This window comes from Lepus europaeus, chromosome 15 (genome assembly GCF_033115175.1).
Source record: "Lepus europaeus isolate LE1 chromosome 15, mLepTim1.pri, whole genome shotgun sequence".
Classification (NCBI taxonomy): domain Eukaryota; kingdom Metazoa; phylum Chordata; class Mammalia; order Lagomorpha; family Leporidae; genus Lepus; species Lepus europaeus.
The window spans coordinates 406,931-519,239 of record NC_084841.1 but is presented as its reverse complement, the minus strand read 5'-3'; the positions used below and the strand labels follow the sequence as shown (position 1 = coordinate 519,239).

General features: G+C 60.7%; 3 protein-coding genes and 1 non-coding gene across 7 annotated transcripts; 3 read left to right on the top strand and 1 right to left on the bottom strand.

The window, feature by feature from the left end:
- Positions 1–6,284: 6,284 nt before the first annotated feature.
- Positions 6,285–51,268, top strand: LOC133774701 (palmitoyltransferase ZDHHC11-like). The gene is made up of 13 exons (XM_062212604.1): positions 6,285–6,372; positions 7,842–8,063; positions 15,066–15,241; positions 16,386–16,487; positions 18,082–18,206; positions 19,560–19,712; positions 24,865–24,977; positions 29,138–29,219; positions 33,153–33,280; positions 41,093–41,121; positions 42,148–42,229; positions 49,447–49,522; positions 51,144–51,268. The coding sequence occupies exons 1-13, from the start codon at positions 6,361–6,363 to the stop codon at positions 51,266–51,268; spliced, it is 1,425 nt and encodes a 474-aa protein (XP_062068588.1). The 5' UTR covers positions 6,285–6,360.
- On the top strand, positions 40,485–40,591 carry LOC133774783 (U6 spliceosomal RNA). The gene has a single exon (XR_009868160.1). It is a non-coding gene; the product is annotated as a U6 spliceosomal RNA (small nuclear RNA).
- An 8,722-nt stretch (positions 51,269–59,990) lies between the features above and the next one.
- Positions 59,991–78,561, top strand: TPPP (tubulin polymerization promoting protein). Its single transcript, XM_062212598.1, has 4 exons — positions 59,991–60,048; positions 68,869–69,189; positions 75,288–75,441; positions 75,542–78,561. Exons 2-4 carry the CDS (start codon positions 68,873–68,875, stop codon positions 75,734–75,736), a joined length of 666 nt encoding a protein of 221 aa, XP_062068582.1. The 5' UTR covers positions 59,991–60,048; positions 68,869–68,872; the 3' UTR covers positions 75,737–78,561.
- On the bottom strand, positions 78,548–107,503 carry CEP72 (centrosomal protein 72). 4 transcript variants are annotated; one of them, XM_062212596.1, is made up of 13 exons: positions 107,405–107,503; positions 101,656–101,783; positions 99,616–99,808; positions 96,834–96,942; positions 96,259–96,437; positions 93,975–94,169; positions 92,635–92,912; positions 91,645–91,783; positions 90,460–90,656; positions 87,693–87,819; positions 84,828–84,939; positions 83,419–83,627; positions 78,548–78,734 (listed from the first exon to the last, which is right to left on the bottom strand). In XM_062212596.1, the coding sequence occupies exons 1-12, from the start codon at positions 107,481–107,483 to the stop codon at positions 83,468–83,470; spliced, it is 1,896 nt and encodes a 631-aa protein (XP_062068580.1). In that variant the 5' UTR covers positions 107,484–107,503; the 3' UTR covers positions 78,548–78,734; positions 83,419–83,467. The 4 variants fall into 4 exon arrangements, 3 of the variants coding, with proteins under 3 accessions (XP_062068580.1, XP_062068579.1, XP_062068581.1); XM_062212595.1 differs by lacking the exon at positions 78,548–78,734 and having other exon boundaries at positions 83,297–83,627; XM_062212597.1 differs by lacking the exons at positions 78,548–78,734; positions 107,405–107,503 and having other exon boundaries at positions 83,297–83,627; positions 99,616–99,741; positions 101,656–101,745.
- Between the last annotated feature and the right edge of the window lie 4,806 nt (positions 107,504–112,309).

Genomic DNA, 112,309 nt, shown 5'->3' with positions numbered 1-112,309 from the left:
GGGGCTCTTCGTGCCTTGGTAGTGAAGCTGGGCCACTGCAGGCCGCTCCCCAGGGGCTGGGCAGCCAGCGCTGGATGATCCGAAGATGTCTCAGAGCTCTTCTCCTTGGAGACTACACCTGAAACAAGACGCGTGAGGTACATGCAGCTGTGTGCATGCGTGTTGACACATGTAAGCTCACTTGCTCTCACAGCTGGACTCCTGTGTGGCCACCTGGCGAGCTGCCATTGTGCTGCACCCTTGACCTTCCTCAGCCTGGTGGAGACTTCAGGGAGTGCAGCGTTGTTGTCTCGGGATCTCGGGTGTGCGTGGAGCAGAACTGAGCAGGTGCCCAGAAGCCTCATCCCATGTTGGAGAAACTTGGCCTCCAAGGATGGCCAGTGCAGTGTGGGTCAGCCCAACGCCACGACAGCACCACTCATCGTGAAGTTGCTGCGTTGGCTTCTCTGCTTCATGCAGGGCGGGGTCCCAGCTGCTCGCAACCTTCTGGTGTCTGCGTCCTGCATGTACGTGGAGCACAGGCCCTGAGCCCATGCGTGTCTGCATTGTCTCCTGAAGCCGTGAGCAGCCAAGGTCGACTCCACCGCCACCTGCGGACCTGGGGTGCTCTGGGGAGGCCCCTCCAGCGCTGCAGGGTCTCAGGGTCACACCTGAGCAGCCCTGCCACCGACCACGGTGTCCCCGGACACCTAGCGTTGGGGTCCCAGCAGAATCCCTTCAGCAGTACTGGGTGGCAGTGGCCGCCCTGCGCCTCTTTCATTTGAAGTCAGTCACGGCACCCTCCTCTTAGAGGATTAGAAAACCTCGCTGGCCGGCAGTGGGGGCCACACAGCCACTGGGACAGCAGCCACGCAGTGTCTGAGGAGAGTTTCTCCAAGTCAAATCTTTGGGAAGATGGGCGTCTTGGGTGTCGGGCTCCTGTTTCTGGTCACTTGTGGTCACTGCTGTCATACCTCCCTTAAGCACCGTGGCCTCTGCTGTGCTGTTTTTGGGTTCTTGGGGGTCTGAGATGCCCAGGCGTCCTGCTTATCTGCACTGGGTCTGTTTGGGGCATCTTGGCCCTGCACAGAGTGGGCTCCATCCCGGTGAGCTTCCTTGGGATGATGGTGCTTGGCCTCAGGAGTGGCCTGGGACACTTGGCCAATCTGCTGGTGGGCAGGGGAGCCCCAGCGCTGTTGTCCCATGACTCACAGGTGAGGAGGGTCTGGCCTGAGCAGCATGAGGGTGGTGGTGGGCAGTGGCGTAGGTGGCCACCCCTGCAGGCTCCTGTCTGGTTGACATTTCAGGAGAGGCTGGACCGGAAAGTCTCGGTTGGTGCCCCCTTCGGGCCTTCTTGGACCTGCTACAGGGGGTACTGGCGCCCAGGGCCTTGTGAGGCAGCCATCTCACTCCACTGCCTGGTCACCTGGCCCTTCTGCCCGTATTCCTGACTCCATGGGGCCCCTCGGAGGCTGGACATCTCTTAGGGTGGCCCTGCCGCAGGTGGGGAAATGCAAGTGCGTATCCTGTGGAGAGCGCCGGACAGCCTGACTTGGCCCTGCGCTGTGCCGGAGCCCCAGCTCCACCTGGGCAGTCACTGTTGTCCAGTGACCTCAACAGTGAATGCACGTGAACAGATGGGCCCTGCCAGGGCCTGTGAATGTCCTGTGGGATTCCGAGAGGCCCCTCTGTGTCCAGGGATGGGGTTGGTCTGTGGGGACCATGCTTTCTCCCACTGCCATAGAAACATTAAACCCCCAAAACCCAGCTGAGCTCCCATAATTCAAGGGCTGTTTAGGGAAGGGGCCGGCCTGGCTGCCTGTGATCTCAGTGCCCTGAGTGCGGCAGTGCTGTGCAGATTGGGGTTCGTACGCCTTCCTGATTCTGTGAGTGTGCCACCAGGCCCCCTTTGAGCCTGCTGTGGAGGGGTTCCCAGAGCTCAGCCATCAATCCATTGAGGCCAGAAGTGGCTGCCACACCGTCTCTGGCAGGAAATGAGGGCTTTTCGAGAAGCCTCCAGTGCACACGACTGTGTCTACCTGTGCGTAGCAGCTGCCAGCCCTGTTCTCTGCTCCCGTCTCGTGTGATGACCGCGGGTGTTTAGCCTGGCCTGGCTGATGTCCCCAGAGCTGGGTCCTGCTGCAGGCCTGGGTCCCCGGGCCGTGAGGGTGGGGCAGGACCCCAACAGAGGGCAGCAGTCATGGGGCCTGAGAAGTGGCAGGACGTGAGGCTGGCGCTGTGTACCCCTAGAGCCGGGATTCCCACACAGATAAGGAAACAGGCAAAGGGTGGTGGGGCCTTCTGGTGGGTAAGGTCCATACCTCTTAGTCTCAGCCCAAAAAAACTCATCTACCTCACAGTCTGTGGGGGCCTCATGACACCCCAGGAGATTTGTTAGTCCTTCACTGCCCGCTGCTGTCCCGAGCCCCTGGGTGTGGCGAGTCCTCTGCTAACTGGCTGTGAGCTCAGGTGGTCAAGAATCTCAGTGTCGCAGGTCCCTTGCTTGAGCCGTGAAGGAGAGTCTGCCACCCTGTGCTGGGCACCAGGCCTTGTTGAGTGCACACTGGTGGGAGTGTTGCCACGTAGACCTCACCTTGGTGCAGGTGTGCACTTAGGTGAGCAGCTTCAGCAGGGTGTGTGCAGGAGGTGTTTGCCTCAGAATCTTCACAGCAGAAAGAAACCTGTGTTTCTTTAAGGATGCAGGTGTTAGGTCAGGACTGTGTGTGCTCAGAGCACGAGAGAGAGGCTTGGCCAGGAGTGGCCATGTGTCCTGGGATACCTGCTGGCAGCATAGTGTAGGAGCTGGCAGCTCTCCACGCCCTCTTCTCCCAGGACGCTGTCCTGAACAGAACACTGAGTCCCAGGGGGCAGTCATGTGCCTTCCCTTCCTCTCCCTGGATCATGCCCTGCACAGCCTGTCCAGCCCAGTGGCCTCAGAGGCACGTCCTGATGCAGCCAAGCTGCCCGGTGGGCAGCAGAGCCAGGTAGAGCAGACTTAAACCTCCCCACGGCCCTGGCTGCGGACAGTGAGCACTGCTGGGGGACACGTTCCATCCACGGTGTCAGCAGTTGGCCTGCCCTGGGAAGCAGGAGTCCTTGGACCCACATGGGAACCAGATTGTTTAAAATGTTCACTCACTTGAGAGGCAGAGACAGATCTCCCATCCGCTCGCTCACTTCACACATGTCTGCAACAGCCAGGGCAGGGCCAGGCTGATGCCAGGAGCTGGGAGCTCAGTCCCGGTCTCCCACACCATGCGTGTGGCAGGGAGCCATGCACTTCAGCCATCACTTGTTGCCTTCCAGCGTCTGCACTAACAGGAAGCTGGAATCAGCAGTGGAGCCGGGACGTGAACCAGACACTCCATCTAACATGCCATCTAAAATACCCAACGGCTATTTTAACCTCTAGATCGAATGCCCACCTTGGAAATTTCTTGAACTTAAGATCAGAGACTCTGAGGAGGCTGTGGAGGAGAGCTTGCTGTTGGCCCGTGTGTGGGCTGTTTCCTGGGACTGTCGACCTGTCAGGAAACACCACTGCAGATACGTCTGCCACGGCCCTTTCGTGACCGCTGGGCGGGCAGGTGCAGTGGCCTGCCTCCAACACCAGCCCATGCTTTGGAGTGAACAGCCCCAGGGCCTAACTGCAGGGAAGCTGCCATCAGTGCCTCAGCCCACAGGAGCTGCTGAAGCTGGAGTCGTGGGAGCGGACGGCCTTTCCCTTCAGGGTGGCGGTGACAAGTTGTCCATCAAAACCCAGGACAGTAAACAGACTCAGGCAGCTGTGCCTCCCAGCCCAGCTGTGCAGTCCACCCTGGAGCCTCCGAGCCAGGTCAGTGCCGCTCCCCACCCCCTAGGTGGGGCATCTCCATGGTTGCTGGGCCAGGGTTTTGTGAGGTGGCCGGAATTCCGTGTGACACAGTCTCCTCACTTCCCAGTCAGCCTTCACTGAGCGAGAAGTGCTAGACTTTGCCGTCCAGAGTGGACTGCGACTGAGGTGAGTGCCAGGGCGTCTGGCTTCCTTTCTTCCCTGCTGAGCTGAAACCATGAGCCCTGGGATCTTCTTGGTAGTCAAGGGCCAAACCCGGCTCAAGCGCAGTTGGCAGCTCCGATAACCGGGGAGTCTGCAGCCTCTGAGGCGGAGCTGAAGATATTTCACAGTAAGGGAAGATGGCAGAGCAGGGTTTCCTGTGGGGGTGTCCCCAGAGGGCTCCTCGTGAGGGATGTAGGGGGAGAGAGTGGCTGGGGGGAGCGCAGTCGGCACCAGCACCCCTCCAAGTGGAGCGTCCACAGCAGGGGCCGTGGGGTAGTCGTCCTGATGCTGTGTTAGAAGCATGGTGGACAGCAAGGAAGGGGCTCTCGGTGTCAGCAGGTGGGGATGGATGAGATGCTTGAGACCCCTCCCCAGAGTGGGTAGAGGCCAGGATGCAAGGCAGGGTTGCGGGGCTACACAGAGCCCCCTGAGCAGCCAAGACTCCTGTGGGAGTGGCTGGCGGGGTGCTGGCAAGGTCACCAGCACTTGGAACCCCTCCCACTGAGACAGAACAGAGCCCTCTGGGAGAAAGAAACCCAGAGTCAAGAACAAATGGGCCCAGATGGGACCAGGAGGCACTCAGCCAACCGTGCAGAGCTTCCAGCCCCACAGCAGACCGTCTCTGTCGTGAGTCCAGGACTCCCCTGCTCGATTGGAGCCCAAGAGGTTAACCCTTGACAGGATGAAACAGGCAAGGCCTCACCCAGGTCCATGGGGTGTGAGGGAGGCATGCGGGGTGGAGGCCAGGCCGCAGAGAGCCTGTCGCAGGTGGCCTTGGCCGGGCATGGCAAGGGCTGGAGACTCCCAGCCCAGGATTCAATGTGATGTCAGCAAGAGGGGTTCTGGGGCCTGTGGAACCGTGCTGTACACATGTGTCGTGTGTATGTGTGTGGTGTTTGTAGGGGAGCTTTGTGTGTGTGCATAGTGTATAGTGTATATGCTGTGTGTATGTTTGCACGTGTGTGTGAGATGGGGTGTGGAGTACATGGTGTGGGTGGTGAATGTTGTGTATAATGTGTGTGTGGTGTGGGTGGGTATGTTGCTGTGGATTTGTCTGAGAGAGAGCGGTGGGGGCAAGAGGCACAGAGTCACCACACAGACCCCAGGAGCTGGGTGAAAGCAGGCTAGAGGCGAGCAGCTTGCAGGCTCGTTTATTTCAGTTGCTGCAGCAGCTTATATAGCCAAGGCAGCCAATCCAGTCAAGGGGCGGTTTATGCTGTAACCAATCACAGCCTGTTGCTAGGCAGACTCCTTTGCCATGTGGGTGCCACAGCCATTTCCTGAGTTACTGACGCTCACTTGCCAGTGCCATCTTGGCATAGCCTTCTCATTGCACCACAGGGATATGCGTGGTGTATGTGTGTATCTGGTGTGGATATGTCTGGTGTGTGTATACTGCATGTGCACGTGTTTGTGTGCTGAGGTGTGTACATGCTGTATAGTGTGTGTGTATGCTAAAGTATGTCATTTGTGTGTGTGTTGAGGTGTGTACATGGTTTATAGTGTGTGTGCGCAGTGTGTGTATATGCTAAGGAGGTATGTCATTGTGTGTGTATATGTGTGCTGAGGTGTGTACATGGTGTGTGTGTGTCTCTGTGTGTGCTGAGGTGGGTCTGGGTGGACAGACAGCTCCCTGAATGCCCTCATTAAACCTCCACGGGTACTTTCCCCAACCTTGCTGCACAGACAACATGTTCCAGACCAGCCCCTTGTACTCAGGGAGCTCACGGGGCTGGGGTCAGGAGCCAGGCAGCTCCCCAAGCCCCTCTCTTGGGTCCTCCTTTAACTGTGCCTCTCTTACCCGACGAGGAAGCAGGATCTCACTTGAAGGAGAAGCCAGGGCCACCTTTGCTGAGGTGCCCAGCGTTGGTTCCTGGCCTTTGCTTCTGAGCTGCCGCGAGGTAAGAACTAGACATGTGCACTTTTCCTTCCCTTCTTTGTTCCGTTCTCCCTGCTGGGGCTGGGTGGTGCACACGGAGGAAGGCTTCCTTCATCCCTGGCTCCATCCCGCCTTGGCTCCAGTGAGGCCTCAGGTGACCCGGGGCTGCAGGGCTGGCTCTGACTGCCTGCCCTCCCCACACCTGCTGGCAGCTGACCACACCAGGCACAATGTCCAAACCACAGCACGCATACTTCAAAGTAGGCGGAAACGACATTGGTTACTGCGAAGTGTCTGGGGATCAGACCCACCTGGAGTGAGGGTGGGTGAGCCGTGAAGGAAGTCAGCCCCTCCCAAGTTAATTCACCGCCCACTGTGCTCCTCCCAGGTCTCCGATTCACTTTTGGAGGATCCAAGCCGCCGATCGGATCAGACCTGACAGCTGTGCAGAGCCTGTGAGGACAGGATGTCAGGCCAGGTGCCTCCCCCACAACCTGCTGGGTCAGGGTGCCCTGCAGCTGACCCGTCTGCCCTGGCCATGCTGCCGATGGCTGCACACTCATGGGCTGTTAGCATGTGTTGCTTAGATTGTGCTTTAGCTTGTGTTTATTTTAAATATAACTCGCTGTGTTTAGGCAATGATGTCAGAGCTGGTGGAGTAGACGTGAGGATACTGTGGCGGGGCCACCTCGGAGTCACAGCCGTCTGGGACCCTGCAGGACCACTCTGTGATGGCGGCTCTGAGCTGCACCGCGCGCTGTCTCGTTTTCCTCCCAAGGCCTCTGGTTTCTGTCCGTGCGGGCGCACACTGGGTTGCAGCTGGCTGGCAGTGCCAGGCAGGGACAGAGCCCACAGGAGGGTTTCTTTGTCCCAGGTCCCCGCCTGGCCCTGTGGTCTCACCTCTTCTGCTTCGTGGGAGGTCCCGTCCCGTTTTCTTGGTGTGTCCTGTGATGTCCTCCCGCCTTCCTCAGCCGGAGATCCAGGCAGCTGTGTTCCCGCCCCTCAGCTCCTGCGCCCTGGTCACCTGCGTGCTGAGCGCTGATGTCCCACACTGCTGCTTGGACGTTGGCAGCAGCTTTCTTTTGGATTGAAAAGGCATAAAGCTGGCCTTGCTGTGTTCTGATTCCTCCCTTAGCACCTTTCTCTCAAGTCCAAGACTTCCTCGTGGGCCATGTTCAGAGACCCAGCGGGCCTGGCCCGATCGGGAGCTGTTCCTGGGAGTGCGCCGGGGGCCCTGGGGGCTCAGAGGAGCAGTGTCAGCTCGCTCTTCCCCCAGCGGCACCTCTGCATCCCAGGAACAGCAGAAGCTTTGCCTGAGGCACAGCGTGGCCAGAGCTAACGCGCCCTGTCCCCCTTGGCTCCCACCTCGCGGTGGCTGCCGCCTGCCTCCTGCCCCCTCCCCCCAGCACCACGTCTGGGACAGGCAGGTCATCGTGTGCCTGCAGAAGAGATGACGCAGTGGGCCCGGGCCCTGTCCTGTTCCCACAGGACACCTGCAGAATTCACGGGAGCTGCAGCTGCAGTGAGCATGGCTGCCTTCCTCCTGCTCCGCCTCGCCCCACCCACCAGGGGAGCTCCTGGGCCACGCCCCCTGTGATGTGTGTCTCCTGCTGAGCTTTCTGAGTCTGGCTGTGTTCTCAAAAGAGCCCAGGACTCACTGATTTGCAGTGGTCAGCAAGGACTTCTCTGGGCACTGGGGTTCTGGCCAGAAGGGCACAGAGGGCAGGTGTTCCCCTCCCCGCCCCCTTTCCCTGGTCCCATGGACGTTCCATGTTCTCACAGCTGTCAGTCCAGCCAGGCTGCCTCAGAATGACCGTGGCTGTGCTGGGACAGAGGTTCCAGGCTGTCCTGTGGCTTCCCTGGCAATGGCAGCAGGGTGCCTCAGCCCATCCCCTACCGCCTGCCCAGACCAGACGGTGGCCTCATGCCCCCTTCTCTGCCTTGCAGGTGGCCATGTGTGACAGGAGTTCTAGACGGGTCATCCCGGAACCTGAGGCCAGGGGCACAGAGAAACCCCCACCAGCGCGGCTGTCCCGGGTGAACGGCTGGTCTCTGCCCCTGCACGTGTTCCAGGGCGTCGCCTGGATCACCTTCACACTCATGGCCGTGGCCTGCTTTGGCATTTTTATCCCTTTGTTGTCACAGAGCTGGAAGTACACGGCCTACTGCGTATCCTTTCCCTCGGGAGGCTCTGCCTAAGGTGGAGGGGCTTCTGGTGCCGTAGCTGGAAGTACACGGCCCACTGCCTGTCATTTCCTGGGGGGCGGGGGTCTCAGCCTGCCAGTCTGCTAAGGTCGAGGGGCTTCTGGTGCCGTAGCTGGAAGTACACGGCCCACTGCCTGTCATTTCTTGGGGGGCAGGGGTCTCAGCCTGCCAGGGGCTTCTGCAGTCTCGTTGCAGAGTCCTGTTTCCTGAGGCTCTGTCCCCGCCTGGCACTGACAGCGCCACCATAGCTGTTCCTTCTCCCTCCGGGAAGGGCAGATGCTGGGTGCCTGTGCACATGGGTGAGTGACAGGTGCATGGCTAGGGGGCTGTGCCTGGGAGATGGTAGGTGAGATAGTAGGTGAGACTTGGACTCAGGCAGAGCGGTCAACGGGAGGCTTCTCCACAGGTCTTGCGAGGCCAGGTGTCTGAGGAGCGGCCCACCCGGAGCAGGCGCAGCAAGCGGTTTGTAGCCCAGCTCGCGGTCCCTTCCCCCTTCCTCACTGCGAGTTCTGTGGGCTGTACAGTCTGCTGGACGCTGAGTTACAAAGTCACCTTCCGCCTCCCTTCGCTGTCCCTGGATTTCCTCTCTCGTGTCGGCTACTCCGACATCCTGTTTGCCTAGGGAGTCTGGCTGGATCTGCAAGCCAGCTGCCATAACTTTCTACTCTGTGTTGAAAACGGACAAACATTGTCTTACCGTAGGGAGACCCCTGTGTGCCTATATGGGAGGTGTGCCTGCACCGCCCAGTGGTGTACATTGGCGTGGCACATGGGCTTTGGGAAATGCCAGCACACATGAGTGATTGACAGGGAGGTCTGTGCGCAGCAGGCCTGGTCCCTGCTCAGGTGTTGGATGAAGGAGGCTTGGATCTCCCTGTGTGGCCTCCGCCACGTGGCCTCCCATAGGTCTGTGCTGAGCAGAGAAACAGCACAGTCTGGTGTGTGTCACACGGCGTGGTGTGTCACTGTCACACAGTGTGGTGTGTCACATGGTGCCTGTCAGGTTTGATGTGTCTCGTGTGTGTGTCACGGTGTGGTGTCTCATGTGTGTCATGGTGTGTGTCAGTGTCACACAGTGTGTCACAGCGTTTTATGTCACACAGTGTGGTGTGTGTCACGGTGTGCTGTGTCACTGTCACACAGTGTGGTGTGTTGTCACACAGTGTGGTGTGTGTCACGATGTCATGTCATACAATATGTGTGTTGTCTCACAGTGTGGTGTGTGTCACGGTGTCATGTCATACAATGTGTGTGTGTCACACAGTGTGGTGTGTGTCACGGTGTGCTGTGTCTCGTGTGTGTCACAGTGTGGTGTGTCACTGTCACACAGTGTGGTGTGTTGTCACACAGTGTGGTGTATGTCACGGTCTGGTGTATCACGGTCTGGTGTGTAATGGTGTGTGTGTCACTGTCACACAGTGGTATGTGTGGTATGTCACATGGTGTATATGTTGTCACACAGTGTGGTGTGTGTCATGATGTCGTATGTCATACAGTGTGTGTGTGTCACACAGTGTGGTGTGTGTCCCGGTGTGCTGTGTCTCATGTGTGTGTCACAGTGTGGTGTGTCACTGTCACACAGTGTGGTGTGTTGTCACACAGTGTGGTGTGTGTCACACCGTGTGGTGTGTGTCACACAGTGTGGTGTGTGTCCCAGTGTGCTGTGTCTCGTGTGTGTCACAGTGTGGTGTGTCGCTGTCACACAGTGTGGTGTGTTGTCACACAGTGTGGTGTGTTGTCACACAGTGTGATGTGTGTCACACAGTGTGGTGTGTGTCCTGGTGTGCTGTGTCTCGTGTGTCACACAGTGTGATGTGTGTCCCGGTGTGCTGTGTCTCGTGTGTGTCACAGTGTGGTGTGTCACTGTCACACAGTGTGGTGTGTGTCACAATGTGTGTGTCACACAGTGTGGTGTGTGTCCCGGTGTGCTGTGTCTCATGTGTGTCACAGTGTGGTGTATCGCTGTCACACAGTGTGGTGTGTTGTCACACAGTGTGGTGTGTGTCACACCGTGTGGTGTGTGTCCCGGTGTGCTGTGTCACTGTCACACAGTGTGGTGTGTGTCACAATGTGTGTGTGTCACACAGTGTGGTGTGTGTCCCGGTGTGCTGTGTCTCGTGTGTGTCACAGTGTGGTGTGTCACTGTCACACAGTGTGGTGTGTGTCACAATGTGTGTGTCACACAGTGTGGTGTGTGTCCCGGTGTGCTGTGTCTCGTGTGTTGTCACACAGTGTGGTGTGTTGTCACAGTGTGGTGTGTTGTCACAATGTGTGTGTGTCACACAGTGTGGTGTGTGTCCCGGTGTGCTGTGTCTCGTGTGTGTCACAGTGTGGTGTGTCACTGTCACACAGTGTGGTGTGTGTCACAATGTGTGTGTCACACAGTGTGGTGTGTGTCCCGGTGTGCTGTGTCTCGTGTGTTGTCACACAGTGTGGTGTGTTGTCACAGTGTGGTGTGTTGTCACAATGTGTGTGTGTCACACAGTGTGGTGTGTGTCCCGGTGTGCTGTGTCTCGTGTGTGTCACAGTGTGGTGTGTCACTGTCACACAGTGTGGTGTGTGTCACAATGTGTGTGTCACACAGTGTGGTGTGTGTCCCGGTGTGCTGTGTCTCGTGTGTTGTCACACAGTGTGGTGTGTTGTCACAGTGTGGTGTGTTGTCACAATGTGTGTGTGTCACACAGTGTGGTGTGTGTCCCGGTGTGCTGTGTCTCGTGTGTGTCACAGTGTGGTGTGTCACTGTCACACAGTGTGGTGTGTTGTCACAGTGTGGTGTGTGTCACAATGTCATGTCACACAATGTGTGTGTGTCACACAGTGTGGTGTGTCGCTGTCACACAGTGTGGTGTGTGTCACAATGTCATGTCACACAGTGTGGTGTGTGTCCCGGTGTGCTGTGTCTCGTGTGTCACACAGTGTGGTGTGTCGCTGTCACACAGTGTGGTGTGTGTCACAATGTGTGTGTCACACCGTGTGGTGTGTGTCCCGGTGTGCTGTTCTCGTGTGTTGTCACACAGTGTGGTGTGTTGTCACAGTGTGGTGTGTGTCACAATGTCATGTCACACAATGTGTGTGTGTCACACCGTGTGGTGTGTGTCCCGGTGTGCTGTGTCTCGTGTGTCACACAGTGTGGTGTGTCGCTGTCACACAGTGTGGTGTGTGTCACAATGTGTGTGTCACACCGTGTGGTGTGTGTCCCGGTGTGCTGTGTCAGTAACGGTACCGGAGCTCCTAAGCCAGCAGGAGCCTCCGTAACCTGCAGGGCAGATGTTTTCCCTTAAGCTTTGAAAACTTCCGGGAGAGCAGAGTAGTAAACGAACGCCCCCGTGTCAACAGTTACAGCCTTTTTGCCCCTCTTAGTTCCTCTCTCACACGTGCACACAGCAGCCTTCAGTCTCCGCCATCACAAAGCCCTCCTGTGAATGCTCTACTCGCGCCTGATGGCCGCCATGCTGTGGTCCTCCCTAGGGACTTACAAGCAGTTGTTACAACAGGTGTTCAGTAATACCTGGCTCGCCACGTCCCTGGCTCTAAGAGGAGCCTTGTTGCGGGTGCTGGGGTCACTCAGGGTCACCTCGCTCAGTCCTTGGTTCACAGGGGAAGCTGGACACTGCCGTAGAGCTCCCTCAGCAGACCAGACTGGTGTTTCCTGCATGGCGGTCAGAGTTCTTTGAGGGAAGCCTCTCAGTGATGGACTTGGTTTCTTTGATGGATAAGCAAGCATGTCAGCCTCTCTGTTTCATCTCGTGTCAGCTGTGAGAAGTTGTATTTTTCAAGGAATTTGAGTCTTTGTCTAAATTGTCCGATGTCTTGGAGTGAAGTGTCCGAGGTTCCCACCGCCATCCTGAGCGTGCAGGATCTGTGCTGACAGGCCAGCCTTGCCCTTAGATGCTGACGGGCTTAGTCCATTTCTGTTGATTTTGCAAAAGGTCAACTTTCACATTTACTTTTTCCTTTGTTTTCCTCATTCCTGTTTTTTTAAAAAAATCTCTGCTTTTATTTTTAGTATTTCTTCCTTTCAACTCATTTTGGATTTGCCTTGCACTTTTCTGCCTTTTTAATGGGAGCACTTGCCTCAAGTTCAGATCTGTATCTCTCTTCCATGTAGTACTTGAAGCTCTAAGTTTTTGGTAGCAGACACACACAGGTGTACATAGTGGTGCACTATGAGCTTCAAGTACACACAGGTGGTGTGTACACAGGTGCACACAGGTGCCCCTGGGGCTCAGCACCTGATGGAGCTCTGTCACCTGTGCCTGAGCCACTGCCCCCTGGGGCTCAGCACCCTGAGTGGCTGGTCAGGAACGCTTTCCTGCTGTGTGGGCCCGGGCTGCCTTCAGAGCGCATTCTCCAGGCAGGCTGGGCTCCTGTTCCCTGACATCCCCAGGCCTTAGGGCCAGCAGCACTTGGATGCCGTGCTGTGGCCACTGGAGGGTGCCAACAGTCTGTGCAAGGACCTAGGCTGGGGTGGGAGGTGACCTGAGGGAGATCAGGCTCAAGGTCAGGAGCAGGCAGAGAGATTGAGGGACCCAGACCCCAGCTCCATGGAAACTGGAGGAGAAACCGGGAAGGCTGAGACCCTCTTGGGGTTGCTCATGGAAGTGGGGGGCTGGGCCACTAAGCTGCCAGGGTCCTCCTGAGTGGACGTGTTCTCAGCATGACTTGGCACCACCACCCCCTTTCCATGCAGTGTGGAATCTGGTGTCACTCAATCCTTGGTGGACCCTGTGCAGCGTGACCCTGGTGAGGGTGGACAGAGCCCAGGCTGGCACCTTGAGGCTGCCGTCAGCAGCTCTGATTTGATAGCAACTCTGGCTGTGGGCTGAGGCAGCAGTCGCAGAACCTGCCTCCCAGGGCCGTCTCCTCCCCTTTTCCTGCCTGCAGGCAGGGCAGGGAGAGGTTCCCAGTGCTGGCCAAGGGCGTGTGGCTGTTTGTTTACTGAATGCACAGTGTTGCTAGGGAACCTTGCACCATCAGCCTTGCTTCTCACAGCAGCTCCCAGACCGAAGCCAGCAGGGAAGGTGAGCTGCCTGCTGTGTCCTCTGTCCTGGCTTTTATTTGGGTGAACTGTGGAGATAACACTAAGTGTGAATGTAAAAGCAGGCTCAGGAGGCTGTGTGTGGCACAGGACATCTCGGGCTCAGAGTAGCAGACGTGGGGTCACCAGTGCCATTCCTGTGGATGACGTGTCAGAGAATCACCCGAGTCCACGTGCACGACGTGGCAGCAAGCTGTGTCAGACAGGCAGGGGAGAGGGCCTTGCCCTTGACCAGCTTGTCCCTGACCAGCTCCGTGTCCCAGAGGGAAGTCCAGGTGGCCAGTGTGCCTGGAGTCCTGGAGGCCCTCCCAGCCACAGCGCCTGCAGGGGTGGGGACTGGTTGGGGACATGGGAATGCAGGCAGCCCTGAGGGTTTGCCTGGGGGTTCCAGGCTCCAGGGAGTCTGGGCCTGGCAGGTGCCACAAGCACCTCCACTTTGGAGCCAGGGGTCCTGAGTTCAGGCCATCCTGTGCCCAGGCCACTCTGGCAGTGGCTTGTGTGTGAGCAGACTGGGAGGATGTGGCTGTCCTGGCGGAGGGCCTGGGCCTGCGGCAGCCTCGGTTTCACCTGCTGCCCTGCCTGCCTGTCCACAGGGAAGGAGCCACACCTGGGCCTCTCCCGCCCTTTTCAGCATCCTCAGCCCTCTTCTGTCACCTCAGCAACAATACAAACAGTGTACTGTGCCCCACCCCTGCCCCGCCTGCAGGGAGGGGTACGTGGAGACCCGCCCACGGGCTGGGACAAGTTCTTGGCCATGACAGTGTCACCAGCCTGCTGACCCATCCATATACACCCTTTATGGGAGCCACAGCCTGCTTCACAGCAGAATGGGGGTAGCCGAGGCCTTGGCCTCCAGCACTGTGGGGTCAGAGCAGCCCCAGGAGGGCACACACGGCACTGGGGCTTCTGACCAGTCCTGTCCCTCACGTGGCCCCCAACTGCCACTGGCCCTCAGCCATCTCCCTGTCCCCTCTTCCTAGTTGCTCGTGCTGGCCTGCCCCTGGCCTCTGACTCACCCTCCCGACCCTTCTCAGAGTCATCTGTGCCCAGTTTGTGGTCAGGAGTTGTTTGGGGAGCAGTTGAAGAGGAGAATGGTGGGGAGCTGAGCGCCTAAGTTTACCTCTTGATCCTGGGTGCACACAAATCAACATCATGGCTGCAAGGGACAAAGACCCTCTTCCCACTGCCGCTGGAGCCAGAACAGAGGGCCCCCGAGAGCCTGGGCTGACTGAGCTCCTGCCCCGGTGCTGCCGGAGTCCTCGCTGTGGAGCGGTCCCCACAGCCTCTGTTGGAAGCTGAGCCCTTCCCCAGGACCCTCACTGGCTGGGCATTGTTTCTATTGCAATAGGCCCTTTTTCTTTTTCCTTTTTAATGTTTCACTTTGTTTATTTGAGACAGAGAGATCTTCCATCCACTGGGTCACTCTCCAAATGGCTGCGACTGCCTGGTCTGGTCCAAGCTGAAGCCAGGAGCCTGGACTCTCTCTACGTCTCCCACGTGGGTGCAGGGGCCCACACACTCAGGCCACCTTCCACTGCTCTCCCAAGCCAGCAGCCGGGAGCTGGCTCAGGAGCAGCTGGGACTCTAATCCATGCCCATATGGATGCCGGTGTCACAGGCAGAGGCCTCGCCCACTGTGCCAAGTGCTGGCCCCACATGGACCCATTTTCAGCAGCCCTCACTCTGCCCCTAGTTACATGGAGAATGGCAGGAGTACCCGCCCGGCGTCGTGGAGGGCGGGTGTGCTGTGGGTGGGGTCTGCCCTGGGCTGCAGCATGCAGACAGTGGGGAGCCAGCAGGACTCCAGGGGCCATCTTTGGTCCCTGTGGGCACCCGAGCCATGCAGCAGGCTGGGGAGCAGCCCCACGGGGGACACCTCTGGCGGTGCACACCAGGCCCGTTAGTGTGTTCCTTGACTGCTGCTCCAGGTGGCCGGTGGGATCTTCCTGGTCCACCTCGTGGCCCACCTGATGGCAGTGTCCATCGACCCTGCGGAACTGAACGTGCGACTCCGGGGCTATTTGAAGCCACTGCCAGTTTTTGACCGCTCTAAGCACGATCATGTGATCGAGGACCTGTACTGTCATCTGTGCCAGATCAAAGTGTGAGTGCACCCCCGCTGTTCCCAGTGTCAGGCATCCCGGGGCCCTGGCAGCCCCCCAGCACTGCTGTGACAGCAGCCAACCCTGCTGGGCCTCGCCTAGGCTCTGGCCTGGGCCCACTTTGTGGACACTGCGTCTAAGCTGCACGGCTGCCCTGTGAAGTGGACGCTGGTGCCACAGTTGCCTGATAGGACCGTGTGCACAGGGCTGAGCCTGCCTCCCAGGAGCACTGCTCTGTCGGGGCCGTGTGCACAGGACGGGCGAGCCTGCCTCCCACGAGCACTGCTCTGTCGGGACCGTGTGCACAGGACGGGCGAGCCTGCTGGGACCGTGTGCACAGGACGGGTGAGCCTGCCTCCCACGAGCACTGCTCTGTCGGGGCCGTGTGCACAGGACGGGCGAGCCTGCCTCCCACGAGCACTGCTCTGTCGGGGCCATGTGCACAGGACGGGCGAGCCTGCCTCCCACGAGCACTGCTCTGTCGGGACCGTGTGCACAGGGCTGAGCCTGCCTGCTGCCTGCCTGCCTCGTGCGGAGCACTGCTCTGTGCAGCGAATGGCGCTCTCCCTTGGCTGGAAGGCAGCGGCCCTCGTGCAGGGTCAAGTGATTCCCTGGGGCTCGGGCATGTGGGTTCTTCCCCTTCAGTCCAGGGCCAAAGTAGTGCTGTCTTCTTGGGTTTCTTAAATGATCCCCCTGCCCAACGGAGGAGGGGGACCCTGATCCCAGGCCCTGCTCCAAGGATGTCCCAGGGCCACCTGGGGAGGACAGCAGGGCTGTGTGAGGCAGAGTGGGATCCTGGCATTACAGGGCAGCCATGGCCTCCACCAGGGTGCTTACCCAGTTCCCAGGATTGGGGGTTGCAGGAGGGCCCTGGGGGGGTCTATGTCAGTTGGGGCCCCGCCCATGGAGGCACAGGTGCCTCCCACTCTGATAGCTGTACCCTGGGCTGTTGTCCCCCACTGAGGCTTCAAGTGCTCACTCTGGCCCCAGGTAGAGGGCTTGACCTTTGTCCCCAGTGGACACCCACTTCCATGCCACATGGACCAGTTTGCCCGAGGCCACCTGGCTCCTGGAGATCAGGTTTCTGACCCCATCCCTGGCCTGCACACTGTGGGCTGATCGGTTCCTCTCCAATCCTCCTTCCAGGAACAAGCACACTAAGCACTGTAGGACCTGCAACAAGTGCGTCGCAGGGTTTGACCATCACTGCGATTGGCTTAACAACTGCGTGGGCAGTAGAAATTACTGGTGAGGGAGTGGCCTGCAGAGGCCATGGGGTCTGGGGAAGTGGGGCCTGCCTGCAGGCAGGGCGTCCTTGTGGTGTGAGGAGCACGGACCCCGAGGGCTGTGGGTACGAGAGGTCTTCCTGGAGCCATGTCCCTGTCCCCTGCACCGCAGAGAACAGGGCTCACATCCCTCTGGTCTTGTCTGGTTCTGAAACTGATTGGAGCCATCCCTGGACATGCAAGTCATGGAGGTTCTTGGGGACAGAAAGGAACTGGCCAAGACCCCCTGAACTCTGCCCTGAGCCCCCGAGCAGTAGCCAGAGCCTGGGACACAGGAGTGTGTCCAGCACCCAGGTGACCGGCGGAGCGTCCACCAGGCAGGCTCTCCGTCAGCCCCCCGGTCGTGAAGATCAGCAGGAAGAAAGCAGCAAGTGCTCCCTGCAGTCCTGCGGCCTGGGCAGAGCAGGACGTTGGCTGTGGTCAGAGTGGCCTCCAGCAGCTGTTCAGGAGACCATGCCTGAAAGCTGCACGTGGTAACGGGCTGGGGAGACGCAGCTCCTCCTGCCGGCTTCCTCGTGCAGACCAGGGTCCACGTGAGCATGCGCATCGCTGCCGTGTCTCAGCATCGGAATCACATGACTGAAGGGCTAGGGAGAGCCCGACGCCCCTCCCTCTGCCACAGGCAGAGAAAGCAGGCACCAGCCGCCCCGAGTTCTGCACGTAGAGCAGTTTGGCCTAGAAAAGTGGCTGAGAGCCTGAGGGAGGTTGTGTGTTTCCCAGTGGTGAGGAAAGGAGACAGCCCCCCACGTCCCGGGCAGGGCTCCTGGGCTTGCAGACAGCCCCCACGTCCCGGGCAGGGCTCCTGGGCTCGCAGACAGCCCCCCACGTCCCAGGCAGGGCTCCTGGGCTCGCAGACAGCCCCCCACGTCCCGGGCAGGGCTCCTGGGCTCGCAGACAGCCCCCCATGTCCCGGGCAGGGCTCCTGGGCTCGCAGACAGCCCCCCACGTCCCGGGCAGGGCTCCTGGGCTCGCAGACGCAGCCACTTAAAAGCCAAGGGTGCCCTGGAGCCCGCCGCCCTGTGCTCACAGAGCTGATGTCCGGTGCCGGTGGGTCACACACCCCTGACTCGGCCAGCAGCCCCAGCCACCTCTCCCACAGTGCAGGACCCGACTGGGACCCAGCCAACCTGGGGCTGCCATGAGGGCCTTCATCCAGACCCAGGGAGGCAGCAGCTGTGTGTGGTGGACTGGGGGATGTGCTGTGCGTCGTGCTGACCACGGGTAGCTGGCTGGGTTTTGCTGTGAGGAGGGAGTGGTCCCTGTTCCTCACGGCTCACTTCCTCCTTGTGAGGATTAAGTGAGCTCGTATCTGCAAGAGGTGCTTCCTCTGTTGTAAAGTAGGGAGGAGCTGCAGATGCGACCTGGCAGGAGTGATCAGAAACCGAGGGGCCCACGCCACCTGCTCTGGGGCAGGGTCTCAGGCTCCTTCCAGGGGACACCCACACCCTGCCCCTGGTCTGTGCAGCCTTCAGCACCTGGGCCCCTGAGGTGTGGGTGTCTGTCATCCTGTGCTCAGGACGGCCAGGCACAGCGCTGCGTGTGCTCCTCTCCCTCAGGTACTTTTTCTGCTCTGTGTTGTCCGCCTTGGCCGCCCTGCTCTTCCTCATGGTCATCATGCTGTACATCTTTACAAAGCAGATCATGGACCCCAGGAGTCTCCGCACTGACCGCCATTACAAAGGTGCCATTGCAGCTCTCAGCTCAGCCTCCCTCGGGGTGCGGGGTGTGGGGATCAGGGTCAGCTCTGCCTCCTTCAGGGTGTGGGGTACGGGGTCAGCTCTGCCTCTCAGTGTCTAGGGTACTGGGTCGGCTCTTGGCTCTGCCTCCCTTGGGGTCCGGGGTGCTGGGTTGGTTCTGCATCCTTTGGGGTCCAGGGTGCTGGGTTGGCTCTCGGCTCTGGCTCCCTCGGGGTCTAGGGTACTGGGTCAACTCTGCCTCCTTTGGGGTCCAAGGTGCTGGTCAGCTCTGCCTCCCTTGGGGTCCAGGGTGCTGGGTCAGCTGTTTTCCCACAGTCCTCTGGTAGGGCGTGGTCGTCCCAGCTTGCTCTAGGGAGTGGCTAGAGAGCAGCACACCCTGGTGCTCTATTCGAGGCACTGGTTGGGAGCAGACCCTGGCAGGCTCTAGACCTTGGCTCAAGCAGCTGCTCCATGTGTACACTGCTGCCATCAACTTTGCAGTGGGCAGCTGTGGGGTGTCCTGGCACCTCCAGGGTTGTTATGGGGCTGCAGTGCCCGGAGTCAGGGGTGAGAGAAGGGACTACTCCACACCTCAGTTCTTCCACAGTCAGGTCAGGGGTGCTCAGTTGTGCTGGTCCCTGAGGGAACTGCAGGAGTGGCCTGCCCCACAGGAGCCAGCTGTCGGGAGGCATCGGAGGCTGCAGGCTTGGGGGTACCCTTAGCTGAGCGTGGGCACCGCTACCTGCATGGAGCAAGGGGGAAAGGTGTGCCTGTGCCCTGAGGCGGCCCCTGCTGCCAGCCAGCCAGGGGTCTTTGCAGATGTGTTTGGGCTGAGGTCTTCCTGGATGACCTGGGGGGCCCAGGCCCAGTGGAGGGAGGCACAGACCCAGAGGAGAAGGCTGTGAGGCAGCAGGGGCTGGGGCAGAACCTGCAGCCCTCAGAAGCTGGAAGAGGCGGGAGGAGCCCTGTGTCAGAGCCCCAGAGGACACGCAGCACCCGTACACGGATTCAGACTGGGGCTGAATGGTGCTGAAGCTCCTCATCCCAGTGGGCACAGCGGCCACAGGATGCTGCCCCCCGAGCATCCACCCCTCTCCCCGTTCCCTTCCCATTCTGTCAGGATGACCAGTGTAGCATGGAGAGGCCCAGGTGTAGGGGCCAGTGGGGGTGACCTGGGGACGTGGCCTCAGCTTCCAGACCCAGAGTGGGGTTATCCCAGCCTCCAGTCAGGAGGGGCCCCAGGCTCAGGTAGGGTAGATACCCAGGCATTCCTCACTGGGGGTCCTCACTCTGCCCACCACCAGCAAACCCTGTCCCCTGGCCTCCCCTGGTCACGTGTGTCTCCCTTGTCCTGACAGAGGTAGAGGACGGCACGTGGCTGCTTTTCCTCCCTGTGTCTCCCGTGCGTGTGAAGACCCCAGTGATGCTGTGCATCGGGGTGGCTGTGCTGCTGCTGAGCCTCAGCATCATCTCGGCACTGGGGCGCCTGTTCGTCTTCCACGTCTACCTGAGTACGTACCCTGCCCCTGGAGCCCCACGCCCCTGCCGGAGCTCTGCCTCCCATGCTCGGTGGCACCCAGGCAGGAGGCTTCCTGGCCAGCCTGTGCCGGAAATGAGCTCACAGCAGACAGGAGAACTCCCAGGAAGAGGAGGCACCGTGGGAGGGTGCAGGCCCAGTGGGGCTGGACTCATGTCCCAGGAGCCGCAGAAAACGTGGGAGAGGCTCTAAAATTAGAGCGAGGAATGAGTTCTTGTGGGCAAGAGCAGAACATGATGGAAACGGTGACTCCCTTAGAAAAGCACCAGGTTGAGGTCTTGATGGCGAGATCCATCCTAAGCTCAGTGGACGGTGGCCAGTGCCCGGGCAGCTGGGGTGTGAGCCTGAGGGCGTCTGTGCAGTGGGGCTGTTGGCCTGGAAGGATGGGCTGTCCCCATCCACAGCCCTTCCTCCCAGGTAGCCTTGTTCAGTCTCTGGGCATCATGGGCCCTGGGCTGGGGGCTGTGGGGAGTGGGCAGCCAGGACCAGCCGTCTCCAGGCCACTCCTCCAAAGGTGCCGTCCCCTGCAACCTTCCTCCTCCCTCACCACCGAGTGCAGGGAGCCCGGCCAGTGGGCTCTGGTCTTCAGCTCCTTGCCTGTGGCTGTGCTAACGACGTCTGACGCAGAATGGGTGCCCTCCCTGAGAAGGGCCCCACTGTGACCCTGGGTCACCCCACAAACCACGTCACCACGGCACCCCTGAAAAGCCCATCCGGTCGTCTTGCCTGAGGCTTGCCTGATAACTCTGACGAAAGTGCAGTGCAGCCTCTGGCACGAATCTCACGGGCGCCACATGCACGCTCGTGGCCCAGCTGCCTGTACCGAACAGGGGCAGCAGCACCCTCGGCCGTCTCTTCCCAGAGGCCCATGTCCGTGTAGCTGGTCCAAAGTCATGTGCTGCATGGCCATGGGGCCTGGGGACCTGGCACACTCCCTGCAGCCAAACCCTAGAGAGTGCGGCCGCCTTTAAAACCTGCTTCCACTGTTGCGTGGTCAGGGTTGTTTCTAAACTGCCTTCTAAAGGTGTCCAGAAGTTTCTCATGTATTTAAGTGCTTCCTGACTGCCCAGGGGTGAGGTCCCTGCTGCTGTGCCCAGACAGAACTCCCCTGCCCTCCTCACCCAGGGCTCTCACACAGAGCCCTCGTCCAGTCTCACATCACAAACCATGTGCAAGGCGTGGCACACACCACACAATGAACCATGCATGTGGCATGATCCATAACATGCCACGAACCACACTCGAGATGTGACACACACCACAACCATGCATAAGGCATGCACACACCATGCCGCAAACCACATGTGAGATGTGACACATATCATGCCATGTACCACATATGAGGCATGACATACCATGCCACGGACCACATAGGAGAGGCATGACACGCACCATGCCACAAACCACATAGGAGAGGCATGACACACACCATGCCACAAACCACATGTGAGGTATGACACAGCATGCCACAAATCACATGAGCGGCATGACACAGAGCACACCGTGAACCACACATGAGCCATGACACACATGTGCAGCAGAGGGACGGGCCCAACTACCCAGTAGTGGCCATTTTCTTTCAGATTTTGTAGTTACAATGGCTGAGGGCTGGCACCAGTGGGGTGGGGGTGGAGGTGGAGGTGCTGAGATGCATACAGCATATGCAGGTGCCGCTTAGCTGGCCAGGGGGACATGCAGAGAACACCTGTTAGGCATGAGGAAGCAAGCGTGATGGCACCCAGCTCGGTGGGCACCACTGGACCCTGACTTTGGCTCTGAGAGGAACAGGAGAGGAGAGTGGCCCATGGGCCCCCGGTGTGCTGGTTGTGCTCTGTGTGGGAGACCGGAGCTGACAGCTGCCCACCCGTGCCCGTCTCCCGGGGGGACACGGAGGTTTAGAGGGCACACCCTGTCTGCACTATTGTGGGAGCACTGTGGTTTTCATGTACGTGAGGCGGCTGCACTGAAGCCTGAGTGAGTGCCCAGCACCAGAATCCTTCCCACTCCCATGTCCTGGTGACACCTGCAGGAGGTTCCATGGCCCCTGTGCTCTGAGACCACAGGGAGGACACGGCACCTGTGACTTGCAGGTGATTCTGGGGATACCACCTGTGCCACGGCTAAAGCCCCACACAGGATTCCCAGGCTGGCCTTGGACATGGGCTGTGGGCTGCTCGATGCTGGCGCAGCGTCCACACCATCAGACCCCAGCTGTGCTTTCCTTTAAGGATATGCTGGTCCCAGGAAGCTGGAGCCACACAGCCCGAGGGACGCCCAGCACTGCTTTCCCATCTCTGCCGTGCTTGCCCTAAAGTCGGAGGACTTGGGAATGGATCCACAGCCTCAGCCTTGGCCAGCACCAGAGAAAGGGAGGGCGTGTCTGTGGCCAGTGCCAAGTGGCTGCTGGGGTGACCCCGTGGGTCTGTCATCCTTAGCCAGGTGATGGTATGAGAGCACTTGAAGATGTTCATGGAGAATGGAATTAAAAGATGAGGGTATTCTGGTGCAAAAATAATTTGAAATCCTTTTGTATGTGGAATCTCCAAGAAGCTCATGGAAATGAAAATTAGGAGAAAACTGCCCAGTGGGCATCAGAAGTTTTTGGCACCCAAATCCACTCATCTTGTAGTTCTGGGCTGGCCCTGTCCCATTCACGGGCTGTCAGTCACCAGACCAGCCTGCAGGGTACCCCAGCAGGGCAGTGTGTGGTTGGACACCTGCCAGGGTGTCCTGACTTGAGCTGGGGCTCACGCAGTGCCCCTGCGCTCTAAGGTGGCTCACCCACTGGCCAGCAGGAGCTCTTTCTGTGGCACCAACAGCGGGCTGCTGGTGGTCATTGGAGTTGAGTTAAGGGTCGTCCCTGGCCCTAGAAAAGTGTTGAGCACAGAGCCAGGTGGTGAGAGCTGCAGAGGAGTGAGTGCCAGCCAGCCACAGGCACCATAGCCTGAGGGCATCCACCAGAGGTAGACCGTGGCCTGACGGCATCCACCAGGGGCAGACCATGGCCTGAGGGCATCCACCAGGGGCAGACAGTGGCCTGAGGGCATCCACCAGAGGTAGACCACGGCCTGAGGGCATCCACCAGAGGTAGACCGTGGCCTGAGGGCATCCACCAGGGGCAGACCGTGGCCTGAGGGCATCCACCGGGGCAGACCACGGCCTGAGAGCGTCCACCAGAGGTAGACCACGGCCTGAGAGCGTCCACCAGAGGTAGACCGTGGCCTGAGGGCGTCCACCAGGGGCAGACCGTGGCCTGAGGGCATCCACCAGAGGTAGACCACGGCCTGAGGGCATCCACCAGGGGCAGACCATGGCCTGAGGGCATCCACCAGGGGCAGACCGTGGCCTGAGGGCATCCACCAGAGGTAGACCACGGCCTGAGGGCATCCACCAGAGGTAGACCACGGCCTGAGGGCATCCACCAGAGGTAGACCGTGGCCTGAGGGCATCCACCGGGGCAGACCACGGTCTGAGAGCGTCCACCAGAGGTAGACCACGGTCTGAGAGCGTCCACCAGAGGTAGACCACGGCCTGAGGGCATCCACCAGGGGCAGACCGTGGCCTGAGGGCATCCACCAGGGGCAGACCGTGGCCTGAGGGTGTCCACCAGAGGTAGACTGTGGCCTGAGGGTGTCCACCAGGGGCAGACCGTGGCCTGAGAGCATCACCAGGGGCAGACCGTGGCCTGACAGCTGCTGGTATCAGCAAAGACGTGGTGTTTATAGGAGGCGATGGGAGAGAGATCAGGGGCCGGCTGGAGTGACAGGCAGGTGGAGGCCTCCGGGAGGGTGGAACTGGGGGACAGAACCCCCGAGGGGCAGGGGTGTGAGTGGGGCTGAGGTGGGGGGATTTGCACTCCAAGGACACTGGTGTGGCTAGTGGTTGTTAGCTAGGGTGCAGCTGCTCCTAAATGCAGGGGCACATCCAGGCGAGCTGGGCCTCCGCCCAGAACCCCTCCTGGGCTCCGCTGGAGGCCTAGGTGGGGACTGTGGTTGACATGAAGGCTGGGGAGCTCCTATGAGTGCCCTGGGAAGCCACTGGCGGTGCCGTCCCTGGCAGGTGGCAGGACAAGGCCTCTCTTCACGAGTAGCAGGCCAGTGGCCTCTCTCCATCCCTGGCCACATGGACTGTCCACAGAGGAGCTCACAGCACGCGACCGACTTGCAGGGTGAGCTATGAGAGGCAAGGGAGGCAGGCAGTCTTCAATACCCCCTGCCGCCCTGTGTCCCCCCTAAGCAGAGGCAGTGCACCCAGGCTCCGAGCTGGTGCAGGCCCGGGGCAGCCCCAGCAAGATGGAAGGGAAGGTGTCGAGAGAGGTGGAGAGCTGGTCGGCCCTCTCCAGTGGCCCAAGAAGGCGCGGGCAGGCTGCTGTTGGCTGTGGGCGCTGTGGCCGGGGCTGCTCACTGAGGTTAAAAGGTTGGGAGCACGCTGCGTCCTTCATCCTGCCAGTTTGAAATGTTTTACGTGAAACACACGCCACCCAAGCACGCCTGCCAGGCGTCTCCCCTCTGGTCTGCGTGGCTTTAGGACATCAACAAGTGCACGTTCCCACTGTCACTCAGGTTCGTGATGGGAGGCTGACACAAGGGCGGGGTGCAGTCAGGAACACAGAACCGAGGAAGGGGGGGCTGCTCCTGGGGCTGCAGATGGGCACCGCGTGTCCCAGCCACCGTCTGGTCCCAGGCACGGAGGCTGTTAGGAAAAGACGTGAAAGCGTGGCCCCCGTGGGAGGCACGGCAGACAGCAGCACACGCCGGGCAGCCAGGGTCTCCACGGAAGGATGGCCCTGGGTTGGCGTCGCCAGCAGGGCTCCCGCAAGATGCTCAGACCACACACCCAGGTCACCTGGCCCCTCGGACTCAGCGATCCCAGGGGATTCTGCACCAGCCCGTCGCGTGGCGGGGGGCGTGGGCTCACAGGAGGCCGCCTGCCGTGGTTTCCCCTGACCCTTGCTGGCAAGACCGGCTTAATGGGGCTTCACAGTGGGCCATGGAGCTCGATTGTGTCCTGTCCCAGGCAAGACATGCAGACCCTCTTGCCTGCTGTCTAGGTGGGCTGCAGGCTGGGAGCCACGCTGGGGGCCGCAGTGGACGAGGTGACCCCCGCTTCCACTTTTCTGCTTCTAGTTGCAAAGAAGATGAGCACGCGTGACTTCATAGCACAGGGCCAGCTGCCACAGTGTCCCAAGGCAGCATGCAGGAGCAATCCGGCTGTGGACCTGGAGGCGGGGCCTGAGCAGGTATGCCTGCGCTGTGCTCCGCCTGGCACAGACCTGGGGACCAGGCCCAGCTGGCCGAGCAGCTGGGACCTGTTGGCCCATCCCTGCTTCAGTGTGAGGCAGGCCCGGGGACCCTGGGGGTGTGTCCCGTGTGTCTACGCCTTCTCACGCCTCTCCCTCCCAGTCAGCCACCTGGCCCCAGGATTGCTGATGGGCTGCACTGTGCCAGTCTCTGAAGGTGGCAGGGACTCTGCTTTCGGAGGGGAGGGGTCTTCTGCCCTCACGCCTGCAGTCACTCAGAACCAGGGAGGGGCCGGCACCACCTCAGGGAGAAACTGTGGAAGCACATCCTGGCTTGGTTGCCTCTCACTGGACGTTGAACACACACTTGTCCACTCCATCCCAGACTCGGCCTGTCCCAGTGACCCCCAGGCCATGCAGTCACAGCACCGCCGCCTTTGTGCAAGTGTGCATGAAGAGGTGCCCACCCCGCCTGGCGTCAGGTGGCACCAGGCTCCCCTGGACGGTGCAGTGTGTGCTCAGACACAGGGCTGCTGTGGGGTGTCCCCTCAGGCCACGTCAGAGGCGTTTTCAAGGCCTCACACATGGAGACGGAGGCACGCGCGGGGTGCTGGGAGAAAGACCCGTGGCAGGGAGACGCTTACCCAGGGGCCAAGTACCCCAGGCCAAGACTCAGCATTACCAATGGACTCGAGTTGTCTGTGGGAAAAAGCTCAGGGTCAGCAGCTTTCTGTCATGAGTTTTCCTTCACCCCACAGGAAAGACGTGGACCGCCAGCCCGCTCTCTCCCTGGGTGAGTTCTGACTGCCCAGCTGCTGCTTTTTTTATTTGAAAGAGTTACAGAGAGAGGTAGAGCCAGAGAGACAGAGGTCTTCCATCCGCTGGTTCACTCCCCAGATGGCTGCGCCGATCCGAAGCCAGGAGCCGGGAGCTTCTTCTGGGTCTCCCGTGGGGTGCAGGGGCCTGAGGACCTGGGCCATTTGCTGCTGCCAGCAGGGAGCTGGATCAGAAGAGAGCAGCTGGGTCTTGAACCAGCACTGCAGTCTGGGAGTCACAGGTGGTGCTTAACCCACTGTGCTACAACGCTGGCCACAGGGACCAGTGCTTGGCGTAGCAGGTAAAGCTGCCGCCTGTGGTGCCAGCATCCCACATGGGCGTCGGTTCGAGTCTCAGCTGCTCCACTTCCAATCCAGCTCTCTGCTATGGCCTGAGAAAGCAGCAAAGATGGCCCAAGTCCTTGGGCCCCTGCACCCATGTGGCAGATCTGGAACTGGCTCCTGGCTCCTGGCTTTGGATCAGCCCATCTGTGGCAGCTGCAGCCATCGGGAACTGAACTAGCAGATGAAAGACCTCTCTCTCTCTCTTTCGCTCTCTCTCTCTCTCACTCTCTCACTCTTCTCTGTCTTCTCTCTCTCCTGTCTCTACCTCCCTGTTAACTCTGCCTTTCAAATAAATATGTAAATATTTTTTAAAACAAGAATAATAGATCAGTTTGTTAGGGTTTGATGGAATGGTTAAGATGCTGGTCACGTTGGCCTGGGACCGATGACCCCCTCCAGGCTCCAACCGCAGCTTCTTGCTGATACACACACGGGAGGAAGCAGCGTAGGTCCACAGCGGAGAGTTTCTCCCACCCATGTAGAGGCCTGCATCGAGCTTCCCTCTCCCTCCGGCCCAGCCCTGCAGCCACTGTGCACAGGTGGGGCGTGTACCAGAGGAGGGGACTCTGTGCACCTGTCTCTCAAAGGAGGAGGTTGAGAACACTTTTGCATATTCATCCTTCACTCGAGAGGGCCCAGGAATGTTTTCACTCAGACACGCAGGGAGCCACGGTGACACCTCTGGGAGCGAGTCTCCTGCTCGGTCCACACCCCTGTCATGTCCCCGGAAGCTGCGCCCTCACAGAAACGTGCAGTAGGAAAAGGTGGGCCTCAGCACCCGGGGGCATCGCTGCCCCAAGAGGCAGAGCGTCCAGGGTGAGCAGAAGGGCGGCCGGCAGAGGTGCCCCCCCGACAGCGACCCCGGGGATTTCGGGCTTTACCAGTGAAAGTCAGTTCTGCTCCTTCAGACAGCACCACCGTCGTGGTGCTCAGCTGTGGTCCTTTGTTCTTATAAGTACAGATTATTTTGTAATTTACTTTGAAGTGTGGTCTGACCGTAATCGCCCACACTTAAGTAAAACCAAAAAGCATTTTCCCTCTTACCTGTTTCTGGCAAGAATGATAGGAACCCCACTGGAACCTGGATCATGAACTTCCACCTTGAACATATATTGATGTCTTATCAGTGTGTATCACCACATAAAATATGGAAGTTATGACAAATTCCTGATGTAAAATGGGTATCACCCATATCCCCTCACCCACCAGTAGCCAATGCTAGAGTGTTAATTTTTTTAAGATTAATTTTTGCTTATTTTAAAGACGGAGTTACAGAGAAAGGTAGAGACAGAGAGAGAGAAGTCTTCCATCTGTGGGGTCACTCCTCAAATGACCATGACGGCTGGAGCTGGGCACCGAGCCAGGAGCCAGGAGCTTCTCCCAGGTCTCCCATGCGAGTGCAGGGGCCCAAGGACTTGGGCCATCTTCTACTGCTTTCCCAGGCCACAGCAGAGAGCTGGATGGGAAGAGTAGTAGCCGAGACTTGAACCGGCGCCCATATGGGATGCCAGCACTGCAGACTGGGGCTTTACCTGCTGTGTCACAGCACCAGCCCCTCTGCTAGAGTTTTCATTGGTGTCTTAGACATCCTCCTTTTTTAAGATTTATTTTTATTTATTTGAAAGCAGAATGACAGAGAAGGAGAGACGAAATCTTCCATCCACTTGTTCACTCCCCAAATGGCAGCAACAGTCAGGAACCAGGCTCCATCCAGGTCTCCCACATGGGTAGCAGGGACCCAGGTATTTGAGCCACCAGCTGCTGCCTCTGCAGGCCCATCAGGAGTGACCTGGATGGGAAGTGGAACAGCCGGGACTTGAACCAGCTTTCACACGGAGTGCCAGCATCACAGGAAGTGGCTTAACTCACTGTGCCACAACACTGGCCACCTTCCCTTTGAATTTTTTTGTGCATTATGTGTATCTTTTATACAATTACAATCACATACACATCTGTAGCACTTTGCTTTTCTTAAAAAAATGCTTATTTATTTACTTATTTGAAAAGCTACAGAGAGGGAGAGAGTGAGAGAGCAGTCTTCCATCTGCTGGTTCACTCCCCCGGTGGCTGCGATGGGCAGAGCTGACACAGGCCAGGCTGAAGCCAGGTGCCAGGAGCTTCATCCTGGTCTCCCACGTGGGTGCAGGGACCCAAGCACATGGGCCCTCTTCCACTGCTTTCCCAGGCCATAGCAGGGAGCTGGATCGGAGGTAGAGCAGCCAGCACTCGAACCAGAACCATATGGAAGCCAGCCTCACAGGCAGTGGTTTATCCACTACACCATATGCTGGCACCAGCAGTTTGCTTACAATCTCTACAATTTTTTAAAGAGTTATTTATTTGAAAGTCAGAGTTATACAGAGAGGCAGAGAGAGAGAGAGAGAGGAGAGGAGAGAGAGGTCTTCCATCCGCTGGTTCACTCCCCAGTTGGCCACAATGGCCAGAGCTGCACTGATCTGAAGCCAGGAGCTTCTTCCAGGTCTCCCATGCAAGTGCAGGGGCCCAAGGACTTGGGTCATCTTCTACTGCTTTCCCAGGCCACAGCAGAGAGCTGGATTGGAAGTGGAGCAGCTGGGACTTGAATTGGCCCCCATATGGGATGCCGGCACTGCAGGCAGCAGCTTTACCCACTACACCACAGCACCAGCCCCGAGTGTAGCTGACTGGGGGTGTTTCCTGTGGCCTGTTCACCTGTGGTGGGGGATCACTGGGAGGCAGGGAGGCAAGTTGGCCAGAGCAGATGGAACACACACCCGAGTTTAACAGCGCCCCTCCGTGGCATGTGTGGGTTCTGTGCCGTCGGGGGAGGCAGCCCTCCACACCTGCCCCGCACCCAGCATCCAGGGCTTCTCCAGGTGGGCCTCAGCCCAGATGCCTGTGCTGTGTCGTCCAGGACCTGCAGATGGGAGGGAAAGCACAGGAGCACCCCCCCCCCAGCTCTGCAGCCTTCAGCGGCCTCTGTGCCCACGCGCGTTCCCCCTCTCCCTCCCCACCACGCAGATCCAGGCCCAGGCCACTGCAGCCACCGATCTCCTGGAGCTCCACTTCCAGCAGCAGCACAGAGAGCTCCTTGTGCCTAAAGGTGAGCCACACCTGCTCGTCCCTTTATCCAGGGCAAGGCCGCTGGCCAGACCCAGGCTGTGGAGGAAACACCATACACTGGCCGATTGGCAGCAGAAATCTTTCTCACAGCCTGCAGCCTGGAGCCTCCAATAGACTCAGTGTCCGAGAAGCCATTTTTCCATTATTTCCTTCATGGGAGACACTGGCTGTGTCCTGTGTGGTGGAGGGGGTGGGGGAACTCTCGGGGTCGCCTAGAGGGGCTCTTCTGTCATGTCCCTGCCTTCTGATGCCCTCACACTGGGGTCCACGTGTGCCACAGAAGGTGGACCGTGGCAGCACCGTGTACTGCAGCAAGCCCCCTCACAGGGTCTCACACAGAGACCCGCAGGGCACACAGAACAGTGTGGGAGGGGTTGCCCTGCCCTGCGGGACCCTTACCTGGGGCCACGCCGCTGAGGTCCCTTTACTCAAAGCTGACCAACGGTGGACTTGTGTTTTGTGTGACCCAAGCTCCGTGGCAGCACCCTGGTTCTCGCTTTTACTCTCACAGGAAACACGTGGCCCTCCGAGGCTCCCACTGCCTGGGTGAGTAGTGACCTGGTGTTGCTGCTTCTGCCTCAGCGCGGCACTGCTAACACAGTGACTCTGGGGAAATAATTCATCTAGAATGAGTCGTTTTCTTTCTTTTTTAAGATTTATTTTGAAAGAGTGCCAGTGCGAGGGGGAGACACACAGAGTAGAGAGGGATCTTCTGTCTGTCCACTCCTCAGCTGGCTGCAATGGCCAGGGCTTAGGCTGTAGCCAGGAGCCCCAGCCTCCATCCTCGTCTCCTACATGGTGGCAGGGGCCCAAGTTCTTGTGCTGCTCCCCCAGCTCACAGGTAGGCAGCTGGGTGGGAGGCAGAGCAGCCAGGACTTGCACTCCTGTTCTGATACGTGATGCCGCCGACCCAAGTCTGCCGCAGGTCGAGTACATTCCAACCGCGGGTGACAACAGAAAGCCACCCTGTGAGCTTGCAGCCACTCGTGTGGCCCGCGGCGGAAACACGGTGATTCTGTGCCCTCTTCAGTCTTCTGACGCAGCAGAGCCACACCAGGCGTTCCTCCCCGCACCTGTGCCTGGGCTGGGCCGAGTCTGCTTCTGCCTGGTGGGCGCTGGCTCCCGAGCCAGAGCTGTCCTGTCACTCGTTCCCAACCCAAGTGGGTATCGGCCAAGTCACTTCACTGCTGACCACTCTGTCCATGACCCCTGCACTGCCCACCCGCTGTGACCACTGCCCATGACCGCTGTCACAGACTTTTTTCTGTTTTCCCTTTTGGAGGTATTGATAGAGACCCAGCAGAGCCAGGATTGGAAGTCTTCACTCCAAAGGCAAAGCAAAACAAAGATCGGAAGTTTCTTTAAAAGAAAAAAAAAAAAAAGGCTTATCTATTTGAAAGACAGAGTTTAGAGATAGAGGTCTTCCACCTGCTGGTTCACTCCACAAATGGCCACAATGGCACCGGTCCAAAGCCAGGAGCCAGGAGCTTCTTCCAGGTCTCTCACATGGTGCAGGGGCCCAAGCATTTGGGCCATCGTCCCCTGCTTTCCCAGTCCATAAGCAGGGAGCTGGATCAGAAGTGGAGTAGCTGGGACTTGAACCAGTGCCCAGGTGGGATGCTGGCATCACAGGCCGTGGCTCCATCCACTACATCACAACACTGGGGCCCGAGTTTCTTTCTTTTATTTTTCCTAGCTATCAAATCTTTGTGTGTTCGTCATAGAAAAACTAGGAAACTGAGAGTCCCCAGGTACCAGGGCCGCTGGGCAGTCCTCTCCAGTTCTTCCTCTCACAGTGCTCCGCGCCGTGCGGCCCCTGGCTGCTCTCCTTCAGCTCCACGTCTTGGGAGCGTCGTTCTGTGGAGAGGGAGCACGTGGTGCTCACGGGGCAAAGTCCAGCCTGTCCTTCCTTCCAGACGTGTGGTCTTTCAGTGTCCTTCTCCTGCACGCTTTGCTTCCCTGACCTCCAGCCAAGGATGGGAGTGCTGATGGAAAGTGTAACGGGAGGCCGCGTCAGCCTGCAGGTCCCCGTGCAGCGGGCAGGAGACCCAGGGGGCCTCGTGGTGGCAGGAAACGTTCCTCGGGCGGTGGGGGCAGCACCGCTGGGCCCGGCTGCCTGGGCAGTACTGCAGGAGCACCAGCATGGCCGCCTCACACCCCTGCTCCTGGAGGTTGTGTGCCGGCCCACACAGCACTGCCCCGTGACAGCAATGCCCATGGACTGTGAGGGTCCGGCGCTGGCAAGTGTGGGCCACACCCGAGTTCACAGAGGTTGGGGCGGGCTTGGCACAGTTCAGCTGCCTCTTGAGACGCCCGGGTCCCCTGTCTAAGTGCCTGGTTCCGGTTCTGGCTCCTCTGCTTCCAAAGCGCTTCCTGCTCACGGCACCGGGAGGCAGCAGTGATGGCTCAAGTGTGTGGGTCTCTGCCGGCCACGGGGGGGACCAGGGAGGGTTTCTGGCTGCTGGCCTCAGCCTGGCTTAGCTCTGGCTGCTGCTGCAGCCTTCTGGGGAGGGGACCAAGACGGGAGGTCCCCCCACCCCTGTCTCTCTCCTTGTTTCCCTGCCTCTCAAATACACTGAAAAGCAGGTGTCTCTTAGATTTCGTGGCAGTGGGATTAAACGGTGCTGCGTATTTCTGGGAAGGTGGGGGCACCCCCAGGAGCAGCTTCAGGGAGCTGCACAGAGTCTCTGGGGCTGTGGTCCAGCCTTGCCAGGAGCACTTCTGCCTGTCCCTGGGAGCACAGAGCAGGTGCCTGTGTGGACATGGGCCTGGTAGGGTGGTTGTGGGGACCAGGGAAGAGGAGTGCCCATGTCCACCTGCACCCCTGCGTCCACCTGCACCCCCATGTGTCGTGTCCACCTATACCCCCATGTCCACCTGCACCCCATGTGTCCACCTGCACCCCATGTCTACCTGCACCCCCGCGTCCACCTGCACCCCCATGTGTCGTGTCCACCTATACCCCCATGTCCACCTGCACCCCATGTGTCCACCTGCACCCCATGTCCACCTGCACCCCCGCGTCCACCTGCACCCCCATGTGTCGTGTCCACCTATACCCCCATGTCCACCTGCACCCCATGTGTCCACCTGCACCCCATGTCCACCTGCACCCCCGCGTCCACCTGCACCCCCATGTGTCGTGTCCACCTATACCCCCATGTCCACCTGCACCCCATGTGTCCACCTGCACCCCATGTCCACCTGCACCCCCGCGTCCACCTGCACCCCCATGTGTCGTGTCCACCTATACCCCCATGCCCACCTGCACCCCCATGTCCACCTGCACCCCCATGCATTGTGTCCACCTATACCCCATGTCCACCTGCACCCCATGTGTCCACCTGCACCCCATGTCCACCTGCACCCCCGCGTCCACCTGCACCCCCGTGACTCACATTGCTTTTCCTTTGCTGCTAGGGTGCACACTCACTGCCTCGGTGTCCGCCAGGCACAGCCGGGCATGCTGGGCTGGGCTCTCGGCAGCTCAGAGGGGCCCCCAGCTTCAGCAGCCCAGCGTTCCCCTCCCGGGGAGGAGCCCCAACTCTTACCTCCCCGCCAGCATTCCCTGTACTTGGGCACAGGGGCACACGATTGGTAGACATTGGATCATCCTCTCTCGGCTCCCTGGAGCAGCCACAGGAATTCCCGTCCCTTGGGAATGCTCTGTCTGGGCTCTGAGACGTGTCACTTTGTCGGTAGAGGGATCTGCTGTGTTCATGGTGGTCCCGTGTGGTCCTGTGTGGGGCTGTGTGGCGCCCCGCCCTTGAGAAGGTCTGGAGCTGCACCAGCCACACCGCACAGGGAGCCCGGGCTCCTGGCCGGCCTCGGGGGCTGCTGTTCTCTGAGCTTCTGCGAAGTGGGTGCCGCGGTCGTGCTGGCCTGCGGGGCCCTGGGAGCTCCCTCCCCGCAGCTCACGTGTGCTTTCCTTCCCCGTCCCATCTCAGCAGTGTGCGGCGCAAGGAGTTCCGGCTGCCTCCCAAGACCCCAGGCCAGCACTCCCCGGCCACCAGGGGCCCCAAGCTGTCCTCCCTGATCAGGGTAAGTGTGCTGTGGCTGGGCCCGGGGCGCCCAAGGGGCCCCGAACCCGAGCAGGAAAGTTCTGGGAATATTGATGGGGAGCGCAGGGACACCACCCAAACAGGAGTAGGACACAAAGGGGAGGGACAGCACAGTGTCTGTGTGGCTATGCGTGTGTGTTTCTGTGTGTGCATGCGTTTCTGTGTGTGTGTTTCTAGATGTGTGTTTCCATGTATATGTGTGTATTTCCATGTGTGTGCAAGTGTTTCTATGTGTGTGTGTTTCTATGTGTGTGTGTTTCTATATTTGTGCGTTGTGTATCTCTAGATGTGTGTGTTTCTATGTGTGTGGGTTTGTGTGTGTTTCTAGATGTGTGTGTGTTTCTCTATGTGTATATGTATGTTTCTAGATGTATGTGTTTCTATATAGGTGTTTCTAGATGTGTGTATGTGTGTTTCTAGATGTCTGTGTTTGTGTGTGTGTTTCTGTATGTGTGTTTCTGTGTATGTTTCTATAGGTATTTATGTGTGTATCTGTTTCTATATATGTATGGTTCTATATGTGTGCATCTATGTTTATATGTGTGTTTATGTGTATGTTTATGTGTGTTTGTATGTGTGTTTCTATATGTGTGTTTAGCTGTGTGTTTATGTGTGTATGTGTGCTTCTTTATGTCTCCATGTTTATGTGTGTGTTTATGTGTGCATCTGTTTCTATATATCTGTTTCTATGTGTAGTTCTATATATGTACGGTTCTGTATCTGTGTATCCAAGTTTGTATGTGTGTGTTTCTATATGTGTGTGTTTATATGTGTGTATGTGTGTTTCTTTTTTTGTTTTGACAGGCAGAGTGGACAGTAAGAGAGAGAGACAGAGAGAAAGGTCTTCCTTTTCCATTGGTTCACCCCCCAATGGCTGTTGCAGCTGGCGCACCATGATGATCCGAAGCCAGGAGCCAGATGCTTATCCTGGTCTCCCATGGGGTGCAGGGCCCAAGCACTTGGGCCATCCTCCACTGCACTCCTGGGCCACAGCAGAGAGCTGGACAGGAAGAAGGGCAACCAGGACAGAACTGGCACCCCAACCGGGACTAGAACCCGGTGTGCTGGCGCCGCAAGGCAGAGGATTAGCCTAGTGAGCCGTAGCACCAGCCGTGTATGTGTGTTTCTGTGTGTGTTTCTGTGTTTCTATCTGTGTTTATGTGTCTGTGTTTATATGTGTTTCTATATGTGTGTGCAGTACAGAAAGATTTATTTATTATTTGAAAGTCAGAGTTAGGAGAGGGAGTGAGAGGTCTTCTAACTGCCGGCTCATTCCCAAGCAGCCACGACAGCTAGGGCTGGGCCAGACCAAAGCCAGGAGGCTGGCCATTCGTGTCTCCCACGTGGGTGCAGGGACCCCAGCACTCGGACCACCCTCTGCTGCTTTCCCGGGGGCGTTAGTAGGGAGCTGGATTGGAAGTGGAGCAGCTGGGACTGAAACCAGTGCTCATAGAGAAGCTGGTGTCACAGGCAGAGGCTTAACCTGCTGTGCCACAAAGCTGCCCCCAAATTGTGTTATTTAGGGGCTGGCACTGTGGTGTAGTGGGTAAAGCTGCCGCCTACAGTGCCAGCATCCCATATGGGCATCGGTTCGAGTTCCAGCTGCTCCACTTCTGATCCCGCTCCCTGCTATGGTCTGGGACAGCAGTAGAAGATGGCCCAAGTGCTTGGGCCCCTGCACCCATGTGGGAGACCCAGAAGAAGCTCCTGGCTCCTGGCTTCAGATCAGCACAGCTCTGGCCATTGTGGCCAATTGGGGAGTGAACCAGCAGCTGGAAGACACCCCTTTCCCTCTCTCCCTCTCTCCCTCCTTCCCTCCCTCCCTCCCTCCCTCTCTCCTCTCTGTGTGTAAATCTGACTTTCAAATAAATAAATAAATCTTTAAAACATTGTGTTATTAGCCGGCGCCGCGGCTCACTAGGCTAATCCTCCGCCTTGCAGCGCCGGCACACCGGGTTCTAGTCCCGGTCGGGGCACCGATCCTGTCCCGGTTGCCCCTCTTCCTGTCCAGCTCTCTGCTGTGGCCCGGGAAGGCAGTGGAGGATGGCCCAAGTGCTTGGGCCCTGCACCCCATGGGAGACCAGGAGAAGCACCTGGCTCCTGCCATCGGAACAGCGCGGTGCGCCGGCTGCAGCGCACTACCGCGGCGGCCATTGGGGGGTGAACCAATGGCAAAAGGAAGACCTTTCTCTCTGTCTCTCTCACTGTCCACTCTGCCTGTCAAAAAAAAAACAAAAAAACAAAAAAAACAAAAAAACATTGTGTTATTTAAACTGAAGCAATCTATGGAACTCTGAAACGTCTCAGCCGTGGCGCGATGGCCAGATAGCCAAGAGAGTAGAAGCAGTCGTCTGCACCCGATGGCTCGGCTCAGGGTGCAGAGGTGCAGGGTATCCGTGGGAACCACATTTCAGGTTGAGTCTGCCTCTCTTCCTGGGCCCACGTGTGTGCCACGCCTCCTCATTATGTGTTCAGGACCTGTGGTGTCCTGTGCTACTGGGCGCAGAGGCACCATGAGTCCATCAGCGTGGGGAGAGTGAGCAGAGCCCAGGTGCAGAGGGTGTGGGGTTCTGCTGGCTCCTTGCAGCTTTCCTGGGAGTTGGGATGTTTATGATGAAAGGTCAGGGAAAACTGTAGAACACAGATTGGCACAAACTGTGTGCTGCTTGTGTGCATGTGGTCTGTGTATGTAACTCTCCTTGGTTATGTGTGCGAGAGAGAGATGAGCTCTGTGGTGTGTTGTAACGTGTGTGCATTTGTGTGTGAAGTGTGTGCTGTGCCATGAGTGCCATGTGTGGGTATGACACCATCTCTGTGTGTCTCCCATGTGTAAGTGTGTATGGGAGGGGATAAACCTTCTGTGTCCATCTATGTGGGTTACATGTTATTTGTGTCTGGGGTGTGTTAGAACTTCTGGATCTCTGTGTGTTGTTATCTCTGTGTGTGTGTTGCACCATCTGTCCATGTGTGTATTTGCATGTGGATGCATGTGTGGCGGGGGGTTCCGCCATCTGTGTCTGCGTGTGTCACACACGTGTATGCACGTGTCTTCACAGGACAGGCAGCACGCAGGGCTGATGTTAGGAGCCGCTGCTCTCCGCACCTGCTCCAGGATCAGCCACCTGTGGGTTCCTGGTGGGCTGCGGGGACTGCGCTTCTATGTGGGAGGGGCTCTCCTGTAGGGCTCCCGGGAAAGCCCCCTGCAGTCCCTGAGACCCAGGAAGGGGCGGCACCACCTCAGTGCGAGGGACAGTGGAGGCACGGCCTTCAGTGTCTCCTCGTGTTCAGTGAGTTGCTACCACGTTGTGGAAACCCCGTCAGCCCGTCTGTCCAAGCCCAGACCTCACTGAGGTGCCCAGAGGCCACAGGTGCTTTCCTTGCTGTGTTTACAAACAGGGAGACCCTGTGCACGTGTTCTGCTTTGCTGGGACAGTCCTGGCCAGCACTGCTCTGAGCCCTGATCCTGTGGCTGCCACGTGGATCAGTGAGAGTCACCCCAGGCATGCAGGTGTGGCGTTGGCTCTGGGATCAGTCAACACAGATAATAAGAGAAGCAGGACAACAGTCCAGGACGCTGTCCGTCCTCAGAAGATTCTCGGTGCAGCACGTCGACTTTGACTGGAAAGCTCCGTCGTCTGGGAAGCAGCAGAAGCACACTGACTCTCGTCTCAGCAGGAGCGGAGCTTTGTCCTCGGGCTGGAGGGAAGACGGGGGCACGGGCCAGCAGACCGGAAGCCCCACTGCCTTTCCGTGAGAGAAGCGTGATCCGAAAGCCATGGCGACAGACTGGTAGGAAGAGGCCAGCTCAGCACAGCCGAGGGTACAACGCCCATGAGCAAGGCTGTGTTCTGTAGCTGTATGCTAGCAGCGAGGATTCCAAAAATGGCAGAGAAAACATTCACAGTGGCGTCAGAAGTAACTCAGCAAACAGGTGCTCAGGTTGTACATTGAAAGCTACACAGCCACTGGGAGACACTAAGCACACTGTGATGGCACTGTGATGGCAAGGACGCAAGGTGGACGGACCAGGAGCCCCGGTGTTGCCGCGGAGAAAAGTCCCCAAAATCTGTCTGCAGGCTTAGCACTCCCTATTCAATTCCCAGCTGGTTCTTTTCCTAAAAGGAAATCAACAGGGGCTGGCACTGTGGTGCAGCAGGTTAACACCCTGGCCTGTAGCGCCGGCATCCCATATGGGCACTGGTTCAAGTCCTGACTGCTCCACTTCCCATCCAGCTCCCTGCTGATGGCCTGGGGACACAGCAGAGGATGGCCCATGTGCTTGGACCCCCGTACCCATGTGGGAGATCCAGAAGAAGCTCCTGGCTCCTGGCTCCTGGCTTCAGATTGGCCCAGCTTCAGCCGTTGTGGCTGCTTGGGGAGCAAACCAGCAGATGGAGGCCCTCTCTCTCTCTCTCTCTCTCTGCTTCTGCCTCTGTCTCTCTGTAACTCTGCCTTTCAAATAAATAAATCTTAAAAAAAAAAAAAAGGCGAGGGGAGGGAAATCAACAAGCTGATCCCAAACATATATGGAAATTCAGAGGCAGATAATAGCCAAAATAATTTTGAAAATAGAATAAATTGACCTCGCAGTTTATCATAAACTCCTGCAATTAAGGCAGTGGAATACTGGCCTAAGTGTAGACAGTAGGTCAACAGAACACCATGGACATTCCAGGGGCCAGTGCTGTGGCGTGGTGGGTAAAGCCACAGCCTGCAGTGCCACCAACCATATGGGTGCTGGTTGGAGTTCCAGCTACTCCATTTCCCATCCAGCTCTGCTATGGCCTGGGAAAGCAGTGGAACTGCACCCCTGTGGGAGACCCAGGAGAGGCTCCTGGCTCCTGTCTTCTAGTCAGCACAGCTCTGGCCACTGCTGCCATCTGGGGAGTGAACCAGCAGGTGGAAGACCTCTCTCTCTCTCTCTCTCTCTCTCTCTCTCTCTCTCTCTCTCTGCCTCTGCCTCTGCCTCTCTGTAACTCTGCCTTTCAAGTAAGTAAATAAATCTTCAAAAAAAAATTAAGAAAAAAAGAACAGACATTCCAGAAACAAACCTTCTCCCTTCTGGCCGGTCGGTGAGGGACTGTGGTCAGGGGAGGGGCAGATCATGTTCCTACGTGATGTCATGTGCTTGGATAACCATATACTAAGAAGACCTCAGTGGAAGACTTAACCCAAGATCAGCTGAAGAGAAACTGTCACCGTGGGAAACAGCACTATCTCTGTTACCTGGGGGCTGGTGCTGTCTTCTTTGCCATGACACCAAATACTTCATATTGAAGAAGAAATGAGTAATTGCACTTGGTCAAAATGGGAAACATTCCCTCTTCAATGGCTGCTATTCAGACAGTAAAAACGCAGGACCAGTGTCTGGCGTCATGGGTGAAGCACCACCTGCAGTGTCAGGACAGCTCCCTGGTGTGGCCTGCGGAAGCAACGGAAGATGGCCCAGGTGCTCGGGCCCCTGCACCCACGTGGGAGACCCGGAAGAAGCTCCTGGCTTTGATCTGGCCCAGAGCTGGCCAGTGCAGCCATCTGGGGAGTGAACCAGCAAATGAAAGATCTCTCTCTTTCTGTCTCTCTCTCTAACTCTGCCTTTAAATAAATAAATCTTTTTTTTATATTATTTTTTTTTGACAGGCAGAGTGGACAGTGAGAGAGAGAGAGACAGAGAGAAAGGTCTTCCTTTTTGCCGTTGGTTCACCCTCCAATGGCTGCCGCGGCCGGCACACCGCGCTGATCTGAAGCCAGGAGCCAGGTACTTATCCTGGTCTCCCATGTGGGTGCAGGGCCCAAGGACTTGGGCCATCCTCCACTGCACTTCCTGGCCACAGCAGAGAGCTGGCCTGGAAGAGGGGCAACCGGGACAGAATCCGGCGCCCCGACCAGGACTAGAACCCGGTGTGCTGGCGCCGCAAGGTGGAGGATTAGCCTGTTGAGCCAGGGCGCCAGCCCTAAATAAATAAATCTTAAAAATAAAAATATGATACAGACTAGAGTAAACATTTGCAGATCATATACTTATATCCAGAGTATTGAAAGGACTTCCAACACTCAGCAGTAAGGAAAAAGAACTAAGGACCTGAACAGACCCCTCACCAAGGTGGTGTGGGTGGCAGATACGCACAGGGTAGAGTGCTCAGCATCCGTCTGACATCAGGGGAATGCAAATTAAAGCCGCAGTTGGACTCCACTGCGTACCCATACCCATCAGAAAGGCCACGGGCGGGGTTGGCTGACGTAACAGATTACGCTGGCTGCAAGTCCTGGCTGCTCCACTTCTGATCCACCTCCCTGCTGATGGCCTGGGAAAGCACCGGAAGATGTTCCAAGTGCTCGGGCCTCTGCACCCACGTGGGAGACCTAGAAGGTCTGGATTCCTGGCTCCAGCCTGGCCCAGCCCAGCCCAGCCCTGGCTGGCTTTTGTGGCTATCTGGGCAGTGAGACAGCAGGTGGAGGATCTCTGTCTCTCCCTCTCTCTCTCTCTCTGTAACTCTGGCTTTCAAATACACAAATAAATCTTAGGAAAAAGAAAAGCCAAGGCAAGGAGCCCACCCGTGTGTGCTAGAGAGGACGGAAGCCTGGGAAGTCCCCTCTTTTCTGGGGGGAGCTCAGTGGGACTGTGTGAGGACAGCGCTGACACAGCGCTAGGGCAGCTTTTTTTTTTTTTGACAGGCAGAGGGGATAGTGCGAGAGAGACAGAGAGAAAGGTCTTCCTTTTTGCCGTTGGTTCACCCTCCAGTGGCCACTGCGGCCGGCGCATCTCGCTGATCCGAAGCCAGGAGCCAGGAGCTTCCTCCAGGTCTCTCACGTGGGTGCAGGGTCCAAGGACTTGGGCCATCCTCCACTGCCTTCCCGGGCCATAGCAGAGAGCTGGCCTGGAAGAGGGGCAACCGGGATAGAATCTGGTGCCATGGCCCGGGAAGGCAGTGGAGGATGGCCCAAGTGCTTGGGCCCTGCACCCACATGGGAGACCAGGATAAGCACCTGGCTCCTGGCTTTGGGTCAGTGAGATGCGCCGGCCACAGCGGCCATTGGAGGGTGAACCAAAGGCAAAAAGGAAGACCTTTCTCTCTGTCTCTCTCTCTCACTATCCACTCTGCCTGTCAAAAAAAAATAAAATTAAAAAATTAAAAAAAAAAAAAAAGAATCCGGCACTAGGGCAGCTTCTTAAAAACCTCAGAACCATGCTCGCTTCGGCAGCACAAATACTAGAACTGGACTGATACAGAGTAGATTAGCATGGCCCCTGCGCAAGGATGGCATGCAAATTCGTGAAGCGTTCCGTATTTAAAAACAAAAACAAAACCTCAGAACCTACCCATCTCCTTGGACTTCACTGACAAGGTAACATTGCTGGCCGATCATCACAGAAATGTTTCTCACAGCCTGTAGCCTGGAGCCTCCAACAGGCTCAGTGTCCGGGAGGCCGTTTCTGCTTCGTGGGAGACACTGGCTGTTCCTGTGTGCTGGAGGGGGTGGGGGAACTCTCGGGGTCGCCTAGAGGGGCTCCTCCTTCATGTCCCCGCCTTCTGATGCCCTCACACTGGGGTCCACGTGTGCCACAGAAGGTGTACCGTGGCAGCACCGTGTACTGCAGCAAGCCCCCTCGCAGGGTCTCACACAGAGACCCGCAGGTGCACACAGAACAGTGTGGGAGGGGTTGCCCTGCCCTGCGGGACCCTTACCTGGGGCCGCGCCGCTGAGGTCCCTTTACTCAAAGCTGACCAACGGTGGACTTGAGTTTTGTGTGACAACAACTTTACTCATTTTGCAATTTCCCTTCACTCCCCAGCCTGACGGCCCCAGGACCACGTTCCGTGGGTGAGTTGTGACACTGCCGATCTCTCCTGGTGCAGTGACGTTGGGAAGGCACTCCGCTGGGAGGGGATTAGGTGACACAGCAGAAAGTATCCCTACTCCCTTTGAACATTTCTGTGCGCTACATATACTTTGATAGTCTTGTACACATCTGAAGGAATTGTATTAACTTGAGAGAGGCAGAATGACTCTCAACTGAAAAAGCTGCTCTCTCCTGGTTCAGGCCCCAAATCTCACAACACCGAGGGCTTCCCCAGGCCCAAGCCAGGGCCCAAAGCCTGAATCTGAGCCTCCCACGGGAGTGGCAAGGACCCAAGTAGCTGAGCCTCTCCTCTGGCTCCCAGGGTGTGCAGGGAGCGAGACTGGAAGCCAGGCCCTCCGGTGTGGGATGCTGGCGTCTTCACCACTGGGCCACACCACCCCATAAAGTGCACATCGTGAGCATTGTTTGGCTAGGAGAGAAACCACAATATGCTATTGATGGGTCCAGTTGGCCAGACGGGCCCTCTGCAGGGCGGAGTCCAGCCCTGTGCTCTGGGCTGTGCCTGTTGGAGGGGCCAGAGCCTTGGCTTTAGAGAGCAGGGCCCACCTGGAGCAGGCGACTGCCGCTGTGTGCCCGTGGGGTGCGGTTAGACCTGGGCAGATTCAGGACGGAGGACTTGTGTCAAGTATCTCTTTCCAGTGGTAGCTGTTTGGGGGTGTTTCCTGTGGCCTGTTCACCTGTGGTGGGGGATCACTGGGAGGCAGGGAGGCAAGTTGGCCAGAGCAGATGGAACACGCACCTGAGTTTAACAGCGCCCCTCCGTGGCATGAGTGGGTTCTGTGCCGTCGGGGGAGGCAGCCCTCCACACCTGCCCCGCACCCAGCATCCAGGGCTTCTCCAGGTGGGCCTCAGCCCAGATGCCTGTGCTGTGTCGTCCAGGACCTGCAGATGGGAGGGAAAGCACAGGAGCCCCCCCCCCCCCAGCTCTGCAGCCTTCAGCGGCCTCTGTGCCCACGCACGTTCCCCTCTCCCTCCCCACCACGCAGATCCACGCCCAGGCCGCTGCAGCCACCGATCTCCTGGAGCTCCACTTCCAGCAGCAGCACAGAGAGTTCCTCGTGCCTGAAGGTGAGCCACACCTGCTCGTCCCTTTATCCAGGGCAAGGCCACTGGCCAGTCCTGGTTCGAAGTTCCTTTCTCTCCCAAATGGAGTTTTTGACAGTGTTCTGAGTTGGCTCTTTGATCCGTTGCAAGTCTGCAGGTGTTCCAGCCCGGTCAGGCTTTTGTAACAAAAATACCAGCCCTGGACAGCTGAAGAACCAACACTGATCTTAGTTTAGGGGCTGGGGAGCCAGGGGCACAGCACTGGCTGGTTGGTGGCATCCATGCAGCAGAGCACAGACTGTGGTCAGGTGCCACGCCAGTTCTCACGCGGGCACTGGCCCCACGCACGGGGGCTACATCCTCAGGACCTAATACCAAAGCTCTGTTGCACAGCCACCAGACTGGGCCCGGAATCTCGGCAAGCCCACTGGGGCGGGAGCAGCAGCACCACCCACGATGCCGCTCTCGGCCACAGAAGTGGGCGCAGAACTGAGACGTGACAGACAGCGCGTGGGGCCTGGATGTGTGCAGGAGCAGGCCGAGGGCACAGCGGTGTGGCTGAGACGGCAGCGCCCTGTGCGGCTCTGTGCGGCGAGCCCCCGGCAGCACGGGGTGCACAGGAAGGGGGGCTCCGTGCTGGGCCTGTGGTGGGCGCTGTGCGCTCCTGAGCTTCCTCACGTCTGAGATGTTCACAAGCAGGAAGCACACGGGTGAAGGTGTGCGTGAGTGTGCCCAGGTGTGTGCTGTGCCGGTGGACCAGGCACCTGGGGTCCCAGCTGTGCTGGGAGGCGCTGGTGCTTGGGACAGGACACCAGCTGTCTGGGACTCCACGTAGGCGATTCCTGTCCACGGCCAGGAAAGCCCAACCCTCCGCTGGCCAGAGCAGCCAGGGTTACTACAACCTGCTAACGATGGCCAGCCTGGGCCCCTGACCCAGCCTGTGACCATTGCCTAAGCACAGGCTTCATCACCTGTGGGTGACCCTGCCGCTCTGACACCCCAGCCCCACGCGGGGCTCCCGCCCTGGGGCCAGCGCAGCAGCTGGGAGGGACTGGCACCGTGAGGTGTGCCTGGCTTCTGGTGTCAGAGGGCCTGGTCGGGCCGCGTGGAGGCAGTGCTGGCTCTGTAACTCAGGCTCAGCCCCTTTCTTCCTAAGGAAGGGGGTGGATGCTGCCTCTGGGAGAGGGAGGTGGGGAGGGTGTTGTGGGAGGAGCTGTGAACCCGGCTCTAGTCTGCTCCCAGGAGGAGGAGGCGCGGGCGGAGGGGGGAGCTGCTGCCCCGCCCGGAGTCACACCCTTGCCTAGGGATGAGGGCTCGTCCTCCAGTCGTCCACCTGTGAATGCCTGGCTGATAAGTTTGCTCAGTGTTACAGTTGTTTGAGGATTTACTTAAAGGCAGAGCAACAGAGAGAGAGGTAGAGACGGGGGCGGGGCGGGGGGAGGATCCTGCATCTGCTGCCTCATTCCCCACATGACAACAGCCAGGCGTGGGCAAGGTTGGAGCCAGGGGCCAGGAGCTGGGAACCCCACCCAGGCCTGTACCAGGCGCGTTAGCAGGGAGCTGGATTTGAAGCAGAGCCGTGGGGCCTGAAGCGCTGCTCTGACCAATGCCAGCGCAGCAAGCGCACCGCGGCGCCGCCCGTCTCCCTCTGGGTGTAGTTGTCAGATCTCCTTCTCCTCTCTGGGAAGACAAGTCACCCGATGGGTGTGCTCTCCAACAGGCCGGACAGCAGGAGTGTGCAGTGTTTCAGTCCTTCCTGCTGCGGACGGGCACTGGGACGCGTTCCAAACGTTGGTCACCCATCTCCCGCTGTATGTGCAGGGTCTCCCCTGGGCCTGGGCCTGGGCCAGGTGGTATTGTCCCTGTGTGCAGGGTCCCCTGGGCCTGGTCCCTCTCTCCCAGGAAGGGCTCTGCATCGCGGCGCAGTCCAACTTCCTGTCTTGGCCCCGCGGGCTGCCTCTGTGACGTGTTGGTGTCCTGACACCAGAGACTCCTTGCTTCCCGCGGGTGGAAGAGGCTGTGTGGGGACAGCTGAGGGTCCCCTGTGCAGGCTCAGCCGTCCAGTCCCGCCCAGCCCTCGTCCCTCGTCCTCCCCGTGACCTGGAACCCTCCCCCAGCCTTCCCTGAGGCGACTGCCCTGCACCCAGGGAGGCTCCTGGCTCCTGGCTTCAGATCAGCTCCGCTCCCGCCGTTGCAGCCATCTGGGGAGTGAACAGTGGATGGAAGACCTCGCTCTCCTTCTCTCTCAGCATTGTGCCTTTCAAATAAATAGATAGATAAATCTTTTTTTAAAAAAATCCTCCCATCACCCAGGTCCTGACAGCTGACTAATGTGTCCTGGGTGATTCCCATGGGAGTGTCTGAGCACCAGTGACTCCGTGTGGGCTCACCTCGTCCTCACATGGGGGAGGGGGGAGTTGGTGGCTGTCCTGTGTGTGTGTGGTCACCTCGTCCTCACACGGGGGAGGGGGCTGTCCTGTGTGTGTGTGGTCACCTCGTCTTCACACGGGGGAGGGGGGAGTCGGTGGCTGTCCTGTGTGAGCTCACCTTGTCCTCACACGGGGGAGGGGGCTGTCCTGTGTGTGTGGGCTCACCTCATCCTCACACGGGGGAGGGGGGAGTCGGTGGCTGTCCTGTGTGTGTGGTCACCTCATCCTCACACGGGGGAGAGGGGAGTCGGTGGCTGTCCTGTGTGAGCTCACCTTGTCCTCACACGGGGGAGGGGGCTGTCCTGTGTGTGTGGGCTCACCTCATCCTCACACGGGGGAGGGGGGAGTCGGTGGCTGTCCTGTGTGTGTGGTCACCTCATCCTCACACGGGGGAGGGGGGAGTCGGTGGCTGTCCTGTGTGTGTGTGGTCACCTCGTCCTCACACGGGGGAGGGGGCTGTCCTGTGTGTGTGTGGTCACCTCGTCCTCACACAGGGGAGGGGGGAGTCGGTGGCTGTCCTGTGTGGGCTCACCTCGTCCTCACACGGGGGAGAGGGGAGTCGGTGGCTGTCCTGTGTGTGTGGTCACCTCATCCTCACACGGGGGAGGGGGGAGTCGGTGGCTGTCCTGTGTGTGTGTGGTCACCTCATCCTCACACGGGGGAGGGGGGAGTCGGTGGCTGTCCTGTGTGTGTGTGGTCACCTCGTCTTCACACGGGGGAGGGGGGAGTCGGTGGCTGTCCTGTGTGGGCTCACCTCATCCTCACACGGGGGAGAGGGGAGTCGGTGGCTGTCCTGTGTGTGTGGTCACCTCATCCTCACACGGGGGAGGGGGGAGTCGGTGGCTGTCCTGTGTGTGTGTGGTCACCTCATCCTCACACGGGGGAGGGGGGAGTCGGTGGCTGTCCTGTGTGTGTGGTCACCTCATCCTCACACGGGGGAGGGGGGAGTCGGTGGCTGTCCTGTGTGTGTGTGGTCACCTCGTCCTCACACGGGGGAGGGGGCTGTCCTGTGTGTGTGGGCTCACCTCGTCCTCACACAGGGGAGAGGGGAGTCGGTGGCTGTCCTGTGTGGGCTCACCTTGTCCTCACACGGGGGAGGGGGCTGTCCTGTGTGTGTGGGCTCACCTCGTCCTCACACAGGGGAGGGGGGCATGGGTGGCTGTCCTGTGTGTGTGGTCACCTCGTCCTCACACAGGGGAGAGGGGAGTCGGTGGCTGTCCTGTGTGGGCTCACCTCGTCCTCACACGGGGGAGGGGGGAGTCGGTGGCTGTCCTGTGTGTGTGTGGGCTCACCTCGTCTTCACACAGGGGAGAGGGGAGTTGGTGGCTGTCCTGTGTGTGTGTGGTCACCTCGTCCTCACACAGGGGAGAGGGGAGTTGGTGGCTGTCCTGTGTGGGCTCACCTCGTCCTCACACAGGGGAGGGGGGAGTTGGTGGCTGTCCTGTGTGTGTGTGGTCACCTCGTCCTCACACAGGGGAGAGGGGAGTCGGTGGCTGTCCTGTGTGTGTGTGGTCACCTTGTCCTCACACAGGGGAGAGGGGAGTCGGTGGCTGTCCTGTGTGTGTGTGGTCACCTCGTCCTCACACAGGGGAGGGGGGAGTCGGTGGCTGTCCTGTGTGTGTGTGGTCACCTCGTCCTCACACAGGGGAGAGGGGAGTCGGTGGCTGTCCTGTGTGGGCTCACCTCGTCCTCACACGGGGGAGGGGGGAGTCGGTGGCTGTCCTGTGTGTGTGGTCACCTCGTCCTCACACGGTGGAGGGGGGAGTCGGTGGCTGTCCTGTGTGGGCTCACCTCGTCCTCACACGGGGGAGGGGGGAGTCGGTGGCTGTCCTGTGTGTGTGGGCTCACCTCGTCCTCACACGGTGGAGGGGGCTGTCCTGTGTGTGTGTGGTCACCTCGTCCTCACACAGGGGAGGGGGGAGTTGGTGGCTGTCCTGTGTGGGCTCACCTCGTCCTCACACAGGGGAGGGGGGAGTCGGTGGCTGTCCTGTGTGGGCTCACCTCGTCCTCACATGGGGGAGGGGGGTGTGGGTGGCTGTCCTGTGTGTGTGGGCTCACCTCGTCCTCACACGGTGGAGGGGGCTGTCCTGTGTGTGTGGGCTCACCTCGTCCTCACACAGGGGAGGGGGGAGTCGGTGGCTGTCCTGTGTGTGTGGTCACCTCATCCTCACACGGGGGAGGGGGGAGTTGGTGGCTGTCCTGTGTGGGCTCACCTCGTCCTCACACAGGGGAGGGGGGAGTCGGTGGCTGTCCTGTGTGGGCTCACCTCGTCCTCACATGGGGGAGGGGGGTGTGGGTGGCTGTCCTGTGTGTGTGGGCTCACCTCGTCCTCACATTGGGGAGGGGGCTGTCCTGTGTGTGTGTGGTCACCTCGTCCTCACACAGGGGAGGGGGGAGTCGGTGGCTGTCCTGTGTGTGGTCACCTCGTCCTCACACGGGGGAGGGGGGAGTCATGGTGTTTGTGAGATCCGTTGTGTCTGAGAGGCTCAGCCATTCTTCTGTGAATGGTTTTACACCCCTTCCCCGTTCTTCCTCCCCGCCCCTGCCAGGCGCGTGTCAGTGTGTTGGAGGTGACCCCAGGGGCTGCTGGGTGTCCTCAGTGGTCTGCGTGGTGCCTGGCCCCTCCTCCTGCCTGGTGGCGTCTGTGCGGCTCCTCCGGGGAGCGCTGTGCTGGTTACGGGGCTGAGCAGATCCAGGGTTCCTGTGTGGCCCCTTTTCGTTTCTGTCTGTGTCTCGTGTTCCTGACTCGTTTGATTCCTCTCGTGGCCCCCGTCCACGGGTGCACGTTTGGGACGTTCGGCTGTGTGAGCTCGCTCAGGGGGTTTCTCCAGGCCTTCCCTTCTGGGAGCGGCCAGGCTTGCTTGCTGCTTTGCATGCTGGGACTGGGGACTGGGTGCTGCTTGCAGGAGCTGTCCCACCCCACCGGCAGTGTGGGTTTTCACTTGGGGAGGGTTAGCACCCTTCACTTGTGACATTTCCAAACATTCCCCCTCTGGGACCTCTGTGGTCAGTGTGGGCCTGACAAGGATCCTCGAAGGCCCAGCCACAGCTGGGGAAACGCCTGCTGGTCCCATCTGCAGTGGGTGTCAGCCCCCAGGGTGCCCAGTGCAGCCGACACGCGCAGCCCCTGGCTCTGGAGGGACAGGGCCCTCGCTGCTCCTGGGAGCGGCCCGCTGCCTGGCCCGTGCACACCGCTCACCCAGGAAGGGCAGACGTGTCTCCCTGTGCACACGGCCCGCTGCCCTGGGTGTGCTCACCTAGGAAGGGCAGACACGTCTCCCTGTGCACACGGCCCGCTGCCCTGGGTGTGCTCACCTAGGAAGGGCAGACGCGTCTCCCTGTGCACACGGCCCGCTGCCCTGGGTGTGCTCACCTAGGAAGGGCAGACGCGTCTCCCTGTGCACACGGCCCGCTGCCTGGCCCGTGCACACCGCTCACCCAGGAAGGGCAGACGCGTCTCCCTGTGCACACGGCCCGCTGCCCTGGGTGTGCTCACCTAGGAAGGGCAGACGCGTCTCCCTGTGCACACGGCCCGCTGCCTGGCCCGTGCACACCGCTCACCCAGGAAGGGCAGACGTGTCTCCCTGTGCACACGGCCCGCTGCCCTGGGTGTGCTCACCTAGGAAGGGCAGACGCGTCTCCCTGTGCACACGGCCCGCTGCCTGGCCCGTGCACACGGCTCACCTAGGAAGGGCAGACGCGTCTCCCTGTGCACACGGCCCGCTGCCCTGGGTGTGCTCACCCAGGAAGGGCAGACGCGTCTCCCTGTGCACACCTGGTCACAGGTGTCTGCTTGGTGCCACAGTTGCACCAGCGCAGCCCTGAACAGCAGAGGTGTGAGCTCTGTGGGTTCACTTATTTGCAGATTGGGGGTTTTGGGAGGAGATTTATAACAACTTAAAAAGGCTTACCAGACAAACCAGAGTATAAAAATAAAAAAATTAAGAAAATGTTAGATGTCATGAATGCATAAAACTTGTAGATAAGAGTATATTCTGTCACTGCCATAACATATATACAGCTCTGCTATAAAAAGTTAAAATCCACACAGCTTAGCACGCAGGTGGACTTTGATGGCGTCATGCACGGAGGTGCCGCGCTGGCCTGCAGCCGCCGCCGCCTGCTAGCTGCAGTGTGTGCTGAGCAGCAGACGCCAGCCCGCCTCCTGTCGCCTCGCGGACGGCGCCCCGGCCCCTGGCCCATTCAGGGTCCACTGTGTCAGACCCGGTCACTGCTCAGCGCCCCTGCATCTTCACGGGCGTGCACCCCTCCTTCTGCAACACAGCTGCCGCCTGCATCCTCCCGGGTCTGACCCAGAGCCCTTGCCTTGCTTCCCCATGTTTTGATTTTTATTTCAAGTTTGTGTTCTATTCACAATACCTTCAGGTGTCCTGCCACTGCCCCACCCCTGCCAAGATTAGATTCCCTGCTCGCACCAACAGCTCCCACAGCTGTCGCATGGAGGCACACACCCTGTTGCTGCCTACACACTCGGGAGATTTTTAGCAGCGGGCAATCGCCTGGCCACCCAGCCTACGTTTCCCCGACTGATTACCCTGCCAGGAGCCCTGTCCCTCCCCTGGCACCGGCTGCGTCCCCGGGTGAGTCCCGAGGGCTGTCCCATCTTGTGCAGCTCACGCCCTGGCTCTGCAGGTGCAGGTACAGAAGGCGTCTCCTGTGGCCATGGCGGTCCCATCACCGTCTGCACTGTGACGCGTGTGCAGGACGTGGTGAGGGAACGGACACGCCCCTGCCCACTCACCGTGATGGCAGCCCCGGCCCTCACGTTCCTTACCGCTTCTCTCTCTGTAGGCCCCAGACCACGACGAGCAAGACCCAGGACGGCCCACCGCGGAAGGCCGCGCTGAGAAGGAAGGGCTGGCTTCAGGTGCGTGTTCTGTCCTTTGGTCATGCCAGGATCCGCCCAAGCCTGATTTGGTAGAGAACTGAATATTTATTGTTTAGAGAGCTAAATATTTTCTTTCCTTTTTAAAAAAAGATTATTTATTTGAAAGGCAGAGTTACAGAGAGGCAGAGAGAGAGAGAGGTCTTCATCTGCTGGCTCACTCCCCAGATGGCCGCAATGGGCGGAGCTGGGCTCATGTTTTCTAAGATTTATTTATTTGAAAGAATTACAGAAAGGGGGACACATACACACACACACACACAGAGGTATTCCATCTGCTGGTTCACTCCCTGGTTGACCACAATGACCAGGACTGGGCCAGGTCGAAGCCAGGAGCCAGGAACTTATTCCATATCTCCCACGTGGGTGCAGGGGCCCAAGCACTTGGGCCATCTTCTGCTGCTTTCCCAGGCCATAGCAGAGAGCTGGATCAGAAATGGAGCAGCCGGGACTGGAACCTGTGCCCATAAGGGATACTGGCACTGCAGATGGCGGCTTAACCTGCTACACCACAGCTCTGGCCCTGTAAATATTTTCAAATCAGCAGGGGAGAGTCCACACACTGTCTCTGGATTCATCGGCAGGGGACCCTACGCTGAGGCCCGTGTCCACCTACAGCCTTGCAGCTGGGCGGGGAGAAGTGGGCCTCTGGTGGTCGGCTCGGCGCGCACTGCCTCCGGCTGTACTCAGGGTGTTTGCTGAGAATCAGTTGTCCCGAGTGTACTGATCCCAGGACTTCCAGCAGCGATGGCATTTTTAGGAGAGAAGCTCTTGCCCTGTGTGCGCTGGCTGGAGGATTGGAGGATGCCCAGAGGGCAGTGGGGACTGCCACGCCCGGCACTGGCCGCACCGAGAGCCAGAGGGGGTCCCCCACCTTGCCCTTCCAGTACGGGCAAGTGAGACTGGGGCCACCAGCCCTCGGGGAGCAGATGAGCACCGTGTGTGTGTGTATGTCCATGTGTACTCCAGTATTCTTATAGCATCCAGGAATGGCCAAGGCAAGGAATTGTCAGGCCAGAGCCTCAGGCAGAGCGGTACAGGGAGGGATCCGGTGGCTCTGCAGCTGGCTCTGCCCTGAAGACGCTGCGAACCTGGGAACTCAACTTAGGAGAGGTGGGGAGAGAAGCCCGAGCTGGGGACACAGCTGCCGTGTGAAGTCCACAGTGGGCTCCTGACGGCTGCCCCGATGCAGTGCTGCGTTTGGTGGCTGGACCTCAGTGCAGGGCTGAGCCGACGCACGCCTGCACCCCAGAGTGGCCAGGGCTGTCCCAGCTGGGCCTGGCTCAGTGCCAGGTGGTGACCACAGTCCCCGGGCGTCTGCCACAGCGTGGTTCTGCACTGGACACGCACGGGGAGGAACTGACCTCACCCTAAGCCTTCAAGGCTCCTTGCAAATGAGGCTACAGAGAAGCCAGCAGCTCCTGTAGGGAAGTGAGTGGGGGCCCCGTGCCCTCTGCACCGGGCGGGCACTGCAGTGGGACAGACATGCAAGACAGGCAGAGGACGCGGCTCTAAGACCACAGGGACGGGGGCTCAGCTCAGAGAGGAATGGAGTTCGGAGCAGAGGAAGCGAACCAAATTCCGCCTTTAACATTTCCAATAGATTGGGACGAGCACCAGATAACACTGAAATTAAAAATGCTTGATGGACAGAGTCCCGGAGCGGATTGGATCGGCACAAGAACTGGAGAAATGCAAGCTGAGGAGGGGACCGAGGGCCCGGCTTGAAGTCTGACGCAGTCGGGGTCTCAGAACGGGCAAGCGGGGGAGGCGGTGCGGGCACAGGTGGTGAGGAGCTGCCGACCGGGTCAGAAGACGACAACTCACAGCTCGCACGGCCCGGGGCGGCCCGGGGCGGCCCGGAGAGGCCACGTGCATCCTGGACCCAGCACAGTACGGTGGCAGACACCTGGGACACAGTCTGCTCTCAGTGTCCAGCGACACAGGGCAGACTGACTCCTGCGAGCCGACAGAAGCCAGACTTTTAGTCGCCGTAAAAAGCGCAAACGCTGGACAGCAAGTGCAGTCTCAGGGCATCCGAGGACCTGTAAGGGAGGGTTAGCCTAAAGGCAGTGCTCCCAAAGGAGTGGATGCAAAATTAAAGACTAGCTATAAAAACGCCAGTAAGCGAAAGCTTAAACCCGGAATCAGGAAAGCGCCTGCATCTGAGGTGTGGTCAATCAGAAAACAGATGTCGAACGGGCACTTACGAGAGAGGAGACGCGAAGCTGGCGGACGTGTGAGGCGTGCCCCCCGCCCCCCACACCGCGGGCGCGTCTGCACCCGGCAGGAGCCGCAGGCACGGCCCAGAGCTCGGAGATGCCGTCCCCTCAGGCAAGTGCCTGCATGGAGACAGCCCGTGGGGAACACGTCGGCATGGCCGCTCCAGGGCACACGGCCAGCCCGAGGCCCTCAGCTCCGTTCCTGGGTCACAAGAGGTGTGATGGGCTCATGTAGCCACACGTGGGGCCATCGGCAGAGTCCCACCCAGGCTAAGATGAGTGACACACGGCCAGAGGTGGCCGCCGGCGCAGCGGCCAGCGCATCATCACATGGAGCAAAAACCGCACAGGCACTGGGCTCCCGAACAAGCAGGAGGCGGCAGAGTGGGCGAGGGGAGCCTGCTGGGCCCAAGGGGAGGGGACACGGCACTGCTCTGTGGCCTCACCCACAGTGGGCAGTGGGCGAGGGGAGCCTGCTGGGCCCAAGGAGAGGGGCTTGGCGCTGCACTGTGGCCCCACCCGCAGTGGGCGAGGGGAGAGGACACGTGCTGCCCCCTCGCTGCTCTGTGGCTTCACTCGCAGTGGGGAATGGGCGAGGGGAGGGGACACGGCGCTGCTCTGTGGCCTCAAACCACAGTGGGCAGTGGGCAAGGGGAGCCTGCTGGGCCCAAGGGGAGGAGACAGCGCTGCTCTGTGGCCTCACCCGTAGTGGGCAGTGGGCGAGGGGAGGAGACACGGCGCTGCTCTGTGGCCTCACCCGTAGTGGGCAGTGGGCGAGGGGAGGAGACACGGCGCTGCTCTGTGGCCCCACCCACAGTGGGCAGTGGGTGAGGGAAGCCTGCTGGGCCCAAGGGGAGGAGACACAGCGCTGCTCTGTGGCCTCACCCACAGTGGGCAGTGGGCGAGGGGAGCCTGCTGGGCCCAAGGGGAGGGGTTTGGTGCTGCTCTGTGGTCCCACCCGCAGTGGGCGAGGGGAGAGGACACGAGCTGCCCCCTCGCTGCTCTGTGGCCCACCCGGGGCTGTCACTGAGCCTTCACTGCTCATCTTTCTAGATGCACACGAGTGTTTTGTGCGCGCCTGTGCACGGTCCACAGCAGGACAGTAGGACAGAGCCTGGCGGCCGACACTCACCCCTCAGCTTGCTCGGGGCAGGGGCGGGGGCCAGCCTTGCTCAGCAGGGGAGGACAGTGTGGGACTGTGGATGAGTCCACGAGAGGCAGCCACACCTCGCCGGCTGGAGGAGCTGAGGTCTCCGCACGTGGCTGGTGCCGTGCTCAGCCTGGACTTCCTTTGCAGGAGGTGAGCCCCCCACAGCTGCGCCCTTCCGTCCAGAGCCCCCCACCAGCTCACAGGCCCTGCCCGAGGCCTTGGCCTCCGAAAGCCCCTTGCTGCAACACTCGGCACAGTGCGTGGTCCCAGGAGTCCCCTCACTCACGGTCCTGGGTGGTCAGCATCACCATCCCCCTGGCAGGGGAGCAGGTACCACGGAGCTGAGCCTGCCACATGTGGCCAGGGAGGTACAGGGGCTGAGCCTGCCACATGTGGTGGGGAGCTGATCTTTCTACAAAAACTGTGCCCACCATGGGACAGCCGGGAGCTGTGCCTGCCCACCGCGGGACAGCTGGGAGCTGTGCCTGCCCACCACGGGACAGCCGGGGGCCGTGCCCACCACAGGACAGCCAGGGGCCGTGCCCACCACAGGACAGCCAGGGGCCGTGCCCACCACAGGACAGCCGGGGGCCGTGCCCACCACGGGACATCAGGAGGCCGTGTCCACCACGGGACAGCCGGGGGCCGTGCCCACCACGGGACATCAGGAGGCCGTGTCCACCACGGGACAGCCGGGGGCCGTGCCCACCACGGGACAGCCGGGGGCCGTGCCCACCACGGGACATCAGGAGGCCGTGTCCACCACGGGACAGCCGGGGGCCGTGCCCACCACGGGACATCAGGAGGCCGTGTCCACCACGGGACAGCCGGGGGCCGTGCCCACCACGGGACATCAGGAGGCCGTGTCCACCACGGGACAGCCGGGGGCCGTGCCCACCACGGGACATCAGGAGGCCATGCCCACCACAGGACAGCCGGGTGCCGTGCCCACCACGGGACATCAGGGGGCCGTGCCCACCACAGGACAGCCGGGTGCCGTGCCCACCACAGGACAGCCGGGGGCCGTGCCCACCACAGGACAGCCGGGGGCCGTGCCCACCACAGGACAGCCGGGGGCCGTGCCCACCACGGAACATCAGGGGGCCGTGTCCACCACGGGACAGCCGGGGGCCGTGCCCACCACGGGACAGCTGGGGGCCGTGCCCACCACGGGACAGCTGGGGGCCGTGCCCACCACGGGACATCAGGGGGCCGTGCCCACCACGGAACAGCCGGGGGCCGTGCCCACCACGGGACAGCTGGGGGCCGTGCCCACCACGGGACATCAGGAGGCCGTGTCCACCACGGGACAGTTGGGGGCCGTGCCCACCACGGGACATCAGGAGGCCATGCCCACCACGGGACAGCAGGGGGCCGTGCCCACCACGGGACATCAGGAGGCCGTGCCCACCACGGGACATCAGGAGGCCATGCCCACCACGGGACAGCAGGGGGCCGTGCCCACCACGGGACATCAGGAGGCCGTGTCCACAACAGGACAGCCAGGGGCCATGCCCACCACAGGACAGCAGGGAGCCATGCCCACCACAGGACAGCTGGGGGCCGTGCCCACCACAGGACAGCTGGGGGCCGTGCCCACCACAGGACATCAGGAGGCCGTGCCCACCACAGGACAGCCGGGGGCCGTGCCCACCACAGGACAGCCGGGGGCCGTGCCCACCACAGGACAGCTGGGGGCCGTGCCCACCACGGGATATCAGGAGGCCATGCCCACCACGGGACAGCTGGGGGCCGTGCCCACCACGGGACAGCTGGGGGCCGTGCCCACCACAGGATATCAGGAGGCCATGCCCACCACAGGACAGCCGGGGGCCGTGCCCACCACGGGATATCAGGAGGCCATGTCCACCACAGGATACGACTGAGAACTGAGCGTGCTACAAGGTGGCCCAATCCTTCCTGCCCTCTGAGACACACAGGCACTGAGGTGACCTCCCCAGGCAGGCCGGCCCTCCCACCAGACTCTCTCCCGCCCGCCCATGCCCCTGCTCAGTGCGCCAATGTGCAACGGGGCTGACCCTGCACCTCCCAGCCCAAGGCTGGGGCCCTCCTGTCCGCTGTAGCCGGGAGCCTTGGCTGCTCCTGTCCCTGCCTCTCCACTTCTCCCCGGCTGACCAGGCTGGCGCTGCCCCCAGGGACTGCTGCGTTCTGGAAGCACCGCCATCCTGCACCCAGCGCTGCTTCCCTGGCCTCATGGTGGAGACGGCCGAGCCCACGGTGCTCACGCGAGGCGGGCCCCGCACTCACCTGTGGGAACTGTCAAGTGAAGGCCTCAGCTGGGCGCTCTGCTGCCCACCCGGACTCCCAGGCAAGAGGACAGGTTCGGGAACGGGCTGGTGAGGAGATGTGGCCACAAGAACGCCAGGCAGGCGTTGAGCCGGGTGCCATGGGTCCGGCCTGGCTGACCTGAGGTCGGGGCAGGGGTGAGCCGTTCCTACCAGCAGTCGGCTGTGCAAAGAAGCGGGGCTCCTGCCTCTGGCGTCCGAGTGAGAAGCCCTGCGTGGCGGGGCGCGGGGCGGGGGGCGTGGGGATACCGGAAGCACTGGCGCAGGACAGGGAGACCCCTGAGGCCTGGCCAGGAGCCAAAAGCCGGAGCTGCACGCAGGATTCCAAGACGCCGTGGGGTGCTGGGGGGACCCCACCACGCCGCAGCCTAATTTTTAAGAGTTCTCAGTCCACCAGAATAAGCTCCCAGTAGAGCTCACCGAGAAAACCCCATCGTGAGTGGAAATGGCAGAAACAGAGAAGAGAAAATCAGCTTGGATCCCCAGGAACTTCAGGCCCGAAGTAAAGTATTTACAGGTGCTCTGGAGTCACAGAAACAAGCAAGGGCCTTCTCATGAGGACGTTTTGTGGGTGATCCGAGCAGAGGTTTTGGAAGTAAGAACTAAGCTTTGGTTAAGCATCAGACAGGCTGCGGACATTACAAAACTGGAACGGGAATGCGGCAGGGCTGTGCGGCTGATGGAGGGGAGGGCAGAGGGGCGTGAGGACGAGCTCGCTGGGGCCCAGGAGACGACCACGAGCGAGGATGCCACACTCCTAGCAGGACACACACAGGTCAGGGAAGGCGCCAGGCAGATGCTGGGGGTGGGAGCCACAGAGGCCGGGCGTCACTCTTCAGCCCGTGCCACGTGCCCGACTGACAAAGATAAAAGCCGAGCTCACCACCAAGAGACCCCCACCAGCGGGACCTGGGAGGGGACCGTGTGCAGACGGGACAGAGCCACGCGGGGAACTGATGTCCAGGTTTCTGGGCACACGTGCACGGTCTGGGCCTGAGGTCTGCAGCATATACACCCAGTGCCCTCCCTGGTCTTCCAGGCACTGCTCAAGTCTTGGGGCTGCAGCGGGGCTGCTCACTCACGCACAGCCATCAGTGGGTCCCTGCTACAGACCCCAGGAACCCAGCAGGTGCCATCAGTGTGTGGCCACACGGGAACCCGGCTGCCCCGTCTGTCGACTGTGAGATGAGCAACCCACTGAACCCCAGGGAGCCTGGGGGCCCTCCTTTCTGGAACCATCCTGGGCTGAGGCTGAGCCAGCGGTGCCCTGACTGTGCCGTGAGGCCTGGACCACCGCCTCCCACCCACCCCTGCAGAGCTCCACGGCGAGGGTGGAAGGACCAGGGCAGCCCAGCGTCCAGGGCCCGAGCAGCACGAGTCCTCCGGACCTGGCCCTGCGTTGCCCTGGCTTCAGGGCCACGACCACAGGGGTGGCTCCGACTGCACCCAGGATCCAGGTTAGAGCAGGCCCAGGGCAGCTCCCAGCAGGGTGGAGCTGCCCACCTTGGGGGCCCAGGGGGACAGGAAGGCTGTCCCTAGTTCCCTCCCGCTCCGCGTGCCCAGGCACCCTGGGCTCTGGACATGACCGCAGTGTGACTGTCCTCCTCTGGTCCACTTGGAACAGGCTGTGACCTCCTCTCCGTGGCGGCTGCCAGGCTGGGTCCCCAGCCCCCGTCCCGCGGGCGTCCTCTGCGTTCTGACGCCAGCGCCGCCTCCTTCCCAGCGGCAAGCTCTGGAACACCGTCCTCTCCCCAGGCTCCCGTCCACGCCCTCTGCTGTCCCCACACTGCCCTGCCGTGGTGCTCCTGCGTGCCCCTCTCTCCCCCAGTGGCCGTGGCGTGGCCGTGGCGTGGCTAACACGTGCTGAGACCACGCCCAGGGCTCTGCCCCGGTTCAGCCCATTCCCAGCAGCAGCCCAGTCCCCGCCCTCCCTGCAGGGTGCGCGAGGGCGGGGCCTGCACTTGAACCTCGCCCGCGGCAGCGACCACCCGTCCTTCAGAGCAGAGCTGGTCACGGCCCACACGTGCACGGGCATGTAGACACGCGTGTGCGTCAGCCATCCCAGCAGACATGTACCCCAGTGCCAGCTGGCTGCCAGGACCGCCCTGAGGCCCCGCGGGGCACGGGGGCTCGCCTGTGGTGGGCTGCACACCGGCAGCTCCAGCGCTCAGTCAGGATCCCTGGGAGCCCAGCTGCAGGCACCCAGGACACCACCTCACCCTGGCTGAGAGCCCCTGATCCAGCGCTGAGACCCCGGCCTCGGCTGCAGGTCCTGCATGGCTCCCGGGGCCTCCAGCTGCTGCCCCTGCTGGACTTCCGGTTCCCAGCAACCCCTCCCCTCCCTGAGCTCAGGCCCCGCTGCTCCTGATAGGACGCTGTTGGCCACTCTGGTACCACATGGCAAGCAGCTTTGGCTGTGGCCCGGGGCACCCTGGACGTCCCAGTGCTGCAGGCTCCACCCTGTGCGCGTGCCCAGCCCTGCACTTGCTCCCATGTCTGCTGGTGGATTTGGGGCTGTCTCACCTGTGCCTGGAGCTGTCCAAGGCATCCCGACCCCCACCAGGCCCTCTGTGGCCGCAGTGCCTCACACCCCGGCGGGACAAAGCTGGGGGCAGAGTGCAGAGCGGGGCTGAGCCGCCGCTGCCTCCGTGTCTCTGAAGGGCAAGCAGCTTCCGCACAGCCCAGCTACAAGTCCCCTTTCCTGCCTGGGCTGTTCCGAAACACCAGGCCTCTGGGAGAAACCCCGCGGGCCATCGGCTTCCCCGCCCGAGAGGCACAGAACTTAGCCCACGGACAAACACTGTGCCTTCCAAGTGTGTGGAGCCGGCCTCGTGTGGCGTCCGGGCAGCCAGGTGCTCTGTCGGCAGCCAGCTGTGGAGCTCGGTGCCCAAGCAGCCTGCACGTTCTGGCCCAGGGTGACAGGACAGGCGTCATCCATGCAGGCTCCCGGGCCCACACGGCTCCACAGCACAGGGCAGCAAGGCCAGGCGGGAGCTGCAGGGAGCCGTGGCCCGGCCCGGTCTGGCAGCTGGGATGGCCGCTGAGGCTGTGCGGGTAACCAGGCTGGGTGGGTCGGGGGTGTGGGGGCGGGCGCAGTGGGCTCATGACTGCCCTGGCAGACATGTGCCCCGAGAACCTCGGGATGGGACACTTGGGAAGAGAGTTTGCGGCTGTCATGGAGTTAAGGGTCCTGAGCTGGGGAGATGACCCTAGAATTGACCAACCGGGCCCTAAACCCAGCAGCTGGACTACGAATTCAGCCAGAGTCTGTGCGGGAGGAGGCCGGCTGGAGCGGTACAGTCACAGCGGGAAGAGCCCCGGCCTGCAGAAGAGGAAGGGGCAGGGAGGCGCCCTGGCTGGGGCTCCCAGGAGGAGACGAGAGTGTCGGGTCAGCTCTGCGGGCAGCCCGCGTCGGGAGCGGCACACGTGTGCTACAAAGGTCACTCCCAGGAAACCAGCAGGCGCCTTCCTGAGCTGTGGGTTCCCGGGCAGAGGCGTGTCCAGGCCAGCCACGGCTCAGGGTGGGGGTGAGGGTGCTGAGGGCGCCCCAGTGCCCGGGACAAGCCGCTCCTCCCCTTCCCAAAGGATCCAGAACTTTCCTGCTTCTGAAACTGGCTGCCACCACCAGCTGCAGCGTTGCCGACGCGTGGAGTGCGTGGAGTGCGGGTACAGGTTCTAGAAGATGGGCAGAAGACTCGACTGGGCAGAGGAGTGTGGGCCAGGGCGATGTTTTCACAGCCAGCGCCCAGCCTCGGTCTGAACCAGAGCCCCGGGGAGGCCGGGCAGCCTCACCGCTGCCTGCTGGCCGATGCCTGGGACCTGCCTGGCCTCTGGCTGCGGAACTTTCTGGGAGAATCGGGCAGCAGTGAGGCTGTGGACGGTCTGGCGTGGAAGCAGGCCCCGGAGGGAATCCGAGGAAGCCAGGCAATGGGGTGCAAATCTGCACCCCCCCCCCCAGAAGGCTCAAAGCCGTCCTTGCCTGTGGGCTGTGGGATGCCAGCACCCACCTCCCCCTGTGACCTTTGCCCTGCTGGTGGGGCGGGAGGAGGGCGTCCTCCCTCACAGACCAGCAAAGCTGGAAGGGCGCTACCCTGAGCCCAGCCCGGAACCGTCTGGAGCAGCTGCGACTGCCGGCCTCAGGAAGCCTTCGCGGGCTGGGCGCGCAGCCGGAGCCACGGGCACTCGGCGGGGAGGGGGCAGCTGCGGGACGCCGCCCCCTTTGGCCCCGGGCGGGGGTCGTCGCGGTGGTCCCCGCGCCTCCACCCTCTCCCGGAGGCCGAGGCCGTGCTCGGCTTCCTCCACGCGCGTCTCGCGGGGCCCCGCACACCGGGAGCGCCCAGCCTCCGCGTACGCGACCTCAACGCACCCCTCTCGCCGGGCTCCCGCGCGGCCTCCCCGTCGCGGGTTCCCACGCCGCCCGCCGCGCCGGCCTTATAGGGCAGAGGCGGTGCCGCCCCGCGCCCCGCGCCCCTGCGGGGCGGGGCCTGGCGGGGCGCGGCGGGGCGGGGCGGGGCGGGCCCGCGGAGCCGGCCGGCGAGAGGCCGGGGCCGGGGCGGGGCCTCGGCAGGGGGCGGGCCCAGGGGCGGGGGCGCGGTCGGTGGGCGGGGCCGGGCCGCGCGCGTGCGAGTCGCGGAGGCGCCGGCGCTGCCGTCACCGCGTCCCGAGCTGAGCCGCCGGGCTGCGGGCTGCGGGCTGCCCAGGCCGCTCCCGGGGGCGCGCAGGGGCGCCGAGGCCTGGTGATTCGGGAGGTGCGGGCCGTGGAGGGCCCGGGAGGGGGCGCACCCTCGGGAACGCCCCCCGGGTCGCGGCGGTGAGCACAGGTGCGCGCAGGTAAGCGAGGCGCGGGCGCCGTCGCCGCAGCCGGGGTGAGCGCCCCGCTGCAGGGCCCCTGGGTTCCAGGTTTCCCGCGAGCGAGCGAGGGCTTCGCGCTGTCCCCGCCGGGCGGGGGCCGGTCCGGACCTTGAGGACGAGCGGCACCCCCCGCGGGATCTGCGCGCGGTGCCCCTGGGGCCCGGGCCGCCTGGCCCTCGCCGGTGACCCGAGCTCCGTGTGTCCCGAGGCGGCTTCGGGCGTCCGGCGCTGAAGCCGGGGCCGCCGCCGAGGCCTCCCTGGGCTGCCGCGCCGCCGGGCCCCGCGCGCGCCCCGGGAAGGGCTTGGTGCGGCCCGGGCCCCGGAGGTCGGCGGGGGCGGGCGGCCCTCCAGCGGGGCTGCCGCACGCAGGTGTTTGCGCCGCAGCGCGCGGCCGTTCGTGCGCACTGTGGGAAACGCGCGCGGCCCGGGCGACGCTCACGGAGCAAATTAAAGGCACCGTCACCGCAGAGGCCCGTGCGCCGCCCGCAAGAGAGGCCGACAATTAAAAGCTTCCTCCGGAGAGGCGGCGCCAGCCCGGGCGGGGCCTGGTTCCAGCCGCCGAGCGGCCGCAGCTGTGGCGCACCGCAGACCTGGGCGCCGGAGGGAGGTGTCCGGCCTGGCCCTGCGCCCCGCCTGCAGCCGGGAGCCCGCAGAGCCGAGCCAGCCCGCCCGGGACCCCCAACCCTCACCCAGGCAGGTGCTGCCCCTGGCAGGAAGATCCACACCCGCCCTGGGGAGAGGGGCTTCCTGGAGGAAGGGGTGGAGCTGCGCCCGGGGCCCAGCCCTGCAGGGGCTCGGACTTGGCCTCCTGAGGACACCAGCTGCTCTGTGAGAGGGGGGCCCCCGCGCGCCCCTGCGCCCCAGCTCCCGGCCCCTCTCCAGGGGGGCCTTGGCTCCAGCAGCCCCCGCCGCAGCCAGGCTCTGGGCAGGGCTGGAGCCCCGGGGAGCACACAGCAGCTGTCCCCGGTGTGTTTCTTGGGGCTCAGGGCTGATCCGCCGTGACCCCGACTGTGAGCTGTATCGAATGTCCGCACGTCCCGGCCCAGCTTTCCCAGGGGAGGAACTGGAGTGGCTTCCAAGGGAGGCTAAGACGTCTGTGCCTTCGGTGCCGCCCCAGCGCGAGCACCGGCCACCCGGCTTTTCCTCTGATAGGATTTGTGAAGGGGGAGGGTAGGTGTGCCTGTGCCAAGCCTGCAGTGAGGACACCTGGGCCCCCCTGGCCTCGGGGAGTCTCCACTTCCAGACTGATAAGAAGCAGGGCCCCTCCTCCAGACCCCGCAGCCCGCAGCCTGCACACTTCCTGCCGTCCCAGGCCCCCGGTCCAGGGCTGTGCGGCTGGGGAACGGGGGCCGGCCCCTCAGGCGCCGGTGCCCACCTTGAGTCCTGGGTGGCGGCCGTCTCCCTGGGCGGCTGGGTCCAGCTGGAGCCGGGATGGGGCAGTGCGGGCGGAGGGTCCTGCTCCCCGCCACAGTCTCACCGCCTTTCGGGTTTCCCCGTGGCCGTTATTTGGTGTTTATTTGTTTATTTTCGCTTACTTGAGAAGCATAGCAACAGAGAGAGAGAATGGAGAGGGAGGGAGAGAACTTCCCTCGCTGGTTCACTCCTCAATGCAGTCAGGGCTGGGCCTGGCTGGACCCAGGAGCTCAGAGCTCCATCTGGGGCTCCGACGTGGGACCCCCGGGCCATGCCTGCCGCCTCCCGGGGCCTTGGCAGGGAGCTGGGTCAGTCACGGAGCCGGGACGGGGACCAGGGGGGCCGTGGGCTGGGATACAGGTGTCCCGAGGGGCTGCCTGCCCAGCGGCACCACACCCACCCCTTGGCTGGGTCTCAGCCTTGACACGTGAGATGGTGCTGCTGTCCCCGGAGCTGGGTTCGTTCAGTGCTGCATCCGGTACCCGCGGCTGCTGGTCTCTTTCTTGGCACTGATGGGTGAAGCTGCTGGCTGTTGGGGTGCAGGGCCAGGGGGCCGTGTGTCCCCAGTGAGAGACTGTGCTCCCTCTGTGCCCTGTCACACGCTGCTTCTAACAGGCCACCCGGGCAGGGTCTCACGCCATCCGCCTGTCCCCCTCTGTCCCCACCCGAGGCACCGCCTCCTTTAAGCTTCCGCTGAGCTCCCAGGGCCTCTGGGACACCCTCTGCCCGGCCCGGTCTCTGACCGCTGTGTCGCTTCCCTGAAGGGCACTGTCCCTTCCGCCCCTGCTGTCACACACGACGCACACCGGCCCAGAGCCTCAAAGTCCAGTGCTGGGATGTGGGCAGGGCCGCGCCGCTCCCCGCTGCCCCCGGCCCCGCCCTGGCCCTGTGTGCCCTCTGCCCCGGGCCACCTGTGTACCTGTGGCAGAAAGCAACACCTGGAGCCAGGCGGGCACAGGCGTGGACATGGCCCCCGGCCATCGCCCTGCCGCATGCAGCCCCTGGGGTGCCCGGGGACAGCAGCTGGGCTGACGTCAGGAGGGACCGGCCACCAGAAGGTGCCATGATGTCCTCTGGTGAGAGGGTGAGCGTGAGGGCCTGGCTGCCCCGTGGCACCTGGGTGGCCGCCAGCGCTCTTTGCTGTGTTGGGGGCTGGTGTGGGAGGACCCTCGATGCTGACTGTGACCGCGGGCCTCAGGCCGCCGACTCGGCTGGTTGTGCGCCCTCCACAGGTGAGCCTGGGAACCAGGCTGGCCACCGGGGAGAGCTCAGGGTTCAATCCCTCACCTCCAGCCCGCGGTGAGGAGCCGGCTGCCGACCCCGGCCGTGCGTCCAGGACCCCGTGGTCGCCTCTGAAGCGACCGCGTTCTCGGGGCTCAGGCCGAGGGTCGGTGGGAGCAGCACCCTGGACGCAGGTCCTGGCAGGCCACGGCAGGCCACGGGCAGGCGGCGCCACCTTGCCCAGGAATCCCCTCCGGGCCCCCGCGTGCTGTGCTTTGCAGAGTGAAGGCCCCCGTGGGGTGACCTGGCCTGTGGCTCGGGCTCTGGTCCTCGGGGTGGCCGGGCAGCCCTGGTCACGCCTGCCCGAGGGCTGTGGCCTCTGCCTCTGGTCCTCGGGGTGGCCGGGCAGCCCTGGTCACGCCTGCCCGAGGGCTGTGGCCTCTGATTGTGTCAGTGCAGGTGCCCAGGGCGATGGCGCCGCATCGCACGGCGGCCTGGGCTTCTACAGACTCAGAAAATGCCAGCTTTGTGCTGCCCGGGGTAGCCAGCGGCCGCTCACACCGGGTGTCCCGGGGCGGGGTGGGGGCCGTCCTGCCCTGCTCTGAGCCGCTTTTGTTCCCCTGGGGCTGCAGCCCCACCTCCCCCTGACGTTGGAAGGGCTGGGCCTCCCCTGGGGTCTGGGGTCTCCCGGTCCCAGGGGCCAGGACTGAGGAGGGAGGCCAGCGCCGAGGTGACATCCGCTTCTGGCCCAGGCCTCCCCGTGTGCCCACAGCAGGCTCGGCTCTCACTCAGGTGGGTCAGGGGTCTGCGCTCCGGGTTTCTCCAGGGGCTGTTCCTGTCCTGTCCCCTCTGCTCCCACGGCCAGGACCCTGCTCCCCTTCCTCTCCCTCTCCCGCAGCTCGGGGCTGTTGTGAGGGTCAGGGCACTCACCCCCAGGGCCCGCAAGGCCCCTGTGGCCCCTGCTGCGGCCCCAACACACCTGAGTGTAGGGACACAGGGGGCCCTGGCCATGCGGTACCCACCCGACAAGCCCCTCTGAGGCTGAGCATTTGCAGGGGAGTGACGGAGGGGCTGAGAACTGGGGACCCCACTGGGAGCCCCCCACTTGCCTGGAGTGCCCCCCTGACTCCTATGCTGCCTGAAGCCCCCCCCCCCACCTCCCTCCCCTACGCCCTGCTGACAGTGACTGTCAGTCAACCCAAGACACTGGTTCCTCCCGAAACCTGCCAGCCCCTGCCCCTGGCTCCCACCCCCAGCTCCCAGCCCCGAGAGTGGAGAGGGAGGTTGGGGACGGGTGCCTAGGGGAGACCCTGAGTGCAGTCGGGCCATCCTGGGGTCTGGGCTGCGGCTTCGGGGGTTCAGAGCAGGGCAGCCGGCAGCCTGGCTCTACAGCCTTGGTCACCCCGGATCCCAGACCTCTGGGCCTTTCTGGGGTGAGCGTGGCCCTGGCCACCCCCGGAGCCCTTGCTGCTATGTGGGGGCATGGGGAGTGGGTGGGCTCATCCCACGTGGGCACCAGGCAGGCAGTTCAGGACTGCTTCGTGCAGGGTTTCTCGGCCCCGTGGAGGGGCAGGACTGCCGGGGGGTGGGGGGGACAGAGGAGGAGGGACACCTGGTCACCAGAGGCAGGGGAGCTCGGGTAAGGCACCTCACGCTCAGGGCAGGTCCCACCCCAGGACAGGGGCCAGGAAGGCACCCAGGCTGCCTCTAGAGCAGCAGCTGGCCCCGCTGACCCCACACCAGTCCTCCTGAGGTCCCCGTGGCCTGTCCCTGTGGGTCTGTACCAGGTGTTGGGGCCAGGAGGCCGGGAGACTCATTCTGAGGCCTGGGGCCCAGCTTCTGGGGGCCGGAGCGCCACCTGCGAAACTGCTCCCCGGGCAGTGCCCCTCCTGGCTGTAATTCCACCCCAGGCCTCTCCTGCCCTCCCCAAGGCCTCCTTGAACGTGCAAAGCAGGTAACTCAGAAGTCCCTGGGGGGGGGCAGCCCAGAGTCCCTGCCTCCCCCGTCAGCAAAGGCTTCGTCCTGTGGCAAGGGGCGTCCGCTCCGGGGTCTGGGGCAGGAGCACAGGACCCACTGTGGGCACATGGGACGCGCACCTGGGCGAGGGGCAGGACCCCTCCTGGGAGTGGGGGCCCCACAGCTAGAGGGGGCTCACTTCGCTGGTACAGGAGTGCGGGCTCGGGAGTGTGAGGGGGCCGGGGGGGAGCACTCACTGTCCGTCAGAACGCTGTTTCTGTCTAAGCCCATTCTCCTCACTGTCCACACGAGTGCAAGGAAGCTACACATGCACATGCACACACATGCACAAGCACATACATGCAGATATGTGCACACACCCCTGTAGACACTGCACACACGTGAGCAGATACGTGTGCACACGCACAACCCTGTAGACACTGCACACACGTGAGCAGATACGTGTGCACACGCACACCCTGTAGACACTGCACACACATGAGCAGATACGTGTGTAGACGCACACCCCTGTAGACACTGCACACACGTGAGCAGATACGTGTGCACACACACACCCCTGTAGACACTGCACACACGTGAGCAGATACGTGTGCACACGCACACCCTGTAGACACTGCACACACATGAGCAGATACGTGTGCAGACACACACCTCTGTAGACACTGCACACACGTGAGCAGATACGTGTGCACACCCCTGTAGACACTGCACACACATGAGCAGATACGTGTGCACACGCACACACCTGTAGACACTGCACACACATGAGCAGATACGTGTGCACACCCCTGTAGACACTGCACACATGAGCAGATACGTGTGCACACGCACACCCCTGTAGACACTGCACACACATGAGCAGTTACGTGTGCACACGCACACCCCTGTAGACACTGCACACATGAGCAGATACGTGTGCACATGCACACCCCTGTAGACACTGCACACACATGAGCAGATACGTGTGCACATGCACACCCCTGTAGACACTGCACACACATGAGCAGATACGTGTGTAGACGCACACCCCTGTAGACACTGCACACACATGAGCAGATACGTATGCACACCCCTGTAGACACTGCACACACATGAGCAGATACGTGTGTAGACGCACACCCCTGTAGACACTGCACACACGTGAGCAGATACGTATGCACACCCCTGTAGACACTGCACACACGTGAGCAGATACGTGTGCACACGCACACCCCTGTAGACACTGCACACACGTGAGCAGATACGTTTGCAGACGCAAACCCCTGTAGACACTGCACACACGTGAGCAGATACGTGTGCACACCCCTGTAGACACTGCACACACGTGAGCAGATACGTGTGCACACCCCTGTAGACACTGCACACACATGAGCAGATACGTGTGCACACACACACCCCTGTAGACACTGCACACACGTGATCAGATACGTGTGCACACACACACCCCTGTAGACACTGCACACACGTGAGCAGATACGTGTGTAGACGCACACCCCTGTAGACACTGCACACACGTGAGCAGATACGTGTGCACACACACACCCCTGTAGACACTGCACACACGTGAGCAGATACGTGTGTAGACGCACACCCCTGTAGACACTGCACACACGTGAGCAGATACATTTGCACACACACACCCCTGTAGACACTGCACACACGTGAGCAGATACGTGTGTAGACGCACACCCCTGTAGACACTGCACACACGTGATCAGATACGTGTGCAGACGCACACCCCTGTAGACACTGCACACACATGAGCAGATACGTGTGTAGACGCACACCCCTGTAGACACTGCACACACGTGAGCAGATACGTGTGCAGACGCACACCCCTGTAGACACTGCACACACGTGAGCAGATACGTGTGTAGACGCACACCCCTGTAGACACTGCACACACGTGAGCAGATACGTGTGCACACGCACACCCCTGTAGACACTGCACATACGTGATCAGATACGTGTGCACACGCACACCCCTGTAGACACTGCACATACGTGAGCAGATACGTGTGCACACACACCCCTGTAGACACTGCACACACGTGAGCAGATACGTGTGCACACGCACACCCCGTAGACACTGCACACACGTGAGCAGATACGTGTGCACACGCACACCCCTGTAGACACTGCACACACATGAGCAGATACGTGTGCACACGCACACCCCTGTAGACACTGCACACACGTGAGCAGATACGTGTGCACACGCACACCCCTGTAGACACTGCACACACATGAGCAGATACGTGTGCACACGCACACCCCTGTAGACATTGCACACAGGCGTGTGCACAGGCACACACATGACCAACACGTGCATATACGCGTGGGGATGCACACACCTGTGGACACCGTGCGTACGCACAAGCACACATGCGCACCCCCCCCCTCCGTGCCCTGGGCTGTGTCCTGTGTCCCACCGCGCCCTCCCCACAGCTCTGCCGGTCCCGAGCGCACAGCGGCAGGAGGCGTCGTGTGCTCTCTGCTTAGTCCTCTGTGTTTTATGGAGGGATTGCTCACTCAGGACAACACAGAACCAGCTAGCACAGAGCAGGACGTGGCCCCTCGGTGTCCCAGGACAGCCTCAGCACCACCCTGGGACCCAGGGCGCCTGTTGGCTCCTGCCGTGGAGCCTGGTCCTGTGGCCGTGGCCACGCCGGGATGTTCCAGGCCCAGGAGTGGAGCCCTCAGAACGCCTGCCAACTCTCGTTTTCCCAGACTGCCCTCCCAGGCCCGTGGTGGTCTGGGCAGCTGCTGGCTGTCTCCCCGGTTGGGTGGCAGCCAGGAGTCCTGTGCAGGCCCCTGCTGATGTGGGCTGTGTCCCCGCAGGGCAGGGGCCGAGCCCCTGAGCCCTCACCCAGCAGATGTCCTCAGTGTCTGGCTGCAGGCAGTGGACGTGGGTGTGAAAGTGGACAGTGGGAGGCGCTTTCCCTCAGGGCGTGGCCAGGGCCCTGGCCGTCCCTGCTCCCTCTGCAGACTGGCGTGTGTGTGGTCCCTCAGTGGAGCTGTCCTTGTGCTTATGGCCCGGTCCCCTTGCGTCCCCCAAAAGACAGGGCCTCTGTGGTCCTGTCCAGTCCTCCTGTCGTAACCTGCGGGGCCGTGCACAGAGCACCTGCTGCTGGCTCAGAGTCTGGGCGAGGCACAGCCGCCCTGGGCCCCTGCCCCACCCCCAGGCCAGGAGGGTGGGGCCTGCTGTCCCCCCGGGGCCTCTGCCTGCAGTCTGGTGTACCAAGGGTTTTAGTTCTCGCTAGGCCACACCTGCCACCCGCTGTGGGGCTTGGGGGTTGAGGTGCAAAGCTTTCTTTTAAAAAATACTTGTGAGCCACAAAGAGCTTGTCTGCTGGTTCACTCCCCAGATGCCCACAGCTCCACCCAGAGCTCCCTTGGGGTGACAGGGGCCCAGGTCCGCGGGCCGCCAGCCACTGCCCCCCAGGCTGTGCGTCAGCAGGAAGCCGGGTGGGAAGTGGGGCTGGTACTCGTGCACCAAACGCCGCAGTGCAGGCCCTGGCTTGCTCGAGGCCACCTCACACTTTCTGTGCCACTCCTGGGAAGGGGGCTGGGGTGGGGCCGTGCCTCCCTCCCACAGGGTGGTGCTGGCTGTGTGTGGACTGTGCAGCACCACAGGTCCCCAAGAGGAGGGCTGTGCTGTGGCCAGAACCCGGCTTCCCAGGGCTGTGTGCACCCTTCGAGGACCTCGGGAGCCCTGGGAAGCCCCACCCTGGGGGCCGAACTGGCCATGCCCGTTGAGTCAGGCTGGCTGCCCATGGGGGCAGGGGACGGCGTGGTCAGATGTGGCTACCTGCATCCCCGAGGCCCTGGCGAGCCCAGCTGGAGCAGCACGGCCCTCTTAGTCCCATGGGGACGGCCACTTCCAAGTCCACAGAGAGCTGCCCACTGCACACACTGGGCTCTGGGACAACCCACATAGGGGCCACATGGCTCAGCGCTGAGGGTGAGAGTGGCTGTGGCCCCTCCCCGAGGAGGCCGCCTTGGGGACGTGGCGGAGCAGGAGTGGCTTTGGGGGCCCTGTGGCTGCAGGCACAGGATCTGCTGTCGCCAGCAGGCCATGGTGCTGGGAGGGACAGCGCCCTGCTGTCCAGCAGCCTGGCTCCGGGGTACAGCCTGCGGCCCCGCAGTGCGGGGCACTGGGACTCATGTCTCCTTTCTCCTCCCCAGCATCATGGCTGACAGCAAGGCCAAGGCAGCCAAAGCCGCCAACAAGACACCCCCCAAGTCCCCAGGGGAGCCCACAAAGGACAAGGCAGCCAAGAGGCTGTCTCTGGAGTCTGACGGTGGCCCTGAGGGGGCGGCTGCCGCAGCCCCAGAGCTCAGTGCCCTGGAGGAAGCCTTCCGCCGGTTTGCAGTCCACGGGGACACCAGGGCCACCGGGAAGGAGATGCATGGCAAGAACTGGTCCAAGCTGTGCCGGGACTGCCAGGTGATCGACGGGAAGAACGTGACGGTCACCGACGTGGACATTGTCTTCAGCAAGATCAAGTGAGTGTGCGCATGGCTGTGTCCCAGCCCAGCGGCTCTCAGGGCCCGGGCCCACTCCCGAGCCCCCTGGCTGGGTTTGCTTGGCCTGAGCTGGCCCAGAAGTCAGGCTCAGAGAGGGTGTGGGGCTCCCGGGGCATTCTGGACTTACTGGGCTGTGTGCTAAGCCACAGTGCCCGCCCAGGACAGCACATGCCCACCCTGGCCCCTGCAACCCCCAGGCCTCAGGTTCCAGAGAAGAGCCCTGGTGTGCACCTGCAGGCTTGGCGGGACGGCGTGCACAGGCGCGTACACGCCTTCTCCTCAGTTCTGTGCAGTTCCCGGAGGCCCTGCACCCCCCCTCCTGTCACCCCAGCATCCCTGAGGCTCAAGGACGTTTTCCCTGCCTTCCTCGACACCCCTCACACCTGAGAGCAGTGACACTGTCCCAGCTGTCCCAGCCCGTTTGTGCCCGTCTCGGCCCTGGTATGGGGCATGCTCTGTGGGCGTGGCCTCCAGCTGTCACACAGGCACCCCAGGTGCCACGCCTCCTTGCTGCCTTTCCCACCCTGATGCCGAGGGGCAGCCATCACTGTGGTGGACCAGGGTGACCGAGCACGGGCCAGGGAGGGGCTGCCTGTCTTTGGGGAAGCAGAGAGGCCCTGGGGGAGGAGGCTGGTCCCACAGGAGCCTGGACGCCCGTGCACTGCAGGCAGAAGGGGTCTTGGGTTTGGGAAGCTGTGCTTGGGGATGGTACCAGCAGCCTCTCTCCTGTGCTGGGCCCACGTGACCAGAGCACTGCCCTGGTCCTGGTGCCGAGTTCTCACTGGGCCAAGGGGATGTGTGCCGGCAGCCGTGTCACCTCGTGGAGTGGGCGGGGTCACATTAACACTGCCCAGGCAGAGCAGGTGTCTCACCTTGCCAGGCCCTTGCCAACAGATGGCCTCGCAAGGGGTGGCCCGGGCCCTCTGCTGGCCCCAGCCTTGAACATCCTGGGTCCTGCAGCTGCTCCTGTGGCTGCAGTGGGTGTGGGGCTGGACCCAGCCTCTCCCTGCACCCCTAGGCGTGGCTTCCCTTGATTGACAGTGTAGCCAGGACAGCAGCAGATGTGGGAGCCTGGGCCCAGGAGTGGAGGCGGGCAAGACTGGCTCAGGCCGGGCCAGACACCACCCCACGCTGTCAGGTGCTGTTCCTCCTGCAGAGTGGCCTTCCAGCCGCCACCCCCCCCACGTGTGCGACGTGCGTTCTCACCTGGCTCATTGGTGTGCTGGGACTCAGGGACCTGAGGCCGCGAGCTGAGGAGCAGGCAGCTGTGTCTGCACCGGGAGGGACCCAGGCCACCACAACCCGGGCATCCATTCGTGCAGGCGCCTGGGCTGAGGGAACGCCGCGGGCCGTGCTGTCCCCCTGCAGGTGCTGGCCTGGCCCCGCCCAGGGTCCTCCCAGCGTGCAGGAGGTTCCAGGAGGGAATGGGGGTCCCGCAGGGACCTGCAGAGCTGCCAGGAAGGGCAGGGCTGAGCCTGCTCTGTCGTGGGGAAGGGTCGCTCAGGTACCTCCAGGAAGTCGCCAGCTGGGGAGAGACGCCAGCGTTTGTTTCCCAGTGGTTGCCGTGGCTGCGTGGGCCGCGTGCCAGCCGGGGCATCTGCGGCCTTTGTTGGGGCCCGGTCGCCATGGCCGCAGTTGCTTGTTTGGCTGTTACTATGCGCCGGGTTTCAAACACACGTCTCGCCGCTGAAGACCACTGCGGGCAGACCCCGCCCACACGCACAGGCAGGGCTGCCGGGGACACCACCTCTGCGTGCGTGTGTGTGCCTGTGTGCGCCTACCGGTCCCAGCCTGTGCCCCCGGATCCTGAGCAAGGGTCCGCGGCCTTGCCCTGGCCTGCAGGGGTGCAGGGGGAGGGCTGGGCGGGGTCTCTGCTCCAGGCCTGCTCCGCACCCACACACGCTGTGCAGGGAGGGCGACGGCTCAGTGTGGGGGGTGTGGAGCACCTGGGTGCAGCTACGGCCACAGCTACCACCGCCTCTGACAAAGGCGCGTGGGTGGAGGCCAGCTGTGCCCGGGGGCAAAACGGAGGTCAGGAGAGCCCCTGCTGGAGTGTGTTGGGGCAGCTCTGACATCTGCCTGTCTGAAAAAAGCCAGGCCCACCCCACCCCCACCCCCCATGAGGTCTGTCCCTGCTCCCCACCCCCCACCCCCAGGCTCCACCTCTCGGCATGGCCACAAGCTGGCCTCAGAGACTCCAGGGTGCTGAGCGCTTCTCCCGGGCTGGAGTCCCATTCCTGTTTCTCTGGGGCCCTCTAGTGGCCACCCGGGGCAGCACTAAGAGGCCTGTGCCCGAGGACAGTGACCCAAGCCGCTGGACCTACCTCTAGCCAGAAGTCAGAGCCATTGGTCCAAGGTGGGCAGCTGAGGGCCCCGTGTGGCCGGCAGAGACAAGGGCAGCTCCTCGTTGTCCTCTTTCCCCAGAAGCCCCCACACCTGTGCGGGATCCCAGCTTCCCGTGGGGCACCTCTGGCTCTCACGCCCTTAGCTCCACAGCCTGTATGGGTTCCTGGGAGACCCACAGGACACTGATGGGAGGGGCCCCGGAGGCTCCAACCTCTGCCCTCGCTCAGAGCCTGGTTCCTCTCGGGGGACCTGTGACCAGCACCTGCCTCCTGAACTGCTCTGGGCACAGGCACCTGGGGCTCCCTCCCCCCGAGGTCACAGGGGTGCCCAGGGACGGCCTGCTGCACCGTGTGCAGGACAGCCAGCATCCAGCCCCCCGCCCTGAGTGTGGCCTGCAGTGGAGGAGCCCTTGTGTCTCCCCTCCACCAGCCGTGCCGCACCCTGGTGCACAGCCTGGTGCTGCACTGTGGTCAGCAGGCTGGGGCACAGCCAGGGAGTGCCTGGGAGGCCTGGGGCCTCGGAGCCACACCCCCGAGCCTGGGAGGAAGAACGGCACAGCTGATGCCAATCAAGGCCCAGCGCTCCAGACACAGACACGGTGCCCCCAGGACGCTACGCAGCCCCTCCTGCGGGTCACGTTCTGGGATGCAGCAGGCACTCCCGCTTCCCAGGACAGGGGCACCTGCTCTCCGGCGGCCCGGCCTGATCCCTGGGCCCTGTCCTGCAGGGTGTGCAGGGGCCCCTCCTTGGCCCAGCCAGGTCCCTCTCTGCCCTCCCCTCCCAATGCTACAAAAAGAACTCAGTTTAAAAAAGAAGAAAAACCCAAATGTTCCAGGCATAGAGCCCACCACCGTAGGAGGTGTGAGGATGTGAGACAGGACTCAAACACGCCGCTGACGGGGCTTCAGCCAGCTCTGAGCTGTCTCCAAGACCCGGGCGTGGGGTGCGTGAGCCCTCAGGTAGGGCGAACACAAGCACGGGGTGCGTGCGATCCCTGCAGGTAGGGGTGAGGACATGGGCGTGGGGAGTGTGTGAGCCCTGCAGGTAGGGGTGAGGACATGGGTGTGGGGAGTGTGTGAGCCCTCGAGGTAGGGGTAAGGACACAGGCGTGGGGGGTGTGTGTGATCCCTGCAGGTAGGGGTAAGGACACAGGCGTGGGGAGTGTGTGAGCCCTCGAGGTAGGGGTGAGGACACAGGCGTGGGGGGTGTGTGTGATCCCTGCAGGTAGGGGTAAGGACACAGGCGTGGGGAGTGTGTGAGCCCTCGAGGTAGGGGTGAGGACACAGGCGTGGGGAGTGTGTGAACCATGAAGGTGGGGATGAGGACACAGGCGTGGGGAGTGTGTGATCCCTCCAGGTAGGGGTGAGGGCACAGGCGTGGGGAGTGTGTGGACCATGAAGGTAGGGGTGAGGGCACAGGTGTGGGGAGTGTGTGATCCCTCCAGGTAGGGGTGAGGACACAGGCGTGGGGTGTGTGTGATCCCTCCAGGTAGGGGTGAGGACACAGGCGTGGGGAGTGTGTGATCCCTCCAGGTAGGGGTGAGGACACAGGCGTGGGGAGTGTGTGAGCCCTCCAGGTAGGGGTGAGGACACAGGCGTGGGGAGTGTGTGAACCATGAAGGTAGGGGTGAGGGCACAGGCGTGGGGTGTGTGTGATCCCTCCAGGTAGGGGTGAGGACACAGGCGTGGGGAGTGTGTGATCCCTCCAGGTAGGGGTGAGGACACAGGCGTGGGGAGTGTGTGATCCCTCCAGGTAGGGGTGAGGACACAGGCGTGGGGAGTGTGTGATCCCTCCAGGTAGGGGTGAGGACACAGGCGTGGGGAGTGTGTGATCCCTCCAGGTAGGGGTGAGGACACAGGCGTGGGGAGTGTGTGAGCCCTCCAGGTAGGGGTGAGGACACAGGCGTGGGGAGTGTGTGAACCATGAAGGTAGGGGTGAGGGCACAGGCGTGGGGTGTGTGTGATCCCTCCAGGTAGGGGTGAGGACACAGGCGTGGGGAGTGTGTGAGCCCTCCAGGTAGGGGTGAGGACACAGGCGTGGGGAGTGTGTGAGCCCTCCAGGTAGGGGTGAGAACACAGGCGTGGGGAGTGTGTGAGCCCTCCAGGTAGGGGTGAGGACACAGGCGTGGGGAGTGTGTGAACCATGAAGGTAGGGGTGAGGGCACAGGCGTGGGGTGTGTGTGATCCCTCCAGGTAGGGGTGAGGACACAGGCGTGGGGAGTGTGTGAGCCCTCCAGGTAGGGGTGAGGACACAGGTGTGGGGAGTGTGTGAGCCCTCCAGGTAGCAGTTAGAGCAGTGTCCACGCTGGCCACTGTCTTGCCCTCTCACACTGCCGAGTGGGCAGGTTCTAGATTCCAGTAGTTGTCAGTGCAGCTGTGATGAACCCTGGCCCACACTTGGTTTCTCTGGTCTGATCAGACCTAGGGGTGGGCTGCCGGGCACCATGTGTGCTGCACCTCCTCCCCGCAGAGCCATCTGTGGGCCAGACCTGCTGTGGACTTCGACTGTGTCCCTGGCGCAGCCACTTGTCTGTGGTCTGTGTGCCTCTGTGGCCGAGGGTCTGGGCCCAATATCCTGCTTTCTTGCTGCAGTATCAAGCCCTTCACCCTTTCCTTGTCTTCAGTCTTAACGGTGTCTCCCCCCCCCCCCCCCCCCCCCGAGTTACACAGAGGAAGGAAGACACACACGCACACACATCTCATCCACCCACCTTCCATCCGCTGATTCATTCCCCAGATGGCCACAGTGGCCAGGCCGGGGCTAGGCCAGGCAGGAGCCAGGATCCTCATCCTGGTCTCCCACGTGGGTACAGGGCCCCAAGCACTTGGGCTGTCTTCCGTGCTTTCCCAGGCCATGGCAGAGAGCTGGATCTGAAGTGGAGCAGCCAGGACTCGAACCAGCGCCCAGATGGGATTCAGATGTTGCAAGGCCCCGGCTTTACCTGCTACACCACGACGCTGGTCCCCATAATTATGTCTTAGGAGTGTGGTTTTTAACATTTTGAAGTCCAGTTCACTTGTTTTGACTGTGCAACAACTGTGTTGGTGTCATTTCTAAGAAATCTTTGCCCAACACCCTCAGTCACAGAGGTTTCCTTCTGGGTGTTCTAGAACCTGCTTCAGGTTGTGACTGGAGAGTGATCCAGCTGGTTCGGGATGGAGAGGCTGCCCGGTGGGGGCCCTGGGGCCCTCTAGACCTCTAGCCTTGCCTGGCACGGTGGCTCCTGCTTCTCCACACTGCTCTTCCAGCTGGGTCCTCTGCTCAGGGGCTTCACGGAGACCTCCCTGGGGTCCCACTGAGGCAGCCATCTTTTGGCTGGGGCCATTCAGGACCCTGCACTCGCAGGGTTCAGCCATTTGGCTGTTAGTGGCCAGCTGGGCTCCCGGGGAAGTGCTGGAGCCCCCATCCGACCTGAGCTCTAAGTCTCTCCGAATCAGACTGGCTGGGACAGATCCAATCAAAATAAAAACATGCTCTTCCCCTACAGTTACCAAAGCCAGAGCAGCAGCTCAGAGCCCTTCTGAAACGGCCAGAATGACCCCGGTGGGAGGACTGGATGAAGTGCGAGCCAGCAGGCAGTGACAGGGGGACACACAGCTCCGTCCCGCCCAGCCGCTCCCACCCCCAGCCCCCCGCATGCTGTCACAGCAGCCCCTGGTACTCCTGACCCCAGCACTTGCCTGTGAATCTCCCTGGGCCGCAGGGGCTCACCTCCCGGCCTGTCCCTACAGGGGGAAGGCCTGTAGGACCATCACCTTCGAGCAGTTCCAGGAGGCGCTGGAGGAGCTCGCCCGCAAGCGCTTCAAGGACAAGAGCGCAGAGGAGGCTGTGCGTGAGGTGCACCGGCTGGTGGAGGGCCGCGCGCCCATCATCTCGGGGGTCACGGTAAGGGGCAGGGTGGGGCGGGGCGGGGCGCACTGACAGAGTTTGGGCCACAGGCCCAGTCCCCCAGGCCCACACCCCTTCTCCTCCTGTGCCCCTGCAGAAAGCTGTGTCATCGCCCACCGTGTCCCGGCTCACCGACACCACCAAGTTCACTGGCTCCCACAAGGAACGCTTCGACCAGTCGGGCAAGGGCAAAGGCAAGGCTGGCCGTGTGGACCTGGTGGACGAGTCGGGCTACGTGCCCGGCTACAAGCACGCGGGCACCTATGACCAAAAGGTGCAGGGGGGCAAGTAGTGCTCCGCGCCAGTGCCCGCGGCACTGCAGGTGTCCTGGGAGCAGGACCGCGTCTCGTCACCCTTCATTACATTCCTACGCTCGTCTGGGCACAGGGGTGCCTGGGCTGTAGCCCCAGCACCCCATCTCACACCCTAGGCTCAGGCCCTGACTCACCAACCCTGCCTCCCTTGCCTCCCTCGCCCTGAGCTGGGAGCAGACAGCTGCTTCTCCTGGTCCCAGCACCCTGGCCACTCGGTCTGCAGGTAACGGCAGCGTTTCAAAGAGCCGGCGGGCATGGGGACAAGAATGACAGACCCTACCAGAGGCCACACTGACCTCCCTGCAGCGACCTTTCGGGAGCATCAACCATGGACAAGATGTGGGTGGCGTCTGTGAGCCCGGGGACACCAAGGGCTCCTCGTGCCCTCCAGGGCAGAGGCCACCTGGCAGCTATGCTGGTGGGCGGGTCACACACGTGTTCACGTGCATGCCTACAGACCAGGGCTGCGCTGAGAGCAGCCACGGCACTCGCAGCTCTCCTGGAAAGTGAGAGGCGGCGGCAGCTGCATGTTCCCAGACGCCCCGGCCCCGGGCCCCAGGCTTGGAGGCCCAGTGCAGCCCAGCGGCTGCCCACAGCGTGGTGCCCGTGCCTGCCTGGGGGTCTCTCTCTGAAGCCTCTTGTGAGCAGCAGCTGCCTCTGTCCTCTCTGGGACCTGCGCAGTGCAGGACACCAGACACAAGGAGGGCCCACGGGGTGGGCAGCACGGGCCACCCTGTCCCAGTGGCCCCACAGCAACTGTCCCTTTGCACGAACACAGCCTCACGTGTGCCCTGCTGAAGCTTGGGGGAGACCTCCCATGAGCCGCGTGGCCACTGCTGACTGTCCAGGGCAGACGGCCACTCAGGGCAGGGCCCCGGTTCCTGCACACGTGCCTGGCCCATAGCACAAGTCAACAGCGGAGCTGCCCCCCTCACTGCCATAGTGCCCTTGGCGGAGAGTGTGCCTGCGCGTGGCCACGGAGCCCGGAAGGCTGAGCACAGCTCCTCCTAGAGGCGATTCCTGGCTGCCCCTGCCCTGCCCTCGCTCCTGCCCTCCCTGAGACCCTCACCCAGGACAAACAGTGTTAATTATTCAGCCACGGCCTGAGGGAGCAAAAGGCCTTGTGCAGTGGCCACTGAGCATGGCTGCTCCCCCACCCTGAGGCCTGAGCCTAGGAAAAGCCCAGGCTGCCCCACACCCTCGTCCACTGCCCTGCCCAGCATCCTGGTCCCGAGGCCACTTTTCTCCTTCCCTCTTACTCCCAGGCAGTCTGCCCCCTCCCCCTAATCACATCAAACAGTGGCACTGGAGGGTTCCCGCCCATGCAGCAGAAAGGGTGCTCCCAGGGCCAGCTCCTTGGGGCAAGTGAGGACGCTGGGTCCCAGCAAAGGAACCACCCGTAGGGCAAGGCCACCAGGTCACCCCACAGCTGGCTGGAGCAGCCCGAGCGGCAGGGTCGCCCATGTCAGGCCCTGGAGGTGACGGCCTGAGCGCACCCTGATGGCCGTGGGTTCTGTGAAGGGAGCCGAGTGCTCCGTCCCCACCCCACACGCAGGCGTGGGCACTGCTCCCCAGCTGCAGGCCACCTCAGACACACGTGGGCCAGGACAGGATGCGCCCCAGCCAGGCCCCCGACTCTCAGACTCCCGTCAGTTTGCACTGTGCAGTCACCTGCCGCTTTGGTGTCCCAGTGTTACAAATGCACGAGTGTGTGTGTGTGTGTGTGCGCGCGCGCGTGCAATGCCAAACAGCTCTACCAACCCTGGTCAAACAGAATTACATGCAGCCCAGAGACCGGGGCAGGGTCTGTCAGGAGGGGCAGCCCCGTTCTCCGGGAGCCACAGTGCGGCAGGCGCTCCGGCACCCGGCGGTGAAAGGCAGGAGTGGCTGAGCGTGCTTTCTCCCAGGGCACCTATTTATCTCTGTATGGCCCAGTGGGCCGTGTCGGCTGGGACAGCCACGTCTCAGTCCACAGCCAGGGCCTCATTTACACTGGAGCACTCTACCTTTTCTGTGTCCCGCCCTCCCTCACAGCAAACGTGGGCGCACGGCACCCGCAGCCACCCCGTCGCCTGTCTGCCCCACCCCCAGGCCCAGGGGCTGCCAGCTCCGGGCACGCCGTGGGCTCTCCGGCCGCCTGGTTTGGGATTACTGGCTCACAGCCGCACAACTGGAGCAGAGAGGGGTAACAGAAGTCCCGGCCCCCGGCCCCGCGCCCAGACAGCCTGCTCGCCTAAGTTCATTTTCTGCCGCACCCCATGCCATGGGGGGGCTCCCGGTCACCTGCTGAGGACAGCTCAGAGCTAGTGTCCTGCCAGCACTCACGACCAACTCCTCACTCTGGTGGGGGGGGGGGGGCAGGCTGGGACTACGACAGGCACTTAGCAATGCTTAAGTTAACCTTTCAGCCCTCTTAAAAACTAAACCACGCCAAGTGACAAAGCCCCTGCGCAACAGAACCCGAGAGGGAGCGGAGAGTGAGTGTGTGCTCCTGCTGGCCTGCACTACGTTCTTTCTGAGAAAGGAAACAGAGTTATGTGTATATATCAGCACTCTATTTTTGCACTGTTCTGTCAGCGCTGGGGAGCGCTGCACACAGCACTTCAGCGGTTGATGGGCTGTGTGCGTGACAGGCACACCGCCACCAGGAGCGACTGGTGCAAGGCGTCGTGCCGCCTCTGGACGAGGGCCGGGGTCTCGCTTGCAGCCCTTAGTGAAACAGCTCGTGTCTGCGCACACCGCTCGTGTCTGCTGTTGGTGTCCTGTGTGTCAACGTGGTAAAGTGGTGAATTAAAGGAGTTACAGCCTGGCTTGCTCTCCTCCGGAGCCTGCGGGACAGCGTGAGCGTGGCATCTCAGGGCTGGGCTCACCTTGGTCCTGGGGAGCCTATTGCTGCCGGCTGCAGGCCCGAGTGCAGGAGGGGCGGAGGGACCAGCATCTGTCAGGCTCGACACCAGGTCTGGTTCAGGGGCAGCCCTGGGGGAGTGGGAGGAGAATGGGAGGTTTACCTCCTGTGAACCACACCATGGACGACCACAGCAGTCCCCTGAACAGGGCAGTGTCCTCAACAGGAGCAGCAAACTGTTTCCAAGATGAGGATGAAATCAAGCCGCTTTCAGACAGAAGCAGGCAATGTGCCAACAGACGTGAAGTCCCCAGTGCAGCTGTGGCCCAGAGGAAATGGCTGGGAGTGCGGGGCGGGGGGAGTAACTCCTGGGCCCTGTCACTCACGTTCTCGGGAGGTGGGTGACAGCACGGATGGAAGAAACTCGTAATAGAAAGAACAAAGCCAAGTTTCGAGCTTGCACGCAGCAGAGTGCAATGGGAAGACCCACGGAGCAGCAGGAACGGCACAGTGGGGGCAGATCTAAAACACCAATTCAGGAGAAACCACGCAACCACGGAGCATCATTTCCAGCCCACTAAGTCCCTCACCTCAGCGTGCCTGGAAATACAACAGAGATGGAGACGCAGACACAGGCTGGCCTCTGAGGGGATGGGCTGAGCGAGACACTCAGATGCCTGCTACCAAGAGGGGCGGGCGGGGAGCAGACGCCGTGAAGGGGTGGTGTGCTGAGGGATGGAGAGGCAGGCAAGGCGGGGAGCCAGGTCTGGGCCAGCCCAGTAGGTCAGTCTGGACATGGCTCAGTGAGGACCTCCCTGTGGGCAGGACCAGGCTAGGGCTGCCTGGTGTCCTCCGTGTGGAGCAGCTAGAGGCTGGCTGACTCCCCACCTCCAAGGCCTGCCCCAGGCTGCTGGGCCTCGCCACACCTCTGCCAGAGACGAGACCTCAAATGCTGAAGCCACGAGACCACTGAAAGACCATGAAGCTTGTGCCAAAAACCTACAAACTAGGCCATCCAGAGACACGTAACTTGTAGGAACCAACTCCCGAGGACAGGGACAGGCCGCGCAGCTGCAGCGGCGGAGCCCCGGCAGCTCAGTGGCTGACAGACTTCCTAAGCCGCTCCACCACACTGGGGTCCAACAGGAGGAACGGGCTCTTGACCTCGCGACGCAGCAACTGCGGCCACAGCTCCTCTGTGCTGCACCCCAAATGGCCTCAGTTCCTCTGAGACTTTGGCTCAGGATTGGGCCAAGATACTGGGGCGGGGGCTGGCATGTGGGGGGACAGTGAGAGGGACTGGGGTAACTGACTTGTGTACAGTGAACCTGACCTTCACAACACTGACACAGCAGCGTCGTCTCACGGCTGTGACGACAGCAGTTACGTGCTCAGCACACAGCACTTCTGTGACCGAGGTGGGCAGTTCTGCAGCTTGAACCCCATTAGACCTCAACACGGTCTGCCCCAAGCCAGTGCAACACCCCAGGGGGCCCTCAAGACTGCCCCCACCAACCCCAGATGTCCATCCCTGGGGTCAAAGAACTCCGAGATACACTGACTCACACTCACCAGTTTGTTACCAGGGATGCTACAAGGCGTGGGAGGTAGGAGCTTCCTGGCTCTCCCCTCACAGGACCTTCAGCCCCGCCCCTCCCTAGAGGTCGCCCCACTGAGGGGCCACCCCGTGGCTGCTGGCCAGAGTGAGCTCATTGGAGGGGCCACAGCCAGGAACCCAGGTACCAATGAACAGATCCCACAGCATCCCAGCACAGATAGGGACTGAAGATGCTTTACCCCAGGAGGCAGACAGACTGGACCACACTGAAGTTACAGGTTCTTCTTGGGGCCAGTGCTGGGGCCAGTAGGTTAAGACTAAGCCTGCAGCACCAGCATCCCATATGGGCACCAGTTGGACTCCCAGCTGCTCCACCTCCAATGCAGCTCCTTGCTAATGCACCTGGGAAAGCAGTGAAAGATGGTCTAGGTCCTTGGGCCCCTGAATCCACATGGGAGACCTGGAAGAACCTCCTGGCTACGGGCTTCGGATCAGCTCACTTCCAGCTGTTGCAGCCATTTGGGGAGTGAACCAGTCAATGGAAGACCTCTTTCTGTCTGTAACTCTGCCTCTCAAATAAATATTTTTTTAAATTTCTTTTTAATTTTTATTTTTTAATTTTTATTTTTTTTGACAGGCAGAGTGGATAGTGAGAGAGACAGAGAAAAAGGTCTTCCTTTGCCATTGGTTCACCCTCCAATGGCCGCCGCGGCTGGCGTGCTGTGGCCGGCGCACCACGCTGATCCGAAGGCAGGAGCCAGGTACTTCTCCTGGTCTCCCATAGGGTGCAGGGCCCAAGCACTTGGGCCATCCTCCACTACACTCCCTGGCCACAGCAGAGAGCTGGCCTGGAAGAGGGGCAACCGGGACAGAATCCGGCGCCCTGATGGGGACTAGAACCCAGTGTGCCGGTGCCACAAGGCGGAGGATTAGCCTATTGAGCCACGGCGCCAGCCCTTTTTTTTTTTTTTTTAAGATTTATTTATTTGAAAGAGTTTCTCAGAGAGAGAAGGAAAGGCAGAGAGAGAGAGAGAGAGAGAGAGATCTTCCATCCAATGGTTCACTCCTCAATGGGCCACAACAGCCGAAGCTGTGCCGATCCGAAGCCAGGAGCTTCATTTGGGACTCCCACGTGGGTGCAGGGGGCCCAAGCACTTGGACCATCTTCCATTGCTTTGCCAGGCCATAGCAGAGAGCTGGATCGGAAGTGGAGCAGCTGGCGGCTTTACCCGCTACCCCACAGCGTCGGCACCCCAATAAATCTTTTTTTTTTTAAATGTTTTTCTTAATCAAAAGACACCATTAAAAATGGAGAGGAACACCCACGACACTGCTACTCAGAATTCTACAAATAACTGCTGCAAACAGGTAAGAACAGACAATGCAGAGAAAAACAGGGGACCTGCAGGGCCACCCAGGGAGTTAAAGGCTCAGGGGTGCACACAGGAAGACGCCAGCTTTAGGACGACGACATGTGTCACTGTGCTGCTGAGGGTCACTCAGGCCTCACACCAGGGCAGCACAGGACGCCACGGGGGCATGCAGAGGACAAAGGGTGGTGACCCTGGGGCCTGGCCTGGGGGGTTGGTGGTGCATGGAGACTGCGTCAGGTAAGGGATTTTAAGAAATGGTGGCTGAGGGGCCGGAACTGTGGCACAGCGAGTTAACGCCCTGGCCAGAAGCACCGGCATCCCATATGGACACCGGTTCAAGACCTGGCTGCTCCACTTCTGATCCAGCTCTCTGTTGTTGCCTGGGAAAGCAGTAGAAAGATGGCCCAAGTCCTTGGGCCCCTGCACCCACATGGGAGACCTGGAAGAAGCTCCTGGCTCCTGGCTTTGGATCGGCGCAGCTCCAGCTGTTGCGGCCAATTGGGGAGTGAACCATCAGAAGGAAGACCTCTCTCTCTCTCTGCCTCTCCTCTCTCCATGTAACTCTTTCAAATAAAAAAAAAAAAAAACAAAAAAAAAAAAACAAAAAAAAAACAGTGGCTGAAACTACTCCACAATGCTCAACACAACCTGACCTGACAAGACAAATGTAACAGCTGTGAGGTGATCCTTCCCTGCAGCTTCAACACTAAAATCTCAGTACTTGAGCTAAGCTACCTGACAACCAGAGACCACCACCCTCCCCTGTGCGACACATCTTCCAGCCGAGTGACACCCACGGCGGCTCCTGGACACGGCCACCATCAGAGAAGCCCAGCTATGTCTTCCAAAACACAAAGACAGCGAGAGACAGCTCTTCCACCTGCTGGTTCAATCCTCAAATGCCCTGGAACTCTATCCGGGTCTCCCACGTGGATGGCAGGGGCCAGAGTGCACCTGCTGCCTCCCAAGTGCATGCGCAGGAACCTGGAATTGGGAGTGGAGCCGGGACGCGCGTGCAGTCCCTCCCATGTGGGACAAGGGCATCCCAACCAGCGTCTTAACAGCCAGGCAAAACTACCACCCCGCCCCACACTTCCTCTTCTGAGGAAGACAGAGCTATTCCCATCTCGGAGCGCCACATGGCATGACTTTACACACCCGTGCCCTCACCCTGTCACATGTACACTCACCCTCACTTTCACACACATCCCCTCACAGACTCATACCCTCACCCGCCCAGTCTGATACGCACCCTCACACATATACACACACTGTCACCACCTTCAGTCTCTCACATGCACACCCCTGCACACTCACATCCAGTCTCTTACACACACATTCCCTCAGGTTCATACATACACCATCACCCTCACACAGTCATATCTTCCATCTCACAGCCTCAAAGATTCACACACACACACACACACACACAATTCTCAGGTTCATTCGTCCTAATTAAACACTGCTTTAAAAAATTCTCGTTTTACCCATTAAAGCTTGTATTACTTAAGATACGGAGTTTCCAGTCTGAAAACCTAGTGCCATGTCCTTCATGCCGTATTTGCAGAAGTACACAGTGAGCAAGAGGCGAGGCCACACGAGGTCACACCACACGACAGCACTGCTGACCTTGCCCTCTCTCTAAGGGCCTTCATCAGGTCTTGGGACTGCTTTATGGCAGCTCACATTATCAAACAAGTCCACGTGAAGCTCACTATAATTCACAAAGAGCCATTAACAAGTTAATTTTCAGAAAGACCTATTTATTAAAACAAGCAAAGGGCTGTTAACCCCATCATCTTGGGGTAGCAGAGCGAGCTGAGCTCGAGGCCCTGGACACGCCGCAGGAATCAAATAGAATGAAACAGAAGCGAGAACGCTCACCAGGTGAAGGCACCGAGGGCGGGCGCGAGGGCGCCGCAAGCTGCCTGGGTCAGCAGGACTGGCGGCCGCCCGCGCTGCACTGGGGGACCAGGGCCATGGTCTTCTTGAGCTCCTGGTAGCTCCAGTGCATCTGCTCCACCTCCGCCCGGTGCTGTGCCCGCGCCTGGCTCAGCTCCTCCAGGAGGTGCTCGTTGGTGCTGACCAGGGAGCTGGACAACGACAGTGAGGCGATGGCTGGGCCCTTCCCAACACACACTGTCCTCTGGAGCCCGGGGCCCACGGGCCAAGCTCTCTACCCACCCATCCCTGTGGCCCACCCTCCTCTCCTCCCAGACCTGGCTCGGCACTGCACACCGCCACGGCAGTAGCGAAGGCAGCAGTGAGTGAAGGCCTCCGTGAACAGCCCCGCCAGGCACGTTCCGTCCCCGTTCTCGAGAACACAGACTCGGCAGCTCGGACTTGCTCACACCCCCCAGAGTTCACGAGGCTGTTTGACGGTTTTTATACCGTCATTCAGAGCTTCAGAAACCGCAAGGCATTTTGCCAACTTTGTCGTCTCCAACTCACTGTGGTGCCCAAGCAGCCGTGACTCACACACACCTGGGGCTGCACGAGCGTCAGACCAAGCAAGGCCACACCGACCTCTGCTCTCACCACAAAGACGTCCACCCCTGACTGGGGCAGGAGGCCAAGCCCACTGGCTGCAGAGGGTCTGCACACAGCTGGTGTGCAGCAAAGCCACAGAGTACCAAGAACGCAGCCACCCCGCCCTACCCTGCCACAGAGGCCCGGCCTTGCCTGTCCCTGCCTGTGACTGTCACAGCCGCCCTCCTCCTGTTCTTCCTCACCTGCTCTCAGCCCAGCTCCCCTGCCAGGCCACAATGGTCCACCGAGATCTGTGGCTTCAATCCCAAAGGGTCAGAGACCAGACCCAAACCCAGGGGAAGGTGTGGCAGCCTCAGTGGGAGTGAGGAGGTGGGGAGAGCACAGGAGGACAAGAGGCACCGGGAGCATGGACCACAGGCCTTCCTTCCCCCTGAGACCAGGGCTCACACAGCTGCACCCACAGGGCATCAAGCAACCCCTCTAGCCAGGCACCACCTCCCAGGCACCGACCTCTCTGGACCCAACCCCTAGCTGCTCTGAGAGGGCAGGCTCGGCCTCGACACTCCACTCTCGGGCCCTCTTCCCTCCCAGCACACAGCCAAGGGTACAGGTGGCCTCCCACAAACCACAGCGAGGACAGCACACAGGCCTCAGAGACATGGCACAGGGGACCAGGACACAGCGCCCGGTCCTCCGTCCATCTCCTTGTCTGTACCTCACAGTCACGCCACAGTCCCAACCCACCCTTCACCTGGACCCTTTGGTCACACCTTGTAGCCCACGCAGGGACTCTGCCCACTGACCTGTGGCTCTCCTGCAGCATGCGCGTGAGCTCCTGGATCTGGTCGTAGTGCTCCAGGTGCTGCTTCAGCTCCACCACCTCGTCCGAGAGCCTCTTCACACTTGACTGCAGCCCTGTGGGAGGAGGAGAGCGCGGTCACCCGCACGCTCCCCCAGTCCTAGCTCACAGGCGAGACAACAGGCACTCCTGCCCCACACCACGGACAACGCCGGCTTCCACCTGGGCCCACCCTGGCTCCCTCCATGGGGCTGGGGCTGGGCTGGGGCTGGGCTGGGGGTGCCTGCCCTCAAAGGCAGGGCCTCCCTCCTCCAGGAGGCTGACCCTGCCAGCGAGGAGAGGCCTGGACCGGGAGGCAGGCAAGACAGGCCGCAGGGCCAGAGCCCATGGCGCTGCCTCTGCACAGCTCAGGACGGGAACCTTACTTACTGGCTCCCCAGGTGAGAAAACGAGACACAAGCCAACCCACATGTAGACACGCAACTGCAAAACCACAGGAGATGCGAAAAGGCCAGAGCAGGAGGTCACAGGCAATGCAGTAACAGTGACACCAGCCACAGAGCCCTGACAGCAAGTGCACCAGTCACAGAGGACCCCAAGTGCGGGACAACACCCTCAAGGCCTAGGTCAACTCCCACTTCCACTCAAGATCAAGGGCATGGCTGAAAGGGATTCTGGTTCTGGGGTTCCCTAGCATCTCCCATCAATAAAACACCAAGAGGGTGGGAATCGACGCCTGTATCCCATATCATGCTTGTTCAAGTCAAGTCCTAACTCTTCTTTGAAACGGCGTCCTGCTAACGCACCTGGGAGGCAGGGTTGGCTCAAATGCTTGGGCCCCTGCTACCCATGTGGGAGACCAGGACGGAGTTCCTGGTTCCTGGCTTCAGCTTGGCCCGGCCCAGCCCTAGCTGTTGCAGGTGTCTGGGGAATGAACTAACATATGGAAGACCCCTCTCTGTCTCTCTGTTACTCCTTTAAATAAAGACAAATAAACAAACCTCATCAAAAACTACAACTCATTCCTATTAGAAAACAATCAATCACCAAGAACAATGAGATGGCAAAAGCAGACGCCCATGAGCATTTCGGCACCCAGTTCAAGAGGCGCGACAAAGCCCCGCCAGTGCTAGGCTGCACGTGGGCCGCAGGCCTGCGGTACACCGGAACCTGAGGGCTCAACGAGGCAAAGCACAGCTGACTCAGGGAGGCTGTGCCCTCTTGTGAGGGTGAGACTGGGGGTGCCCTGTAGTCTAGGGGTGCTGGAGTAACCCTGTGACCCCCAAAGGTGACCTACCCGGCTCCTCTCCACCCTGCAGAGCTGAGCAGGGTCAAGCACCTCAGAGGGCAGGCAGGGAGGGAGCAGGGCCCCAGGAGTCGGGAAAGCTGCCCTGGCCCTGCTCTCTCCAATGCCCAGGAGCACTCTCTCCTACGCAGGAAGAGCAACAGGAAGACACTGAGACCACAGCCCACAGTCGCAGCAGGCGTGAGCAGAGGGCGGCAGCACAACTGACCCTACAGGCACTGCAAGTCACGCCACAGACAGCTGCAAACCATGGCCTAGACACCCAGAATCAGGGGCCGGCGCTGTGGCGCAGTGGGGAAAGCCACCACCTGCACTGCCTGCATCCTATGTGGGCACCAGTTCGAGTCCCAGCTGCTCCACTTCTGATCCAGCTCCCTGCTAATGGCCTGAGAAAACAGCACAGGATGGCCCAAGTGCTTGGGCCTGTGCATCCATGTGGGAGACCCAGAAGAGGCTCCTGGCTTTGGATCAACCCAGCTCCGGCCGTTGTGGCCATTTGGGGAGTGAACCAGCAGGTGGAAGACCTCTCTCTCTTTCTCTCTCTCTCTCTGAGGAGGGGACCAGCAGATGGAAGACCCCCCACCCCCCTCTCTCTGGAGAGTGAACCAGCAGATGGAAGACCTTTCTCTCTCTCTGCCTCTCTGTAACTCTCCTTTCAAATAAATAAACACATCTTTTTAAAAAGCCAGAAACACAAAATTCCAGAAAAGGGGCTAAATCCAGGGAAGAGTCAGCAACGACAGAACAAATTCACACTAGAAACTAGGTTAAGCTAACGAGGCCGAAGAACAAGTGGGTAAAACAAACGTCTCAAAATTGCAGAAGGCAAAAGAGGAAAAGTTGTTTAAAGAAAACTTCACAAAGAACGCTCCTGACTGCACAGGCCCACCTAGGTGGCAGACAGATGGGAACCTCAGCAGACATCTGCTCGCGCCAGCAAGCAGACCTGGGGCACACATCGCCCACAGCTGCTTTGGCTACCATGGCCGCCACCATGGTAAGTCAGTCCCAGTCGAGAGAACAGACGCCTTGTAGGAGGTGGGCCGAGTGCCACCCACTCCCGACGCCTCCTTACACCAAGTCCAGGCACTGGACCCAAACACCAGACGTAATTCTGTGAAAGTGGCAAACAGACCCCAAGGAAGTGGAGAGAGGGAAATGAGATGATCTGGAACGTTTCCCAGAGACGGACAGCCCACGGACACCGATCTGGAGATGAGGTGAGCAGAATCCAGACCACGGACACCGATCTGGAGATGAGGTGAGCAGAATCCAGCCCACGGACACCGATCTGGAGATGAGGTGAGCAGAATCCAGCCACAGGCAGCACAGCAGCTGCTGTCCGGCTGCCCTTGCTAACTTGGCTCTCTTTCCACAGACACCTCCCCCGTGGCTGGCTCCAGACACACACACTCCGCAAACACGCGCCACGGCCACTTCACAACCCTGGGAGCACGGGCTCGGATGCCCTCAGAAGCAGGATCTGCTGCTCCCACTGTGTTTACTGTGTGCGTCAGGACGTGTTGAATCTGCGGTCACGTCACCGCACACGCCACAACTCACCAGAGATCTGCACATTTAACGTAGCTGAAGCGTCTGCATTTTTCACTTCTCTTTTCATGCTGAACAAAAGAGACTTTAAGCTACTATTCTCCTCCAAAGACTTGTCTAAATGGTGTCTCAAGTCATCCTAAGGACACAGAAAACACACTTAAAGTAGAAAAACCAAATTCTGTGTATTCACACCGATCCCACCTTCCTCACCGGTGACGACCCTGCGCCACAGTGAGGCTCTGCCTCTGGGGGTGGGGCAAGGCCGTCAGGACACCAAGGTCATCTGGCCCCAGTGAGACACATCCACTGTGCCCCTACACCACGCACCTCCAGAAGTGGGTGTGCACCGGCCCCCGCAGGAGCCTCAGCCTTCTGCTGGGAGGAACACCTGGAGGTGGCCGAGTCTGGCTTCCCGGAGGGAGCCCCAGCGGTGACCACAGGCCTAGAGCGCCTGCGCTGTCCCTCGGCATTGACAGCCTCCCTGTGGGAACGCCAGCTGGCGCTGGCTCCTCAGTCTGCACGTGTGGGAATCCATCAGGCACGGTCACAGGCGGGAGCAGCACTTGAGGTCCTGCTACTCACTCCAAGTGTACAAAAAGGCCAAGCCCACAGCAGGGCCTCACAAAGGAGGGCGGGAACCAGCGTGCACACCACGCCCTGCTCTGCTTCCCCTGGGTAGAGCACCTCAGTCTGTGCCACGGCCCCAATTTCCACAGAAGCTTTGCTGTACTCTCTCCACGGGGCAAGTGCCCCTGCCCCCGACCCTCCCGTGTGCGCCCCGCCCCACGGCCCCTCTCATGCCCCTGTGCATGCGCCATCTCCTGGTGGGAGCCGGTCGCTGCATCCGAGATCATTCATCTCAGATTCAGGCCTCCTCCTCAAAATGCCTCCCTGACGAAGCCCATCCACACCACCTTCCTTTCCTGCCCATTCTGGGGCCAAGCAGCTCTCGGTGGATGGGCTGTGCCTGGTGTGCTCCCAGGGCCGGGCGGTCCGTGACCAGGGCTCTGGGCTCCCAGTCCCTGGGGCAAGTCTCCGCCTGGTCGGGGAGGTAGAGCCCAGACAGGTACATCCGTCTTGAGGGCTGGGCCGGCACAGGAGGCTGGGAGCAGGCCTCCACCTTCCCCGGGTCCTGGGACCTCTGACCTCGAGAAAAGCAACTGCTCACTCAGAGTGAGAACTCAGTAACACAGCTGCGGAACTGGCGCCCTCTCCATGGTCCATGGGATACGCAGGAGAGCTAATGTCTCCCTGCAATGCAGCCCTCTCTGAATTCCAGCTGCCCCAGGACAGAGCCCTGTATGGCCTGACCGCTGCTCCTGCCCCCGTGCCGGCACCATCTGGGGTAGCCCTGGAGAAACAGGAGGAGGTTCAGCTGCCAAACGCTCCAGGATGCTGGCCCAGACGGGAAGCTCCAGGCTGCTCCCAGTGGGGCCCAAGACTGCCTGGTCAGACTGTGCACCCAGGGTGAAGAAGCAGGCATCCACACGGCCACACCAGATGGCACTGACACAAAGCCAACAGCGGCCTCTGCTGAGCCCACTGCTCCTGAGCCCAGCAGGTAAGGGTCCCCCACCTTGCTGCACCACAGCCCCAACAGGTGCCATCCTTAGTTTGCTCAAACAGGCCGTGCCGTGTTCCGCCGTCAACATTCTGCGAGCCCAGGCCCAGAGCTGCCAGGGGTCCAGGCATTTCCAGATGCAGGAGCCACAGGAGGAGTATTCACCAGTGTGTTTAACATCAGAGGTGCCTGCAGAATTTCACTATTTTTCCTTTTTGCTCTTAAAATGAAGCTGTTTGTGGGGTCTCTGAGAGCAGAGTCTCATAAAGCAAAGGTACCAAGTATTCGTCAGACAATCCCAGCACCCTCCACTCATCTCACCCACGAGGTACTGTGGGCAGCTCCCAGTCACAAAGTCCAAGGTCCCGGCTCCACAGCCCTGGCTGCCTCAGGTCACCAGCCCCCTGCTGTGAGGACCCAGGCCCCCTTGAGCGACCTGGAAGAGGGTCAGGCCTTCAGACGTGGTGACAACAACCTCCTCTGACCCCGAGCCAGCTGCAGCAGCTCAGCCACAGAACACGAAGACGACACGCGGGGCCTTCAGAAGGCTCACAGGAAAGCCCATCACGAAGAGCTCTGCAAGGGCGTCACAGCTCTTGTGCGGCACAACAGGCGTCTCTGCTCCTCCTCGCGGCACGAGCGTAGCGAGACGCCCTCACCAAGCCACTTCAGGCTGCTCCCCGTGTGGTCACTTGCTGGGCGGCCACACACAAGCCAGGGCGAAGGGCCCTGCACTTCGGGGCCCAGCTGGCAGCCCTCCAGTCACCCCTTACCCCACGACGTAACTCACTGGCAGCACCTTTCTCCAAGGACCACCCGCTCAGAAACCCCACCCAGTCAAGGCCAGCATGATGGGTGTGCTCAGCTGCGAGGGTCCAGCCTGTGGGGACCCAGCAGAGTCCCTCAGGCTCACACACAGGTCTGGGTCAGGAGAGTGGACACAAAGGATTCTTCTGGGAGCCGGGTTTCATCCCTCTCTCCATTGCTCCTTGGAAAACAGACGGCAGCCCCCAGGCAGGTAGACCCCCACAAGCCACAGACCTGTGTCAGACTCCTAGTAGGGGAAGGGGAGCTTTCAGGCCTGGAGGAGCCGCAGATACACACAGCCCACGGCAGCTAAGGACGGGGCCAAGTCCAGGGCCTGTGCTTGCTCTGTGGTGGAAGCTCCCTCTCCCCATCCCGTCGACAATGGACACAGCGCAGGGCACAGCTCACCATCTCCTTGCGTGCATCGTGCAGGTCTGACATCACCTCACTCATCTTCAGGGCGTGCTGCTGCTGCTGGTCAGCGAGGTGGCTCTGCAGAGACCTGTTCTCCAGGGCCAGGTGGTTCATTTCTTCCTTCACACCTGTCAAACTGTCCCGAGCTACAGTCAGTTCTGGAACAGCTGACAAGATGTGTCTTGCCTGAGCTAGGAGTAAAGATGAAATACTATTAGTGCTTAGATTTAGAGAATATAAACAAAACACACTCAACCTATTTTGAGTGACACAGTCCACTTGCCTCAAAAGCACTGACAGGTGTGGAGGGCAACGGAACGTGGGCAGGGCCAGTCAGCTCCACCTGCCTGCAGGAGAACAGGCAGTCCTCCAGAGGGGCCGCGAGTCACAGGCCCTGCAGGTGCACAGGTCTGGGTGGGCGTCACAGCAGCCACTCCAGTCTCCTTTCCCAGGCGCAGCCCACCACACATAGCAGTCAGCACACAGACCAATCCCACTGCCACAAGCCACCAGGAACCCCCTCTGAGACGCTGGCCCTAATAAGTGGTGTAGATTTTTGGGGTCAGCTGTGGGGGGCAGGGAAGGCCACAGCTCCTAGGGTGTCCTGACTCAGGAGGAGCACAGGGGCCACAAGAGCTCCCGCGGCACTCTGCTCAGAACCCGAGTCTGTCAGAGACGCATGGCAAGTCTGGCTCCCCGGGGACACTGAGAGCCACTCCCCAAACTGCAGGACAAAGAAAGCTGCCAGGTGGGACCCAACTGTGAGCCTGGAGGAAGGAGGTCTCGGCTGCTCCGGTACCCATCACCCACAGAAGCAAACCAACCCACACTGTCTCCAGGGAGGAAACACGGCCCTGGGCCCAGGAGCCCTGCAGCCAGAGCTGTGCACACAGCCAAGCCTTCAGGGAGGCCTGGGGAAGCTGGAGGCAGCAAGCCTCGGCCCTTCAGGCCTGCTGTGCCCCAGAGCCCGGCTCTGAGAGGAGGCAGATACTGTCGGGAGGGTCTGGGTATGGCCCCTCATGCTCGCGAAGGGACATCAGGGACCAACGCCAGGACAATGTGCACAATTCTCTGAAGTTCCAGGTAGCACGTTTGCTGAGGACCCCAAACCTAGCTGATCAACGACACTGCAAACAGACGCAGCCTGGGGGCCGGAGCCGCCTCCGCTGCCTGACTCACCGAGAAATGCCTCGTTGCCATGCAGGGACTTGCAGCCGCTCCAGTGCCTGTCCACCAGGTCGAGGACCGCTTCCAGGAGGGCCACCTCCAGACCAGCCTTCTTCCTGGGCGTGGCTGCCGAGTGCACCTTGGGAGATGGCTGACAAGGAAACAGAATCACGGAAAGCAGAGATCCTCACGTAAAAGCAACGTCTGTGACAAAGCACAGTTCACACCCTACCACGTGAGGCCACAGCCCTGAGCTGAGGAGGGGGTGTCTTGTCAGCACCTGTTCTGTGAGGCTCGTGGACATCGTCCTCAGCACCCACCCCCACCCCCACCAGACTGAGACGAGACAGGGACCGAGGTCAGGCCACAGCGAATCCCCGCATGGCACTGGCTCAGGATGTTGGCCTGCTACCAGCCAGTCGGGATTGCAGGGTGCCAGACTGCGGCCTCCAGGGACAGCACGGGAGCCCTCAACCCCTCAACTGTACTAAGCCAGGGCTTGCTTACTATGCCAGCTCAGGACCAACCAGAGAGCCGGGTCAGTCCCATCCAACCCTGTCACAGGCTCGACTGCCCGGGAGCTGCCTCGGCACCCCAGGCTGGCATCTCTGCCAGCTTTGCCTGCGCCTCCCTCTTTCTAAGACCAAGCTTCCTGGTCAGCCACGCCGGTCTCCAGTCTGCAGCCGGAGCAGCTGACCCAGGCGAGGAGCCGCTGGGGATGAGATGCTCCCAGTCCCCAGGCAGGGCTCCTGGAGGACATCTCCGGCGTTCCTCCTCTGACAGGGGCATCGGTCGCTCCAGCTGCCCCACTGCACCCCGGGACACGAGCACTGCGGGCAGGCGTGGGCACAGAAGCCAACTCCAATGCAGAGGCAGCAAACACCCACGAAGTCGGCTGTGGGACCACAGTCACGTAGAAAGTGTCAACCGGTGTCACAAGAGCCCACACCACCTCTGCACATCCTCAGAAATGAGAAAGGGGCCGTCCTCCGGCAAGCTCACCTCTCTGACGTCACTCGCGCTTTGCAAACGTTGCCCTTCCAGCTCCGACGCCCCAGAGAGAGAGAAGGCCCTAGCGCTCCTGCCTTCCGAGCCGCTCAGCCTGCTCAGCCCCTCCTCCAGGCAGCTCAGACACTCCTGGTCGGCAGGCGCCTGGAACCTGCCCCCGGGCACTCGTCGCTTCCTCAGCTTCTCCTGAACGGGCAAAGCACTGAGCACTCTCTGCGTTGACGTACTGGACTCCTGGCAAGAGGAGGCCGAGTCCCCGACGTCCATGGAGGCTGTGACGAGGCAGGAGACCCTGTCAGACCAAGCTGGCCATAGCGCAGCAGCCAGGCGTGCGTGCTGACGTGTGTGCACATGCCGACACAGAAGTGCACTGTGTACGTGTGCACGCACAGAGAGAGGGCAGCGGGCACGTGAGGCACCAACGTCTGCACTGCACGGGATTCACGTGGGCTGTGTGCTACCGCCAGCTCTCAGTAGCATCCAGCACCCACGTTGCTGAAGACAGGCTAAATGACCAACTCCAACGGTCGCAGCACTGAGCTGGCCACTGTGTCACCAGGAGGGGCAAAGCAGCCTTGTGAGGGGAGTGACAATGGGAGCAGAAGGCACTCAACACGGCTGACGCGGCGGCGGGCAGGTAACACAGCCAGGCCTCCGCCCGACCTTCCTGCTCTGAGGCCCCAGGGAGCTCCGCCTGAACAAGGCCCAGAAGCCGCCGGCTCTGCTCATGCCACAGACCCGTGTAAGATACTGATTCGCTCTGTTCTTCTCACTTTTTAAACAAAGATTCATTAATTTATTTGAAAGGCACAGCCACAAAGAGAAAGGGGAAGAGAGTGTATGTGGCAGGGGGAGGAGGCAGGGAGGGAGAGAGAGATCTTCCATCTGCAGATTCCTTCCCCAAATGGCTGCAAAAGCCGAGGCTGGGCCAGGCTGAAGCCAGGAGCTCTAGCTGGGTCTCCCACATCGGTGACAGGGGCCCAAGTACTTGGCGCATCTTCTGCTGCCTTCTCACGTTCATTAGCAGGAAGCTTGATCTAAAGTGGAGCAGCCAGGACTTGAACCAATGCTGCAATATGGAATGCTGGCCCTAATACCAGGCCCAATTTCCCTCAACTTTGATTTAAAAAGTGGGTCTACGTATTTAGAAGGAAATGTGTATGGTCAGGAACTTAAAATATAAATAGATGATAAATAAATAAATTTCAGAGCGCTCAGTTCTTTCCTAAGACGTGGTAGAGCGCCACTATGGAGCGGACGGGACAGGAGGACTTCACCACAGTAACGAGCAGCACGGGAAGCACCTGGTGCAGAGCACCAGAGGGGCTGCTTACCTGGATGCGGGGTGAAGTGGGCACGCACGGCCTGGGACGCCGCGTGCAGGGCGGGGAGCTCCCCACAGTGGTGGTCCTGGGGCTGCTTCTCTGGACAGCCCCCTCTGGAGCTGCCCTTCCTCTTCTCGTGGGCCCTCTTCCCCGAGTCCCCACACTGGTGCTGCACTGACGGCGGGCTGGACGAGGGTCTGGATTCTGTTTTATTACAAACATTTTATCTCAAGTTAGACTTTAAGTTTCTGACAGCTAATAATCTCCACTAAACTGATGAAGTGACAAAGCTGCAATGATGCAATGGGTTCCAAGCAAAGAAGAGCTGAGGACTGACCTGCCCCAGCCCCAGGACGCGTGACACGCTGTGGCAGCCAGGTGGCTGGAGGTGCACAGGCACAGACGTGACAGCCACCACGCCGGAGACAGACAGGTACAGCCGCGTGCGGGAGAAAACTCTGTGTGTCTGTCTGAGAAAGGGGCCTTGTCTTCAAAAGCCAGCAGTACCAACAGGACAAGGACCCCACTAAAAATACGGCAGACTGGAGTTTAAGTCTCAAAAAGAAAGCATGCAAACAGCCAGCGACAAAACCCCGCTGGCCGTCAGGAAGATGCAAGCTAAAGCCTCGGGGAGCGCCACCACGCCACCCGAGAGGGCAGCTCCTCGTGCCAGCTGCTCACTCAGGGACTTCAGCCCCAACTGACGCCTCCGCCTGGGCCGTGCAGAGCTCCTGGGAACTCCTAATGGCGCCAGAGCTGCTCAGCACGTCCTCGTGGACTGGCACACGGGGCCCCGTCAATGGGGACTCTCACCAGGTCCCTCTTGTGTGCAGAGGTCTAAGGCAGCCTGAGCTCAGAGCCTCCTCACAGCTAAATGACAGGTCCCTCGTGGCTCATGTGGGACACCTGGCCTTCCTGACCTTCCAGCCACCTGACATTTGCCTTTTCCTGGTATCTGAGGAAGAATGCAAGTTCAACCACAGACTGAGATACATTAACTCTCTCTCACAACTCCAAGTCCAAACTAGGGCATTCCAAAGTCCACCAGGAGCCTCCAACGATGGCCTCGGGTTCTCCCCTGGCCTGATAAAGTCCCAAGGCTTTCACCATGAGGACTTCCAGCATAGACCAGGGGCCAGGCCAGGAGTGGGGGTGGGGCAGCCTCCTCCTTGGAGAGCAACAGGGACAGCAGACCGTGTCTCCGGCAGCTGGCCCTGGAGACCATCGACGTCAGCAAGGAGCCCTATTTTAGGAAAATCACCTGGGACTGTACAAAGGCAAACTCCTGATGCCTCACAGCACCGAGGGCAGGTACCTCAGACACACCCAGGGGAGAAGCACCAGGCCAACCTGGCCTGCCCAGCAGCCAAGGAGGCCCAGGAAGGTCAAGGGAGAGGTGAGGATCAGCCACCCAGGGGGCCAGCAGAGCCTCTTCTCCCACAACCTCTTAGACTACTCTGAGACTGCTGAGGGCACTACACCCTGACACCATGCCCCCAGCCGGCGCTGGCAGTACCTGCTGATGGCCACCGAAGGCAAGTTTCGGACTCACTGGAACAAGGAAACCAGCAGTTTTTTCTGCAGTTCCACTTCAAGGCGAAGTGGCCCTCAATCCCCATGTCCGAACAGTTTGCCCTCTCAGGCACCTCTCCAGAGTCTCTGCCCCTACCTCCCAGGAGGCCTGGCCCTGCTCCCATCCCTCAGCACAGGCCTATACCTTCAGGGCCCCCTGGGCTCCCCAGCTGCCGCCCACTCCCCCAGCTCCAGGTATCCAATGTCTCCTGCACCAGTGGTGCACCCCCCAACATCTGGGGCCTATCTACCAGCCTTGGGGGTTCACCCTCTCCCACTGGTTGGGGTTCAGCCCTAGATCCCTGGGACCTACCCCTAGCCTCCTGGAATCCATCCTGTGGCTGCTAGGGTCCACACCAGCTCCTGGCATTCATCCCTCAAATCCTGGGGTGTACCCTCCTACTCCCATGCTCTGTACTGAGACCCTCACTGCCCTCCAAAGACCCAGGGGACACTCTCCCCCTTCCCCTAGCCAACTCAAAGGCTGCCATCCCCCAAGCCTCGTTCTGTTTTCCCCTGCCCCATCCACCCACCAAGAGCCTTGCTTTTGTACTACCCCAGAGCTCACTAAATGGTCTCCTGGTGAAAAAGAACAAAGTACACGAAGACTCCAGGAATACATCATCTTTCAAAACAGGTCTTGGGAAAGGACAGCTGTGCGTGCTGAAGCCAGGGACTAACGTCCGGGCCGGCCGGACCCACCAAGGGCAGGGCAGCATACCCTGGGTGCTACGGAGGTCGGTCTCGCGCTCCCTCTGGCTGGAGCTGGTGCTCCTGGGCGGATTGCTCAGATCCCACTCGCACTCGGCTATGAGGTTCAGGACGGCCTCGTCATCGGCGTCCATGACCAAGCACTTCTTGGCAGAGGCGTCAGTGCACCTGGCTTGGGAGGGGAGGGGTCTGCAAGGAAAAGACAATGCATGAGCAGTGCACAGCAGCAGCGAGGGGGTGAAACACGTGGGCACAGCCCAGCTACTGTGCTCAGGAAGCACGGCCATGGGGTGGGCAGGACAGGAAGGGGGTGCTTGCCTGGGTGGGGAGATGAGACACGAAGTGCTCCCTCCATCCACGCAGATGGTCCTGCCTAAAGTGCTCACATCCAGAACAGGGACCTGGAAGCCGACATGGCCGAGGGGAGGGGCTGCTTCTCACCTGGGCCCTTTCATTCTGCACTTGGCTTTGTAAATACCAGGACACTGAGCTCCGTCCTCTCCTGGGCAGCTGCCCGCCAGGGCAGGGGCGCACGTCCTGCCCATGGCCAGGCTTAAGGACGGCTCTGAGGCGCAGACCCCATACCTGCCAGCTCGCACGGCAGCCGGGAAGCTCTCTCTTGAGTCGACTGAGTCCTCGGAAGCAAAGTGTAGCTGCGAAGCCTTCCGTTCACTGTCCCTCACGGGACGGTCATCTGGGGGGAAAGGCCACAGGGCCTGGTCACCCACTTGGGGCACACAGCGCAGGCTCACCCTCCCTGCACATCCCCCAGGCACCCCGATAATCAGCTCTGAGCTCACGGAGCACCAAGTGCAGCAGGGGCACACACAGGATCTCATGAGGTCCCCCTGTCATCTATAAGCCTCTCCCGGGTGGGAAGCTCTCGTATTCCTGTACACAAACACTCTACGACACTGAACCTAAAGCCTTCTAGACAAAGGGAAAGCAAAGATTTAAAACTAAGATGCCAAAAACTACCCATGATGAAGACTCTAACGTTTCTGAAAAAGCCAAATTTAAACATTTATAAGCTACTGGATTAGACACTCAAACTTTAGAATGCAAGAACTTACTCCTGTCAAATACCTTACAATTAATCATGGCGACAAACGAAACAGCGTCTGTGGGGGCCCTCGTTAACGCCCACAGCCTATCGCCTTGGCCTCAGAAGCAGGGCCATGCTCCCAAGAGGCACCAGCACACACGTGGCCGAGTGGATGTGCGGTCCACTCGCTGTTCTTAGGGCAGCACGCAGGAGACACGTATGCCGAGGGCCCGCCCCCAAAGCAGACGGGAAACAGGAGGGGAAAGAGGGCCCCTGCCTCCAGACTTTCCTCAGGCACACTGCCTGCCGCCCTGGGCCGCTGTGCACCTGCAGGCTAGGGCTGCCCTGGGAGTTCCTGAAATCACTTCCAGAAGCCTGAAGATAAGCTGCACTGACCGGGCCCGATGCAACACGGGCTCTGTCGTGACTCTGCCCAGGGCTGACCACGGTGCCTCCCAGAGGACTCTTCACCGACTCCCTGGGATGGCCTCCTTCCAGCACTCCCAGAACAGACCCAGGATGTAAGGAAACCCCGCGTAGAGCACAGAATACAGTTACACACACACACACACACGAGGCTGCCTGTGCCGACACCCTGGGCCTCCCAGACATTGCAGCTTTGCACTCCACACGGAGCAGCCCCGAGCAGCCCTCAGAGAGGCACATGGACGCTCCCTGATCCGCCTGTCACAGGCAGGACCCACAGACATGCCCTCCCCCTGGGGTTGAAGAGTCATGTGGACAGGCTCCATAGGACCGGGGCCCTGTGCTGGCCTCCTGGGAGCAGCCAGGTGCTCCGTCCCGTGCACACTGGGGTGTGCAAGTGTGCAGCTGGCAGAGAGCTCGGCCGGGCCCGGTCAGTGCAGCTTATCTTCAGGCTTCTGGAAGTGATTTCAGGAACTCCCAGGGCAGCCCTAGCCTGCAGGTGCACAGCGGCCCAGGGCGGCGGGCAGTGTGCCTGAGGAAAGTCTGGAGGCCGGGGCCCTCTCTCCCCTCCTGTTTCCAGTCTGCTTTGGGGGCGGGCCCTCGGCATACGTGTCTCCTAAGAGCACCGTCCGCGGCAGCACAGCCCAGCCTGCACCATTCAAAACCTCTTTTCTGTGACAGCCTGACCAACACCCTCTCTGCACCACCTGAACCCCCCTTTCTGTGCACCCCAAATGAGTGCCAGCTGGAAATATCCAATATGGCCTGCAGGCAGTGAACCCAACACGACCTTTAGGTCATTATAATAAACACGATACTCCTCATAATAAAATCATCATGGCCGGCACTGCCACTCCCATCATGCACCTCACACTGGAACACTTCTGAGATTCCCAAAAAGGAGCCTGCACACGGGTAGTTCTCAAGCCCCACCTTCAGCCCCACCCTTTTGAAGTCAGTTAAGCCCCACCTCTGAAGCCTCCCTATGGTATGAGATGGCCCAGACCCCCTCCCTCCCTTCCCCTTCTCTTTCTCTCATCTGCATTTACGTGAGTGTGTACTTTTCCCTGGCTTAAAAACCCCTGACTTTCTGAAGCCCTTCCGCCTCCTCCGTGGACCCCGCCGGGTGTGCAGATGAACCTGGCCGGCCAGGTCGGGCCGGTGCAGATTCCCCACAGGCTGCTCACCGCTGCAGCCACATTCCTCTTTTTGCTGTTGTCGATTTGAAATCAACACACAGATGTCAGTCTCCCAAAAGAACCCTAACGACCAGGACACGCTTGAGAACTTAGGACGCAGGAGACAAACCCTCTGATCCTTTTCTTTTCTTTTTTTAATTTGACAGAGTTAGACAGTGAGAGAGAGGGACAGAAAGGTCTTCCTTCCATTGGTTCACCCCTCAAATGGCCGCTACAGACGGAGCTACACCGATCTGAAGCCAGGAGCCAGGTGCCTCCTCCTGGTCTCCCATGCAGGTGCAGGGCCCAAGCACTTGGGCCATCCTCCACTGCCTTTCAGGGCCACAGCAGAGAGCTGGGCCGGAAGAGGAGCAACCAGGACTAGAACTGGTGCCCATATGGTGCCGCAGGCGGAGGATTAACCAAGTGAGCCACGGCGCTGGCCCCTCACTGATCCTTTTCTTTCTGGGTGCAGAAGGGGCCCGGCTGTGAACAAGTGCACACCATCTCTGATCCCAGTACCAAGAGAAATCCCGTGGAACACAACGGGCTCTTGGCCATGCCAGGTGCTGTCCTAGGACAGACACGGACTGCAGTCTCCACCTACACGCAGGTAAGACACACAGCCTCTTGTGAAACTGCAGGGCCCTGCCCTCCCAGGCAGCTTTCCTGCCACAGCCCCGGTGAAGACACAGGGCAGCCAGCATCCACCACCTACCCAGCTGCTGCAGCCTGGGGAGCATGTGCACCACAAACAGGCGGTAATCAGACTCGCTCTTCACCACGGGGTTCAGCCGGAAGTCCACGTCCCGCAGCTCGGTCAGGGAGTGGAGCCGAAACACTTCTGCCAGCGAGGAGATGGAGTTGTAGTAGAGGTTGAGGCTTTCCAGTGCAGTCAGGTACTGAATGCCCTGTTCACAGGACACGGGCACGTCAGCACACACTTTGAAGAGTAACACAGAGCAAATAGGCCGCCAACAACGTGGGAAACACCCTCGCCGGCCCGCTCGGGACAGGGACGGCCTCAGGCAGAGCGGTCAACGGGAGGCTTCTCCACAGGTCTTGCGAGGCCAGGTGTCTGAGGAGCGGCCCACCCGGAGCAGGCGCAGCAAGCGGTTTGTAGCCCAGCTCACGGTCCCTCCCCCTTCCTCACTGCGAGTTCTGTGGGCTGTACAGTCTGCTGGACGCTGAGTTACAAAGTCACCTTCCGCCTCCCTTCACTGTCCCTGGATTTCCTCTCTCGTGTCGGCTGCTCCGACATCCTGTTTGCCTAGGGAGTCTGGCTGCATCTGCAAGCCAGCTGCCATAACTTTCTACTCTGTGTTGAAAACGGAACATTTTGGGACCTGCACTGAGGCACTGTGGATAAAGCCGCCGCCTGCAGTGCTGGCATCCCAAACAGGCACCAGTTCAAGTTCCAACTGCTCCACTTCCGATCCAGCTCTCTGCTATGGCCTGGGAAAGCAGCAGAAGATGGCACAAGTGCTTGGGCCCCTGCAGCCACACAGGAGACCCAGAAGCAGCTCCAGGCTCCTGGCTTTGGAAGGACCTAGCTCAGGCTGCTGCGGCCTTTTGGGGAGTGAACCAGTGGACGGGAGACCTCACTGTCTCTGTCTCTCTCCCTGCCTCTGTAACTCTGCCTTTCAAATAAAAAATAAATATTTAAGAAAAAAATGGAACTTTTTAAAAAAAGATTTATTTGAAAGTCAGAATTATGGGGGTGGGGGTGGGGAGACAGAGATCTTCCACTGTTTTTTTCATTCTCCAAATAGCTGTAATAGTCAGGGCCGAGCCAGGCTGAAGCCAGGAGCCTCATCCGAGTCTCCCATGTGGGTGCAGGGCCTCGAGCACTTGGGCCATCTTCCACTGCTTTCCCACGCCATTAGTAGGGAGCTGGATGGGAAGCAGAGCAGCCGGGACTCAAACCAATGCCCATGTGGGATGCCAGCACTGTAGGTGGTGACTTCACCCCGTACGCCACAGCGCCAGCCCCCGGATGTTTTCTTACAAATAAGAACTGACCAACTGAAGTAAACACACACACTTGTTAGAACACACAGAGCAAGGTTTTACACAGTGGGACAACTATGCATGAAGTTTGAAATGTTATGGTACGGCAGTCAACAGCTACCGAGTTCTCTTTCGTGCCAAGCTTAGTGACTTACACAATCTCACTTAATCTGCACACAATCCCATTTTACATTTACAGATTGAAAACCTCAGGTTGGGGAGGTGTACAGACAAGTACCCCTTGGGATGGGAGCCACAGCGGAGCTGAGCAGGGCTCCTGTGCCTTGTATGAGGTGTGCTTTCCATAAAGCACCACGTCTGGGGCCAGTGTCCTTTCTCTTCCAATCAAGCTACAAGCAGCATTCCACGTCACCATGGGCCTCTGCCCGGCCGCTTCTGGCTCACACACCATGTCCGCCTGGCTGCCGTCAAGAGTGGGGCCAGACACAGAGAGGCGGTGCAGAAGGTGGCCGGACACCTCGAGAGGTAGGGAGTGACAGGCATGCACACTGCACCTCCTGGCCTCTTACGTCACTCCTCTGAGGACTCAACCATGTCCATCAGAGTCTCGGAGTGCCGATCACCCACGTCAAGTGAGGACGTGATGTGACACAGAACACCACACCTGCCAACCTTTAAGCACGTCGTTCATAGGAACTTTAAGTACTTCACTAACAGATTGTTTTACCACATGTGCAGCCTCTGCTGATGCTGACAGCAGTAATCTTCTTTGTTTCATCACACTTACCTCCAGACTAACCAAGGAGTTGCGTGAGAGATCCAAAGATCTTAGACCCGTTAAATTCATCAGAGAATTTCCCAAGTGAGTAATCTTCTCCTGGTAAGTTCCAGGAACAGACAACGACTGGAGCTCAGCTAAGAAGGGAAAATAGACAGTTCAATATTTTTAAAATTGAAAACAAATAAAAGTTCAAATTCTTTAAGATGTATTTATTTATTTGAAAGTCAGAGTTACACAGAGGGAGAAGGAGAGGCAGAGAAAGAGAGAGGAGAGACAGAGAGGTCTTCCATCTGCTGGTTCACTCCTCAGTTGGCTGCCAACAGCTGGAGCTGAGCCAATCCAAAGCCAGGAGCCAGGAGCTTCATCTGGGTCTCCCACATGGGTGCAGGGGCTCAAGGACTTGGGCCATCTTCTACTGCTTTCCCAGGCCACAGCAGAGAGCTGCATCAGAAGTGGAGCAGCCAGGACTCAAACTGGCATCCATATGGGATGCCAGCACTGCAGGCGGCGGCTTCACCCACTATGCCACAGCGCTGGCCCCAGTTCATATTCTTAAAAATAAAGCAGACACTGGCAGAGTCTCTGCTTAAATAACTTTCGTCAGGTTCCTGAAACCCCGAGGCCCGCAGTGCACCTCTAAAATCCAGTTTTACGAAGAGCCCAGACCAGTCAGCTTGGCCCCCATTCCCACTGTCCACCACTCCCAAGTGACATCTTACCAGCCTGGCCTGCCCTCACCAAGAATCCAGTGAGGCTAGTTTAGCCAGAATCCTCCTGACTCCCAGTTCCCTTGACCCTTAGTGGCTGGCACCAGGACTGTGGGCCTGGACCCTGATGCCTGGCCCAGCTGTAACTAAGCGGTGCCCTTCACCCTCCTGCCAGCAGCACCCAGCAGGTGCCAGCAATGAGTACAGACAACACCAGCGGTCAGTACCATGACCTAAACAGGAAGGAGAACTCATAACAAAACCAGCAATGGGTACAGAAACCTACATAGGAAGAACTCAAAACACCAGCAATGGGGCCAGCGCTGTGGTATAGCGGGTAAGCCACTGCCTGCAGTGCTGGCATCCATACGGGTGCCGGTTTGAGTCCTGGCTGCTCCTCTTCTGATCCAGCTCTCTGCTAATGGCCTGGGAAAGCAGTGGAGGATGGCCCATGTGCTTGGGCCCCTGCACCCACGTGGGAGACCTGGAAGAAGCTCCTGGCTTCGGATTGGCCCAGCTCTGGCCATCTGGAGAGTGAACGAGAGGATGGAAGACCTCTCTCTCTGCCTCTGCGTAACTCTTGCCTTTCAAATAAAATAAATAAATATTTAAAAAAAGAAAAAAAGAAAAACACCAGCAATGAGTGCAGAGACTTGACAGGAAGACATGTAACACCAGCGATGAGTAACCGAATCTGCACAGGAAGAAAAGTCCTAACGAAGCCAGCAATGGGGACAGAGAACCTAACAGGCAGCAGAACTCGTCGACACCAGTGATGAGTAGATATCTAAGCACGAAGGAGAATTCACAACCAATCCAGCCACAAGTGTGGGGAACTAAAAAGGAAGAGCTTCTGCTAATGTGGTGTAACTAGATGAAGTTTAGCTGAGCTAAACTTGTACTGCAAAATAATGCTCTCGCACTGTCAGCTCGATAGGCCACCTTCCCAGAATGCACTGTGGCTTCGAGCCCACCCTGTCTGCGCATCCAGTTAAGTACCACCCCTCTGTTTACAAAGAGGTTGAAGGCAAGACAGTGCTCTTTCCTCCGTGCACTATCAGATGAACCACTCTTGTTTTCACTTAGCAGTACCATTCCTGGTCCTCTCGTTCACGTGCAACCCTTTGGCCCACTCCTGATGGGTATTTTCTGTGTGGAGAAGCACAGACTTGTCCATGAACATGTTTATCCCCTCATGGTAAAATAAATTCTGTTCCTACTTGTATACAACTCTAGTCTCCACTTAGTATGTAGTATTTCTACCTGTGTGGAAGACAAAAACCTGGATTGAAAAGTAGTACATTCACTGCCCACCATAACAACCTAACACCAGGGATGAGTAAGGAGACCCTCACAGGAAGAGTTCATTATGTAACACCTGTGATGAGGTCAAGATTCAGAAGGGGCAGAATGTCAACACACCAGCCATGACCACAGAGATCTAAAGAGGAAGTAGAAGGCTGGCATCCCACATTAGAGAGTGTCTCAAAAGATGGCCCAAGTACTTGGGCCCCTGCCACTCATGTGGAAAACCTCGTTGGAGCTCTGGGCTCTGGGCTTTGGCCGGGGCCAGCCCCAGCTGCTACAGCCATTTGGAGAATACATGGAAGATGGATCTCCCCCTGCCCTTCAAACAAATGAAATACGATGAAGAGGAAGCAGAATTCATAACAGTAGCGATGAGTCCAAGACTTAAACAGGAAGCAGAATTCATAACACAAGCCATGGAAACCTACACAGGAAGGAGAATGTCGTAACACGATACTGCAGATGTCATCAATACAATCGAAAAGGACCAAGAGCCAGAGAAAACTGAGAGAGAACGACCTAACAATTTCAAAACAACTCTCACAAAAATACTTCAATGAGCAATTGCAACATTTTGAACTGAATGAAAAAGTACAGGCAGAAAGCCAGATGTACAGAAGAGAGAAAACAAATTTCAGGAATGAAAATTACAGTAACTGAAGCAGAAATTAACCATAGCTCCAGAGTATTATGGGATTGGCCCAAAAAAACTTGAATAGCCATAAAGACTGATGGAAACAGATCCATCTCCCTCATCACACCCATCACACTCGCCACACACTCACACCCGTCACACTCACTCACCACACACTCACACCTATCACACTCACCACACTCACCCATTACACACACTCACACCCATTATGCTCAACACATTACTACTAGAGTTAAAAAGAGAAATGAAAGACAATGGCTCATGTTTTTTTTAAAAATTGAAGAAATGGTGTCTGAAAACTTCCAAATTTGGCTCCAGGTGCACATGTATACTTTCTATACCTTAGAAAACTCAACAGAATAAGCCAAAAAATGCCACGCCCGGACAGCATATCAAACTTCTGGAAACTGAAGACACTGAAGACATCACCAGAGGGGAGGGGCTCGGCACCAGAGGCTCCTCTCCCTGGAGGACCAAGCACAGCCCTGTTCACGTTCTCAGAGAAACCCACAGCCACTGAAGACTGCCCTGAGCACTCAAGGTAGAAAGAAAACACCCCCGGGGCCGGGGCTGGCACTGTGGCGCAGCGGGTTAATGCCCTGGCCAGAAGCGCTGGCATCCCATATGGGCGCCGGTTCTAGTTCTGCCTACTCTTCTGATCCAGCTCTCTGCTATGGCCTGGGAAAGCAGTGGAAGATGGCCCAAGTGCTTGGGCCCTTGCACCTGCATGGGAGACCCAGATTAAGCTCTTGGCTCCTGGCTTCGGATCGGCGCAGCTCCAGCCGTTGCAGCCAATTGGGGAGTGAACCAGCAGATGGAAGACCTCTCTCTCTCTCTGCCTCTCCACTCTCTGTGTAACTCTTTCAAATAAATAAACAAATCCTAAAAAAATAAAAAAAGAAGAAAATACTCCCTAATGGAAAAGATCTAGGACTTGTCAAAACGAGGCACTCAAAGCATCCCGGCAAATCACAGGGTGGCAGGAAGCCGGAAGCACAAAGATGAAAACCCAAGGAAGCGCTGCAGAATAATGGCGTTCTGGCGGAGCAGGAAAAGGCGTCTGCAGCGCTGGCGTCCCACGTGGGAGCTGGTTCAAGCTGCTCTACTTCCAATCCGGCTCTCTGCTAACGGCCTGGGAAAGCAGAGGAAGATGGCCCAAGTACCTGAGCCCCTGCAACCACGTGGGAGACCTGGATGAAGCTCCTGGTATCGGCCTGGCTCAGCCCCGGCAGTTGCAGCCCTTTGGGGAGTGCACCAGAGAATGGAAGATTCCTGTATCTCGCCCTCTCTCTCTGTAAATCTGCCTTTCAAACAAATGTTTTTAAAAAATGACTTTTGAGGGGGGCCAGCACCATGACACACTAGGTTAAACCTGCGCCTGCAGTGCCAGCTCTAGTCCCAGTTGCTCCTCTTCCAGGCCAGCTCTCTGCTGTGGCCCGGGAGGGCAGTGGAGGATGGCCCAAGTGCTTGGGCCCTGCACCCGCATGGGAGACCAGGAGGAAGCACCTGGCTCCTGGCTTCGAATGGGTGCAGCGCTGGCCCTTGCAGCCACTTAGGGGGTGAACCAACGGAGGGAAGCCCTTTCTCTTTGTCTCTGTCTCTCTCACTGTCTATAACTCTGTCAAATTAAAAAAAAAAAAAGACTTCTGAAGCAGCCATTTGTTGTAAGGGTCAAGACACCGGTAGGACCCCTCCCACATCAGCATCTGGGCTCAAGGCCTGCTGATCCTAACTCCAGTTCCCTCCCGGTGCACACCCTGGGACACTGGGTGGTGGCTCAAAGAGCTGGACGCCTGCCACCCACTTGGGAGACTCGGTTTCCAGCCCCCAGCTTCGGCCACAGCCGGAATCTGGGGAGTGAGCCAGCCGGTGGGAGATCTCTGTCATTATCAAACAAATGAAAAAGACATGCAAAGCAAGAAATAAACAAGATTGTAAAGGGCAATAAAGCTCACAAGATGTTATCCCACCACCCCTGTTTGAGACCCTGGTGCAGGAACCATGCTCTATCTCCCCCAGGCTCCTGGCAAGACGTCAGCTGCACAGATCCGAAGAAAGTTCCCAGAGGCTCCTAAAGCCCCCTACTCCCCACTTCCTGGCAGCGGCAAGCCCCCTACCGCCCACTCTTCCTATGCTCTTCGGAGACTGTCTCCCTCTTTGCTTCAATAAAACAGCCTGTCTCTGTTGAGGTCAGTCTCTCTGGGGGTACAAGACGCCAGAACCCCGAGCTATTCCGAAGCGAACGGATTTGCAGCCACAGGAGGAAACCAAGCCCAGGCCGGCTCTCAGGGAGCTGAGAAGCAACACCGCATCCACCCGTGGGCCGCGCCTGGTCCCGGCTGCTCCACTTCTGATCCAGCTCCCTGCGCAGGCACCTGCGGCCCCGCGGGAGGCCGGGACGGAGCTCCGGGCCCCGGTCTCGCAGGCTCAGCCTGGCCACGCCGGTCCTCGCCAGGCACCTGCGGCCCCGCGGGAGGCCGGGACGGAGCTCCGGGCCCCGGCTTCGCAGGCTCGGCCTGGCCACGCCGGTCCTCGCCAGGCACCTGCGGCCCCGCGGGAGGCCGGGACGGAGCTCCGGGCCCCGGTCTCGCAGGCTCGGCCTGGCCACGCCGGTCCTCGCCAGGTCCCGCGGGAGGCCGGGACGGAGCTCCGGGCCCCGGCTTCGCAGGCTCGGCCTGGCCACGCCGGTCCCCGCCAGGCACCTGCGGCCCCGCGGGAGGCCGGGACTGAGCTCCGGGCCCCGGCTTCGCAGGCTCGGCCTGGCCACGCCGGTCCCCGCCAGGCAGCCCGCGCAGGGGCGCTCAGCCTCCCCCTCCGACGCGAGCAGGGACTTATCGCGGGGGAGGGGGCGGAACCGAGCAGGCTAGAAGTTTCAAAGCACGCGAGTGCAGGGCCACAGGGCCCGCCGGAAATCGCCCAGGAGCCGGTCAGCCGCCAGCGCGGACTCCAGGCCGGAGCAAGCGGGCGGGCCGCTGCCCAGACCGCACAAACCAGGGAAGCCGCGGAGGGCGCGGGCCCCGCGTGAGGAGGGCAGCACCGCGCGAGCGGCCGCCCCGGGGAAGCCCCGGCCCGTCGGCCCGCGCACCCAGGTCGCGGTGAGGCGCCAGACCGCTCTTCTCCCGGATCCTCTCCTCGCACAGCACCAGCCGCGGCGCCGACGCCATGTCTCCAAACCGAACGCCGCGCGCCGCGCCTGCGCAGTGCGAGGGGCGGGCTAACGTCGAGGGGCGGGGGGGCAGGAGGGGGCGGGGCCGGGGCGGCGAGGGCGGGGCCGGGGCGGCGAGGGCGGGGCCGGGGCGGCGAGGGCGGGGCGAGCCCCGGGCGGCTGGGGACGTGGGGAAGGGGTCGAGTCAGACCTGGCGTCCCCGCGGCAGGACACGGGACCACCCCCCAACTGTCGCCCAGGCCGCGCTCGACCCTCTGGAGCCAGGGCCGCGCCACAAGCCCTGCCCTCCCCGGGAGTGCTCAAGAGACGCGGCTGGGACGTGGGCGAGTGGGGACCCCCACCCCCTCCGCCGCGCCTCGCAGGGCTCCACTCCCGCCCCGGCCCCTCTGTCCGAGTTCCGCGCGGCTGGGGCCGCAGGTGCCCGCGTGTCTGGTGGGCGCCGCTCCCGCTGTCGGGCGGGCGGTGTCTCGCTGTCTGGAGGGGCGCGGGGGCCGCTCCGCGTGATGGGACCCTCGGTGTGGCCGCCCCGGCTGCACCCGCTCGTTGACTACGTCCTCGGGCCGTAGCCGCCCGGGAGGCACGCTGGGCCGGGGAGGTGCGGCGTGGTGGGCGCTCCGGGCCTGGGCGTGGAGCGTGGGGCAGGACGAGGCCCGTGCCGCACCTGCGCGGTTCATGCCCGCCGCCGGGAACAAATTCCCTGGGTTTCCTGGGGTCGGCGGGCTGCCGGCTCCTCTCCCGCCGTGGAATCCAACGGAAACAAGTCATGGCGCATGGGGAGAAGCAGAGGTTCAGCAGCGAGCAGACCCGACAAGCGCCCTGCGGGTGTAGCCTGCTCGTCCCCGTGCACCTGCACCAGGCGGCCTCTGCCACTCCTTGGGACACTTGACCTTTCTAACGCCCAAACCCCGGCTGCTGGTCGTCGAGTGCCCCTGGTGCCCAGTCCCCTGGGTCAGGGCCAGTGCAGCACAAGGTGGCCCACGTTCTTGGACCCCTAGTTCCTGCCTCCTGGTTCAGCCTGGCCCAGGCTGGGGGTTGCAGCGTTAGGGGAGTGAACCAGGACAGGGAAGCTCTCTGGCTCTCCAACTCTGCCCTTGTAAATAAATGAGGGGGGCCGGCACCCCGGCTCACTAGGCTAATCCTCCGGCACACCGGGTTCTAGTTTCGGTTGGGGCGCCGGATTCTGTCCCGGTTGCCCCTCTTCCAGGCCAGCTCTCTGCTGTGGCCCGGGAGTGCAGTGGAGGATGGCCCAAGTCCTTGGGCCCTGCACCCCATGGGAGACCAGGAGAAGCACCTGGCTCCTGCCTTCGGATCAGCTGCAGCAGCCATTGGAGGGTGAACCAACGGCAAAGGAAGACCTTTCTCTCTGTCTCTCTCTCTCTCACTGTCCACTCTGCCTGTCAAAATAAAAATAAAAATGAAAAAAAAGTACATAAATAAGGGGACTAGGTGCTGCCCGCCTGTTTCCAGCACCGAGTGCCCAGCCCTGGCCAGTGAGAAGCAAGCATGGAGCTGCAGCGACATTTGTGGGTAAAGTTCTTCTTTTCTGGAAGAAGGAAAAGTGCAGCTGGCAGGGGTCATGACCTTGACTCCTTGCCTTGAACACAGCTGTGATGCCTGGAGCTGCAGCAACAACCTTGGGATGAGGAGGTGCCTCCTGCTGGCCCAGACCACAGCTGAGGGAGAGCGAGCACTGGGCTGGTCCTGGACCTGTGGGGGTGGGGGGCCCCCTGCACTTGGGGGTCAGGGCGGAGCCTGGCGGGGGCAGGCGGAGCAAAAGGACTCCTCTTCCCCCAAGGCTCAGCCACACTGCTCCTCCTGAGTGGGGACCCCCACCCCACTCCTCTGTCACTCTCCTCGGTCGCTCTGTCACTCACTGTCACTGTCACACTGTCACTCTGTCGCTGTCACTCTCACGGCCACTCCTCTGCCCCTGCGGGTGAAAGTGACCGTTCCCTTCACTCAGCTGAGCCGCTGCGCAGCCAGTCCTGTGGGTCCTGTGGAACCGGATGCTGCCCCAGCCCCTCTGTGGGGTATGGGAGGGGCACCTAGGACAGCTGCAAGGTCAGAGTGCAGAGGCCCCGCCCCTGTCTGCCACGCCCTCCCCTGACCGGGACTTCCGGCCCCTGGAGCCTGAGGAACCAGTGCTGGAGCTTGGGCCCCTCTGTGAGGTCTGTTACAGCAGACAGACGGACAGGACAAACACCCTCGCTCCGAGTGGCCCCATAAGTGGCAGGCGATGTGATGACCCCTGAGGGGGTCACCTTGGGTTATGTGGGCGGCCCCGAGGGCAATCACGTAGGTCCTCATAAGGTACAGAGGAGAGGGACCTGGCAGAGGCCGGAGCCCCCTGGCCACAAGCCCAGGAGCTGGAGAGGCAGGCAGGCTGCTTCCCACGGCCCCGGAACGGGCGAGCTGTTGCTCCGGCCTGGCGTGGTTTGCACAAGGCCACGGGCAGCAGTCTGGGGAGCACAGATGTATCCCAGAGCAGGCCCTGAGCCGAGGCTGGTGCTCGAGCAGCGGGGATGACCACACGCGTGATCACGCGTGCTGGGGAAGGACGTCCTCACGGGAGAGCTCCCCGGGCAGGCCCTCAGCACCTCCAGCCCCTCGCACTCCGAGACACGGGGGAGCCTAGGAGGCGGCTGGATGGTGCGCCACACGGCACAGGTGCCCGCAGGCGTGAGCCCCCAGGGCGGAGCAGGCTGCACTGGGGCCGCTGTCCTAGGACAGGGAGGGGCCCACTGGGGGCAGCGGCTGATGGGGAGAACATAGGTGTTCCGTGGGCACCTGCCAGCAAGTCCTGGACTTGGCCCAGTTTCCTCAGGGCCCCAGCACGACTCGGCTGCTCCCTGGAGGCCCTCAGACTTTGGCCATGGGACCCAATGGGGAAGAGACTCACGCCCAGCTGCCCAGTTTACAGGGCAGTAAACGGGCTCATCAGCACTGGTGCGGACCCCCAGCCGGCAGAGAACTCAGGCCTGCACTGCGGGCTGGGAGGCCACAGCGGAGGCCACGTGCTCAGAGCACAGTCCCCACAGAGCTGTTTGCAAAGGGCCCTGCTCAGTGTCCAGAGCAGGAAGCTGCGGCCTTTAAAAACCAATTAGACACACGGCTTCGCTCCGTGCGCAAACACTTGTCCTGTGGCTCCGGCTGGTGGTCAGATACGCACAACAATGGCCCTGACTCACCTGCGTGGCTCTGACCGCCTTCCTCCGCGGCACATTTGAAGTCCCGCACCGCGGCTGCACCCGGCCCCTAGCCCCTGGACTCCGCTCAGACGTCGGCTCCGGCCTGCGGACTTCCCCTCTTCCCGGAACCCGAGGCAGGTGCGTGGGATGACAGGTGCGAAGAGGAGAATGCTGGGAGACTGAGCGTGAGACGGGGCTGGCTCCTCCACGCTGCCTGTGCCTCCTGGGAGAAGGGTGAAGCCTCAGCCTTGGGCCCTGCCAGCCACGTGGAAGACCTGGGCTGAGCGCCAGCTCCTGGCTTCAGTCTGGCCCAGCCTGGACTGTGCACCTCTGGGGAGTGAGCCAGTGAATGGATGATATTCTCTCTCTCTCTCTCTCTCTCTCTGTTTCAAGTAGGTGGAAATAAATAAATGTAAGTGTTTTCTGCCCACCTGCATGTACTCCACAGCCCCATGCGAGGTCACTCGTGCCTGAGATGACCTGGGGCAAGGTTTGCCTTTCTCACCATGGGGGTGACACCTGCACCCTTCCACCTCGTCCCCACGCGGCTGGCTGCCGTGGACGCCCTTGGAGGCAGCCGGTGGCCATCGAGCACTGGATGCCATCACACCTGTGGCTGTCCCAGAACGCCAGGTAAGGAGGCAGACGTGTGTGGGAGCCGCTCTGCTACAGGCGGGAACCGGCGCACGAGCAGGATGGGAGTGCCGGTGCACACGTGTGCACACACACACACGTGGCGTGTTTTTCCCATGCACATGTGGGCGATTGTGCATTCACTGCCCACGGAGCCTGTGCAATCATCTCTTGGAGCAAACGTGTGTGTCACAGCCACAGGGGACCCCACTGGGCGATTGTAGGAAAGCCCTGGGCAGACACAGTCACTGTGCCAGGGGTGGGTGAGGGGGTGGGCAGTCACAGCCTCTGAGAGTCACCCGGGTCCGCCCACGCCACCCCTCGGCCCATCGTGGACAGGCACCCTGTTCAGGTGGGACATTGTAGACAGAGGACATCACTCTGGACCGCGGGTGACGGAGCCGACAGGCGTCGCTCCAGCCCGCGGGTAACTGTGCTGGCCACAGGCAGGAGGCACTGGAGGGACGTCTTGGTGGTGGTACCGCCATGATCGTGAACGTTTTCTCCGCAGGACCGGGGCTTCTGTGAGGCTGTGGCCCTCCCTTGGCCACAGCCTGTTCAAGGCGAGAACAGTGGGGTCTGCCATCTGCACCCCGAGCTCACACCCCAGCACATGGAGGGCAGAGGCTGTGGGTGGTGTCGCCTTGGGTGGCTGGCTGGCGGAAGTGCCTGCTGCAAACCAATGGCCTCCACCAGTCCACAGGGCCTGCTCTCGCCCGAGGGCTGGGCCACGTTGTCCCCAAGAGGGAAACCAGGTGCCAGAGGGTCAGTTCTCAAAGCCAGCGAGGGCAGAGTGGGGCCCGGATGCAGCTCTCGCCGCTCTTTCCTGTGTGGGCTCCCTAGGAAGTGCAGGTCCCTGGGACACAGCAGCCAGGGGTGGGGCTGGGCCGGGCATGCCAGTCTCTGGGGAGCACACGAGGGGACTCCAGCCACCCCCGCCCCCACACACCAGAAGAGCCTGCTGTTCCCCACTGACCCCATCCTCAGGCTGACTGGGCTCTGG

What these genes read in the sequence shown, in the direction of transcription:
- LOC133774701 (XM_062212604.1), top strand. An exon ending in AGAGTTCCTCGTGCCTGAAG is followed by an intron (nt 42,230 to 49,446) that starts GTGAGCCACACC and finishes CTCTCTCTGTAG; the next exon opens with GCCCCAGACCACGACGAGCA. An exon ending in GAAGGAAGGGCTGGCTTCAG is followed by an intron (nt 49,523 to 51,143) that starts GTGCGTGTTCTG and finishes CATTTCCAATAG; the next exon opens with ATTGGGACGAGCACCAGATA.
- TPPP (XM_062212598.1), top strand. Translation starts at nt 68,873, where the DNA reads ATGGCTGACAGCAAGGCCAAGGCAGCCAAAGCCGCCAACAAGACACCC. An exon ending in ATTGTCTTCAGCAAGATCAA is followed by an intron (nt 69,190 to 75,287) that starts GTGAGTGTGCGC and finishes CTGTCCCTACAG; the next exon opens with GGGGAAGGCCTGTAGGACCA. An exon ending in CCATCATCTCGGGGGTCACG is followed by an intron (nt 75,442 to 75,541) that starts GTAAGGGGCAGG and finishes GTGCCCCTGCAG; the next exon opens with AAAGCTGTGTCATCGCCCAC.
- CEP72 (XM_062212596.1), bottom strand. Translation starts at nt 107,483, where the DNA reads ATGGCGTCGGCGCCGCGGCTGGTGCTGTGCGAGGAGAGGATCCGGGAG. An exon ending in ACGATGCACGCAAGGAGATG is followed by an intron (nt 87,820 to 90,459) that starts GTGAGCTGTGCC and finishes CTGTGTCCTTAG; the next exon opens with GATGACTTGAGACACCATTT. An exon ending in GTTAAATGTGCAGATCTCTG is followed by an intron (nt 84,940 to 87,692) that starts GTGAGTTGTGGC and finishes CTCCTCCCACAG; the next exon opens with GGCTGCAGTCAAGTGTGAAG.